The sequence below is a fragment of the Canis lupus genome, chromosome 5 (genome assembly GCF_011100685.1).
Source record: "Canis lupus familiaris isolate Mischka breed German Shepherd chromosome 5, alternate assembly UU_Cfam_GSD_1.0, whole genome shotgun sequence".
Lineage (NCBI taxonomy): Eukaryota > Metazoa > Chordata > Mammalia > Carnivora > Canidae > Canis > Canis lupus.
In genome coordinates, this window is record NC_049226.1 from 43,079,490 (window position 1) to 43,223,109 (window position 143,620).

The 143,620-nt window shown below is 47.7% G+C and overlaps 2 protein-coding genes and 2 non-coding genes across 19 annotated transcripts; 1 reads left to right on the forward strand and 3 right to left on the reverse strand.

Annotated features, from left to right (window-relative positions):
* Nucleotides 1-25,002: 25,002 nt before the first annotated feature.
* On the reverse strand, nucleotides 25,003-25,117 carry MIR8869 (microRNA mir-8869). Its single transcript, NR_128822.1, has one exon. It is a non-coding gene; the product is annotated as a microRNA mir-8869 (primary transcript).
* Nucleotides 25,118-56,474: 31,357 nt separating this feature from the next.
* LOC119871759 (nuclear envelope pore membrane protein POM 121-like) lies at nucleotides 56,475-59,759 on the reverse strand. Its single transcript, XM_038538806.1, has 2 exons — nucleotides 59,736-59,759; nucleotides 56,475-59,381 (listed from the first exon to the last, which is right to left on the reverse strand). Exons 1-2 carry the CDS (start codon nucleotides 59,757-59,759, stop codon nucleotides 56,475-56,477), a joined length of 2,931 nt encoding a protein of 976 aa, XP_038394734.1.
* A 535-nt stretch (nucleotides 59,760-60,294) lies between these two features.
* Nucleotides 60,295-95,221, reverse strand: LOC119871867. Of its 16 annotated transcripts, none has more exons than XR_005359607.1 (7): nucleotides 78,489-78,645; nucleotides 77,864-78,072; nucleotides 77,619-77,723; nucleotides 73,575-73,733; nucleotides 66,943-67,274; nucleotides 64,086-64,247; nucleotides 60,452-63,675 (listed from the first exon to the last, which is right to left on the reverse strand). It is a non-coding gene; the product is annotated as an uncharacterized LOC119871867 (transcript). The 16 variants fall into 16 exon arrangements; XR_005359608.1 differs by having other exon boundaries at nucleotides 60,455-62,876; nucleotides 63,473-64,247; XR_005359609.1 differs by having other exon boundaries at nucleotides 60,471-62,876.
* A 12,203-nt stretch (nucleotides 95,222-107,424) lies between these two features.
* LOC119876323 (nuclear envelope pore membrane protein POM 121-like) lies at nucleotides 107,425-112,498 on the forward strand. The gene is made up of 3 exons (XM_038538807.1): nucleotides 107,425-107,435; nucleotides 108,232-108,344; nucleotides 109,500-112,498. Exons 1-3 carry the CDS (start codon nucleotides 107,425-107,427, stop codon nucleotides 112,496-112,498), a joined length of 3,123 nt encoding a protein of 1,040 aa, XP_038394735.1.
* Nucleotides 112,499-143,620: the final 31,122 nt, after the last annotated feature.

Consider the following 143,620-nt stretch of genomic DNA (forward strand, 5'->3'; position numbering starts at 1 on the left):
CCGGCGCCCGAGCTGGAAGGAGCATGCACACGGCTCGTCTTTGCAGCAGCGCCAGTGCGTGTGCGGCAGAGGCCACAGGCTTGCCCTGCACTTTCCTGTCTCCCCAAGGATGAGGTGAGTCCAGCTTGGATCTGCTTTAAAGAACAAAGAAATGGGGTGTGGGGTGGGGGATTGGGTGACGAATGTTTACAGGCATTACTCCTTTGACGTTTGAGGCCCAGGTTTACCTGTTTGAGAGGTAATCAGCCCAGGGACACAAAGGGACTTTCAAGGGAGGGTAGCTGTCTGAGCCGGGATTGGATGGGCCTTGGGTCCCCAGGTGCTCCTGCGGCCTTCATTTGACCCTGACATCACTGCCCTCATGGCGCTGGACCCCTCTGCTGCCTACCAGCGGCCTCTAGAGGGATGACAGCCCAGCCAGTGGGCCTGCCCTGGACTCAGTTTATCTTTCCAAAAATCCACCTCCTGCAGTGGAGGGCCCCAGTGGCTCAGGAAGAAACACAAATGGGTTTCCATCAGTGTGGAGGGGCCCAGATGAGACCTGTTTGCAACCCAGAGATAGTGAGGGCTTCAAAGGATATATACCCCCATCCCACTACAGCCCACCATCCACCAAGCACCAGAGTGGTCTTAGAGCCAGAATCAGGCCTTATGACCCCTTTCTGGCTTCCTGCTACACTGACAGTAAAATCCCAAGTGCTTGTCCAGCCTCTGAAGTCCTGTCTCATCTTGCCCTGACCTCACCCAGCTCATCCTCATCTCCCTTTCCCCTGACCCTCCTTTCAGTGCCTTAAGAACACTACATTCTTCTCTTCACCCCAGGACCTTTGCACATGCTATTCCTCTGCCCAGAACAATTTTCCTTCAGAGATACCTTCTTATTCTTCCAACCTATGCCTGCCCTGACCTGTAAGAGACATCGTGAAGGCAGGGATTGTCATCTCTTTCATCCACTGCTGGGTCTCCCGTGCAGGGTACAGTATGTACTTCATGTATATTTGTCTCCTGAATGGAGTACAGGTCCTGTGGGCTTCCTGCCCAGAGAGAGGTCTGCAAGTCTCAACCAACCTACAGCCCTCACGTCTTCCCACTGACCCAGCTTGGACAGAGCCTACTGCACCGAGCAATGACAAACTAGAGTGATCCCTGGGTGGTAATGGAACACAGTGTGCCATGGGAGGAAAAGCAAGGGGAGACCTGGTTAGAGGGACTAGAGTGGGTCCCCCAGGAATTGACATTTCGTCTGAGATCTAAGGGATGAGTCAGCCTTTGCCAAGCATGCGAGGAGGAGCTCCCAGGGAGAGGGGTGGCACAAGCAAAGGCCCTGAGATGGGAGAGAGCACAAGAAGAAGGAAAAGGAAGCAGGTGGGTGGAGGCGGGTGTGAGGAAGGTCCTAGCAGCCCCCATTCCTATTGCTCAGCCTCCCTTGGGCCTGTGTGCCAGCCTCGGTGCCTCTCCCCCCTGGCATGGCAGCCTCTGGAGAGCGGGAACTGTTGCTCTGCCTGGGTCACGGCTGTGCCCAGCACCCAGAACGTCGAGACCCGGCACCCAGGAAGCGCTCGGCCGTTGGGTGGGTGCTCAGCCAACCGTCGGCTCTCCCGCAGCTGAGAGAACCACAGAAGCCAGAGGTCAGGAGAGCTGGGGTCAGCCTCATCCCTGCTCGGGCAAATCTCCAGGCGTGGATTGCAGGAAGCCACCGCGCAGAGGCTCTTACACTCTTCTGTGCTACAAAATAGGAGTTTATCAAGAAAAATCTTGAAATGCATGACATACAAGATACAGGGTCGCACAGGAACCGCACTTCATGGGAATACAGGTATCCCAACGTGGACACACGCATCTGGGGTCAGCCAGTGGCGGTGTCTCCTCGCTAAGCACCCGTGAGCGAGGTCGCGCCGTGGTGGCTACGCTGCTGCCATCTTCCCGGGGCTGAGCACAGCCCCTGGGCCGGGCCCCGCGGCACTGGGGGGGGGGCAGTGCCTCCCATCCTGCAGGGGCAGAGTCCCAGCCCTGCCACCGTTGCTTGCCTCCATCCTCAAAGGAAGAGAACACAAAATTTCTGTTTGAAGTGAAGCAATGTGGACACGTAACATCTTCACATCCAAGTGCACGTGGTCTTAATTTCACCCATGGGCCCTTGAAAGGGTGCAGGTCCTGGCTCAGGCCCCCGTGATGTCAGTTTGGGGGCCGGTTTGCTGCCAGGAGGCAGGGCAGCCAAACTGTCTGCAAAGGACCCACTAGTAAATGCCTCAGAAACGTACAGGCCCAGAGCTGCTGGCTCTGCTGCTGTCATACAAAATCTGCCGTAGATGGTTATACACGCGAATGGGTTCCAAGAAAATCCAGTAGTTATTAGGGACTCGGTTCCAATAAAAACTCATTCATGCACCCTGAAATTTGAATTTCATGTGATTGTCACATGGCATGAAATATTACTGTTCTTTTGATCCCTTCCTCCATCACTGAGAGTTGCAATTCCCACTCTGAGCTGGATGGAGGGCCATGCAGGGCTGCAGGCTGCAGGCACGTTACAGGCACCCAGAGAGCTGCTTCCTGCTCCCATGGCTGGGCCTCGCTCTCCGACTCTGGATGGAGCCCTAGAGGTTGGGGAGTTAAACTCCTAACCTAGGCTCTCATCCCTCTCCAGCTGGGAGTGTGGGGAGCCTGGCATTCCCTACAGAGATGCCCCTCTGCAATGTGGGAGAGGAAATTGCTCCTTCTTTCTGTCCTCTTAGGTTCTCTACCTGTTGGCCTCCAAATGAGATGGACAAAAGACGAGTGACGACAGACACACAAAGAGGAAGTCATTAACCCGAGCACCATACACACATAGGGGAGAAGTCCGGGATGAGTGATTCCAAAGGATGCTTTGCATCTCAAAACTGTTTCACAGATGAGGAACTGAGGTGCAAGGAGCAGATGAATGGGCCAACAGCCTGTTTGTCCTGTGGCTCAGGCCAGGGTTTTGATGTCCCTTGTCTCTCCTCACTCTGCTCTAGTGTCAGATGATGACCTGTTGAATCTTGAAAATTTGTTTAGCCTGTTTCTCTGTCCTGCTGCTGCTGCCTGGTCCAGGCCCCCATCATCCCTTCTTGGATGACTGGTCGTCTCCTCTCTGCCCTTGAGGCCCCTCTTGCTCTACTTCACCTGGGCAATCCTTTAGGGTCCCTCGACCCTGGGCCTGGGAGAACCAGGCCCCCTGACCCCCATGGGTCCCCTGAGGCACTGCAGGGGGGATGCTCCAGCAGGCAGAGAGTTAGGCTGGACCAAACGGAGGAAATCAGTGACCTGGTACCTGGTTTCGTCCTCCGTGACTCTGCCAGTTGCAGCCCTGCCCTGAGCTCCACCTGCAAGCTGCCATACCAGGACTGATGGCCCTGAGAGCGGTGCTGGCGCTGCTGGCCCAGGTGCTGCAGAATGCTTCCTTCTCCTCCCTGGATCAATGATGAGATCATTGCTAAGTCCTGGGACCATTCTTCCTCCCAGCTGAGGCTCGATACGGAGGTTGAGCAGGAACTCTGAGACCTCAGCTTTGGGCCAAGGCAAGGCCCCAGGGCAGGTTCTGGAACAGTGCAGTTGCACAGGTGGTATACGACACAAACCCAGCGGTGCCATTCACAACTGATACAGGCACACAATCTCCGAGGCCTTTCACCTCTCCTCACGGCCTCTGGGCTCCAGGGAGGAGCTGCCTGTGGGCTTGACAGGGTGAGATCCACAGCACACGTGGAACATGCCATATGGGATGGCGGGGATGGGGGGCACAGGTGGGGGTTGCTTCTACAGGTACCAAAAGGTTGTTTTGTGAACCCACTGACTAGTTAGAAAATGTTTGAAAGGTGATGTAGCCTCATACCAACATGCAGACCCACAGATACAGACACACACACACACACACACACATATACACAACCACACATAGCACATGTGCACACACACCAAAATGCACACAAATCCATGCACACATGAAGTACATACACACATGTAACCATGTATGGAGTATCACATGGCCATGAACAAGAGTGGCCGGCCTCCTGATACATGGAACAATGGGGACAAATCTCGCAGTCCTAATGTCGAATGAAAGGATCCAGACACAAAAGGGCACATGTTGTTTAAGTTAGTTCATATGAAATTCTACAAGAGGCATTAATCGATGGTGCTGGACATCAGGATAGTGGTTGCCTACAGGAGCAGGTGGGCCAGTGACCGAGTATGGGGGGTGCTGACTTTCCTGTTGGATCAGGGGGCTGGTTTTGGGCTCAGAGGACAGGCAGGTCTTGGATAGGGAAGAGGGGTCTGACAAGGGGAGGTCCTGTGTCCATGTGTCCTGCTCAGGAGAGAGCAAGTTTCACAGTTGAAGTTTGGAGGTGAATGACTTGCCCAAGGCCACATTTTCTTGCCCTTGTAGCTGGCTGCTGCTGACAACAGTCACCCTGGAGGCAGAGCCAGAGGGGCAGAGAGAAGAGGGGAGCCTGGGGGATGGGGTGGGCTGTGCTGGCTGTGGAAGAAAGTAAGCTGGTGGTCAGAGGGGTGAGTTGGGGGGGTAATGGTGTATGATGAGCCCCTCACTAGGGCGGGTGTGAGGCAAGGAACACATGACATTCAGTGTCTCTGACAGGCTGCTTTCCACGGCCTCTGACCCTCCCGGGAGTCACTCAGCACAAACAGGTGCCTCCACCCTTACCCTGGCCCCTCAGAACCAGCCCCACTTGCCCTATTCCCTTGGAAGAACAGCTGGCCTCAGCTGCTGTGGCCAGATGGGCAGGTGATGAAGGGTGCATTAGTGAACTCTGCTAAACAGCCTTGTTTGGTGGAGTGGAGTCAGTGAGCCCAGCTCCTCCCAGGGAGGGTCCCCTGGGTCCCAGTTCCAAGACAAGTACCACAAATAACCATGAAGTCCCAGCTCATAGAGTTCCATTCATAGAGGGTGGAGTGGGCTTTGGTCATTTCTTGAACCTTTTGCTACCTCTGTCCCTCCATCTGCCCAGCCAGGGACCCCCAGTGGAGCCCTGGGAAAGTTCAGGTGGCTGGGACCTCTCCCCAGGACCCACTTAGAGGCAGGCACAATGAAGTGTGGCTTCTGTTTATTCAGCAGATGAGTGCATCCGTGTCTGGCCTAGAAAGCAATAAATGCCAAGGATGCTGCAAACCAAATGGGTGGCCGAGAAGTGCAGTTGGGATGACCCTTGGAGCGATGACCTTCACACTGGCCCTGAAATTGCCCAGAGAGCATGAACGGGCTCTAAAGTCCAACTCTCGGGATCCCTGGGTGGCTCAGCAGTTTAGTGCCTGCCTTTGGCCCAGGGCGCGATCCTGGAGACCCGGGATCGAGTCCCACATCGGGCTCCCGGCATGGAGCCTGCTTCTCCCTTTGCCTGTGTCTCTGCCTCTCTTTCTCTCTCTGTGTCTATCATGAATAAATAAAATCTTAAAAAAAAAATAAAGTCCAACTCTCTGGGCATGAACCTGTCTTCACCTCTCTCTAATTCTGTGCCCCCAGCCAGCTTATTTCTTTGTGCCTCAGTTTTCTCCTCTGTAAAATGGGGTTGATAATCACAAAGTAGCATGGAGATGTAATGAATAAGAACCAGCAGCATGCACAGAGGGGCCACGGAAGAATGGGCTCTCTCTGTTGTGGCCATTATCTGGGGATGAGCATCCCCAGTGGGCGCGACCTTGGGCATGGTGCTCCATGGGCCAGGGGAGCAGGAGGGAGGCAAGGGTGTCTGGACCAGTTAGAGCCAAGGACAGAGTTTGAACAGGAGGAAGGATCAGCTGGGGTGGGGTCTGCTGGGTGTGGTGGGAGCAAGAAAGGCCTGTGAAATGGGAGTCTTCTTAAGAAGAGGACTCCAGGGATCCCTGGGTGGTGCAGCGGTTTGGCACCTGCCTTTGGCCCAGGGCGCGATCCTGGAGACCCGGGATCGAATCCCACGTCGGGCTCCCGGTGCATGGAGCCTGCTTCTCCCTCTGCCTATGTCTCTGTCTCTCTCTGTGTGTGTGACTATCATAAATAAATAAAAAAAAAAAAAAAAAAAAAAAAAAAAGAAGAGGACTCCAGCTGCCATGTAGGAAGTAGCAAGAGAGGCAATGGTGGTGGCAGAAAAGAGAGGACGGGACTCAGGCCAGGCGTAGGAGACTTCCTGGCAGTTGGGCTGAGAGGGCCCGTGGGGACACTGAGGTATCTAGCTGACCCGGTTGATGTTCATGTGAGCCACCAGGTGGACAGGTTGGAGCTGGGGGAGGAGCAGACCTTGGACAGAGGGAGGGCATCCCTGGACACTTTACATTGTCAACAAATGGCACAGCCACTTTGGAAGGCAGTTTGGCAGTTTCTTATATAGTTAAACATACACTTAGTGTAAGATCCAGCCATTCCTCTTCTGCATGCTGCTCAAGAGAAATGAAAACTCATTTTCGCACAAAAACCTATCAGTGGATGTTTATAAGAGCTAAGAGCTTTGTTTGTAATTGCCAAAACCAGGAAGACACCCAAATATCTCTCACCCATAAGACAGAGTGAGCAGACTTTGGCCTGTCCCCATGATGGAATCCTCTTGAGCAATGAGAAGGTACCGCTGTTGATCCCTGACATGATGCATCCAAAGGCATGCTGAGTGACGGAAGCCAGACTCAGAAGCATACTATTCATGTGGCATTCTGGAAAAGCCCATACTACTAGGGATGGGGAACACACCAGTGGTTGCCAGTGCCTTGGGGCCGGGGGGCGAGGGGAGGTTGGAGGCGGTACAGGGAGGGTCAAGGAGGCAGGGCTACAAAGGGATGGGAGGGGATTTTGAGAGGTGACGAAAATGCCATGTATCTTGATTGCAATGATGGTCACAGATGTGTGCAATTTGTCAAGACTCGCAGGACTCCACACAATGAAGCATAAATGTACAGCAATTACACCTTACTAAAAAAAATAAATAAATAAAGGGAAGAAAAAGCAGTTGCCCACAAAACTTGTGCACAGAGACATCAATGTGTCAGATTTCGGAGAAGAGATCAGGCCTGAAGGTTGAGACTGGGGACTCACTGGCATGTGGAGGGGATCAAATGACCACGAGACAGCAGAGACATGGATCTTGGAGCACAATGTGGTGGGTGGGAGGGAGGTGCTGAGGATGACCAGGGCTTCTGCTGCACAGTACGTCACCAGGATGATGCCATCTGTGTCGCATCCCAAAGTCAAGAGAGGTGGTGCTGCCGGAGCAAAATGGGCCCCAGTAGCTTTGGACAGGCAAGGACCCTCCAGGGCATCTGGACTTCCGAGAGGAGCAGCCAAGGAGCAGGGGCTCCGCTCCAGCCTAGAGTCCCCCAGCACACTTTCAAAGTGACTGAAAGTCAAAGGTGACCTTTAATTTATTGTCCAAGCCAGAACCTTTTTGCTAATAGAAGGAGGCATGATTACTAATAAGTACATGGGGCACATAGGAGTAAAATGGGGTGCATTCAGGCAGACCAGCTAGATCCCATACAGAGATTGTCCAGGCAGGGGTAGGGCATCCTCAGCCTCAGCCCTCCTCCTCCTGCAGCCACACCATCCCTGTGGGGGGCACGGCGACCCCACCCTCCCACCCCCAAGGGACCCGGATGTGAGCATGAAGAGAGGAGATTCCTATCACTTCAGCTCAGGGCTTGGTCCAGCCTCCATGGTCCATCTATAAATGGGGGCATTGGATCAAAATGCTCAGAGACCTCTACAGGCTTGAGGTTTCAAAAGGAAGGCTTTTTTTTTCCAAGATTTTATTTTGGGGATCCCTGGGTGGCGCAGCAGTTTAGCGCCTGCCTTTGGCCCGGGGCGCAATCCTGGAGACCCGGGATCGAGTCCCACGTCAGGCTCCCGGTGCATGGAGCCTGTTTGTCCCTCTGCCTATGTCTCTGCCTCTCTCTCTCTCTCTCTCTCTCTCTCTCTCTCTGTGACTACCATAAATAAATAAAATTAAAAAAAAAAGATTTTATTTTGTTATCTATTCATGAGAGACACAGAGAGAGGGAGAGAGAAAGAGAGAGGCAGAGACACAGGCACAGGGAGAAGCAGGCTCCATGCAGGGAGCCTGACGTAGGACTCGATCCTGGGACTCTAGGGTCATGCCCTGGGCTGAAGGCAGGTGCTAAACCGCTGAGCCACCCAGGGATCCCAAAAGGAAGGCTTTTTAAAGGTAGCATCACCCTCAGTCAATGCATCCAGGTTAGGTGTTCACCCATATACTTCTGCACGCAGCATCTCACACACTCACTCTGCTAAGCACAGTCTCTCACGTGCATCCCTGAACACAGTGCCACATGCGTGTCAGGGAAGAGTTTGCCACACTCACACTAGCGACTCAGCTCTCTCTCTCTCTGTCTCTCACACACACACCAACTCCAGTAAGCATGGTGTCTCAAGTAGACACATCGCAACACACAGCTCCTCACAAACATGTTAAAGTGGCAAACAGAGACACTAGGAGAGACTGATACACATATATACATAAAACAGATACTCAGAAACAAAAACACAAACAGATTTCATACCTATGTATACACAGAGATATACAGAGAAAACAAAATAGAGACAGAGAGACAGATGATAGATAGATAGATAGATAGACAGTAAAACAGACAGACACAGAGATGTCAGATAAAGTAACAGGTGGCCTGAATGACATAGATATAATGGATATAAGACAGACACGGTAACAGATAGAAATACAGCTGGAAAATACATAGACAGGAAAATGAATAGAGAGGTACATGTAAACAGACAACTATAGAGACAGACACACAGAAAAATTGATAGACATACCAACATTCACATGTACATGTAGTCAGAGAAAATAGATGCATAGCCTTTCAAAGAGACATATGTCTGTCTAGCCATCTTCTATGTATCATCTATCCATCATCCATCCATCATCCATCCATCATCTATCCACTATGGATGGATGAACCACGTATCTACTGAGACAGAGCAAGATGGCAGAAATATAGATATATGGGTACAAAGGCAGAATGACAGATAAAAAGTCAAATAGACATACAGAAAAAGAGACAGATGGACAGATGGAAAGACAGAGTGGAGTCATAGAGCTAGGTAGGTAGACAGCAGTAGACTTAAGGGAAGAAAGTCAGATACACAGCCCAACAGACTGGTAGGTGGGCAGATAAAGTCATGGTCAGAAATACAGATGGAAAGATGGACAGACAAAAAGTGAAAAATAGGTGGATGGGCAGATGGACAGATAGTCAAACAGGCAGATAGAATGACAATAAGACAGGTAAAGAGACGGGCTGAGAGAATGACAAATGGACAGCAGGGAGACAAATATACAAAAAGAGACAGCTGGAAAGATTGACATACAGATGAATACATTTACAAAGATAAATAAGTGGATAGACAGACAGTGATACAGACAGAAAGACACGTCTACAGACAGGTAGGTAGACAGACAGACAGACAAATAGAAAGAGAAATTATCAGAAAGGCAGACAGAGAGACATAGAAACTCAGAGACAGAGTGACATATTGACAGATATGCAGACAAAATGTCAGGCAGTCAGAGAGACAAACAGAAACTAAGCGACAGGTTGACAGACAGACATAAAAATAAAAAGGTAGATAAATAGCAAGAGAGACAGCCCATCAGGCAGATGTAGAGGCAGACAGACAGAGGCACAGGACAGACAAGCAGGCAGTCAGAAGAGTCAAGAATGCATTAAAGCACGTCCTGACTTTTTCTCCAACACTCTTCTCGATCCTGGATCTGTTTCAACCCCTCCCGGTATTGGCTTGTCTCCTCTTTAAAGCCACAGTTGGCACCACAGAGGCCCCCTCTAAGTCACTACCTGCTCCAAACTATGTGTCCTCGCTCCGGCAAGTACTGGTCACATTTCAGCAGGAATCTCTCCTGGAATGGACCCATGAGAGCAGAGTGGGCCGGTGTGCCCAGGGCCTTGGGCAGGACCCTTTTCCAGAGCTGGATGAGGGGCCCTCCAGGCGGGTGTAGATACATAGAAAATAAAGCAGAAGTGTGGATACATTGAAATCCTGTTTGTGGTTATTATCTGGAGTGGGGTGTGCACATGTGGGAGCAGAGTGGATGATTACAGAAAAAGTAGAGCATATACTTCAAGGCTCTAGGAGGAAGAAACATGCGCATAGATTATGAATTAAGGCTTCTATAGTCTATATTTTCATTCAAATGCACAATTATTCTAAAAATTGAACTGGCAGGACATCTGACTTAAGGAACATTTTGATTCCTGCTTGTTAAACTTGAGTTAGATAGAGCGAACTTGTCAGTAATAATCTCCTCCCGACACCCTTGGAATCTCCTAGAAGACGTTAATTGACTTTTGGCTGAAATGGCTCAAGGATGATAACTCCTATGTCTAGACTCATGGGCTTTGGGGAGATGAACCAGAAAAGAGCTGGGCATACTCTTATCGACAAGGGCAAAGAGTGTGCATTTAGGGGCGCCCGGGTGGCTCAGTCGGTTAGGCATCTGCTCAGATCATGTTCCCGGGATCCTAGGATCAAGTCCCACATCGGGCTCTGTGCTCAGCGGAGAGCTTGCTTCTCCCTCTCTCCTGCTCTCTCTCTCTCTCTTTCTCAATAATAAAAAAAATTTTTTTAATGGAATTTACACTTAAACAAAAAATCAGGGTTTGGGTTATTGGCCTGGGCATCTCTCAGCAGCTCTGTATCCATTTGCTGTACAACCGTCTGTTATCTCCATGCGCTGCTTTGGTGGTACCTGGAGAATGAAGGCTGGCTGTGGGTCCTGGGCACTGTGACTAGCACATCTGCTTACAGACACCCCGACCCTATGGAGAAATGTCCAGTGTGGGAGAACATCCTGCCCCGGGCGGGGTGGGGGCGGTGCAGAAAAGAGAGAAAGAGAAGGAAACTCAGAGCCAATGCTGCTTTGATTGTTCAGGTGGAAACCGGTAACTGTGTTTGGGCCATGCATGAGTTCTGGAAGAGTTTGGGCTATCTGGTCCAGCAGCTTCTCTGTCATCCTGTGTATGTGTGTGTGTGTGTGCTTCTATTTGTGTATTCTTGAGCATGTCCCCCTGTGCATATATTTTTGCCTGAACCAGGTGGAAGTCCTCTGGTTCCAGTGGTGAAAATCTCAGTGCCTATATGGACAAGATCATATAAAAAGCATTTGGAATATTATGACTGTGTCAGCTTGATTTAGGTTTGGATATGTCCCGTGTTGCATGTTTACTGCCTTTGAAAAGAGTTACTCTATCAGGGCTTGCAACTGAGGCAATCCATTCAGGCAATGGTCTGGGGAAGCTACTTTCACAAAATGAGACACTATTAGTTGAGAATTGTATATTCTGGGTAAAATGTTGCACAATTTTGATCAAATGGCATAAAAAGCAAAACAATGTGGACCTGAAATCTCCTAAGGGATCAGAAGACTTTCTGATTTGGAATATTTGGTTAAGTGCATATATGTCAAGGTTTTCATATTTTTATTTATTTTATTTTTGCTGGTTTTATGTGTAGGGAAACTTTAGTAAAAATTGGACTCTAAAGCTGTTTTCTTGGAATAGATCTGCACAAGGACCTCCAACTGGAACCAGCAGAGGGCAGCAAAACGTTAGTCATTAGACTGTGTGTTTGGTCTGGGGACAGGAAAGAAACTTCAAGGTTTCTGGCCTCTTTGGTTCTTGTGCATTTGGTTAATTAACATCACTCCAGGACCTGCAGCAGGTCCACACATCTTTAATGAACACACCAAGTCTTATTTTTACCAGGCCTCAGACTTTCTGGTATTTCTGAACAATGAGATACCCAAGGACATGGCTAAGTTATTCAAACCAGAGAGGAAAAATAGCAACAAACTACCCAAAATTAATATATGAAAGATCCAATGGATTCAGATTGAACAGTATAAATAACAATACAGAATGGATATCTTACTGAGATCACCAATTTTAAGCTATCCTTTTTCCTTTATATTGCATTATTTACTAAATTCTGCATTCACAAAAAGATATGTGGTGTTCAGAGAGAATGATGTTTGGAAGGTAAGTGATCAAAGCTTGTCCACACTAGTTACTACAGTTGACAGTGCCACCGGGAACATGGCTTCTTCATCCCCTGCAGGCAACAATTCAACATCTATCAGCACTGAACATGCAGAAATGAAACTGTCATCTCAAATGTACTGTGAGATAGTTATAATACATCTTTAAAACTTTAAGACTCCAGAATAAGTAGGAATAGACCGACCCATATGAAGAAAGTCAATTGTGTTTCTTTTTTTTTTTTAAGTATTTTATTCATTTATTTGAGAGAGAGCAAGCAGGCATGTGTGTATGCAAGCACAAGCAGGAGGGGGATGGGGGGCCATGGGGGGTGGGGGGGAGTGGCCAGAGAGGGAGGGAGAGAAGTGGGAGCACACAGATTAAAGTGGCTCCATCCGGGGACCCTGAGATCACCACCTGAGCTGAACCAGATCAACGAGTGAGCCACCCAGGCTCTCCTGCTGCTTCTCTTTAAATGGAGAAATTACAAAGCAAAAGCGTTTCCTTTAAAATTAGCTAAGGGGCAATGATGTCTGTTTTCACCAAGGTTATTTGCTGGAGTGCCCATGAATGGAAAGGCAGGAAACAAACAGGAGCAAGAACAGGGATGCTCTTGCTCTAAACATCCCTTAGGTACTTTTCTATTTCCAGCTTGTCACTCAAGGTCAGGTCTGTGAAATTCGTCCGTATTACTGCATGTAGCAATAGCTCATTTGTTCATTGCTTGGCGCTACTGTTGTTTGAATATATCAAACCATACATATCTACTCTATTATTGATGTGCCATTGCTTCGTGTCTGTCTTTTCTAGCTTTTAATTACTTGCACTTCTTTCAGTGGACATAAGCAATAATTTCTGTTGGGCTGTGTCATACATAGGAGGTGCTATGTATGCTTAGACTTACAGAATCTTCCAAGCCATCTTCCAAAGTTGCTGAACTTATTTACATTCCCAACAGCAATACTTGTCTTACTAGTCTTGTAAACTTTTGAGTTATCCTTTTTAATTTTAGCCATCCAGATGGGTGTGCTGTGTATGACATACACATTTTCATTTGTATGTCCTCAATAGTAATGATGTAGAACCAGCTTTCCAAGGTTTCTTAGCCATTTGGAAATCTTTTTTGAAGGGCCTATTCAGGGGCACCTGGGTGGCTCAGTCGGGTGAGCTCCTGCCTTCAGTTCAGGTCATGAACCTGGAGCTCCAGGATTGAGTCTCATTTTGGCTCCCATTCAGTGAGGAGTCCACTTTTCTTCTCCCTCTTTCCCTCCCCTCACTCCTGCTCTCTCTCTCTCTCTCTCTCTCTCTCTCTTGCAAATAAATAAAATTTTGAAGGGCCTATTTAAACTTTTGAATGCCTTTATAAGGGCTATCTCTTTCAAAAAATTCATTTATATCAGCTCTTTAGACATCTTGGATATGGAATCCTCTATTGGAGTAATGTATTGCAAATACATCCTTTCAGTCCATGGCTATTGTTTTTTACTCAAAATTCTTAATCTTGATGAAGTCCAATTTAACAATCTTTTATTTTTTTTAAAGATTCTTTTCTCTCTTATTATTTTTTTTTTTACGTTCATCTCTACACCCAATATGGGGCTTGAACTCATGACCCCGAGACCAAGAGTCAGATGCTCTACAGACTGGGCCAGCTAGATGCCCCTAACGATCTTTTATTTTATGGTTATGGCATTTTGGGGGTCCCATTTAAGAAAGCACTCTTACACCAAATTCTTAAATGCCACAACATAGAGAAGATACATTCCTATGTTTTCTTGTAGTAAGTTTATTGTTCTACCTCTCATCAGGATCTTCCTCCAGAGGTCTGGGTCCCAGCTCAGAGCAGTTCTCTTCCTGCCAGCCCTAGAGGTATCAGCTAGGGGTTGGCTCCTCCTCAGAAGTCCAACCTTACCTCCATGTAGCCTCTACTTCAAGAGTGTGGGACCTAAAAATAGGTATGGGAACATTTGTGCCAATACATGTGTGATAGGAATATTAATTTCAGCATTACTTTCAGTAAAACAAAAAATGAGGGAAACAATAGACATTCATTCAGAGGGGCGAGGTTAAATAAATCCCAGTATATCCATACAACGTAGTACTATAAATTTGTGAGTTTCTTTTTTAATGAGATAAATGTTCACAATGAACAGTTAAATAGGGGGAAAAAGCAAGTTGTAGAACTTCCTTTGGTGTTTTAAAAAAGTAAACATTTATCTTTAAAAAAAAATGTATACAAACAGGCAAAGAAACTAGGACTATAGAAATCTGGATGACCAAGAATAGAGTTGCCCCTAATGTAGCACTTATTATGGAGCTGATAGAGACTATGTGATGTCGGCAGGTGGAGAGACATGTTGATTAATGGAACAGAACAGAGGAACCCCAAAATATGCCCAAGCCCAACTGATTTTTGGCAAATGTGCAAAAGCCATTCCAGGGAGAGATGGCCTCTCCATCAAAGGCAAGTTGGGCATCCACAGGCAAAACACGCAGGCGAGCCAGGAAATAGAAACCTCTTACCTAAACACCCACACCTCACATCTCATACAAACACAAACTCAAAATGGATCACATGCTTCTATGTAAAACAGAAAACCAGAACATGCTTTAGAGGGGAAAATTCTAAAAGAAGAGTTTAGGATCCCAGGCCAGAGATTTGAGATTGGCATCAAAACCGTGGTCCATAGAAAGAACTGGATAAACTAGAAGTCAGCAAATGAAAACCTTATGCTCTGTGAAAGATCCTTAAGAGAGGAAGAACTGACAAAATACAGACAGAGAAAAAATATTTACCAAACATATATCCAACCAAGGGCTGGTATCAGAATGTATAAAGAACCTCAAGGGGGCAGCCCGGGTGGCTCAGCGGTTTAGCGCCACCTGCAGCCCTGGGTGTGATCCTGGAGACCGGGGATCCAGTCCCACGGGCTCCCTGCATGGAGTCTGCTTCTCCCTCTGCCTGTGTCCCTGCCTCTCTCCCTCTCTCTCTCTTTTTCTCTTTCTGTGTGTCTGTCACGAATAAATAAATAAAATCTTAAAAAAAAAAAAAAAAAGAATCTCAAGGTACTAGCTAGGATGACTTGACTGGGCTGGAGTCTCCATGCCTGGCCCCCTAGCCTATCAGAGCAGTCCTCAGGCTCCTGGGCTCCCCTATAGGCTTAGAAAATTCTTCAGGGTCTACAGAATGACCTTCAAGGTGTATGAGAGGAATGGAAACCCAAAATTTAAAAAGACACTGGCCAGTCAGAGTTAGGCAACTGCCCTGATGGCATTGCCTCTGCTGCATGAGGAATGCCACCAGCGACTGCCTGTCAGCAGGGACAAAATCGCAGGGACCAGAGCGGTTGTTCCACTGGGTCAGGGTATGGTGACAGAGCGCCAACCATACAACTTACCCGGTGGCCTCCTGGGGGGAGGGGTATGAGGGCTGAGGTTGGAGAAGTGGAATTTCAAGAGTGGAGGCAGGACAGTGCTGGGGGATGTGATCAAAAAGATGCCAATGCTGATTGACCTGTGAGCCTGACCTGCACTCAGAGGCACCCCACTGCTTCCCTTGTCCTTGGAATGTGGGTTCTGCCTGCCTGTCTTGTCCCCAGGGGCTGCTCCAAGGACATAGCTTCCAAAGGGTGATGTGGTGTTGAAAACACAGTATATGTGGCTGAGCCCAATTAGGGCCTCCTACAAGCTTCTAAGATTTGGAGGGTGAGTACGGAGATCTTTCATCTTTCTGCCACCCAAGGCAACCCTCGTAGTAAGTTCCCTTTGTTACTATTAAAATTGCTGCCTACCCACCTGGAATGGCCTGTTGCTTCCTTCAGCCTCTTCCTACCCTCTGAGTACAGGGGCCAAGTTCAGATTTCATCTCGGAAGTATGGGGGAGGGTTGCAAACCAACAAATGGATTCCAGGGAAAGGGCAAGTGCGAGGGACTCCCTTCTTCACTCTCCCTTCTCTTCCTTGCATTCTTCCTCCTTGCTCCTCACTCTCAGGGGGGCTGAATCCTTGCATTCCTGACACTGCGCTTCTCCTGGAGGCCTCAGTGGCTGGTCCTGCCTGCCTCTCCAGAAGGTTCCTTCCCTCCCTGGCCGCATCCATCTCTTGGAAGCTTCTTCCCACCCAGGCACCAGCCACTGACTGGTGGTTAGAATCCCACAGCCACCAGCCCTGAAGATTGACTCAGGAAGCCAAGACTTTCCTGGGACACTATCAGGAGGGGACCCAAGGGAATGTCGCTTGGCCTGTGATCTGAGGAGGAAAATTCATATAGGATTTGAAGACCACATTAAACTTTGTTTTATAGAAACTTATTCTAGGAGGGTTTAGAGGAGGAAAAGAATTGAACCCGGGCTACTGAAGCAGGAAGGAGGCGGAGAAGGAGTAAATTGATCTCTGAAGACCATGGAGAGAGGTCTGGGCTAGTGGAATTCTGGAAGACAGGGACAGTGGAGGGAAGGCAGGTATGCTTTAAGTGTGTGTGACAGTGCGTGGACTGATTCAGCAGGATCCTAGGAGTTCTGTGTTAGCTCACAATGAAGCCCAAATAACATGTCTCTGCAGACAGTAGGGAGTCACAGCAGATGTGGGAGCAAGGGAGGGGGCATAGTAAAGAGTGTATTTGCAGTGATTGGGAGGGAAACATGACTTCTTTCCACTCTGGATGGGTGGTGAGCAACCCTGCCTCAACCCCAATGAAGTGGTGTCTGTATCCTATACATTATGTAAGAATAAACTACACGTTGACCAGAGATATGAATATTGACACTGAAACTATTTAAGAACTAGAAGAAAATCTGTGTAATTCCATTGTAACCTGTGTGTGGAGAAGGCTTTCATAAGCATGCTCCAGAAATTCTGATTCAGGGACGCCTGGGTGGCTCAGTGGTTGAGCATCTACCTTTGATTCAGGGCCTGATCCCAGGATCCTGGGATCGAGTCCCACATCAGGCTCCCTGCAAGGAGCCTGCTTCTCCCTCTGCCTATGTCTCTGCCTCTCTCTCTGTGTCTCCCACGAATAAATAAATAAAATCTTTAAAACAAAATTCTGATTCAGAGGGCTCCTGGGTGGCTTGGTTGATTAAGTATCCTACTCTTTTTTAAAAAATTTTTTTAAATTTTATTTTATGATAGTCACACAGAGAGAGAGGCAGAGACATAGGCAGAGGGAGAAGCAGGCTCCATGCACCGGGAGCCCGACGTGGGACTCCATCCCGGGTCTCCAGGATCGCGCCCTGGGCCAAAGGCAGGCGCCAAACCGCTGCGCCACCCAGGGATCCCCCAAGTATCCTACTCTTAATTTCCGCTCAGGACAGGATCCCGGGGTCATGAGATTGAGTCCACCTTCAGCTCCACGCTGGCTTTGAAGCCTGCTTAAGATTCTCCCTCTACCCTTCTACCCCCTAAAAAAAAAAAAAAAAAAAAAAAAAAAAAAAAAAACCAATTCAGAATCAACAAGAAATTGATAAAGTAATGCACAAGTGCTAATAAAAAAACTCTTATATGGGCAAAAAGCACCATAAGCTAAGTCAATATACAAATAAAATTGAAAGAATATTTGCGGCCAGTAGCTTAAATAGGTTAAGGTAAGTAGACATTAAGTCTACTTAATGTAAAACAGCTCTTAAAACTGACATTAAAAGAAGGGGGGGGGGAACAGTGAATAAAAGCAGCTCTTAAAGAATTGGAATTCATTCAAAATACTATGAATGTAAAATAAAACTATACTAAAATCTCATTTCTCACCTCTCAGATGGGCAAACACTCTCAGACTTTCCCAACACCCTTTGTTGGTGACATGTGTACAACAATTGCTCTCACACATGGCTGTTGGGAATGCAAAGCAGGGCAGCAGCCATGGGGAAGATTTGACACTATTTAACCAAACCACAAATGCATTTACCTTTTGATCCAGCAACTGTACTGCTAGGAATAAGCCCGAAACTATACCTCAAAGGATAAAAAAAGCAAAGACAAAAATGAAAAACAGAACAAAACGAAAAACCTCCAAAACCACAATCAGCGTAGGACCATATGACAACGGCATTGTTTCCAACAGCAAAATATTGAAACAGCCAAAATGTCCATGCTGAGAAGTCTTGTTGAATAAAATACGCTATATCTAAAAAAATGAAAACCATGCATGTGTGAAAAGGAATGAAAGCCATCTGCATACCCGCAATGGAATACTTTTTTTTTTTTTGAGTGAACCCAGGCAATTTTATTACTTTATCCCTGAACCTCAATTTCCTCATCAGTAAGATGGGGATAATTGCACCTATTTCATAATTACTAATTACATTAGTGCAAGGGAAACACAGTAGTACGTACCTGGCACATACTAAGCACTCAGCAAATTCAGCTATTATTTATATATGCTGATGTCTTCAAACAGGGATGGAATCTTAATACAGAAAACAGGAGGTGTCAGCCACTCATATGTCCTCTTTGCCTCTGAAACATGAGCTCCCTGACCCCAGTTCATCCGAGCACATGGGCATAGTTTTCCTTAATCTCTGCAGAGGTGTGATTTGAGACAGTTGTCAGATGGCTTCCAACTGCATAACTGAATAATAAAAGCAATTTTGGCTGTTTTGAAGGACTAGACAGTAGACTTTAATCTTCAAACTTGATGGACTTGGAAGCATTCCTGTCAATATAAAAGATTTTGTCTGGAGCAGAGGAGAAGCCGAGGCCAGCACCACGCTTGTACTTCCAGCTCATGGCCCGGTCATAGTCCTGCTGCAGGTTCTGCTGCAGGGTGTCGGCTGCCTTCTTGTTGAGAGTCATGTTGGGCCTTCCAAATGTGTTAGAGGGGTGGCTGGATGAAGGGGACACGTTTTTAAAGCCACCCATAAGTTTGAGAAATTTCAATTTCTGTTCCTCGTTTTCAAAACCAGCAGTATCCCACTGGCCAAACTGAGTTCCTGTCCACTTCTTTGGTTCAGAAACTTCTGTTTTGCCTGACTCATGATCGATCTCTTCTTGCAAGGCCTTTCGCCTCACCTGGTCCATGTGTGCCTCATCCATGGTGCCTTTCTTTTCCAACACCACCTCTAAGTCTGTGTCAGGCTCCTCTTCCCAAGATTCTCCCGCTACTCTGCTCTCTTTCCGCTTCTTTTTATTCCTCTTCAGAGCTGGTTCCTCAATCCCTGGCTGCTCTGTCTTTTTCTTGGACTTCATTTTCTTCTTGGCAGGGGGTTTGGGGTTATGTCCTATTGGGATATATTCTGGAGCCTCAATTTTGACTGGCTTCTTACTTCCTTTCCTAGGGCTTCTCTCTACAGACTTAGAGCACTCACGGTGCCCTAGAGAAGTATCTCCCTTCTGGTGGATTTTCTTTTTCTTCTTCATCTTCACATTGCATTCTCTGGGGCTCCCCTGCTTTCGTTTCTGCCCTGAGGTTGCCTGTTCCTCGCCATCCTTCCTCACTGAACAAGTGTATAGAGCATCCCCAGACTCACAGAACCAAGGGTCCTTGGCTGAGGAGGCTGTAGCCTCCTGGGTCTTTTTCTCCTTCTTGTGCTTTTTGGGTTTCTTGCCAACTCTGGTCACCTCCTCGTCCTCTTTGGGGTCTGGGGAGGTCTTCACTCTTGAGGCAGGGGGCATGGCCAGAGGCCATAAGGACTTTCTCTTCTTTTTCTTCTTCCCACCTTGAAACTCAGATGAACCAAGAGCCTGCCTGCTGGAGCTAGACAACTTCCCTGTCCGTCCAGCACGTAACACAGTCTCAGGTTCTAGGCACTCCTCACAGAGGGTGCTATGGCCCTTCTTTTTCTTCACTAGAGGCATCTCAGATGCCTGCTCTAGGACCACACTCTTTGAAGGGGATGTGGCTCTTGTGGAACAGATCTCACTGAAATAAGTATCACTGTTTAAAACTGAGTATTGAGTCTCTGGTTCTTTGACCACCTTCTTCTTTTTCTTCTTTTTCTCTGGGAGCCCAAGGTCAGGTCTCCTTTGTGGGTTTTGGTGATCATTTCTGTAGGCCAATCTTCCCCGCCTCCACGTGAAAGCCCAATGGAATACTTTTTAAGGATATACTGTTAAGTGATACAAAATGTATTGTGTATTTTTTTTTTGCACTTCACATTTCTCTTTATTAACATTTATCCATTACATCTGGCCTAGGGTTCAGTCTATGAGATCTGCTGACTCGGACTTCCCCAGGCCTCACCATGTATTGTGCATTTTGAGCAAATAAGGAGATTAAGAATATATAGATACAGATATGTGTGTATACATGAATATGTATTTGTTTACTTTTTCAAAAAGAAATCCAGGAAAAACACAAGAGAAATTAATAAAAACATTTTGCCATAAAGGGTAGATGAATAGTGTGGATAAGATAGGGATTGGAAGGCAATTCTTAGACTACACTTTAAGAAATGTAATTTTGACTTATGGACAAAGTAAACATTTTTACCAGTTTGAAAATAAAGCTAAACATAAAGTTGTATAACAAGCAAACTATAAAAATTGGATACAGAATATGAACCTGTGTATCACAATGGTAACACAACTGAACACAGTAAAAATAAATAATTCAAGCGACTTTCAAAAACAAGACTGAATATATGTTCTTACACAGTGGAAGATACTCTAAAGACAAAAAGATCTATAAAGAAATCTTAAACTTTGGTTGATAGTTTTGTTTTGTTTTATACAATGGGTATGGAGATTCTGAAACTATTTTGGGGGGTTATAGCGTTGCATAAATGCATACCTTTCTTAATGTTTCTGGGGTAGCCAGGGCTGTCTCCATGAGAGGAAGAGAATGCACAGTGGAATGGGGAAAAGTGAAGATGAGCCTGCTGGTGTTTGATTGAAATTGGAGGATTAGTATAAACCCATGATTTTAAAAAATTACACGCACACACTCATACTAATTTCCTAACTCATGCGTTGAAAGGACCTACAAGCAATGGCATCCTGGGAGCAGTGAGCGTACCCTTCCCCCACCGAAAGATACCAGAGCACCTGAGAGAAATGAAAGATCTGGGGCAAGCGATGTCCTAGATGATTCTGGAGCATACTGTCAGAAAGTAGAAACTGCTCAGAGCACAATGGGAACCTGTCAAAAGGACAAGGAGGAAGCTTGCAGGGCATTCCACTGGCTAAATCTGGGACAGCTGGAATGTCACAAATAGATAGATAGTCATGGATTAAAAATCCCTGAATAAAATAAAGCTTTTAAAGCCCCTTTCTGAATCTCCTATAGAAGAGTCTATGTGCACCTACGCAGGCACACTAATCACTTACTTGTAACATGAGCTAGCCTTATGTTAGTTTTCTTTTGTGAAAGGCAAAATAGTCTGTACCTCCAAGCTGGTGAATGTAAGAAAAGTGAGACAACTTCAGCCACTGACAAGTTTCTCCCAGAAGGGAAGCCGGGTCAGTACCTCAGGTTCAGAGGGGCCCACATGGACCCACATTTGTGGTGGTCGGCACAGACCAATACTGGACTTGAAGGGCGACAACCCTCCACATTTCTCCTTGGAATGAGTCATTTGGGAGAGGACATTACTCTCTATTCTGAATCCAGTGCTTGGGGTACCTGGGTGGCTCAGTTGCTTAAGTACCTGCCTTCCACTCAGGTCATGATCCCAGGGCCCTGGGATCCAGCCCCACGTGGGGCTCTCTCTGCTCAGCAGGGAATCTGCTTCCTGCTCTCCGATGACCCCTTCCCCCGCCCCTTGCTTCTGCGTTCTCTCCCTCTCTCTCAAATACACGTATTTATACATACATAAAAAAAATCTTTAAAACTAGTGCTCAGTAAAAATCCAGTTATCTGGCTCTTTTGTGTTGTGCATCCCACAAATGTCTTCTATGCTATGGTGAAAACAAAACATGGAAGGAAAGGACAGAGGACAGTGGCACTATACTGAAATATGAGCAAGTCAAGCACCTTTCTACCTTCTTTTTCCCCCTCAATTGTTCACTATTTCTTTCAAACTGGCTGGCTGTCCTCTGCCTCCTGTCTCCGTATAGAGAGTTTAGGAGGGCAGGGTTTTCCAAAGCCATACTTTTAATCACATAATGGTTTCTCTAGAGCAGCAAATTCCATTAAATAAAAACATCCTATCAGCCACCTATGTAATTTCACACTTTGCAGAAGCTATGTTCAAACATTAAAGAGGGACACTTGGGTGGCTCAGTTGTTCAGCATCTGCCTTCAGCTCAGGGCGTGATCCTGGGGTCCTGGGATCCAACCCCACATCGGGCTCCCCACATGGAGCCTGCTTCTCCCTCTGTGTCTCTGCCTCTTTCTCTGGGTCTCTCAAGAATAAATAAATAAAATCTTTAGAAAAGCACATCAAGGCTCCCCGTTGTTCTATAGGCTTTCTCACCAGAGTGAATACTCGTTTGCCACCGAAGGACATGGCTCTGAACAGTTTCCCACATAGATGCCATTCATATGGTTTCTCTCTTGTGTTACTGAGCCCATGTGGTTGAAGGGACGGATGTTCACTGAGCTCTCTTCGTCAGCGATTCTGGAATTAGTGCTTCTCTCTTGCGCGCCAGGTTGTTAGGAATAGACAAGCTCTCTGGCTGAAGGATCTCCCACATTCCTTCTAAGATTCCTCTCCAGCATTAGGTATTTGTTGTATGTATGGGAAGGTTCTGGCCAAATTCTTTCATCATTTCTACGATTTATAGGCTCTGCCCAAGTGTCAGTTCTCTCATGTCATCTAAACTTAGGATATTTGACTGAAGGCTTCCTTGTATATGTGTGGTGACACTTCTGTGGTTCCCTTTCACAGAGAAAGGCTCCTTCTGTTAATAGTGGAATGAGACGTTCACATAGACTTCCCATTCAGTCCCTCCCTTTCTAGGTTGCCATGAGGCTCAAGACCATACAGGAGGTTAGACCAAGAGGCTCAAGTGGTCAAAGACTTTTGACACTAGTGGGAGGGTGGGATATACCCATGGGCCTCAACCAGATGACAGAAGAACCATTCCCTCAAGGAAGTCTATGCATGTCACCCTGGTCCGGTCTTCTCACTGGCCAGGCCCCTCTCTACACTGACGCCAGAAGCCAGGAGCCCGCGTGGACTCAAGACTCTGAGCAATGCTCCTCCTTCCCTGCACACGTCTCCTCTTGGCTTCAGACGGGGAAGCACGTCTGACCCGTAGAGCTGATAACCTGCTTGTGGAGAACAGCACCCACGGATTCTGAGTTCGGTGCTGAGACCTGTGCATGATCTTCCACTTCAGGGCAGGAGGAGGAACAAGGTGGACGTTTGAGCGCGGGAAGAACATGTTCAACCCTGGAAGTCCGGAGGTTCCTTCCTCCAAGCTGGAGGAACACCTCTCCTGGGCTAGAGACATTCGGCGGGTGTGTGCTGGTGCTCAGTCAGGACCCCAACACTCTGTTTCAGAGGGACAGTGTTTACCAGGCCTCCTGCCGTGGTGCCCCATCCACTGTGGCTGCGGTGCAGAAAAGCTGCTTCGAGACTCTGGAGCACACCTCTTCACTTCCCGGCCAGATGCATGCAGGGAGTGCTCAGCACCACTCTGCCTGAGAGAGACAGAGCAGCAAGAAAGATATTGTGGTCAGGTCTCTACGTCCTCACGCAAGGACCAAGTAGACAGAAGTGAGTACAGAAGCAGACTCTCTTCAGGGAGCTGTAAATGGCCCGTGAGTGTGTAAGAGGCAGGGTAGAGGGCAAAGTGAAAGCTGCTCTGAAGAGCTTTTTGTCAAATAAGTAAATGTTGACAGACTCACGCGTGGACCTAATGACCGATGTGGTCTAGCGTCATACCTCTGTACAGCTTCCTCTGGGATGTGGCTGGCTGGACCCACTTTTCTCGGGTGAGGTCCACCGCCACCTCCTGGAAGGTCACGGATTCCTAAAAACCTGGTGGGCACTCTGGCTTGGCTTGGGCCATCCCCAACAAGCTCCGGCGGCGGTGGTGGTGGCTGTCGGCACCGTGGAAAGCAGCTGTGTGTACCCAAAGCTCAGATCGTGTTGGAGGTGCAGTCACATGGGCCTCGGAGCTGCTTTGGCACATGCCTTTCAGATGCATCACAGAAACACGCACTCTGAATATACAGTAACTTCGGTGTGAACAAGATCACCTGAGGCGTGGTGAGAAATAATTGGATGAATTGGACGCTGCAGAACAGGAGCTTAATTCTGACTCCCAGGTCAGCAATGATACACGTTTTGCTTGGGGCTTCGTAAGGAAACTGCTCTCCCTCCAAGGTCAGTTAAACCTACAAACTAACCACAAGGCTCGCAAAGTCCAGGGTCGGCCCCTTCCCAGCTGGGACTATGGCAAAGCATCACCCCTTGCGAACCCCACTCTTGTGTGGGAAGTGGTCGGATAACTCTTGAGGATGTTGAGTGATGAAGTGAGCTACTGGACAAGGTGCTTCTTATATAGAAAGACCGAAAGAAACAATACATAAATGCCCCGGGGGTGTTATCCGTTAAGATGTCAGAGAAGCTTGAGGCGCGGTCACCACTGTGCATGACTGAGCGGACTTTCTGCAGAACTGGGAGTCGGTAGGTGCTGCGTGTCCCACCTCAACAGGATCAGGGGCTCACCACCAAGCATGAGGACGGACAGTGTAGCCGCACAGGCCGGGGTCTCCTGGGTCCGCTGGACTGGAGACGTCCAGGGCCTTCCTGTGAAATGACGTCTCTCTCTGCCTCCGAGCCTCTCTGCGACTTCACATCCTCACTTACTCTTGCCTGTCTTAGAGCTCCATCCTGTCTCCCTGCTCACAGGGTAACAGAAGCATCTCGAGGGTTTGGTCTCTCCAAAAATGTCCTTCAAAAATGGCTCCAAAGTTCTCAAGTTTACTCCACCTCACATGGTCCCCTCTTAATTCAGGAAATAATGCTTCCTCTACATTCCTACCTGTTTCTGAGCAAAGGTTAAGTATACAGGGGACAAGTGGGTGCTTTGGACCAGGGATGAAAAGAAGTGTTTTGTACATGTTTGACTTTTTCAAAATGTTCACTTCTATCCTAAGGAAACAATAAAATGCAAAAACAGGAAAGCAGAACTAAGTACTGCCCCTTTGGGACCAATCCTATAGACATGTTTCTACTCTTTCTCCTGCTCCCCCACTGTCCCTGCTTTTTCGATGACAAATCTGAGACAGGGTGCTTTTAGTACGTGGCCCCATCACAGATGGAAGAAGTGACGGACCAAGAGTCACCCTGAGGCGGGTCTGATTCCTGGGCCCTCACGCCCACACGAAGTTCACCTCAGGCTGCGCTCAGCTCCTGCCTCGACCCAGAACCCGGCCCTCGTATTCCTGGGTCTACTGCACCTGCTTTGATACATTTCTCTTGTTACCAAAGTATTATGTATTTAATGCAGCAAACTTTGAAGTTTTCAGTATGTGGGAAGGAAAAATTTAAAGTCACCTGTAGTTCAACAACTCAGAAACATCTACCTGCCAGACATGATCTTTGCTCATATTTTGTTGTTTCCTTTCTGTTTTAATATTTTCATGATATAAAAGCTACTAGAGGCTTTGTTTATCCTAATTCTCATTTTTTAAATTCTCTCATTTTATGAGCGACATAGAGAGACGCAGAGACATAGGCAGAGGGAAACACAGTCTCCCCGCGGGGACCCTGATGTGGGACTGGATCCCAGGACCCGGGGTCACGCCCTGATCAAAAGCAGACGCTCAACCCCTCTGCCACACAGGCGTCCCTGTTTATCCATATTCTTAGCGCCGAGTAATAAGGAGACTTCCTTGCTTTCGGCGCCTGACGGGATGAGCACTGGGTGTTATTCTGTATGGTGGCAAACAGAGTAAACATTCTTATATTTAATATAGTAATACCTCTAGTACAAATGTCCAGAATCGAGGATTTGCATGTCTAGGTGAAACTGAAATCATGTCTAAGCCGGTGTGACTGGTGCCACCAAAGGGCTACGGGGAAGGCAGGGAGAGTATATAGATCTGCAGTGGACAAACGCTCCAGTCTCTGTTAACTGTGTAGCCTATTATGTTAAAAGATTTTTGTCTCTGGAAGAGAAAATAGTATCTCAGTTTCTGTTTTTCAGAGAGTTGGCAGCTCGTATGTTTGTTCTTAAGTTTCTAGCCGCCATTCGTATTTCTTTATATGTACTTTGTCGGTACGCAGTGGGCCAACTCTCCTGCGGACTTGTGTACTTTATCATAGGTTTGCAGGTCGTACGGATTAGGAACACCAGACTCTGTGAAGCAGGCTACAAATAGCCATTCTGTTTTGTAGTTCCCCTTTATGCTTTCATGCATACACCTTTAACAATGTTGTGTAGCAAAGCTCATTAACCTTTTTCTCTGTAGTTTGGCCTTCAGGGTCAGGCTTCCATATTAGATGGTCAGGGCTGCCTCAAGAAATTGCATGAGGGCGCCTGGGTGGCTCAGAGGTTGAGCGTCTGCTTTCGGCTTGGGTCGTGATCCTGGGATCGAGTCCCACATCGGGCTCCCGCATCGGAGCCTACTTCTCCCTCTGCCTATGTCTCTGCCTCTCTGTGTGTCTCTCATGAATAAATAAATAAAATCTTTAAAGTAAAGAAAAATGAGGAGGGAGGAGGAGGAATAGGAGGAAGAGGAGGAGGAGGAGGAGGAGGAGGAAGAGGAGGAGGAGGAGGAGGAGGAGGAAGAGAAATTGCCACAGATTGCTTCAGAAATAGAAATGTGTCTTCTCCCATCCACGGAGCCTGGAAGCAAAGATCAAGGTGTGGTCACGGCTGGTTTCTCAGGAGGTCTCTCTCCGTGCTGTGCAGATGGCCGTCTTCTCCCTGTGTCCTCACAGCCTTCATCCTGTGCGGGTGTCTCTAGTTTTTGTTTCTGTGTCCAAGTTTCCTCTTCTTATTGGGGTGGGAGTTATCCTGAGTGAGAGCACAGCTGAACAGCCTTACTTGAATTTTGTGACATACGTAAAGGCCCTATCTGCACAATAGTCACATAGCAGTAAGGTTGTAGGGATTGGGTATTCAACATAGGAATCTGGGGGGACCCAATTCAATCCATAACAGGTCTGAAGGTCTTCCCCATCTCAGGGTCACAGGTGTGTTTCTGATTTCTCCTTGAAGTTTATGATATTGAAGTTTATATTTAATCCCACTTGGAATGTATATGGATGTATGGCATGATTTTTGAGAAGAAATATATTATCCAAACCAAGGTGCACAGGTAATATCCTTCAGGGTTTGAAGAATATCAGTAAATAATAGTAAAGGATCCATTTCTCCTCATCCACCCTCACAGAGAGAACATTCGGGATGCCTGGGTGTCTCAAAACGGGACTTCCACCCCATATTTGCAGAGTAAGGCTGATGAAATGGGTCATGTGTGACTCGTGTAGTGGTCGTGATCAACGCAGGCAAGGGAACTATGCGGTGAATGACCATGTGTGTTGACTTGTTCCAGTTCCATGGACCTCTGAGGACATATGAGTGGCTTACATTTTTAGTATGGCTGCCTTGAGAGAGAGTACGAATGCACTTTGTAGAAGGGTGACTGGTCACGAGAGCTGAGTCCAAGGTCAACATCACCCAGAAGTTATAACTGTTTCTTGGCAGATCTAGAAAAAGGACCCAGCTGGTTTGGGGCTCTTCCCAAAGCATGTATTGGCCACTTGGATCCCTGCTATGTGAACCGTATCCACTTGGATGTGAAATCCAGTCCCATCCACCCACGTACCTGTGACCTCGTAAGGGAGGAGGTGTCCAGGGGCATTAGCGTGGTCTCTGGATTCTTATCGATGTAGCGCCAAGATGTTAGAGCTGCCACAGTGGAGGAGAGCTTCTTCATTCCTGGCACCCCTTCTCTTCCTGCTGTCTTCCGGATCCTTGTCACTTGGTCTTGGGCTCCACCAGTCGCAACTTCTGCGGTATCCTTTGCTTTTCCCACAAGCATCCAAAGATCACCTGCTCCCTTCTACAGCCTCACTGCCTCCTTATCATTGGTGCTGGCCACAGATGCTCTGCTACACCCACTCCACAGCCCTTTCTGAGCCCTTTCAGTCTTACTCTCCCATCGCCCGTGCTCTTCTCACTGCTTCCCACTCTGAGCGGACCCCACTGTTTCTAGGAGGGAATCCTCCTTCATGGTGTTTATATGTCATCAGTATCAGAATTCAGCCCACAAATTCCCTGCAATCCCACCTGACACTCAGGTCATCCGGGACTCTGGGCCTAAGTCTCACATGGATGTCGAACTGTGTTCTATGCTTTGTAAGCTTCCATATGTGTGGGGAAGGGGGGGGCTTATATGCTTTCCTTTGGGGATCTTTCGCCTGCTTGTTTTAAGTAAATGGAATGATCCGATTTTAACCACACACTGGATCTTCTTACATAGAATTCACAGACTTCTTCCCAGTAGGCCAATGTCAGTGGCACCATCTCAACCATAAGGGAAGTTAAAGGATCCCTGTCCGCTGCTCCATTTCACTCCCAGGAGAGAAGAACTTTGATGAAAATCAAGAGGAGATACAGTGGTGCTCCTGTCTTAGCAGGCAGAGCTAAGCTGTGAGAAACCTCTGCTGGAGATGACCACGCTCATCTGGATTGTTTATTTGGCCAATCTTTTATGATCTTTGCTCTCAGGTAGTATCTGGGCTGCCTTCTGCTGAGGAGGGCCTCCTTCCCTGAGATTCCAAGCTGGATTGTCAGAGGGACCAGTGGAGAGACGGAGTTGAGGGGACCGCACAGACTGGGTCTGTGGCCTCAGCGGAGACTAGCTTGTTTCCCTAGCTTAGTACGCCTGTGCACGATTGCCACAGAAGACTGAGACACAGGGAGAGAGGACTGCAGGGTGGGCTGAAGAAAGGGAGCCCACTGATTTTTGAATCAGATCCTAAGGCAGAGAGGAGAATCTTACAGTGTCTTCTTCATGGCAGGGTGGGCTTTTCCCTGGAATCTGTGGGGATGACAAGTGTCCCGTGTGTGCAATTAAGCATTTGACGTTCTGCTTCTCTTGAACAGTGGTTATTGGTTACAATAAGAGAACTCAGTTGAATTGCATATAATCAAGATGGAAACATTTATGTGAATATCTCAAGGGCAGGACTTCTCCCTGGGTCTACACAGTGCCTGGACGAAAAACTCGACTATTCATTGCGGTCCCCTTTCCTTTCTTAGGCCATCGTTTCTGTGCCTCAGTTTTCGGCTTGTTCTCCATACAGATAATAGATACTTTCTGACTCTCTCTCGTTAAGATTTGTATATTATACTGAATCTCTGTGAATACATTTATGGCCAAAATTCCTATTTTGTGTATATGAAGTTCTAGGGAAGTCCATTTGGTAACCTACACTTAAAAGCTAATCCATTTCTGGAGAGCCTTGATGTTTCAGTCTCTCTAGCTTCTGACTTTTTTTTTCCCCCCAAGCTTCTGACTCCTGATTGTGGCATAGATCATCTCAGGGTCCTGACTGGAAACCCATGTTGGGCTCTTCCCTCAGCATGGCATCTGGTTGAATTTCTCTCCCTCCGCACTCCCCAATGTACGTGCTCTCTCTCTCTCTCATAAATAAATAAATGTTAAAAAAAAAAACAAAACTAGTTCATTCCAGCTGGGATAGTCTTCTATGACTACATTTAAGCTTCAACTCCAGGTGCTGAAAAGAGAGGAATTAGAGTCCCCGTGTTCCAGCGAATTCCCTGGACATGACCTGTGTTTGATTCAGTGTGATCAGCACTCACTGTGTCTCCTGGTTGGAGCAGACACCCCCGTTCCCTTCCTGGGCTACCTGGAAGACTGTGGGCTGCTAAGGCCTCCAAGATAAACTGACAGAGCAGGGAAGACAATGAGAGGGCATAACACACAGATCGAGGCAGAGAGCCAACAGCTGGAGCCCCTCAAGAGCCTCAGCAGTGGCCTTCAGCCTCGCCCCCCAACCACGGGTTCCTCCCTCTGTGGGGAGAAGTGGAGGGCAGTGGGGTGGTGAGGAGACTGCTCCCCCACCGTTCTCCCTTGAAAGTGAACATGAAATCACCAGGGTGAGCCAATCGCTCCCTCTAGATCACTTGTTCAACTAGCTTGGCCTACTCAGGAGGTATTATGGAAGCAGAAAGTCTGTGGAACCTGGAAAGTTTTGGGGACCCCGGGTGGCTAAGTGGTTGAGCACCTGCTTTCGGCTCAGGGCGAGATCCCAGGCTCCCGGGCTCAAGTTCAGCTTCAGACTGCTTGCAGGGAGCCTGCCTTTCCCTCTGCCTATGTCTCTGCTGCTCTGTGTCTCTTATGAATGAATAAATAAAATCTTAAAAAAAGAAAAAGAGGGCAGCCCCAGTGGTGCAGCGGTTTAGCGCCACCTGTACCCCGGGGTGTGATCCTGGAGACCCGGGATCGAGTCCCAGGTAGGGCTCCCTGCATGGAGCCTGCTTCTCCCTCTGCCTGTGTCTCTGCCTCTCTCTCTGTGGGTCTCTATGAAAAAATAATTAAAATCTTAAAAAAAAAAAAAAAAAGAAAGAGAAAGAGTCTGAAGTTTCTCTGACAAGGGACTGTGGGGGGACTGGGGTTGGAGTGGGGGTGGGGGTGGGTACTTGGGCACTCTGCAGGGTGCTCATGACTCCTCTTTTCTTTTTTCCCTCATCAGTCATACTGGGCTTTATCCAGCTTGTGCATTTTTTTTCACAGAGTGCTGATTTTATTATTTTCTCTGTGATTTAGTATTTTCTATCTACTTGATACCTGCTCTTTGTCCTTAGTTTCACCTACTTGGGTTTTATTTGTTTGGTAAGTTTTCCAGCTCCTTTTCTTTTTTTTAATATTTTATCTATTTATTCGTTAGAGACACACAGAGAGAGACAGAGACATAGGCAGAGAGAGAAGCAGGCTGGATCCAGACCTCCAGGATCACGCCCTGAGCCAAAGGCAGACGCTCAACCGCTGAGTCACCCAGGCGTCCACAAAATCTCATATAATTAAAACAGATCTATACTTAATTGTCAACTCTACATCCGCTCAGGAGGAGTCTTTTCCTTCTGATCTCCTTCTTCGTCTCCTTCTTCTTTTCCTTCTTCTTCTTTCCTTTTCCTCTGCATCTTCCTCCTAATCCCACTGCTCCTCCTCCTCTTCTTCTTCCTCCTCCTCCTCTTCTTCCTCTTCTTCACAATGTAGTAGTCAAGTGTCTGGCATTTGGAATCTGGGAAACTGGGTTCCAAGAACAGCCTGTCCTGTCCTGGGCTAAGTGACTGTGCACAGGTCACACCATCTCCCAGAGACTCCAATTCTTCCCATGTAGGATAGGAACTTGCATCATAGGGTCCTGTGGGGATTAAGCAGCTGATCAGATAGTAGAGATGGGAACATGGTGAGTGCCTGACCAGTTCGAGCCATTGGTGTTGATATTGTCAAGGAGCCCTGCTAAACCCTTCAGTCTTTGTCACCTTCTGGAATATGACGTCTGCGTAGATCACTTCTCTGGCTCATCCATGCTAGGATTCCAGGAATCGGAAATGATGGTTGTATTAGATGGAGGTAGAGCAAGCAGCCCACAGCAGGGTAGAAGCAAGACTGACAGTGTCACAAGGACCTTCCGAAATGCAATCTGGAAAGCCTGAGACAACGATGGCAGACAAGCCAGCAAGGGGACGGTTCGCTACCGGCCTGGGTCGGAGGGATTATTTTAGGAGCAAACCACCGGTGAAAGAAATTCTATTCCCAGGCCACGTTTGCACCATCCTCAGTCCCCAGTAGCTTCTTTGGCAGCAACCACTGCCTGTAGTTCCTGTGCATGGCCCTGGTGTGGGCTGGGCCCTGAGTCCCTGAAAGAGCCCATTTTTGGCGCCCATCTGTGCCACCCCTGGGCACAGGGGTGGGTAGATGCTACCCACTTCTCCAGTGGAGCAGAGAATCCCCCAGACTAATATGCAGGTCCAGAGGGGACTGACTCTGGTGGAACACGTGTGACCTGCTGATGGGGATGAGCAGCTAGCCGGAAAGGGCAGGGTCTAGACGGCGTCACTGCATCCCTGGGGCTCTCTTCTTCCCTCCTTCCTACCTCTGGGGTGTGTGTGTGTGTGTGTGTGTGATTGTCTTCCTCTCCCCTCCCCGGCTGCGCCACCCCTCCCCTGCACAGCTCTCCCTTCTCTGCTTCTGTGTCTGCTTGCTGCCCCATCCTTCCCAACCACCTGCCACTGTGTCCAGGGCAGAAACTATCATCTCTCAGCCCCTGAGTGTACACACCCCGGTGCACCTTTCCTGCATGCACACTGAGGCCAGCGTCCCTTAACCCCAAGTCCTACTTCCTGGGAGAAGGGCAGGAGCAGGTCCCATGGGGATCGGGGGTCCAGCTCTCCCCATCGGCCACACTCTAAACGGGATGACACAGGTCACTGCCACAGCTCAGAGAAGACGAAAGGCTCCTGCACCCAGGCCCGATGCGGAGGCTGCCCAGCATGCTCTCCCCCTCACCACCCTTCTCCAGTCAGCTCTAAGGTCTACACCACTGAGGGCCGATCAGGCCCTGAGTTCTACCCAGGCCTTAAAGCCCGTGTGACCCGCTCAGAACAAGGACTCAAGGGGGCAACAGCCTCCCAGCTGGGTGACCTGGTGTAGGCGGTTCATCCTCTGCAGGTCTCAGCTTCCCCATTTGCACAACACGGGAGATAAGGCTACCTGCTTCTTAACGTGGTTGCGAGGACTGGATACAGATTAACATACGTGAACAACGTGGCACAGTGCCTGGCACAACCAGAGAGTGAGGGCCCATCATCGTCATCATCTTCAGGAGGTAAAGGCCAGGGCCACCCAGGACCACACGTGCAGCTGAAGACCTGGGGTTTCCTACCCGTTTCTGTGGGGACCCACGCAAACCAGAGGACCCCTGGGTGTCTCTGTCACAGGGTGTTAGAAAGAAACTATTTCCTGTTTGGGTTTCAGCGGGTGCTTTGGGTGATGATCCCCGGGTACCCTCAGAAACTAAGGAGAGTTTTGTCAATAGTATCTTTTGCATTGTATCTACCGGGGTGGGGGGTGTGGGTGGCTAGACGGGAGAGCCAACCCTCAGATGAACCCCTGAGTGGTCATGGGGCCAGGTGGACACAAAAAGCACAGCAAGGGCAGGACAAGGTGCTGGGAATGTGTCGCGGACAAAAGGAGACACAGGACGTGCACCCTGAGCTGAACACATGTGTTGCTTGATTAATAAAACAACAGAAAGAGAAAGAGAAACGTTCCTCAGAGCTCGCTAAGAGGGGCCACAGTCTCGCAGCACCATTCAGACGACGGCCCACGCAACCGACGGATTTGGGTCGCATCCAAAGGCACACACAGCACAACACCCAAGGAAGAAGCAAAGGGGAGCACTTCTGAAGGCAAAGACAGTGCCTCCAGCCCTGCAAAGGCCACCTGAAGGCTTAGCAGGTGTGCGGGGATCACGGCAGAGACCCTCAGGGAGGGTCCCCGGGGCCCTGCCGAGGGACAAGGACCCCTGACCGCCGGGCGATTCCCGTGCCTCAGCTCAAGCATCACCGCAGGAGATCTGGGAAAGGCTGAGGGTGGCGGTCGCGGGGCGGCCACACGTCGCCAGGATCATTGCCACGCGGTCCCAGGGCTCGGGGGCCCTCCCGCAGAATCCCTGCGCCCCCGGGGCCTCGTGCCCGTGCCCCACTCTGAGGCGCCCCGGGTTCCAAAGCCGTATCCTGGCGACGGGCCAAACGCTGCTCTGGGCCTTGGGCCGCCACGTTGGCACCTGAAGGAGAGCGCCGGGAGCCCAGCTCTGCACCCACGGCCTCCGCCCGGAGCCAAGCGCTCGATGGGCACCTCCCCGGGCAGGCTGCGCCCCTCAGGCACGGCCCGGCCCCGCGGGGTCGGCCCCTGGCAGCAGGGCTCGGCCGCCTGCAGCCCGCGCCCGGCGCCCCCCGACCAGCCTCGGCCCGCAGGGGGGCCCGGCGGTCCCCGCGCCGGCGTCAACCCCGAGGCCATCCTCCAAGCGTCCCGCGACCCGGTCTGGGCGCTCGTCCCTGGCTGCCGCCGCAGGGCACTCCGTGATCCTGTGGACCCTGCGCTCTCTTCTGGGGCTCATCGCCTGGGTCCGCAGGCGCGGCGGCCTGCACAGGGCGAAGCTGTCCGCCCCCCAGGCCCAGGCGTCCCTCACCTGCGCGTCCGTCCCGGGCAGACTCCCTGCCTATGTCCGCAGCTGCGGCTTGTCACCCCGGGGCCAACGTCAGCACCCAGCTGTGCCCAAGATGTCTCCGCAGGGAAGACGGCGTGGAGGGCCCGGGAGGAGCAGGAGGACCCCGCACTCACGGGGCCCCCAGACGCCCGGAGAAGGTGCGCTAAAGGCTCCGGGGCAGCACAGCCGGCATTCGGGCCCTTCAGGGTGGACACAAGCCCCCGTTCCTTTGTGCCCAGGCCTGGGCCTCTGCACAGAAGCCTCCCCGCACAGGGATCAGACGACGCAGCTGACAAGGAGTCCCACCCGGCCGGCAGGAGCTCCTGCCGCCACCGAAATGCCATCAGCAGCTCCTACAGCTCCACCAGGGAGGTCCCGTCAGCGCAGAGGAGGAGGGCTCCAGCCACAAGACAGGGCTGGCCGCCCCCCACGCCCCCAGACAAAGTCAGCCCACACAGCCCCTGGCGTCCCGCGGCGCCTTCTGTGCCTTGCCAGATGGAGAACCAGCGCCAGGAGGAGGCGGGTGCCACCACCGGGCAGAAAGAAACCTGCAGGAACCGCTCACCCACGTCTCACTGCTCCAGGCCCCGAAGACGCAAGATGCCTCTGCTGCCACACAGGCCAGGGGATCCTGTGCGGCTGCCGCCAGCCCCTGTGCTCGGCTTTCGAGTCACCGCCCAGGACCTAGACGCGGAGAAGAGAGCCGCCCTCCAGCGCATCGACCGTGCTTTGCGACGAGGGGACATGGAGGGCATCTCGAGGGGCGGCCTCACGTGCCCTTGCAGTGCCTTGCCCTGGCCTGCTGCACGGGCTGTTGTACTGCCAGCTGTCCCCCCAGCCCCTGGCCTAAGTGCACAGCGGGCGGAGCAGGACTCCCCGCGTCCCCTGGCTGTCCTGCCGCCTGGTGGAGGGGCTGTCTCTGTGCCGCCTCTGTCTCAGGGGGAGCCCAGCTCCCCTGGCGCCCCCTCCTCCCTGTCACGGTCCGTGCCCCCAGCCCCACGCACCTTGCTGGCCTCTGCGTCCTGCCCGGGATCGGGCAGGGCTGACCTGTCTGCCGAGGGCCGGGACCCGTCCAGGCCTGCTCCCTGCTCTGCATCAGGCCTGACGTGTGCACTGAGCAGCCCAGCTCCTGGCCGGCCCATTCCCGCAGCTGCTGCAGAGTCCCTGCCCCCCTCCAGGGTGAAGCCCGGCGCGGACTCCCCTGCGATGGGAGGCGAGGGAGGGGGCTCTCTGCCAACCAAGCACTGGGTCAGCGGTTTCACAGCTGCCAGCTGTGCCTTCCCCACTGCTACCAGCACGGACTGCTCCAGAAGGACTGCCCTAGCCCCATGTGTATTGACTGTCCAGCGTTCAGCTCCCAGAGCTCCCCTCCCGCCGTAGGTCCTCGTGTCCCCCCTTCCAGGAGTCTGCCGGTCACTTGCGCCGTCCCTTCCAGCCCCTCGAGCAGCACATCCACAGGCTTGGCTCCCCAGCCAGCCTCTGACGTCCTGGTCACCCCCATGGACTGCACTCCCCCTTGCCAGCCTCTGCTCTTGGGTCCCCGTGGCTCAAGTGGGAGCTTCTATCCACCTGCCCAGGCCCTTCCGATGCCCTCCAGGGACAGCATGGGCTCAGTCACAGCCAGCACTGGCCTGCACGCACTGGGGCTCTGGAGCCCCAGCACACTTGTGAACCGTCCCTGTGGGAACCCAGGAACCCCAGCTCAACCCACACTCGGGGCCACGGATGGGCAGTGTCAGGGAGCCACCACCCTTCGCAGCCTTTTCCCCTATGGACCACGGGCAGCTCGAGCCTCAACCACGGCCCGGGCCCTGACCTCTGCTCTAGGCCAGCTCTCCTTGGGCAGCGCCACACAGGTGGCTTTGGGGGGTTCCTCGCCCACGTCCTGCACCTCGGGCACCCATGCTGGCACCCAGCCAGGCTGTGCTGCCACCCCAGCTGTCGTGCCCCCTGGCACGGCCACCGCCCCTGGCTCTGTGACCAATGCTGGGCCTGGCAGCTGGCAGCCCTGCCCAATAGCCGGCGCCACAAGCCCAGCCCCCTTGAACTTCGGGGTTGCGGCAGCCCCCGCAGGCCTGGGGAGGCGACAGGCTGCCCCGGATCAGAGGCGCAGCTTTGGCGCTCACAGCGTTACACCACAAACCAGCGGGGCCCCGAGCAGCACACACCGCTCTGGGGACAGCTTGGGCCTGAACACCCGGGGCCACCCTCGCGGCAGCACCCCCAACACCACCGCCCGAGCCAGCACCAAACACAACCCTGTGTCTGGAGGCCCGAACGCCCCTCCTGTTAGTCCCAGCCCGAGGGACCTAGCCGCTCAGAGGCCCCCGAGGCCCAGCCCAGAGCCCAGCAGCACTGCCCGCGAGGCCACCTGCAGGGTCGCGGGGCTCCTGGGCCCTACTCCTCGTGGCGCTGCCTCTGTGCTGAGCACAGCCAGGAACAGCCCTGCCAGGTCGAGCCCCTCGTCAGCTGCCCCGGGCTCGGGGAGTCGCAAAAGAGCTGCGCCGGGCCACAAGTCATTTCCCGACACCTCGCAATCCACTCTTTTGGGGTCTAGGAGGAAAATGCGGGCCTGAGTCCGTAGCTTCCTGGCAAGTCGCCAGCGTGCCCCTTCCCTCTAGGCTACATGTGGATGGACCTCAGGTCCGTGGGGGACCCTAGTCTAGCCCTGACCTCTGTGGTCCCGGAGCGACACTGGGCATCCCGAAAGCCAGCATCTGGAATATTCCCAAGCCTTGGCCCACAGTTTTGCCCAAAGGTGGGTGGCTCGAGGCTGTGTCAGATCCCAGTGGCTACAGGCCCCAGGACGGTGCGCGGAGGCCCGTGTCCCATCTGCCTCCAGTCCTGCAGTGCACAGGACTCCTCCTCGACCCACACTGGACTCCTGCCCTCCCCATGTCCTTCCCATGTTCTACGAGTTTCCTCCATAGCTGAAAATAAAGCCTCGTTCCACTTTGTTTGCATACATCTCCTGAGTCTGTGCTCTGGGGGTCACGGGGGGAAAAGCTCCAGCCTGGATGGATGCGGGCATGGGGAGCCAGATCCCAGGATCCAGGTTCCTTTGGCCTGGCTGGGGGCGGCGGGTGTGTGTGTGTGTGTGTGTGTGTGTGGCGGGGGGTGCGGGGGGTCCAGGATGGTGGGGAGTGGGGGCAGAAGGGCTGGTAGGGCTGACTCCTGAGGAGGAACAGGGTGTTCAGTTTCAGTGACGCAGCCTGGTATACAGCAGCGGCCCGGGGGAGGGATAAACAGGGGGACTCAGCCTCGCCTATGGGAATGGCTGCTTCTCACCCACTTCTCTGGCCTGGACCAGGCTGCATCATCCCGAGTGGACACCAGGTGTCCACACTCTACGTGTTACATCTTTTTCCCAGGTAGTCATTTCTTTTTAGGCTTTTTTTTTTCTTTTCCCCCTTTTCGCTTGGAAGTCCTGGGAAAATCCCCCTCTTCCTCATCTCCCTGGGGAAATGGGGTGGTATCAAGGATTGTGGGCGACGGCAAACCAGGGCAGCTTTACCTTGACGATGGGACATATCCCTGAGCGACGGGTGACATCCCATTTCACCGCAGCACAAGGACTTCCTCAATCCATCTCTTCCCTTTGCCAGACATTGGGGTGAGAGGGCCCTCTTGGCATCGGAACAGGCTAAAATCCATTCACTGTCATTATAAAAGATGAAAAGAATTGCAGGTTGTGGCCCGACATGGATGGACTTTAGAGATCCTCACTCCTGCCATCAGCAGAGGAAAGCTGACCCGCTGAACAGCACCAGTTCTCTGATCCATCAGGGAAGGAGGTCCTGGGCCCCCTGTCACCACAGAAACTGGGGAGACGGGTGGATCAGAGACCCCGCGCTTAGTACTAGAAGTCCTAGCCTCAGCAATCAGGCAACAAAAGGAAATAAAAGGCATTCAAATTGGCAAAGAAGACGTCAACAGACTCTTGCACTTTGCAGATGACGAGACACTGTACGGAGAAAACCCAAAAGACAATGCCCTAAGCTTGCGAGAAATCATACAGCAATTCGACAGTGTGGCGGCATACAAAATCAAAGCCCCAAAATCAGTGGCCATCCTATACACTAACAATGAGACTGAAGGAAGAGAAATTCAGGAGTCAGTCCCATTTTCAACTGCACCCAAAAGCAGAAGACACCTAGGAATAAACCTCACCAAAGAGGTAAAGGATCTATACCTTGAACACTACAGAACTCTTCTGAAAGAAACTGAGCAAGACACATAAAGGCACGGAAAAATATTCCATGCTCGTGGATCGCAAGAATTAAGATTGTGAAAATGTCAGTGCTACTCAGGGCAATTTTCGCTTTCAGGGAAATCCCTAATCAAAATCCCATGGACGTCCTTCAGAGAGTTGGAACAAATGGCCTTATGATTTGTGTGGATTCAGAAAAGACCCCGAATAGCCAGGGGAATATTGGAAAAGAAAATCGGAGTCGGGGGCATCACAATGCCGGATTTCAGGTTGTACTACAAAGCTGTGGCCCTCTAGACGGTGTGGTACTGGCAGAAACAGACACAGAGATCAACGGAACAGAATAGAGAACCCAGAAACGGTCCCTCACCTCTATGGTCCACTAGTATTTGACAAAGCAGGAAAGACTACCCACTGGGAAAAGGACAGTCTCTTCAATAAACGGTGCTGGGAACATTGGACAGCCACGTGCAGAAGAATGAAACTAGACCACTCTCTGACACCAGACACAAAGAGAAACTCAAAATGGACGAAAGATCTAGACGTGAGACAAGAATCCATCAAAATCCTGGAGGAGAGCACAGGCAACTGTGCTTTTTGAACTTGGCCACAGCAACTTCTTGCAAGACACATCTCTGAAGGCAAGGGAAGCAAAAGCAAAAATGAACTCTTGGGACTTCATCGAGATAAACCGCTTCCGCACAGCCAAAGAAAGAGTCAACGGCGCCAAAAGACAACCTGCAGAATGGGAGAAGACACTTGCAAGTGACCTATCAGATCAAGGGGCTGGTATCCAAGACCTATAAAGAACTGATTAAACTCAACAGCAAAGAAACAAACAATCCAATCATGAAATGGGCAAAAAACAGGAACAGAAACTTCCAAATGGAAGACACAGACGTGGCCAACAAGCACATGAGAAAATGCTCCGCACCACTGGCCATCAGGGAGATACAAATCCAAACCACAACGAGATACCACCTCACACCAGTGAGGATGGCGGAAATGAACAAGAGGGGAAACAACAAATGTTGGAGAAGCTGTGGAGAAAGGGGAACCCTCTTGCACTGTTGGTGGCAACGGGAACTGGTACAGCCACTCTGGAAAACTATGTGGACATTTCCTCAAAGAGTTAAGAAAAAGAACTACCCTACGACCCAGCCGTTGCACTGCTGGGGGTTTACCCCAAAGATACTGATGCAGGGAAATGTCAGGACGACAGCACCCTGATTTTTTTTTTTTTTAGAATGTACCTTTCATTAAGTGGAGAATGGGAAATCTACTACATGATACAAAGATTCTAGTTTAAGCAAATCCCACAGAGAGGAGGAGAGGACGGGGAGAGTTAGGTTTAGGAAAGGGGAAGGGGAAAGGGAAGGGGAAAGAGGATGTGTGAAGACCTCACCTACTCTTGGCAGCCTAAAGTGTCCCCTCCTGGTTTCCTAACCCAGGAAACCCCATTACACCCTTTGGGAATCAATCCTGGATGTGGAGGTTGGCATCTCACTCTAATGCCTTCCAGGGGTGGGGTCCATCTGGGAGCGTCTGCTGAGTCTGAGGGGGACTTAAACACATGATGATATCTTAGGGTTCAGAGACCAAACTAAGGCATGGAGTGATAAGGGTGAAGGACTAAGGGAGGCCTGGCCCGGGATAGTTCTGACTCATCCACCCTGGGTGAGGGCCCAGCAAGCACACTCTTTCCTCTAAAGCAACACCAACACGTTCCTGGTTCTCCCTTGACCTGTCCTCCCTCTCGCACCCACTTCCCAAGGGAAATCCTCAGTCTCATTTGATATAGTCACCAGCTGTTTCACAAGCCACCTTCTGTCTAGTAAAAGGAGGAGGGAAGATGGACAAACATGAACTAGCCCGACAGATGGCACCTCCACATGGAGGGGTGGGGGGCGGACAAATGGTGACTCTGAGCCACCTTCCTAGGGTTCTTGAAAAAATGAAATGGCAGGAGCACCTGGCCGGCTCAATCAGAACAGCACTCAACTCTTGATCTCACTCAGGGTCGAGAGTTCAAGCTCTATGTTGGGTCTAGAGATAATGAAAAAATGAATGAATGAACTTTTAAAAAATTAAGAATGTATGGGGCACCTGGGTGGCTCAGGGGTTGAGCGTCTTCTTTTGGCTCCAGGCATCATACCGGGGTCCTGGGATCGAGTCCCGAATCCAGTTCCCTGAGGGGAGCCTGCTTCTCCCTCTGCCTGTGTCTCTGCCTCTCTCTCTGTGTCTCTCATGAATAAATACATTTTTTAAAAAGATTTATTTATTTATTTATGATAGACATAGAGAGAAAGAGAGGCAGAGATACAGGAGGAGGGAGAAGCCGGCTCCATGCCGGGAGCCTTACGCGGAACTCGATCCCGGGACTCCAGGATCGCGCCCTGGGCCAAAGGCAGGTGCCAAACCGCTGAGCCACCCAGGGATCCCCAATAAATACATTTTTAAATGTATTTAAAATTTAAAAAAAATTAAATTTAAAAAATGGAATGGAAGTTAATGTGGCGAGGAGGATGTGAACGTACCTAATACTGCTGAACTCTAGGCTTAGAAACGGCTAAAATGCTCCATTGTAGGTCATGTCTATTTTTCACCACAACTTAAAACAACAAGACCCTCTGGTCTTGGCTCAGAGTGAGGGAATTCCGGGGTCAGGTTGGAGGGCATGTCCTGTCATCTGTAGTGTGGAAAACCAGGCTTCAGCAATCTGGAATATTTTCTTCCTCTCCAGGTAGACAGATGTGGTCACTGATGTCATCCCTGTAAAGGCAAGGCAAGAAGGAAGAACTTCAGCGTTTCAAAGCACCTTTTAGGGGCACCTGGGAGGCTCAGTCCAGGTAAGCAGCTGACTCTTGGTTTCACCTGCCAGGAGGTGGCACTCTTGACTCACCTGGTAAGGCTGTGGGGACCTCTGTAAGGAAGGTGTCAGGCCAACAGTTTCCAAGGGGCTTGACTGGCTCCAGAGAGTTGATCTGAGTTTCTCAAAGCTGTCTGATCCTATCTGAGTCTATGCCTGTGTCTTAAGGGATGACATTCCAGGGGCACCTGGCCTGCTCAGTTAGTAGAGAGCATGACTCTTGACCTCAAGGTTGTGAGTTCGAGCCCCATATTGGGAGTAGAGATTACTTTGAAAAACAAAATGGGGGTGGGGGGGAGAGGGGTGGGGAAGGAAGAAAAAGAAAAACAGATGCCATCCTACTCAAGGAAGGCCTTGGTAACACAACCAATCCTTCTAACGGTGTCTGGTTACAATGAGAGCAGATTCCCATGGAACTTACACAGATGATTTACAATTGCCATAAGAGAAAGAATACTCACTGAGTTTCTGAACTCTGGAGGGTCACAGGGAGGGAGGAAAGATAACTATCTTAATTTGTTCACAAAACATTTTCCTAAAATTTCTGTAAGTTATAGATATCTCTAGAGACAACGTTTCCTTCAAACTGGAAGAGCACAAGAGGGGATCAACAATATTTGAAACAAGAGTCATTAAAAACCGGTCATCATTGTCCTTTGCTCATTCAGTTCCATGTTGTTCCTTTCTGTTCTGTTTAAATGCAGCTTCTTCATTAGTTCTGGCAATTCATACTGGAGTTTTTATGATCTCAGGGTGACCAGAAACCGGTATTTGTCAAAAGTCCTTTCTGTGAATCCTCTGGAAGATGGACCATATTTATTTGTTGTTGTTGCTTTTTTTTTCTTTTAATAATACATTTATTTTTTATTGGTGTTCAATTTGCCAACATACAGAATAACACCCAGTGATCATCCTGTCAAGTGTCTCCCTAAGTACCTGCCACCCAGTCACCTCCACCCCCTGCCCTCTTCCCCTTCCACCACTTCCTTTCCCAGAGTTAGGAGTCTCTCATGTTCTGTCTCCCTTTCTGATATTTCCTACCCATTTCTTCTCCCTTCCCCTCTATTCCCTTTCACTACTATTTATATTCCCCAAATGAATGAGAACATATAATATTTGTCCTTCTCCGATTGACTTATTTCACTCAGCATAATACCCTCCAGTTCCATCCACGTTGAAGCAAATGGTGGGAATTTGTCATTTCTAATGGCTGAGGAATATTCCATTGTATACATAGACCACATCTTCTTTATCCATTCATCTTTCGATGGACACCGAGGCTCCTACCACAGTTTGGCTATTGTGGACATTGCTGCTAGAAACATCGGGGTGCAGGTGTCCCGGCGTTTCATTGCATCTGTATCTCTGGGTAAATCCCCAGCAGTGCAATGGCTGGGTCGTAGGGCAGGTCTATTTTTAACCCTTTGAGGAACCTGCACATAGTTTTCCAGAGTGGCTGCACCAGTTCACTTTCCCACCAACAGTGCAAGAGGGTTCCCTTTTCTCCGCATCCTCTATAACATTTGAGATTTCCTGCCTTGTGAATAATTTTCCTCATTCTCACTGTTGTGAGGTGGTATCTCATTGTGGTTTTGATTTGTATTTCCCTGATGGCAAGTGATGCGGAGCATTTTCTCATGTGCATGTTGGCCATGTCTGTGTCTTCCTCTGTGAGATTTCTCTTCATGTCTTTTGCCCATTTCATGATTGGATTGTTTGTTTCTTTGCTGTTGAGTTTAATAAGTTCTTTATAGATCTTGGATACTAGCCCTTTATCTGATACGTCATTTGCAACTATCTTCTCCCATTCTGGAGGTTGTCTTTTAGTTTTGTTGACTGTATCCTTTGCTGTGCAAAAGCTTCTTATCTTGATGAAGTCCCAATAGTTCATTTTTGCTTTTGTTTCTTTTGCCTTCGTGGATGTATCTTGCAAGAAGTTACTGAGGCCAAGTTCAAAAAGGGTGTTGCCTGTGTTCTCCTCTAGGATTTTGATGGAATCTTGTCTCACAATGGATCTTTCATCCATTTTGAATTTATCTTTGTGTATGGTGAAAGAGAGTGGTCTAGTTTCATTCTTCTGCATGTGGATGTCCAATTTCCCCAGCACCATTTACTGAAGAGACTGTCTTCCTTCCAATGGATAGTCTTTCCTCCTTTATCGAATATTAGTTGACCATAAAGTTGAGGGTAGACTTCTGGGTTCTCTATTCTGTTCCATTGATCTCTGTGTCTGTTTTTGTGCCAGTACCACACTGTCTTGATGACCACAGCTTTGTAGTACAACCTGAAGTCTGGCACTGTGATGCCCCCAGCTATGGTTTTCTTTTTTAAAATTGCCCTGGCTATTCGGGGTCTTTTCTGATTCCACACAAATCTTAAGATTATTTGTTCCAACTCTCTGAAGAAAGTCCATGGTATTTTGATAGTGATTGCATTAAATGTGTATATTGCCCTGGGTAACATTGACATTTTCACAATATTCATTCTGCCAATCCATGAGCATGGAATATTTTTCCATCTCTTTGTGTCTTCCTCAAATTCTTTCAGAAGTGTTCTGTAGTTTTTAGGGTATAGATCCTTTACCTCTTTGGTTAGGTTTATTCATAGGTATCTTATGCTTTTGGGTGCAATTGTAAATGGGATTGACTCCTTAATTTCTCTTTCTTCAGTCTCATTGTTAGTGTATAGAAATGCCACTGACTTCTGGGCATTGATTTTGTATCCTGGCACACTGCCGAATTGCTGTATGAGTTCTAGCAATCTTGGGGGGGAGGGTTTTGGGTTTTCTATGTAGAGTTTCATGTCATCAGCGAAGAGGGAGAGTTTGACTTCTTTGCCAATTCGAATGCCTTTAATGTCTTTTTGTTGTCTGATTGCTGAGGCTAGGACTTCTAGGACTATGTTGAATAGCAGTGGTGAGAGTGGACATCCCTGTCTTGTTCCTGATCTTAGGGGAAAGGCTCCCAGTGCTTCCCCATTGAGAATGATATTTGCATGGGCTTTTCGTAGATGGCTTTTAAGATGTTGAGGAATGTTCCCTCCATCCCTACACTCTGAAGAGTTTTGATCAGGAATGGATGCTGTATTTTGTCAAATGCTTTCTCTGCATCTAATGAGAGGATCGTATGGTTCTTGGTTTTTCTCTTGCTGATACAATGAATCACATTGTTTGTTTTTCGAGTGTTGAACCAGCCTTGTGTCCCAGGAATATATACCACTTGGTCCTGGTGAATAATTTTCTTAATGTGCTGTTGGATCCTATTGGCTATTATCTTGTTGAGAATTTTTGCATCCCTGTTCATCAGGGATATTGGTCTGTAATTCTCTTTTTTGGTGGGGTCCTTGTCTGGTTATGGAATTAAGGTGATGCTGGCCTCATAGAACGAATTTGGAAGTACTCCATCTCTTTCTATCTTTCCAAACAGCTTTAGGAGAATAGGTATGGTTTCTTCTTAAAACGTTTCATAGAATTCCCCAGGGAAGCCATCTGGCCCTGGACTTTTGTGTCTTAGGAGGTTTTTGATGACTGCTTCAATTTCCTCCCTGGTTATTGGCCTGTTCAGGTTTTCTATTTCTTCCTGTTCCAGTTTTGATAGTTTGTGGCTTTCCAGAAATGCGTTCATTTCTTCTAGATTGCCTAATTTATTGGCGTATAGCTGCTCATAATATGTTTTTAAAATCGTTTGTATTTCCTTGGTGTTGGTAGTGATCTCTCCTTTCACATTCATGATTTTATTAATTTGAGTCTTCTCTCCCTTCTTTTTAATAAGGCTGGCTAATGGTTTATCTACCTTATTAATTCTTTCAAAGAACCAACTCCTGGTTCTATTGATCTGTTCCACAGTTCTTCTGGTATCGATTTCGTTGAGTTCTGCTCATATCTTTATTAAGTCTCTTCTGCTGGGTGTAGGATCTATTTGCTGTTTTTTCTCTAGCTCCTTTATGTGTAAGGTTAGCTTTTGTATTTGAGTTCTTTCCAGTTTTTGAATGGATGCTTGTATTGCGATGTATTTCCCCCTCCAGACTGCTTTTGCTGCATCCCAAAGATTTTGAACGGTTGTCTCTTCATTCTCATTTGTTTCCATGAATCTTTTAATTCTTCCTTAATTTCCTGGTTGACCCTTTCATTCTTTTAGCAGGGTGGTCCTTAACCTCAACGTGTTTGAGGTCCTTCCAAACTTCTTGTTGTGATTTAGTTCCAATTTCAAGGCATTATTATCTGACAATATGCAGGGGACGATCCCAACCTTTTGGCATCGGTTCAGACGTGATTTGTGACCCAGTATGTGTTCTATTCTGGAGAAAGTTCCATGTGCACTTGAGAAGAATGTGTATTCAGTTGAGTTTCAATGTAAAGTTCTGTAGATATCTGTGAAATCCATCTGGTCCAGTGTATCATTTAAAGCTCTCGTTTCTTTGGAGATGTTGTGTTTAGAAGACCTATCGAGTGTAGAAAGCACTAGATTCAAGTCACCAAGTGTAAGTGTATTATTCTCTAAGTGTGTCTTAACTTTGGTTATTAATTGATTGATATATTTGGCAGCTCCCACATTCGGGGCATATATATTGAGGATTGTTAAGTCCTCTTTTTGGATAGATTCTTTAAGTATGATATAGTGTCCCTCTTCATCTCTCACTACAGTCTTCGGGGTAAATTTTAGTTTATCTGATATAAGGATGGCTACCCCTGCTTTCTTTTGAGGGCCATTTGAATGGTAAATGGTTCTCCAAACTTTTATTTTCAGGCTGTAGGTGTCCTTCTGTCTAAAATGAGTCTCTTGTAGACAGTAAATAGATGGGTCCTGCTTTTTTATCCAGTCTGAAACCCTGCGCCTTTTGATGGGGTCATTAAGTCCGTTCACGTTCAGAGTTACTATTGAAAGATATGAGTTTAGTGTCATCATGATATCTATTCATTCCTTGTTTTTGTGGATTGTTCCACTGAACTTCTTCTTAAATGGGAATTTTGAGAGTCCCCCATAAAATTTCTTGCAGAGCTGCTTTGGAGATCACATATTCTTTTAGTTCCTGCCTGTCTTGGAAGCTCTTTATCTCTCCTTCCATTTTGAATGAGAGCCTTGCTGGATAAAGTATTCTTGGTTGCATGTTATTCTCATTTAGGATCCTGAATATGTCCTGCCAGCCCTTTCTGGCCTGCCAGGTCTCTGTGGAGAGGTCTGCTGTTACCCTAATACTCCTCTCCATAAAAGTCAGGGATTAAAAAAAAAAAAAAAAAAAAAAAAGTCAGGGATTTCTTGTCTCTTGCTGCTTTAAGGATCTTCTCTTTATCTTTGGCATTTGCAAGCTTCACTATTAAATGTCCAGGTGTTGAATGTTTTTTATTGATTTTTTTTGGGGGGGGATCTCTCTATTTCCTGGATCTGAATGCCTGTTTCCCTTCCTAGATTAGGAAAGTTTTCAGCTATGATTTGTTCAAATACATATTCTGGCCTTCTGGCCCTTTTGGCGCCCTCGGGAACCGCAATTAAAGGTAGATTTTTCTTCCTCAGGCTGTCACTTATTTCCCTTAATCTATCCTCATGATCTTTTGTTTGTCTCTATTTTCCTCAGTTTCCCTCTTTGCCATCACCTTGTCTTCTATGTCACTCACTCGTTCTTCCACCTCGTTAACCCTCGTTGTTTGGACTTCTAGTTTGGATTGCATCTCATTCCATTGATTTTAAATTTCTGCCTGATTAGATCTAAATTCTGCAGTCATGAAGTCTCTTGAGTCCTTTATGCTTTTTTCTAGAGCCACCAGTAGCTTTATAATTGTGTTTCTGAATTGGCTTTCTGACATTGAATTGTAATCCAAATTTTTTAACTCAGTGGGTGAGAGGACTGTTTCTGATTCTTTCTTTTGAGGTGAGGTTTTCCTTCTAGTCATTTTGCTCAGTGCAGAGTGGCCAAAAACAAGTTGTACTGGGAAAAGGAGAAAAAGAAAGAAGAGAAAGAAGGAAAGAAAAAGAAAAAAGGAAGAAAAAAGTGAAAAAGAAAGGAATAAAGAAGACAACGAGAAAAAAAAAGAAAAAAAGGGGGGGAAGCAAACGGAAATCAAAAAGCAAAAAACAAAACAAAACAACAAAACAAAACAAAAAAACAAGGGGGAGTATCTTCTGATTCTGTATACTGTAAGTCCCTTGACTTCCCCTGGAACTTTCCGGTGCTGCTTGGTCAATAATTTCTTTTTCCCTTGTCCGTCTAGCTGGTCTTCTGGGGGAGGGGCCTTCTGTGCTGATTTTCAGGTGTTAGCACTTGGGGGAGCTGCTGTGCCCCTGCCTGGTGGGGGCTCCGTGGGGGTTGTTTACCCCGTGAGGCCCCAGGAGGAACAACTCTAGTGGCTGCGGCAGCTCTGGAAACCTGGATTCAGCCCCCGCAGGAACTACTCCGTCTGCAGGGCCTGGAGGCTCCGGGGCGGGGCCGCTGATCTGCTCAGCTGGGGCAGTAGCGTCCTCGCTGTCCTGGGCCCTCGGCCTCTGCCTGTCCCGGGGGAGGCCGGATCCTGGGCTGTGTCCCGGCGCCCTGTGCTCCTGGTCGCGCTGTTGGATTCGCGCTCCCGCCCCGCAGCCCCCTCCGCGGAGCCACCCCCGAGCCCCTCCGAGCTGCTCCTGGAACCGCGCAGCCCCCTCCGCCCGGAGCCTCTTCCTCTGCCCGAGCCCCTCCGAGCTGCTCCGGGTCCCGCCGTGCGCGCTGCAGCCCTTAGGGAGCTCGGCGCATTCTCCCGGGGCGCAGGTGTCTGTTACTGTCCCAGGGAGCCCGAGGGCATCCCCGCCCTCCTGGGTCCTGCTCCACCTCCCCGCGAGCCCCTTTCCGCCCGGGGAGATGGTGCAGCTCCTGCTCCTCCGGGACGGGGCTCTCCTGTCCTGGGGACACTCGCCCCGGCCTCAGCCCGGCTCCTCGCGGGCCCCTCCCCCTTGGAGGCCTTTTGTTTCTTTATTCCTTTTTCCCCGTCTTCCTACCTTGATAGAAGCGCGAACTCTTCTCACTGTAGCATTCCAGCTGTTCTCTTTATTTTTTTAATTTTATTTTTTATTTATTCATGAGAGACACAGAGCGAGAGAGAGAGGCAGAGACACAGGCAGAGGGAGAGGGAGAAGCAGGCTCCATGCGGGGAGCCCGATGTGGGGCTACATCCAGGGTCTCCAGGATCACACCCCGGCCTGCAGGCGGCGCTAAACCGCTGGGCCACCAGGGCTGCCGTCTTTAAATCTCAGGCCGAATTTGTAGATTTTCAGGATGGTTTGAAGGTTATCTAGGTAATTTGGTGGGGACAGGTGACTTGGGGACCCTACTCTTCCGCCATATTGCCCCTCCCTCTCAGGTGGACCATATTTTTGCAAGAACATCAGAACCACACCTGTAAAGGACAGGGCGGTCAACAATGGACATGGTGAATGACCCGATGAGAGTTCATTATAATGCAGTTGAGAAGAAAATTTGATCATTTTCTATCACACACAGCATTTTAACAATTCGAACGTCGAGCAATGGCACTGTACCAGGACATGTTACAATTTTAGGAATTTCATTTTGCTTTTGGAACACTGACCGCATTCACACACCCAATAGAATCAAAGAGGGCTTATTATTTTCTGTTTGACAATGCTTCTCATGTGACTTCACATAGCAGGTAAACTATATATATATTAGTCAAGAGACTCTATTTAGGGTCTGACTTTTGGGAATCTGTTGAAAATCAATGAATGAATGAACAAACAAGCAAAAAGCCAGCCACACAGTCAGCCACCCAGCCGGTCAAACCAACCAACATCTCAGAATTTTCAAGGCAGGTGCCTACAAAGAATCACGGATCATTACAAAACTGAAAACTTCAGTATCTGTTTCGCCAAGGTGGCCCTAGGAGATTCTACAGCAGGTTATAGAGTTTCCCCAAAATGCAGCTCCTTTACTTTTGAGAAGTTTTCACTCTGTTATGTAGGTAAAGACCAGATAAAACGAATCTAAAAAGCTTGCTGTTCTGGACGAATAAACAAACTAACAAACCTAGTCTTTATTTCTCTGTTCACAATCTTTTCTCAAGAGTAGACTACCAATGCAAGAAAACCTTGTCATGTTGACAGAGAGAAGAGCCAAATCTCGATGTTATGCCAGTGTCCTTGTAAAACTCACTTCTCCCAATCTCAGTCTGTCCTGACCATGCATACAATCAATTCCTTTTCAAGAGCTCTCCTTCAGGGATGCCTGGGTGGCTCAGCCTTTGAGCGTCCGCCTTCTGCTCAGGGTGTGATCCCAGGGTCCTGGGATCGAGTCCCACATCGGAGCTCTTCTGTGCAGCCTGCTTCTCCCTCTGCCTGTGTCTCTGCCTCTCTCTCTCTCGGTGTATCTCATGAATACATAAATAAAGTCTTTTTTTAAAATCTCAAAAAGAGGGCTTCAGAAACACCTTCTACGATGTCCTATTCCATTCAGAGTCAGTCTTGAGCTTTCTTTCTCTAAATGGCCAGGTTCTAGGATGCCTGGGGGGGCTCAGCGGTTGACCGTCTGTCTGCCTTCAGGCCAGGGTATGATCCTGGAGTCCCGGGATCGAGTCCCATATCGGGCTCCTTGCATGGAGCCTGCTTCTCCTATCTCTGCCTCTCTCTTTGCCTCTCTCTGTGTCTCTCATGAATAAGTAAATAAAAGCTTAAAACATATATAAAAAAAATAGCCAGGCTCCTTTTGGGACAGGATTACTTTCTTTTCCCTCAACAAAAAATCTATTCTCATGCCTTGTACCTCATCTACACATCTCCTACCTTCTCACACACGAAGTTCCTTTCCTTATCATTTTCCAGGAGTCTTGATTCCATGTGGCAGACTTCTTTTAAATTGTACTTATTTACTTTTTTTTAGAGAGAGCACTGTGTGAGGGGGAAAGGAGGAGAGAGAGGGAGGAGAAGGGAGAGGAGGGGAGGGAGAGAGACAGAGACAGAGAGGCAGAGACATAGGCAGAAGTAGGCTCCCCAAAAGGAGCCAAATGCAGGAATGAATCCGGAACTCCGTGATCAGGCCCTGAGCCCAAGGCAGATGCTCAACCGCTGAGCCACCCAGGCGTCTCATGTGGCAGACTGTTAACTCCTAGAAACCTCAGTCTCTGGTGAAAAGTCAGTAAGAACCAGCAGTACACTGTTTATCTTACCAGAATTCTTTAGCTTGGCAAATGTATGACTTCATGTCATAGTTTTTAGAAACACAGTGTGTGTGTGTATGTGTTTATAACACAATTTTTAAGAAAGCACGAGACATGCTTACTAACATACCCAGGTATCTCCAGTTTTCCTGAATAAAACAAAAAGAAAAATTGGTGGGGGGGAGAGAAAAGAAAAGGGTAGGGGGGAAGGAAAACAGAAGGAAACAAAACCAAAAACCACCTTCGGTGTCTTAGGGACTTATGCTTTAGTATTTTACCTTCTGTTGAAAAGACAGACATAGGTATCCGATGAATTTAACCCAAGTTATCAATTAACCTAGCACACCTTCAAAGTTTCAGGTCACCAAAGATTTTGGAAACTCCTGTAAAGGTTTAACCTATAAACCATTTTTTAAAACCTATTTGCTCTTAACAATGAAAAGTATACGAGACAGACAAAATCGACCATTTTAAGTAGTTTCAGTGGACAAATCATAACAGGCACAACTTAACTAATCCATTGAGGTGTTACAGCAAAGTTGAGTAGGGCTGTCCCTTGGGCCTAGACCCTCCAGCATCCAGGTCAGTCTGGGTGGAACAAGGGCATAAGTAGTTCTCATCTTTTCTCTGCCTGTTTTCTAGTAAGACAGCAAATGTGGTTTCTTTGTCTAATGGTGATGGAGGGGTCTATTTTGACCGCCCCATTACAGGCTCACAAACTGTGACGGGAGCATAGCATATCCCACTGCCCACCCCAACGGTGGGGTGGCGGTGGGGGAGATAAAGCTGGTTATCTGTATGATATGTGACCTTGATAGCTCCAAGGACATGTCTTTGAAAAATCAACCAACAACCTTGAATTGGCTTGAAAGCTGTATAATGTCCTCTAATGCCCCTATGTCCTCTAAAAAGTCAATCGATGTTCCTTCCCCACTCCCACTGTCAGGCTCCCGTGGGAAAATCTGAAGCGGGTGGTTGAAGTCCAAGGGAGCCCTCGGGCCTCCTTCCTCCCTACTGATTTGGGAGGTACTGCAACGTGAACCTCAGAAGGAGGTGGCCCAATGGCTTAGGGTGATTATTGCTCCTTGCCTGAAGTGGGGAGGTGGGGGTGCGATGGCAGTGGAGGCACCAGAGATGGCAGAGGAGTTGACCACTCCAGCCACTGGAGTGCTGTAGAAACTGGGGGGAAGGGGGGGAAGAGAGGGGAGGGGGAGGAGGAGCCTGGGGGATGGTGGGGCTCAGGCAGAGGCCCCAGGGGAGCTGCCCACAAGGCCCAAGGCAGAGTTAAACTTTGTGTTCTTTGATTTTTAAAGATTTCTTTATTTATTTATGAGAGACACAGAGAGAGGCTGAGACACAGGGAGAGGGAGAAGCAGGATCCCCACAGGGACCCGATGTGGGACTCAACCCCAGGAGCCCAGCGTCACACCTTGAGCCTGAACAGACGCTCAACCACGGAGTGACCCAGGTGCCCCTCTTTTCCTTTTTCTTATCCATCACCTTCCACCCTTCTGCCCCCACCTCTGCCTGCTCCTTCATCTCATCTCCTGTCTTTTCCTCCTGCAAACAGCTTCATCTGTGGTTGCCTTTCAGCCTCTGAAAGAGGTGGAGGAGTTGGCAGTGGGTTGAGCATTGGTTTTGGCGCTTGTGCTTGGAGAGGAGAAGTGGATTTTGAATTTCTGGTGGCCACCTGGCCTGCTTTCCCCTTCTTCATGATTTTGACTATTGGGAAGTGGGGGGTTGGGTCAGGTGTGTAAAATTTTGGTCCATCCTTATTTCTCTGGACTACCTCTTGGGTCTTGTCCTACAAGGCATCTTTCTGATCAGGTGACCTACAAGTCCAAATGTAGGGAATTTCTTTTTTTTTTCTCAGATTTTATTTTTGAGAGAGAGAGAGAGAGAGGCAGAGACCTAGGCAGATATCTAGGCAGAGGGAGAAGCAGGCTCCATGCAAGGAGCTCAATGTGGGGCTGGATCCCGGATCATGGGATCACGCCCTGAGCCAAAGACATACACTCAACCGCTGAGCCATCCAGGCGTCTCGAATTTCATCCCGGATCATGGATTTATTTATTCATGAGAAACAGGCAGTGACCAAGGGAGAGGGAGAAGCAGGCTCCCCGCCGGAAGCCCGATGTTGGAGCCCAGGCCCCAGGACCCCAGGATCACGACGTGACTCCAAGGCAGATGCTCAACACGGAGCCACCCGGGCTCCCTGTTTCTTTAGTGTCAAGGGAAGCAGACAGGCAACCTGTGTTCAAAGGGACAGAAATAGAGCCCTCGTGCTGAGGTTTTCCGAGGCCTTTGGACCTGGGTCGGTGTGAAAGCCGAGGGAGCAGGGCCCAGAAACGTTCAAGGCTGAGAATTTCCTTCCTGACATTCATTTCACAGATGCTTGATTGAACGTGGTATCGTATGGCAAGCGTCCTTCTATGTTTGGGTTCTAGCAAGACCCAGAGAGCCGAAGCTTCCAACCTCACAGACTTAAAGTTGCAAGTTGGATGCAGAGATAGGCAGGCAGCAGGCAGGGCCGGAAAACCGGCACCCCCGTGAGTCGTGTGTGAGGAATATGGGACCGCAGGGTGGCTGCAATGCAGCCTGCTCCGGATCCACCTGGGTCAGTAGCGTTTCCCGACTCAGGACGGGCGCCAAACAGGGGCCTTGGGAATGTTTTTCTCCTCTTCCGTGGGACGAGGATATCTGCCCCTTAGGGGACACCCGCTCGCCCCCACCCCGCGCTTTTGGAACCACCCAGGCTGCACCGGTTCCGGTTCAGCTTCCAGCCAGGCAAGGGCACACTGGAAATCTCATCCGAGGTGTCCTGCCGCCCTCACCCCCAAACACCCGGGTCACTGACTGGTGGGAGACGTTCCTGATCAGATGTACAAATGTCTGCAAACTGAAACCGGTCCTTTCCTTCCTGCCTCATCTCCCCATGACCTGGCACCGTTTGTGGACAGAGAGCCTTCGTGTCGCCACCACCACCACAGCAAACAAGGACTCAGTACCAGAACTGTCAAATGAGAATCTGTCCTGTCTTAGCCTATTTCCTAGACGGGTATGGTCGGGTGTGTCTAGAGATAGAAGTAGAGCATGTGGTCGTGTGTGGGAAGCAGAGGAACACGCAAGACCGTGGGTGGCAATGGGGAGCAAGGTGTGGACTGGGGACACCTGGGGTGGCTCTGAGGTTGAGCGTCCACCTTTGGCTCAGGGCCAGATCCTGGATCCTGGGATCAAGTCCCACATCAGGCTCCCTGCACGGAGCCTGCTTCTCCCTGCCCCCCATGTACCTGCAGCTCTCTCTGTCCCTCATGAATAATTTCACGTTTAAAAAAAATACATGTAAGGACGCCTGGGTGGCTTGGCATTTGATCGCCTCCCTTCAGCCCCAGGCATGGTCTTGGAGTCCCAGGATCAAGTCCCGCAAGGAGCCTGCTTCTTTCTCTGCCTGTGTCTCTTCCTCTCTCTCATATGAATAAATAAAATCTTTAAATAAGTTAAAAAAAAGAAAGAAACATAGAAAGAAACAAAGAGCACAAGGTTGTCGGCCGGAAGCAGAGGAACATGAAAGACCATGGGTGGCAATGGGGTGTAGGAGGGGTGGACTAGAGATGCCTGGGTGGCTCAGCGGTTGGGCATCTGCCTTCAGCTGGGATTGTCATCCCGGTCCTGGGTTCGGTCCCGCATCGGGCTCCGTGCGAGGAGCCTATTTCTCCCTGTGACTAGGGTTCTGCCTCTCTCCATGTCTCTCACCAAGAAATACATAAAATGTTGGGAAGAGAAAAAAATATCTGGGGATGGGTTAAGCATGATCAGGGTCAGCTGAGGGGTTGAGTCAGTGGGTCCGTGTTACAGGCGATCCGACACTGGTCGCAACGGAAAAAGTACACAAGACATGAGTGTGAGAACATCGGGGGGCAGCAAGGATAGGGCTGCTGGTCGACCCATGGATGGAAAAGAGACTCAGAGATAAGTGGAGATCGTTTAGGCCACGAGACTTCTAATCATTGGCTTTACCGGGTAAAACTGCATGAGTTCGCAAGTGAGCACCAGCTATCCTGAGGGAAACTTTGGAGGCAACCAGCTACTAGATGGTTGGATGACCCTTATGCCCCCATATCGAGGGCGGAGGACCAATTTGCACATCAGGACCCTAAGGACCTCCCCCAGAGTTTCCTCTGGCTGTCATTGATCTCTGTGTGTCTCTTTCTGTGCCAGTACCACACCATCTAGAGGGCCACAGCTTTGCAGTACAACCTGAAATCCGGCATTGTGATGTCCCCGACTCTGGTTTTCTTTTCCAATATTCCCGTGGCTATTCGGGGTCTTTTCTGATTCCACACAAATCTTAAGGCCATTTGTTCCAACTCTCTGAAGGACGTCCATGGGATTTTGATAGGGATTTCCCTGAATGTGAAAATTGCCCTGGGTAGCATTGACATTTTCAAAATATTCATTCTTGCGATCCACGAAAATGGAATATTTTTCCGTGCCTTTATGTGTCTTGCTCAGTTTCTTTCAGAAGAGTTCTGTAGTGTTCAGGGTATAGATCCTTTACCTCTTTGGTGAGGTTTATTCCTAGGTGTCTTCTGCTTTTGGGTGCAGTTAAAAATGGGACTGACTCCTGAATTTCTCTTCCTTCAGTCTCATTGTTAGTGTATAGGATGGCCACTGATTTGGGGCTTTGATTTTGTATGCCGCCACACTGTCGAATTGCTGTATGATTTCTCGCAAGCTTGGGGCGTTGTCTTTTGGGTTTTCTCCGTACAGTGTCACGTCATCTGCAAAGAGCGAGAGTCTGTTGACGTCTTTTTTGTCAATTTGAATGCCTTTTGTTTCCTTTTGTTGCCTGATAGCTGAGGCTAGGACTTCTAGTACTAAGCGCGGGGTCTCTGATCCACCCGTCTCCCCAGTTTCTGTGGTGACAGGGGGCCCCAGGACCTCCTTCCCTGATGGATCAGAGAACTGGTGCTGTTCAGCAGTTCAGCTTTCCTCTGCTGATGGCAGGAGTGAGGATCTCTAAAGTCCATCCATGTCGGGCCACAACCTGCAATTCTTTTCATCTTTTATAATGACAGTGAATGGATTTTAGCCTGTTCCGATGCCAAGAGGGCCCTCTCACCCCAATGTCTGGCAAAGGGAAGAGATGGATTGAGGAAGTCCTTGTGCTGCGGTGAAGTGGGATGTCACCCGTCGCTCAGGGATATGTCCCATCGTCAAGGTAAAGCTGCCCTGGTTTGCTGTCGCCCACATTCCTTGATATCACCCCATTTCCCCAGGGAGATGAGGAAGAGGGGGATTTTCCCAGGACTTCCAAGCGAAAAGGGGGAAAAGAAAAAAAAAAGACTAAAAAGAAATGACTACCTGGGAAAAAGATGTAACACGTAGAGTGTGGACACCTGGTGCCCACTCGGGATGATGCAGCCTGGTCCAGGCCAGAGAAGTGGGTGAGAAGCAGCCATTCCCATAGGCGAGGCTGAGTCCCCCTGTTTATCCCTCCCCCCGGCCCCTGCTGTATACCAGGCTGCGTCACTGAAACTGAACACACTGTTCCTCCTCAGGAGTCAGCCCTACCAGCCCTTCTGCCCCCGCTCCCCACCATCCAGGACCCCCCGCACCCCCCGCCACACACACACACACACACACACACACACACACACCCGCCGCCACCAGCCAGGCCAAAGGAACCTGGAAACTGGGATCTGGCTCCCCATGCCCGCATCCATCCAGGCTGGAGCTTTTCCCCCCGTGACCCCCAGAGCACAGACTCAGGAGATGTATGCAAACAAAGTGGAACGAGGCTTTATTTTCAGCTATGGAGGAAACTCGTAGAACATGGGAAGGACATGGGGAGGGCAGGAATCCAGTGTGGGTCGAGGAGGAGTCCTGTGCGCTGCAGGACTGGAGGCAGATGGGACACGGGCCTCCGCGCACCGTCCTGGGGCCTGTAGCCACTGGGATCTGACACAGCCTCGAGCCACCCACCTTTGGGTCAAAATGCGGGGCAAGGCTTGGGAGTGTTCCGTTTGCTGGCTTTCGGGATGCCCAGTGTCGCTCCAGGACCACAGAAGTCAGGGCCAGACTAGGGTTTCCCATGGACATGAGGTGTAGCCTAGAGGGAAGGGGCACGCTGGCGACTTGCCAGGAAGCTACGGACTCAGGCCAGCATTTTCGTCCTAGACCCCAAAAGAGTGGATTGCGAGGTGTCGGGAAATGACTTGTGGCCCGGCGCAGCTCTTTTGCGACTCCCCGAGCCCGGGGCAGCTGACGAGGGGCTCGGCCTGGCAGGGCTGTTCCTGGCTGTGCTCAGCACAGAGGCAGCGCCACGAGGAGTAGGGCCCAGGAGCCCCGCGACCCTGCAGGTGGCCTCGCGGGCAGTGCTGCTGGGCTCTGGGCTGGGCCTCGGGGGCCTCTGAGCGGCTAGGTCCCTCGGGCTGGGACTAACAGGAGGGGCGTTCGGGCCTCCAGACACAGGGTTGTGTTTGGTGCTGGCTCGGGCGGTGGTGTTGGGGGTGCTGCCGCGAGGGTAGCCCCGGGTGTTCGGGCCCAAGCTGTCCCCAGAGCGGTGTGTGCTGCTCGGGGCCCCGCTGGTTTGTGGTGTAACGCTGTGAGCGCCAAAGCTGCGCCTCTGATCCGGGGCAGCCTGTCGCCTCCCCAGGCCTGCGGGGGCTGCCGCAACCCCGAAGTTCAAGGGGGCTGGGCTTGTGGCGCCGGCTATTGGGCAGGGCTGCCAGCTGCCGGACCCAGCATTGGTCACAGAGCCAGGGGCGGTGGCCGTGCCAGGGGGCACGACAGCTGGGGTGGCAGCACAGCCTGGCTGGGTGCCAGCATGGGTGCCCGAGGTGCAGGACGTGGGCGAGGAACCCCCCAAAGCCTCCTGTGTGGCGCTGCCCAAGGAGAGCTGGCCTAGAGCAGAGGTCAGGGCGCGGGCCGTGGTTGTGGCTCGAGCTGCCCGTGGTCCGTAGGGGACAGGGCTGCAATGGGTGGTGGCTCCCTGACACTGCCCATCCGTGGCCCCGAGTGTGGGCTGAGCTGGGGTTCCTGAATTCCCACAGGGATGGTTCACAGGTGTGCTGGGGCTCCAGAGCCCCAGTGCGTGCAGGCCAGTGCTGGCTGTGACTGAGCCCATGCTGTCCCTGGAGGGCATCGGAAGGCCCTGGGCAGGTGGATAGAAGCTCCCACTAGAGCCACGGGGAGAGCCCAGGAGCAGAGGCATGCAAGGGGGAGTGCAGTCCATGGAGGTGACCTGGACGTCAGAGGCTGGCTGGGCAGCCAAGCCTCCGGATGTGCCGCTCGAGGGGCTGGAAGGGACGGCGCAAGTGACCGGCAGACTCCTGGAAGTGGGGACACGAGGACCCATGGTGGGAGGGGAGCTCTGGGAGCTGAACGCTGGACAGTCGACAGACATGGGGCTAGGGCAGTCCCTTCTGGAGCAGTCCGTGCTGGTAGCAGTGGGGAAGGCACAGCTGGCAGCTGTGAAACCGCTGACCCAGTGCTTGGTTGGCAGAGAGCCCCCTCCCTCGCCTCCCATCACAGGGGAGTCCACGCCGGGCTTCACCCTGGAGGGGGGCAGGGACTCTGCCACAGCTGTGGGAATGGGCCGGCCAGGAGCTGGGCTGCTCAGTGCACACGCCAGGCCTGATGCAGAGCAGGGAGCAGGCCTGGACGGGTCCCGGCCCTCGGCAGACAGGTCAGCCCTGCCCGATCCCGGGCAGGACGCAGAGGCCAGCAAGGTGCGTGGGGCTGGGGGCACGGACCGTGACAGGGAGGAGGGGGCGCCAGGGGAGCTGGGCTCCCCCTGAGACAGAGGCGGCACAGAGACAGCCCCTCCACCAGGCGGCAGGACAGCCAGGGGACGCGGGGAGTCCTGCTCCGCCCGCTGTGCACTTAGGCCAGGGGCTGGGGGGACAGCTGGCAGTACAACAGCCCGTGCAGCAGGCCAGGGCAAGGCACTGCAAGGGCACGTGAGGCCGCCCCTCGAGATGCCCTCCATGTCCCCTCGTCGCAAAGCACGGTCGATGCGCTGGAGGGCGGCTCTCTTCTCCGCGTCTAGGTCCTGGGCGGTGACTCGAAAGCCGAGCACAGGGGCTGGCGGCAGCCGCACAGGATCCCCTGGCCTGTGTGGCAGCAGAGGCATCTTGCGTCTTCGGGGCCTGGAGCAGTGAGACGTGGGTGAGCGGTTCCTGCAGGTTTCTTTCTGCCCGGTGGTGGCACCCGCCTCCTCCTGGCGCTGGTTCTCCATCTGGCAAGGCACAGAAGGCGCCGCGGGACGCCAGGGGCTGTCTGGGCTGACTTTGTCTGGGGGCGTGGGGGGCGGCCAGCCCTGTCTTGTGGCTGGAGCCCTCCTCCTCTGCGCTGACGGGACCTCCCTGGTGGAGCTGTAGGAGCTGCTGATGGCATTTCGGTGGCGGCAGGAGCTCCTGCCGGCCGGGTGGGACTCCTTGTCAGCTGCGTCGTCTGATCCCTGTGCGGGGAGGCTTCTGTGCAGAGGCCCGGGCCTGGGCACAAAGGAACGGGGGCTTGTGTCCACCCTGAAGGGCCCGAATGCCGGCTGTGCTGCCCCGGAGCCTTTAGCGCACCTTCTCCGGGCGTCTGGGGGCCCCGTGAGTGCGGGGTCCTCCTGCTCCTCCCGGGCCCTCCACGCCGTCTTCCCTGCGGAGACATCTTGGGCACAGCTGGGTGCTGACGTTGGCCCCGGGGTGACAAGCCGCAGCTGCGGCACATAGGCAGGGAGTCTGCCCGGGACGGACGCGCAGGTGAGGGACGCCTGGGCCTGGGGGGCTGACAGCTTCGCCCTGTGCAGGCCGCCGCGCCTGCGGACCCAGGCGATGAGCCCCAGAAGAGAGCGCAGGGTCCACAGGATCACGGAGTGCCCTGCGGCGGCAGCCAGGGACGAGCGCCCAGACCGGGTCGCGGGACGCTTGGAGGATGGCCTCGGGGTTGACGCCGGCGCGGGGACCGCCGGGCCCCCCTGCGGGCCAAGGCTGGTCGGGGGGCGCCGGGCGCGGGCTGCAGGCGGCCGAGCCCTGCTGCCAGGGGCCGACCCCGCGGGGCCGGGCCGTGCCTGAGGGGCGCAGCCTGCCCGGGGAGGTGCCCATCGAGCGCTTGGCTCCGGGCGGAGGCCGTGGGTGCAGAGCTGGGCTCCCGGCGCTCTCCTTCAGGTGCCAACGTGGCGGCCCAAGGCCCAGAGCAGCGTTTGGCCCGTCGCCAGGATACGGCTTTGGAACCCGGGGCGCCTCAGAGTGGGGCACGGGCACGAGGCCCCGGGGGCGCAGGGATTCTGCGGGAGGGCCCCCGAGCCCTGGGACCGCGTGGCAATGATCCTGCTGACGTGTGGCCACCCCGCGACCGCCACCCTCAGCTTTTCCCAGATCCCTTGCAGAGGGAAGGATCTCTGAAAAGGGGGTAGGGCGGGTACCTTGGCACTCTGCAGGGTGCTCATGACTCCACTTTTCTTTTTTCGCTATGAATGTACTGGGCTCTTTTTTTGTGTGTGTCTTTTAAGATTGTATGTATTCATTCATGAGAGAGAGAATGAGAGAGAGAGAAAGGGAGAGAGGCAGAGACACAGGCAGAGGGAGAAGCAGGCTCCATGCAGGCAGCCCGATGTGGGACTAGATCCGGGGACTCCAGGACCATCCCTGGGCCAAAGGCAGGTGCTAAACTGCTGAGCCACCTCCAGATCCCCAAACCCACTGGGCTTTACCCAGCTTATGCATTTTTCAACAAGTCAGTGTTTTGATTTTTTTCTCCGTGGTTTAACTATTTTCTATTTACTTGATTTCTGCTCTTTTTCCTCAGTTTACCTACTTGGGTTTTATTTGCTTGATAACTTTTCCAGCTCCTTTTCCCTTTTTTAAAGATTTTATTCATTTATCCATGAGAGACACAGAGAGAGAGAGAGAGACTGAGACATAGACAGAGAGAGTTGCAGGCTCCCTTTGGGGATCCCAATGCATGGGACATGATCCTGGAACTCTAGGTTCTTGGCCTGAGCTGAAGGCAGACGCTCAACCGCTGAGCCACCTTGGTGTCTAGTTTTCTAGCTCCTTCAAAAGAAACGTAGATAAGTGATTTACATCTCTTTTTTTTTTCTAATAGAAGCATGCACAGCTGCAACCTGATAGCTCAGCACCAAAATCATGCATTGTATTTTTCATCAAGATTTTATTTATTTATTAATGAGAGAGACACACACACACACAGGCAGAGACACATAGTGGCAAAAAGGGTTGGCGGCTGGCATGGAAGTGGTAAGTGTACTTATGGAACGCCAGCCATCCTTAGGGAAAAGGAGCATCCTTTACCTGGGAGGGCAGCAAAGTGGCCAGATAAATTGGGCTGGTATTTTTAAGCTAGGTCTCTTCTGTACTTGAATTGAAAAGCATCATCACCTAAATGTACTGTTTAGTAAGCAGTCTATAGACAAAACCAAAGAAAAATATTTATTAAAAATTGGCCCAGAAGTACAGAAACCATGAATTGAGTCATGTTTTGTGACAACTGCTCTGACAGAGGAAGTGTTTCTCCAGGAGTGAATGCATGAAATGCTTTCTTAAAAAGAAGGTATCATTGACAGTCAGTGACGAAAGGAAATGGGCCCTGGGGTGGGTGGGTGGGGTATTCCCACGCACAGGGAGGGCAGATTTGATGTTTTAAAAAATAACATCCTTAAAATAGAACAGTCCCCAGTGGTACAAAGAAGTGAGCTACAAAGCAATGGAAAGATATAGAGGGACCTTAAATGCACATGGCAAAGTAAGGGAAAGAAGCCGGGCTGAAAAGGCTACAGACTGTATGATTCCAATTGTACAACATTCTGAAAAAGGCAAAAATATTGAGAGAGGTAAAAGATCACAGCCTGGGGGCTATGGGGCCAGGGGTGGAGGGACCGACAGGTACAGTCCAGGGAATTTTTAGGGCAACGAAATTATTGTTAAAATATTACAGAAGGACTTTGTAGTGGTGGATACTTGGCATTATGCATTTGACAAAACCCAGAGAAGTGCACAACACTGAGAGTGAATGCTCACATAAACTACGGACTTCAGTTAGGAATAATATATCAATATATCAGTTCATCAATTGTACCACATGTAAGACACAAATGCAAGAAGTAAATAATAAGACAAAATGCCGGGCAAGTAGGGTAGGAGTGGAGGGGGGTGGTAGTTAAGATCCCAGCTCTACTTTATGCTCAATTTTTCTGCAAATCTAAAACTTCTCTAAACGCTTTTAATTAAACCTCCTCTAAAAAAAATGAAGTATCAATTTAAAAACATATATAGAGAGTATCTTTCTACCATTTTGAAGCCAATGACTCAGTGGTTTCTCCACTAGCATGGATCAGATAAGGCTAACTTTGTTAAAAGTCCCAAGAGCAGCAAACCCCTGGGCAGAGATCATCTCACTCCTTGCACAAAATTCTGACACATGCTGTCGGGCATTTCTGGGTAGTTTGTTCCCTTTGGCCCACACAGGCACAAGGAATGAACGGACACACACAGCTGAGGATAGTGCACAGAATCTTCACTGACAATGAAACTAAAACTCAGGTTCCCTTAGTCAAATTGCCTCCACCTCCTTCTATGTGAACCACAGAAGCCACCGTCTCATGAAAAAAATTAACTTTAATAACTTTTAGTGAGGCGAGGTTCAAACTCCCAAGTTTTCTCTTAGGAAATGAAAGGGATTGTAGCAAATCTTTCAGTAAAATCTGTAGCAATGTTTTGCCGTCCTTCTGTACACAGGAGCCCCTTCATTACTCAATCTTTTCTTCACATGTGGGTGGTTGTACATGTATCAAAAAACAAATGTTCACGAACACAGCTGACAGGAACCACGTGTAAAATCAGAGTCGGGCCACGTAGGCAGGTTCCTGCTGAGCTTCTGTACCTCCCGTCTAACTACAAGTAACAGCAAATATCACACAGCCAAGTTCAGTCAATCCTGTGAGTCAGGCCAACTACCCCCACTGATTGGGTCAGAATGGAAGCTATTTCTTGGGTCCTCAGCACCAGCAACTCAAAACCCATAGTAAGCCAAGGTCCAGGTATGCCCTGAACTTGGGACACCCACCCCCTTCTCCCCAACAATAAGATCAAAACATCATCTGCTCGTGTCAGCAGAGAGCCTATCTTTAGAGAAAGCCAGATGCATTTCAACATTTGGCATATTCTATGCCAAAATAACGCAACCAATCACAGTCGAGAGAACACAGAGAAGACAACTGAACAACATTCAACTGGCAACACAGGGCTTGCCTTTGCTTAGGGTCTATTAAATTTAATAACTGCCCCCTCTGTGGATTTCAACAGAGAACTTCTTCAAAATAAGAGTGGCTCCTATTAAACTTAATTACTTGCCTGTGGCTGCTGTGGCAGAGGTGTGTCTATCAAACAGGTGGCTCTTAATAAAGGAATGGTTCTGTAGCAAAAAGTAGATGTTCTAGTGCTTTCTTATGGTTGCTTTAACTTTCTGGTTTATTAGTATTAATTCCTGGAGCTTTCCTTTTAACCTCTCTTAAGGCGTCACTCCCTCCTGTGAGTTACGAGTGGTCCTGTGAAAATAAATGTCCACATATACTTGGCACATTATTGAAGCTGCTGGTTTCAAAACCGGACTTGGGGGACTTGATAGAAACTCAGTCAGAAGAGATGTTTAAAAATGAACTGCATCAAAGACAGCTGGGGTTGAAATCACATGAAGGAAGCAACCCCTCCTGATAGGCCTTGACTGATCATTTGGGGTTTTTCCACTGGCACTTTCTAGAGTTTGTGGTAATAGTAAAATAATGTTTAGTCACTTTATTTATTAGACTAACGCCTATTCTGCTGACCTTTGGAAATATAGTTTAGGGACTAAGAGTCATAAAAAGAGACATCTTTAATAGTCCTGTGCAGTTGATTAAGTGGAATTTTTGGTATTTAAATATTTTGCAAGAAGAAATTCAAGACCATTTGCTGAAACAAACAAAAAACATGTAACCTTAAAAAAATTACAGTTCTTAACTCTCTGTCTCACATTAAAAAAAAAACCAATCCTACAATTGTAGAAAAAAATCATCCATACAACCTGCATTGGCCTCTCTTAGAGTAACAAAAGGCAGACAACATATATGACCCTACCCTTATATCTCTAACTCACGTATCTTACCTCTCTAAGAGACCTCACGAAAGCATCAGAGAGGTCCATGGGCACAGAAAGAAACTGAAATTCCTCAGAGATTCTCAGAAGAATCTTTTAAGATTTGTCCAGGCCTCAGCACACTTAAAATGACTAGCTTCTGATACAGATCTGAAGTTCGCACGTGTTCTCTCGCAAACGAGTCAGCTCGGACGTGTGGGACTTCAGAGGCTCTAGAAATGGAAGGCCGTGCCTTCAGTCTGTAATCTGGCTTACAGGCGACATCAAGAAGAGAAAGGAACGCAAGCAGAGGAAGGCCTGGCCTAAGACCCTCAGGAGAAGGCCCACCTCAGTAGAAGGTGGAGACCGCGCCCACCGAAGGGGACACAATTCAGCAGAACGAAAGCTCGGTGGCATTAACTTTCATCTTAAGGAAATGATGCCAGCTCTGGCAGGCTTTCAGTCTTTTCACTTAAAATGTTCAAGTACTTGATAACCTCGTAATCCAGAGGACGCGGTGTGCCAGCTGTCATCCCCTTGCCCACACGCCGCTGATAGAGAGTTACCGTGAGCCTCGGCCCAGCCTGCAACCCCAGCCTCACCCAGCGCAGGAGTGGGTCTGTAGTTAAAGTATGGTCTTTACCTGAAATGCACCTGGGCACGTCGGTGATGGCAGGAAACCCCATGCCCCCCGTGGAAGACAGCGGGGTGGTGGAGTGAATTGACGGGAATGTCCTCTGGCTCAGGTAGGATGGATAAGACTGGTCATAGGACCACAGCAGGGAAGACTGCTCCTGTCTGGCATCTGGGAAAAAGAAGAAACACCTTTAGAGTACTGGCCACTATGGACTTAGAACATGCAGCCCAAAACTGAGAGAGGATAAAGCAAGAGAAAAAGGAGAATCCATAGGGACTACTGATTTCCTGTGCCCCACCCACTCAGGCCCTGGATGGCACAAACCTTGCTAGATTTCCAGGCTCGATGAATGTGACAACATGGGCCACGCATAAGGACTATTTCTCTCTCACACATAGGGATTTCTATTTAGAAAGTCTAACAGCATTTTGAAAAATCTGCTCCAGTTCTCTTTACCAAGTAGAATTTGATTTATTTTCTGTATCTTCTCATATTATTTCAATGAACACATGTTACTGTCAACTTTTTAAAATAATTTTTTATTTTTTTATTTTTTATTTTATTTATTTATGATAGTCACACACACACAGAGAGAGAGGCAGAGACATAGGCAGAGGGAGAAGCAGGCTCCATGCACCGGGAGTCCGACGTGGGATTCGATCCCGGGACCCTGGGCCAAAGGCAGGCGCCAAACCGCTGCGCCACCCAGGGATCCCCCAACTTTTTTTTTTTAATTAGAATTTCTTTGAACAATCAACTTGGTTAAAGAATAGGGAGGGATCCCTGGGTGTCTCAGCGGTTTGGCGCCTGCCTTTGGCCCAGGGCACGATCCTAGAGTCCTGGGACCGAGTCCCAGGTCGGGCTCCCAGCATGGAGCCTGCTTCTCCCTCCTCCTGTGTCTCTGCCTCTTTCTCTCTCTCTCTCTCTGTCTATCATAAATAAATAAATCTTAAAAAAAAAAAAGAACAGGGGACTGTACTTTTTCCCTGTTGTGTATCCAGCTACTATCTTTCAGATGTGCTTTTTGGTTTATAAAGAACATGTTTCTGTGATTTCATTTTCTTTCCAGGGAGGTCAATGGATGGCACTTTCTACCAATGGGGTTAGGAGGTTGGGGGTAGATACGAGAACAGAGGGAGCAGCATGTGAGAACACGGAGGAGGGCAGCCAGTTTTAGGATTCTTGTGTTAAAGCTACCCCAAAATATAACTTTTAAGAAAGAGACTAATTTAATTTCAAAGTCAACTGCCATTAAGAACTGAAAAGCTACAGGGCTCCCAGCTGTCTCCATTGGTTAAAGGTCTGACTCTTAAAAAAAATTAAAATAAAAAAATAAAAAATAAATAAAATAAAATAAAGGTCCGACTCTTGATTTCGGCTCAGGTCTTGATCTCAGGGTTGTGAGATCGAGCCCTGTGTTGGGATCTGCACTGAGGGGTAGTCTGCTTAAGACTCTCTCTCTCTCTCTCTGCCCTCCCCCCACCCCACCTCTCTCTTAAAAAAAAAACAAACAAAAAAACCCCCAAAAGCTCCATCACTATCCAGTTTCAATGTTAAGCATATGAGTTTCTGACAGTAAGAAAAAACCCCAAAACAGTAGAGCAGGGATGTGTCTTTAATCCTATTGGAATCTGGTTTAAAGATGCCACATGTTTGCAATACAGCCTAGTGTTACCTACAGTCACTGTAATAATAAAAATAATGGGCAGCCAGCTTGTTAGGGTTAAGTGCTGAGCATTAACGGTATCTTTTGATGTGTCTCCATGGGGTTTCTGGGAGGCATAAGCTCAAAGCCAGTTATAAAGCCACTTACAGTTTATCAAAGGGCTTCAGTCTACAGAAGAAAAAAAGGTAAATTTGCTATATATTTCCAGTGTATATTTCAAACTGTTTTATTCTCATCAGAGGGCTAATCAAGCAGAATCATAAGCACATTTTTTAATTTTTTTTTGCTAATTCTAAAATGTTTTGCTACATTTTTAAAAAAGATTTTATTTATTTATTCATGAGAGACAGAGGGAGAGAGGCAGAGACACAGGCAGATAGAAAAGCAAGCTCCCCAGGAGGAGCCCGGTGTGGGACTTGATCCCAGATTTCAGGATCATGCCCTGAGCCAAAGGCAGATGGTCACATTTCAATACAGCCAGTCACAAGACAGCACTGCATATTAGAATATTCAGGGACTTTTGAATGTGCAGAATTAGATTCAAGTTCTGAGACTTCTAGAGCCATCTCTAATGAGGTGGGGGTAATTATCTCTGAATCACAGGGATGTGAGAATTACACTAGAAAACCTTGAAGAGAGGACCAGTACAGGGAGGCACTCAGTAAGTACTGATACTTGTCTTAAAAAAAAAAAAGGAAAGAAAAGAAAAAATCTCTTGGTGACACAAGGGCGGTCCCCAGTTAAAACACACCTGATTTGGCACTAATATATTTGGAACACATTTAAAATTATTTCCCTAACACCTATTAACCTCTGAAAATGAAAAGCTTATTTTTTTAAAAACGATCCGTATGTTTGAATAGTCAATGTAGGCTTATCTCTAAAAATAAATATGAGGATAACAAGACATAGGTTCTTTCTGAAATGATTCCTCTTTTAAAGCCTCTTGGTTTTTCCATAAATCAAGACAGTTAGCTTCAGCTATTTCTTGTTTATTTGTTCGATTCAGAAACAGTATATTTAAAGGCTGTCTAAGTAGGACAATACTGAGTCAAAATAATTAAATACATCTGGATATTTGTCTGATGTTTCCTGTATCAACAGATACATAGGAAAATTCCATCCAATTCAATGTCAGGGAACATTTATCAGTTTGTGATTTGAATAAAAGTACAGTACTGTAAATGGTTAACATACACTTTACTTTCAGAAGTCTAAAGAGGACTTGGTCTTTAATGAACTTTTGTGCTTTAAAATGTTTAAGGCTGTTGCCTGTGTTCTCCCCTAGGATTTTGATGGAATCTTGTCTCACATTTAGATCTTTCATCCATTTTGAGTTTATCTTTGTGTCTGGTGTAAGAGAATGGTCCAGTTTCATTCTTCTGCATGTGGATGTCCAATTTTCCCAGCACCGTTTATTGAAGAGACTTTTTTTCCAGTGGATAGTCTTTCCTGCTTTGTTGAATATTAGTTGACCATAAAGTGGAGGGTCCGCTTCTGGACTTTCTGAACTCGGCCACAGTAACTTCCTGCAAGATACATCCATGAAGGCAAGAGAAACAAAAGCAAAAATGAACCATCGGGACTTCATCAAGATAAGAAGCTTTTGCACAGCAAAAGAGACAGTCAACAAAACTAAAAGACAACCTACAGAATGGGAGAAGGTATTTGCAAATGACGTGTCAGATAAAGTGTTAGTATTCAAGATCTATAAAGAACTTATTAAACTCAACAGCAAAGAAACGAACAATCCAATCATGAAATGGGCAAAGACATGAACAGAAATCTCACAGAGGAAGACATAGACATGGCCAACATGCACATGAGAAAATGCACCATCACTTGCCATCAGGGGATACGAATAAAAACCACAAGGAGATACCACCTCACACCAGTGAGAATGGGGATAATTAACAAGGCAGGAAACAACAAATGTTGGAGAGGATATGGAGAAAGGGGAACCCTCTTGCACTGTTAGTGGGAATGTGAACTAGTGCAGCCACTCTGGAAAACTGAGTGGAGGTTCGTCAAAGAGTTAAAAAGAGATCTACCCTATGACCCAGCAATTGCATTGCTGAGGATTACCCCAAAGATACAGATGCAGGGAAACGCCGGGACACCTGCACCCCGATGTTTATAGCAGCAATGTCCATAATAGCCAAAGGGTGGAAGGAGCCTCGGTGTCCATCGAAAGATGAACGGATAAAGAGGATGTGGTTTATGTATACAACGGAATATTACTCAGCCATTAGAAATGACAAATATCTACCATTTGCTTCGATGTGGAGGGACCTGGAGGGTATTATGCTGAGCGATTAAGTCAATTGGAAAAAGGAGAAACATTATATTGTCTCATTCATTTAGGGAATATAAAAATTAGTGAAAGGGAATAAAGGGAAAGGAGAGAAACTGAGTGAAAATATCAGTGAGGGTGACAAAACATAAGAGACACCTAACTCTGGAAATGAACAAGGGGTAGTGGAAGGGGAGGTGGTTGGGGGTTGGGGTGACTGGGTGATGGGCACTGAGGGGGCACTTGTCGGCATGAGCACTGGGTGTTATGCTCTATGTTGGCAAATTGATCTCCAATAAAAAAAGTTTTAAAAAGACAGATATATATGTTAAAACGGTAAGGGTAACTACTAAAAGAAGGAAAGAAATTACATGTTAATTTTGAAACTAGTAGAGGAGGAAAGCCAGTAGGTATCTAGAACAGAACTGATTTAGAAATATCCTGTAAAAGGGGAACACTTGCCAAAAGAGCAAATACAGAAATACAAAAACCAAAAACTCACACCTTAAAATTATAGAATCCTGCATTTGCTAAGAGTACGCCAGACCTGAAAAGCATCAGAAATCCATGTTGCGAATGCTGACTGGCAACGATGGGTCAAGTCGGCAGTGGCCACCTCCAAGGCTGGCTGAGGTCCTCCCTGCACACTTGAATCACTGTTTACTTTCTCAGGCTCAGGGCTTCATTAATCACTCTCCCTTGATCTCCCAAAACCTGCTCCCAAAACAGGATTACACATCACTTCTCTTGACTTAATATGAATTTAAATCTGAGTTACCATTTCCAGACGTTTGGATTTAAGCCTTAGCTCTGAATCTGAATGAAGTGCTCTTGTCTATTAGCAAATAGATTTTATTTTATTTTTTAAAGATTTTATTTATTCATGAGAGACAAAGTGAGAGAGAGAGACAGAGAGAGAGAGAGAGAGAGACGCAGGCTCCATGGAGGGAGCCTGATGCGGGACTTGATCATGCCCTGAGCCAAAGGCAGGCGCTAAACCGCTGAGCCACCCAGGGATCCCCAGCAAATAGATTTTAGCCACCAGTGCACAGCAGCAGAGAAACGGGGAGAGGAACAGGGAGCCCTCCCTTTGCTACTAAAGTACCACGCCCCAAATATAGTCTCCTGTTTGAACTGTCGCATATGACCTTGAATTAACTTAGACCTAAATGGCCTAATTAATTTGGACAAATATCCAAAGGGTACATGAAAATCATAAGCAATTATTGTCCATACCTGCCTAGATTAAAATAAAAAACTCGAGTGTGTGTGTGTGTGTCTCATGAATAAATACATAAAATCTTAAAAAAAAAAAAAAAAAAGGAGGGGGGGAATCCCTGGGTGGCTCAGCGGTTTAGCGCCTGCCTTTGGCCAGGGCGCGATCCTGGAGTCCTGGATAGAGTCCCGCATCGGGCTCCCTGCAGGGAGCCTGCTTCTCCCTCTGCCTGTGTCTCTGTCTCTGTCCCTCTCTCTCTCATGAATAAATAAATAAAATCTTAAAAATAAAAATAAAAAATTTTGAGATTTTTATGTGAAGTCCACAAGATGTGCTTTCAGGCACATCACAAATGCATCCTACAAATATGCTAGGTAGGAACAAATATATGACCCTAAAGAGCAGCAACACAATCTGTTTTCTCTATTATGTTTAAGAAAACTATTCATTCTCATCTGGTCTAGTTCCTCTACAAGAAACTGTGATAGCATAAACAAAATAGAAGTAAGACAGTTCAGTGATCTATCAGGAGCTTTCTTTGGAACGAACTTTAAAAAAAAATTAATAATTAATCAATATAAAAAATTTTTTTCTCTCTCTCACCTCCCTATCACTATTTTGAGAATGAACGATTTCTGACTTGTAGCAAAACACAGACCACTGATACCCTGGATCAAGTATATGTGTGTTTTTAGGACACGTATCACCTAAAACCTGCCATGCCATACTTAGATGGAAATGTATCAACTGGAACATGTGCAAATGGAAAATGTGCTCCTACTGTGAAGACCACACCTTCTTGTTAACACGAGTCCGATGCAGTGAGAAAGCAGTCCTCAGAACTGGGAGGCCGGGGGGAAAAAGTGCAGAAGAGGGACAAGAGCATGTTTTAACGGCTGTGCTTATTTGCCATGAAACGATGTTAGGGCCATAGCTCCTTGCTACAGCATGCCATGTGCTGCTGCAGTAACTCACTGCCGTGCAGTCGGCTAGCAGAGGAATGTGTCAACGGGCCACGTAGCCTTGCATCAGTTCCACAGAATGCTGCACAACACAAAATGCCTCTCCATGTGTCATTTCCTTCTTGGCCATCTTCCCAGCTCCTGACAGTCGGTCAACAACAACAACGTACTGGAAGAGATTTAAAACTGCTCTTCTCAAGAGCACATTCCACCAACCACCAGACATGACCTCTAGCAGTAGCAGCGCTTCTGACTGTCCCCCACCCCATCCTTTGTAAGGAAAGGGGACAGTTTTGTTTTGTTTTGTTTTGTTTGACCTGCTCTTATTCCCTTAAGTCAAAGATTTTCAACAATGCTCTAGATACTAGCGACCAAATGATTAATATTCATGACAACCAAACCACGGCTGTATTTGCTGACTTGTAAATATCAAAACATGTCATTTACCCATAATTTGCATTCCTTGGGCACTTCAGAGACACATGAAGAACCGGGGGAAGTCTCCAAGGCAAGAAGTAACCGGCTTTTCTACTAAGGCTCTGAACTAAGGACTGTGGCATCAGGAGTGTGGCACAAGACCTATGAAGATTTTCACAAGTTATCTTCACAGACAGAAAGATTATGAATGCCAAGAACTGCATCCAGAGATGTCCAGTGACCTTAAATAATTCTTCTGCTAGCCCTCCATCCAACACATATTACACATTCCCCGCCTTTCACATTAGGCCAACCTCTAAACAAGCTTTCACTGTCCATAATAAGCAGAGGGAAGGGCCAACCACCACAATAAGCCTATTCTTTCACGCAACTGTGATGAAGGGTGGTGGAGGATGAAGGCGAGCTGCCACTGAAATCAACTGGAATGAGGAAGAGAAGAAGCCAACCCCTCCAATCTCTTCACCCTCCACGGGGCTAGAAAAAGCAGACCTAGGGACAACAGAATTAGAGAATAATGAGATGATGCCATGCCCAGAACCACCCTGTTTCATGTAAGTCTGTTAACTTAGGTTCATAAGGTAACATATCTGCAGCTGGAAGTGCCTTAAGAACATGGAATAATAAAACTATCTCCAAAGAATTATAATCTTGTGATGCACAGGTGAGAATGCGCAAGCAGGAAAGTAACCAGTTTGGCTGAGGACCTGAGCCTGACAAGCTGAGTGAGCCAGGGTGCCGAGGCAGTCTGAGAAATAGACCCATTCCCTTGCCCTTCCAGACAGCCTCTTCCATGCCTAGGTGCCAGCCCTTACCCAAGTCAGAACTCAGCCGAGCAGGCGGGCGCCTGGGGCAGTCAGGCATCTGACTCCTGATTTTGGCTCAGGTCCTGATCTCAGGGTCCTGAGATCGCGCCCCAAGTTGGGCTCCCCACTCAGCATAGAGTCTGCTTGAGAGTCTCTCCCTTTCCGGCTGCCCTTCCCCCAAGCCCTGCCCCACCCCTGCTCATGCATGTGTCTGCTCTGGAGCTCTGCTCTCTGTCTCTCTCTCTCTCCCCAATCTATCATATAAGTAAGTAAAATCTTTAAAAACAATGCAGCCAAGTAGGGCAGTGTTCCAGGAAAAGAAGACTCAGGGCTTCCTCCTTCTCCCACCGGGTTAGGACAGGGAGCTAGCTGGTCAATACTGAACAGTAGTGTCCCAGCAGGAAGGACACTGAAATCAACTGGAATGACAATGACAATGACAGCTTTGGTCTCTCCTTAAAGAGTAACTGTGATCTGCTTCCCTGGGGCACAGCACCCAAAAACTTGACACCCACTCTTGTCTGTCAGGTTATCAGGTTTACAGATGTGCTAGCAATTGAGAACTTCCAAAGCTGGATGATATAAACTATAAAACCTCCAGGCTCTTCCATTTGAGGATTCATAAAATACTTCTGCTACAGACTTGCCATGTTGCCAGGCGAGGCTAATAACCTCTTTATGTTCAAACATTAAATATTCATCTCTCATAGGAGTATTGGTCTGGTGCACCTCCATTTCACCTGTGAATACCAAGTACCCAAGGTAACACTCACCCTTAATTCATCTGATAATTACCAAATATCCCTCATTTGGAAGGAACTTACAAGAATTAAAACTGAGAGTCACCTTGCAGAACTTTTTTTTCTTTTAAAGAAACTGAGGTAGGTAGGAAAGTAGGGTTACACCTTTGTGATTTTGATGGTTGGCTTTTTGCATGGATCTTAGCAGGGAAGAAGACCTCTGTGATTGTGAATTAATGTAACCAGAGGGCACTGGCTGGAGACTCAGCTCTCTCCTTAAAACTCTGATAAGAAGCTGACAGGACTTGACCTCCTCCCTTGATGATAAAGCATCACAGTACCGTGGCCAAACCTGACCCCTAGCCTCATATATCCTGCCCTCTTGAGTGCTGCACACACTCTGTAAACTTTGGACAGAAAACCATGCAGAACTTTAAATGTCCTCCAGATTAAAAAGTCAAGAGACCTTTCAGAAGACGATACCTCAACAAATATCAATTCTCCTGTGGCAAAAATGATATTTGCCATCTAAGCACTTAAGGAAGTTGATGGTATTGGTGAACCAATGCACCACTGCCCCCATCACTCATGTCTCTGTGGGTTTCTTCTCCTGCAATATAGGCTGCAACTAAGTGTATCTTGCTTTAACCAACAGTACATGGAAGAAGTCATTCCATGGCTGTTCTAAGTTTTAAGAAGCCTTAAGAAGGCCTAAAAGCTCCCATTATTACACCTTTGGGAACCCTGACCTGCCATGTAAGAAGTCAGACTGTGCTCGTACTGGAGAGATCAGATGGACAGGCCATGTGGGCGGGGAGGGGAGGCTCTAGGACGACAGGGAGAAGGGCAAAGGCCCAGCTGTCCCATTGTTCCAGCCAAGCCCAACCTTTCTGCCATCCCACCAAGGCAGCAGACATGAGAGTGAAACCATCATCTGTGTTCCAACACCAGCCACAATCTTCTTGCAGCCACACAAAAGACCCCAAGCAAGGCCACAGAAAACCCATCCAGATGAACCCTAGGCAGCCCAACCGAATCATGAGGAATAATAAACTGGTCGTTGTCTTCGGCCATTATGTTTTGTGATGGTTTGTTATTTAGCAATAGATAACTGAAAAAAAAAAACAGCAAGAGCGTTAAAAGGATCCTGACTACATTAGGGGATTTATTTTTTCCATCCTCTGCACAGCCAATAATACCTTTTCCATCAGTCCTCTTCCCTAACTCAGTACCACCACCACGACACTGCTAACCAAGTGTTCACCTTCCCGTAGAAACTCTTTAAGTCAGACTGCAGTTGGAACCAAGGGCACACGTGGAACAGAGGATCCTAATAGAAACTGATGTTTGAAAGAGTTAGGCATCCAAATGCATTACCGTTGCTGCTGCCGCTGCTACACTGACTTCTCCTGCTGGCAAACCTACGGCAGTTGTCCTTCAGGGCTCACTTGCCAACAGGTCAAAACGCCTTGCCGAAACACAGGACTTTTACAAATTTGGGATCTTAAGTATAATGTCATGTCTTAAAATGATGACCTGGCAAAGAAAACAAATGGCATTTGTAAAGACGTGCAGCATTTTCATGTTTACACTACTTAAGATGAAGGTTCTCGAAGTCATCGGCTATTCGGCTACGTTCCTTTAAAGGGAGGTTTTATAACTGAGATGAATCACAACTGCAAAAGACCAAAGTAAAAACCATCAATGATGCCACAGGGAGCTTTCTAATCTTGTAATGAGTGAGGATCATGTTCGTGATGTGACTGCACAGGTTTATCTGCCAGAGACAGACAACATAGACGGGTGACACCTTCCTGCTTTCTGAGTGAAAGCAAGTCTTGGCAGAGGTGCTGATATGCAGGGCCTCAGAGGGGGCACGAGTGCCATCGCATCCTCTGCTGGACTTTTCTTTACTGCAAACAAATTATGTTGTTCATCACTTCTGCACAGCTGTCCCCAGGCAGCAGGAATACCTGCTCAAGGCACGGTCTCGAACACTTCTTACTGTCATTTAGTAATGAGCAAAAATGAATAAAATCATCTGCAAGGAAAAAAATAGGGGATCCCTGGGTGGCTCAGCGGTTTGGCGCGTGCCTTCGGCCTGGGACGTGATCCTGGGGCCCCGGGATTGAGTCCCGTATCGGGCTCCTTCCATGGAGCCTGCCTCTCTCTCTGCCTGTGTCTGCCTCTCTCTCTTTCTGTGTCGCTCATGAGTAAATAAAACACTTAAAAATAATAATACACAAGGGAGCAGAGCCTAGATGATACCTATTTCCTGGAAGCATACTGTAAGCAAAACGCTACAGCAAACTCCTGACACTGAAGGGAATTCATGCTGTAACAACTCACACTTAATGAGCACTTATTACGTGATGGTCACCGTGTTACATATTTTACATACATTACATCATTTAAGATCTTTGCAGCAACTGATGAGGAAAATACTGTTATTATTTTCACTTTAACAGATGAGGAAGTTGAGGCAAAGGAAAGCCAGGTGACTGGCCTACCACCACACAACTAGTCAGTGGTGGAGCTGGGAGTTCAATCCAGACAGTCTGACACCAAAGCCCACACCCTTCATCACTATGCTTGGCTGAATAAAGACCAACCAGTTAATCCAGAACTTGTCCTTGTCCAAATAGCTAAACTACCAAAAGTAGCCTTTTCAATATATATTCTGATCTCTGGAGGAGGGAGTAAAATGCCATTAACAGGAATCAATGATATAAAATCTTCAACCCCATCAAACCATTACAATAAACACAAAGATACTATCTTGTGACAAACACTACTTAAAGAATTGTAATTCTGTAATTCTGCTGGAGAGAAGGTGAAAACAATTATATGGACTTTTTCTCTCTGGTCAGGAAAGCCTTTCTCTCAACCCCTACTGTTAAGGGTTAATAACATAAGCCATTTGGAAATCTAGAGCAAGGGATGGTAAATTGCAACCTGCATACCAAATCGGACCCATCACCTGTTCTTGCAAATAAAGACTTGTTGGAACAAAGCCACAACCGCTCGTTGATGTATTGGCTTTGGCTGCTTTTGAGCTACACCGCCAGAGTTGAGTCGTCATGACAGGGAAGATACGGCCCACAGAGCTGAAATTATTTACTATTTGGCACTTCATAGAAAACGTTTGCCAACCCACATTCTGGAGGAGTCTCCATTTAACATTGTTGATGCACCAATCTAAATCCTATTAGAGTTGAAGAAAATGCAAAATCCCGGGCATCTTTCACACCCAGGACTCTCAAATCTAAAGAACAATACTGGGAAGAATGCTATGCCCTCAATGCCCAGGATGCCCAAGAGCAGAACAGAAGGAAATAATCCAGTAGAGAGACTCAAGGTGATAGGACTAAAATATTCCTGACACCATACCCATCTTTGTATCCAGGCATTGAGTTTGGCAAGCCACTTCACAAAGTCAGAGAAATAATATCATATTGTCACACACTTTTTGTTTGGTGAAAAATGTTACTCAGTGGTGCCACTCAAGATCTGTATCTGCTCCCCCTCCCACCCTGGACACCAGAGCCTGAACTCAGATCATCTGTCCCTCTACCCTGAACCCTCCATGTTTGCAGAGCATTTCTCTGCCTTTACAGGGCAGTAAGCCTATCAACTAATTAGTTCTGCCAACAACCTTTTGGGAAGGAGGTAAAGTCACTTGACAGAGGAGTGAAAAAAGCTACCCTGCTTCCTCATCTTTTGCCACCATTTCCTGTTTCCTTTCCCAACCATCAACTTCTGAACTTCAACTCCTGAATGGACACATATGCAAACAGAGGCACACAAAGACACACACACACCACACACACACACACACACACACACACACAAAATTATGGTTTTTCCAAGAAGTGAGAAAAGCTGCCGAGATCAGCAGGAAACATCTTTAAACGAGAAGTATTAATAATACTAAATGTTAAAAGACTGCTGTCCTGCTTTATGCAGGACTGAAATGGATGTCCCTGCCTTTTCAGGATCTCTAGGACCAATTAGATAACATGTGGCTTCCATCACAAGGCATCTTCCCCGATTTATGGAAGTCCAAGAACGTCAGCCAAAGCCCCAGACCAGCCAAGACAGCCCTGCTCTGTTCTAGTCACCTGCACTGCATGACCACTGGCTCTTATGACCAGAGACTCGGGCGGCCAGAGACACGTGTGTGGCCTCTGTCTAGTAGAACATTCTCAACCTGAACAGAGCCAGCCATGACCCAGCACTGTGAACCTAGAAGAAGCCATACACATGAAAGGAGGAGAGAAGAAAAGCCTCAAAGACTGGCTTTTGAGGCAGGAAACTTCCCCAGTTCAGACAAGTAATGAGCCTTTGTGAAAAGAGATACTGGCAAGAGGAACCCAAGGCACCCTTCATTCGCTGCTAAAAGATGTCGCTACTTGGGGAGAAGAAAACTTGACAGTCCTTTTCCTTCAGTTTTAGGGGAAGAGAAGATAGGCCACTCGGCCTGTCCAGGCAGGTGTATCATTACATATAACAAATATTTCTGCAAGCTGTACCTCTACCACAAACCAAAGAAAACTCTAAACACAATGGCTGGGACTCTGATGTCACTCATCAAAGGTAGAGTTCCATATGCTTCCACTGGCACAGGAGGTTGCATGCCATATGTATCAAAGAATCTTTAATCTCCAAATACATTTAAATGCTGATTTTCCAAATGTGATCAAATCGGTTTTGGGGGCGGGGAGCGAAGGGGGGGAGAAAATCGATCTCAATTTAGATTTAAGAGGAAAATGCGTATCAGCCCCAGTGGGTTATGTGTACTGTCTTACACCAACTCGGGCATAAACCTCCTGGGTGTCCAGACAGACAAACACACAAAGGCGGATTTACACCTGGTTTGTTAAAAGAAACTATAACAATTACCACAACATGATCAAACAACAGTGTACTTGTAACAATCAAGAAAGTTATCATTGGAAAATACAATCTTTGTAATTAACCACTGTGCTCTTTATAAAGGGAATTGAGTGGGGGAGCTACAAAGGTAAAACACATTCTTTGACCATGGGAAACACACCCAGAAGCTTTTTGACTAGACTCAAGATTTTTCAGTCTGCTGTTTCCTTCCTCAGCTCTCATGGGTCTGGCCTGCCCTGTCTGCTGTGCCCAGCAGATGAGCAGAATGTCTTTGCACAATAATTATCCCTTTGTGTCCCCCGAGTTGGGTAGGCCTTATTGATTTTGTGACAAAGTTCAAAATGTAATTTGATCTCCTACTAAGTGTGAAGTTCTGTGAACTGTCCCCTGATCAAAACGCACGTAGGTAGCAAAGTCTGCAAAGAAACCGTTTTCACTAAAGTAGTACTGACAGCTCTGGGATAAATTCCTCATAGGGTCTCCACACACCCTGTTACTGGCTCTAATAGGAAGGCAAGTACTTACTTCTGGGTTCCTGGGGCCCATCCACTGTAACTTGAATAGCTCTGTGATAGCTGGCCACTTGGGGAGGATTTGTGAAGACAGTTATGGTCAAGGTGAAACTCTTGCCTGCAGATGTAAAAGGGGAAAATCCACAGTGAATATAAAAAGACAGCACCCGAGATAACAGAGCAGCAGAGACATTCCAAATTGCGCTCAAGCATCTCTGAGGAGGTCATGAAACAAAGACAAGAGACAGGGCTCCTTACTCTCAACGAGAAGGCCTCCGATGACCACTTTAGGGAGTGATTAAACTTGTTGAGCGTACAGATCTTCGTCTTCACTGCAGGGCTAAACAAGAGAGGTCCAACTCCCCCAAAAAGCTGCTCAGTAGCCACCGTGGTAATGAAAATAAAAACTCTGGTCCACTTGAGGAGGATTCTCATCCGTCCAGCTTTCTCCAACATGAGGAACACATCTAAACACAGACAATTTTAGAAGTCTTTATTTAGGATTAGGTCATGACCCCATGAGAGAACAAGAGTAAATCACTGTTGATTAGGTTATTTACTTCACATGGCTTTAGCACTTCGTTTGCTTAACTGCACTACAATAAGAGGATGAAAGAGTAAGGTTCTTATGGGAATCATTTTAACAGGAGCCCATGTCTCCTGTCCTGGCCTTAATGTGCCTGTGGTATGATGATTTCATCATTACTGGAACAGAGTTCTTCTCCTCCCTGCCCACACCTTCCCTAACAGACATCCTTGCTGTTAAATCTTTTTGAAATAACTCCCTGACAGTGACTTATTGCTTGCTAAGTGTCCATGACATCTCCCCACATAAATAGGAATTGATGCTTTTTGCCCACAGTGCACTTCATTGAAATATTACATCTGATGTTTCAAATTAATGAGCTTAAGGTGATGAAGGGAGGTGGGGGAAAGAAGACAGGGAGAAGTCTGGTAGCAGATTCGGATGTTTGCCTTCTCCAGAAGGAGATCCAGACTGTTACACAGTAGACTCACTGACAGTTGGAATCAGTTAGATTTGCAACGGTTAGTCAGGTCAGAAGGTCAAAGCTGCAAACTGTAACAAGACAGCAAAAGGTGGGTGCCAGTGACTCAATAAAACCTTCAGCAATCTCAGGCCAGCCTGTGCACTTCACCTGCTCCTATACCAGACCTTGAAACAGCTCATTTTGTTTAGCTTTTTTTTTTTAAGATTTTATTTATTAATGAGAGAGAGAGAGAGAGAGAGAGAGAGAGAGAGAGAGAGAGAGAGAGAGGCAGACATACAGGCAGAGGGAGAAGCAGGCTCCATGCAGGGAGCCTGATTCAAGATTTGATCCCGGGACTCCAGGATCATGCCCTGGGCTGAAGGCAGGCACTAAACCGCTGAGCCACCCAGGGATCCCTGCTTTGTTTATTGGTCAGAGACTGTTATTCCCCGTACTGAAAGCTTGATGGTATTAAATCAAAACACAAATCTTAAACAATATGCAGCAATGCAGAGTTTAATGCAATCTTTTCAAAGCTTAATATGGAACAGGTTATATATAAGGCTTAATGTAGAAAAGGTCTTTGTCAAATCTAGTGAATAGGTTTTCTTTTCAACCCAGATCATGCAAGTTCCTAAAATATGTAGAAGACACACATCATTTGTTTACTTGGTATATATAGTTTTAAGTCCTTTGGCTATACTTTTTGATGGCCAGTATCAAAGAAAGAAAGAAGAAAAAGAAAAGAAAAGAAAAGAAAAGAGAAAAGAAAAGAAAAGAAAAGAAAAAAGAAAAGAAAAAGGCAAGACAGAAGAAGTAGGGGAGAGGAGTACACAGGGAAAGATGAATATTGGAAATCTACTAGTGCCAGCCACTTCATACATATTATCTCATTTAATCCTATCCAGTTAGGTTCATCACCTGCAGTTCACAAATGAGGAAAACGAAGCCCACAGAGGCTTACAAGTTCAACCATACAAGTAGTAATAAGAGGGGAAAAAGCAGGGTCTAAGCCCGGGTCTTCCAGACCTTAAAATTAGTGCTCTTCTCTTAAACTTGGTCAGAGAACATTTTAAAAAACTAAAAGATAATTGATTTCTACACATGTCCCAATCAGCTCTGAAAGACACAGACGTGGCCAACAAGCACATGAGAAAATGCTCCGCATCACTGGCCATCAGGGAGATACAAATCAAAACCACAATGAGATACCACCTCACACCAGTGAAAATGGGGAAAATTAACAAGACAGGAAACAAATGTTGGAGAGGATGTGGAGAAAGGGGAACCCTCTTGCACTGTTGGTGGGAAATGGGAACTGGTGCAGCCACTCTGGAAAACTGTGTGGAGGTTCCTCAAAGAGTTAAAAATACACCTGCCCTACGACCCAGCAATTGCACTGCTAGGGATTTACCCCAAAGATACAGATGCAGCGAAACGCCGGGACACCTGCACCCCGATGTTTCTAGCAGCAATGTCCACAATAGCCAAACTGTGGAAGGAGCCTCGGTGTCCATCGAAAGATGAATGGATAAAGATGTGGTCTATGTATACAATGAAATATTACTGAGCCATTAGAAATGACAAATACCCACCATTTGCTTCAACGTGGATGGAACTGGAGGGTATTATGCTGAGTGAAATAAGTCAATCGGAAAAGGGCAAACATTCTATGGTCTCATTCATTTAAGGAATATAAAAATTAGTGAAAGTGAATAAAGGGAAAGGAGAGAAACTGAGTGAAAATATCAGTGAGGGTGACAAAACATGAGAGACACCTAACTCTGGGAATTGAACAAGGCGTAAAAATAGGGGTATTAGAAATCTACTAGTGCCCCTTTCACTAAGGGGTAGTGGAAGGGGACGTGGGCGGGGGGTTGGGGTGACTGGGTGATGGGCACCGAGGGAGGGGGGCACTTGGCGGGATGAGCACTGGGTGTTATGCTATATGTTGGCAAATTGAACTCCAATAAAAAAATTTTTTTTAAATCCCCAACTAAGAGAGAAAAAAAGTAAAGTACAATGAAAGTAAACAAAAAATATGTATATACATAAAAATTAAGCCATTAATAAAAAAGAATTGAAGAAAACAAAAGAAGAGAAAAAAAAAAAAGAAGAGAATGCTAGTAGAGTGGTCAAAAACACAGGCTCTGGAGCCGTGCTACCTGAGTTCGGTCCTGGCTCCCCTGCCTATTTGCTGTATAAACTGGGGCAAATAACTTGACCTTTCTGTGCCTCCTTTTCACCAACTGGAAAATGGGGATAAGAATGGTACCTACCTCCCGGGATGATTTTTATTAGAGTTTACATATAGAAAACACTTAGAACAGTGTCAGGCATATGCTAAGCACTGTATGTGTTTGTTACTTACTGTTTTATTTAATTGTCAGTACAATCCTATAATGTGGGTATTATTTAACATGATTTTCATTTAATAAATAAGTAAACTGAAAGAAAAACAACCCTTCGGTTCCAAGTCTGCTGTGTGCTAAAATGGGCTTTGACTGTGAATCCTGAAAGGGTTCAATCGGACATGTAATTCTTCATGACTTGAGATCTTTTTTGGTGTTGCTGAGAGATAAAGAATGACTGCTGATGGGTTTCACTTCTGTCTGGCTAAATTAAAAAAGAAAAAAGAAAGGAAATCTGCCCCAATATAAAGATTTTCAAGAGCTCTGGGACATTATTTTACTGCATATTTTTAACATAATGGATTTTTTTGTTGTTGTTAGAAGAAAAGGAAAATCGATTCAATATGGGAAATCATGAAAGAAAAGATCCCTAAGAGTGAAATACACAAATCCACCTTTCTTTGCTTAAGGAGCATAATACTGACCATGTTAAATATTGGTATGCTTTATGTATTACACTTAATAACAAAACAAATAGATAATCACAAATTGTGTGAGTGTCCTAGGAGGCTTAGAACTTACCCTAAAAATGAAATGCTCACACAATGTGGTGACAGCTTTTCCTCTTATGGTTGAACTCTATTTTTAACGACTAAACATGTTGACTTTTTTCTACTATTCACTCTACCAAATCAGATGCGTAATGTTTTTCTGAGGAAAAGAAAAGAGGGAGTACTGTATTTGACTTTATATCAATCAGAAGTATAATCATATGTCAGAGAGTTTTTTTTTTAAGTAGATCTCTGAAGCCAACTGTGTTTATCTAAAAGAACACCAAAAGAATCAAGAAATTTTTACACAGTTCATCTGTACCAAACCCAAGCAATGGAAAACATTTTAAAGGGTAGAGAGCAGTCAAAAATCACCGTTTAAGTACTTATGAGTAACCACACATTAAAATTTGTTTCCATACTATCCAGCACAAAAGTTCCTTTCTGCAAAGAATGGTTTGTGATGAAACCTTAACAATTACATTTCTAGGTGTTTTTAAAATATAAAGTCTACCGGGGATCCCTGGGTGGCTCAGCGGTTTAGCACCTGCCTTTGGCCCAGGGTGTGATCCTGGAGACCCGGGATCCAGTCCCCATATTAGGCTCCCTGCATGGAGCCTGCTTCTCTCACTGCCTGTTTTCTCTGCCTGTCTCTGTGTGTCTCTCATGAATAAATAAAACATCTTTAATAAAATATGTAGCCTACCAATTCAAGAAAATTCATGGAGAAGAGGGAAGTAATTTTGTGTTCTAACATTTCAGAACAGAGAAAGAAGTTCCTTTATTTAGCACACCTCACTAGAACTAGCATTTAAATCACATGTTGCATAGCTTGTACAAAATTAAGTAAAAGGACACTTAACCCTAGAATCTACTGAAATTTTGTATGAGACTCCTTATGACTAAATCTGTGAATTACTCTAAAAGAGCAGCAATACAGATTTAGCTCAGACCCTTAAAATTCTTTCTGTGGTCTTATTGTATAGAAATTAAAATCGCCTCTGACATTTCCATGGGCAGAAGTCTAATTTTAACCAATCAATTACTCTTACAGATCAATATCATTTGGCACATTGTACTTGCAGCAAATTGAAATATAATTCCTTTTCAAGATAAAATCTGATCAAATCTATTTTTGGATAAAAAAGATGCAAGGGCACAATTGCAAAAAGGGAAAATTGTATTCCTACAGTAAGTAAAGATAACTTCAAGTAAACTATTAAAAGTTTTCACAAAGGCTATAGCTAATTTTTAGAATTTAACCTAGAATTTAGGGAAACCCAACTGAATTGTCAAGAAAAAAAATGAACGTAATATAAAATACAATTTTACGGGCATCCTGGGTGGCTCAGAGGTTTAGCGCCGCCTTCAGCCCAGGGCCTGATCCTGGAGACCCCGGATCGAGTCCCAAGTTGGATCCCTGCTTGGAGCCTGCTTCTCCCTCTGCCTGTGTCTCTGCCTCTGTGTGTGTGTGTCTCATGAATAAATAAATATAATATTTTTAAAAATACCATTTTACAATTTAAAAAATATATGTCAAAGAATCATTTGATGGAAATTATTTCAATACAAGCCAGGAATTTACATGCCATGTGTCAACCTGGTTTAGACCATCTAACAATGGATGTTCTAGAATATTGATTTTCTTTTTTTTTTTTTAATTTTTATTTATTTATGATAGTCACACAGAGAGAGAGAGAGAGAGAGAGAGGCAGAGACACAGGCAGAGGGAGAAGCAGGCTCCATGCACCGGGAGCCAGACGTGGGATTCGATCCCGGGTCTCCAGGATCGCGCCCTGTGCCAAAGGCAGGTGCTAAACCGCTGCGCCACCCAGGGATCCCCTGTTCTGGAATACTGAAAGGAGACAAACAGCAATGTCAAATGGGAGAATAGGAGAGACATCTTAGCCATGCCTGATTCCAAATAGAAGTTTTCCTTAAAATTTTTTAAATATTTATTTTCCACCTAAAATTCTGTGTTGCAACTACCTTTTATATATTCGATGCTAAAATTTTTAACTTTAATTTTTTTACACTTAGGCATAACACAAAAATGTATCTGTCCTCACACAACTTGAAATCTATTGTGATTTACATAATTTTTCATAAAAACTCATAGCAGGCCTAATAAAGTTTTAATAGGTTTAATAATCTATTTTCCTTTGTTTAGGAATAATTGCCTTCAAAAAGACACAAACACAAAACCTGATCATTACATATGTTAGGAAAATACAACTCACTCATGCCAAATATTTATTAGTCACATACTTGTTTTTGAAGAGAAAAATGGCCAATGATGTTGAGAAAATTATTTTCAAATAAGACTTACTTTATCATTTTGAAACCCGACTTATGACAAATACTGAAAGGTATCATTAAACATACAGAATTAACTATGAGTAATAGATCATATATCTAAAAATGTTTGTTCTTTCTTTAACATTGCCAGAAACACATATGATACGAGTAAATATATAGTCCAGTATTCTCTAACTTAAAACAGCACAATAGCCTTGCACCATTTTTAGTTTTAAAATATACATCTGGTAAGTCAGTCGGAGAAGGACAAACATTATATGTTCTCATTCATTTGGGGAATATAAATAGTAGTGAAAGGGAATATAAGGGAAGGGAGAAGAAATGTGTGGGAAATATCAGAAAGGGAGACAGAACGTAAAGACTGCTAACTCTGGGAAACGAACTAGGGGTGGTAGAAGGGGAGGAGGGCGGGGGGTGGGAGTGAATGGGTGACGGGCACTGGGGGTTATTCTGTATGTTAGTAAATTGAACACCAATAAAACATAAATTAAAAAAAATATATAAAATATACATCTGGACTTAAAATTTCCGCATTGTGTTTCTTTCAGCTTGTAGCTATTTTATTAGTGTTTTTTAAAAAAATATTTTATCTATTTATTCATGAGAGACAGACAGAGAGAGAGAGAAAGATAGAGAAAGAGAGGCAGAGACCCAGGCAGAGGGAGAAGCAGGCTCCATGCAGGAAGCCCGACATGGGACTGGACCCCAGGTCTCCAGGATCACGCCCTGGAGGGAAAGCAGGCGCCAAACCGCTGAGCCACCCAGGGATCCCCCAGCTCGAAGCTAGCTAGCTAGCTATTTATTTACTTATTTATTTATTTACTTACTTATTTATTTATTTATTTATTTATTTATTTATTTATTTATTTATTTATTATTTAAGCTTGAATCTATTTAAAGCAAATGAGTTATTAACCCCGAACACCAGGCTTCATGGTGGAAATCTTGACAGACTCCTAACTATAAGGGTGTTACTGGATGCAAAGTTGACATATGTTCTCCCTATTTCTACCAGACTATTTATTAACTAAAGAACTGAATTTGCAAATTGCTATTTATTTATTTACTTATTTATTTATTGGTCACTAGAATTATCTAGGACAGAAAGGGCATTGGGGATCCTCTAATAGTATCCCTTAAGTATTTTAAGCTTTCAGGAACATACACCTGAAAGAAACGTTAAAAATACGCGTTTCTATTTCCTTGACACCTGGAAGGACTGAACATCACAAAACTGCAGAACTTTGTTAAAATATAATACTAATAAGCAACTTTGCGTATTTTAAAACATACTAGCTGTTTTTGCATTTTTACATGCCGAGTATAAACAAATTATAAGTATTCTTAGATAATCCCAGAACAAGATCAGCTGAACCACAGTAATTTGTTGCCTATGTCTTAATAGAATACATTGCCAATATCATTTTGAAGTACTTTTTTAAATTAACACATCAAAACACCATATATTGAATTCACTTCTGATTCTTTAGAGTGCTGAGTTCAGCGTCACAGACATAAAATATGGGCTCACTAAATACTGTATTGATTTAAATCCCAGATTTTCCCACAATTAATTTCTGTGTGTTTGTGTTTTTAACTATATTTACCTATCTATTATCCACCCAACAACACTATAACTTACTTTGTACGTAGCTCTAAAAATGATAGCCAAATTGTGGCCACGACTTCGAAAACTGAGACTTTTTCATATTATTTCTTCACTACATATGTATTTGATCATGTTTCAAGGGTATAGAAAGTCTACTGAGCTCAGGCTTTTATCTCAAAAGACAGGTAAAGAGAGATTGTCTTTACTAACATTTAGATGAAAACAATAAAAAATGTTGTAAAAATCTGGATGTTCCAAATCTCTACACATCTTTTTCAGCAGAGACAAAACTTATACATTGAGTGGATCTCAGCTATCACCATCTGTCTGAATTTTCTTAAATACAGGTCTGTGGGTGGGAGAACACAGCAAATCAAGTCTTACATTAACTCAATTTATTTTGTCATTAATATGAATGAAAACACTTAATTGAATATGGCCACGTATGGTTTTGTTTACTGGTTAAAAGGAAAACTGCTCTGCAATTAACAACAGGGATGATCAACAGCAAAGAAAACAGTTCATTTCAAAATAATTTTAAAAGAGCAGTAGTGAGAAAACCTAAAGATAACCAAAATCTCTGAGAACAGCTCAAAAGACACTGCATTCTACTTTACACCAAAAAGATCATTTCTATCCCAAATACCAAGGCTCACAATCAATTCAGCACCATAAATACAGGAGAACTGTTCAAAAGAGTCGAAGAAAACAGAATGCAGACTACCAAACAGCTAAATGGTATCTTTGAAAATGCAGGCACCCACCCTTCTATTTCCATACATCCTGACTTGGAATGCTTGACCTGGCATTCTATAGACAAAATACCTACTTATTTGTATTTGCTGTTTTAATCCAGGTTGTTTGTTGGTGATTGGAGGGGTGTTTTTCTTTGGGTGTGGGGGGTGGGGGGACAAATTTCCATTCCTTGCTGAAGGCCAAGTAGAACATTCTGGGCCTAGGGACGATTAACATCATAAAAGATATCTCTGGGGGGGGGTGAATTCCAATTTCCCTAATTCACATACATTCTCAACTTTTTTTATTTCAAGGAGGAAAACAGTAACCTACAGAATGGGTGGTTTATAAAAGAAGAAATGGGAGGGGTAAAAAATACACACACACACACACACACACACACACACACTGCTTGAACCCACTGCAAAATGAAACCTGACCAGAATGCAACCTCCCCTTTCCTCCACAATTCATTCTGATTTCTCTTCTGATGGAAGACCCAGCTAGATAACCGGCTCTAAAGGACCTGGACTCCTCTTTCTCTGCACCCCACCCCAACACACAATCTGAACGGGTGCGTGGGGTGGGGGGCGGTCCACAACAGGGAACCGCCAGTGGCCTGTGGGAGTCTGGCCACAAGGTCCACGGTGGAGGCCCTGGCACGATTCCTCCGTCCTCCCGCCCCCCAACTTGGCCAGGCCTCGCTAACCCTGCTGTCCACAGATCCCAGATCCCAGAGGACCCAGGCCCACCTTTCCCAAGTCCACAGGCCACAGACAGGGCGGGCGAGGCTCCTTTCCCAGTCCGGCTCCCAGTCCGGCTCACCGCCCGCTCCCTCCCGGGCGCCCAGGCCCCCGCGTGTGAACTGCCCGGGAACCCGGTCCCCATCAGCCCAGCCCGCACCGGCCCGGGGGCTCCGCGCCTCCCCTGGCGAGGGCCGCCCCGGGAATCCTGGAGAACCGCCGGGCGACCGCGAGGGGCTCCGGACCCTGCCCCCGAACCTGCCCAGGCCGCGGCTACCGCCCTGCAGCCAAGGGGGTCGCTCCTCCACGCCCAGGCCCCTGCCCGGAGCCCCCCGCCACCTTTCAGAAGCAGGAGGGCCCTCTGGGACTCAAGTCCTTTAAAAGTCCCCATAAGAGAAACCCGCACCCCTTCGCCTGCTTTCCCAAGGCGGCTGTGTGAAGGCATCTCCCAGCTTTCCCTTATCCCCGCCAGGTGGGGTGAGGCGGGGGGCGGGGGGCCAGCTCCCGGAGGCGCCCCGCCCCCGCCCCTCCTCTAGCACCTGCCGGCACTCGAGGGCCCAGCGCCCGGGACTCCGGGGCTCCCCCGCCTCGGGGCGCGCGGCGACCCTGGCGGCCCCGCCTTCCTCCCGCTAAGGGGCACCGGCGCGGGGCTGCGCGCCCACCGAGCGCCCCGCCTGCGTCACCCTCACGCCTCCCGGAGTCCCCAGATTTGCCCGGGACCCCCTGGGACCCCGGTTCTGCGGCCCACGCGCCACAGCCGGCACCCGGCGGCCGCCCCGGAGGCCAGCGCGCCGCCGGCCCCCAGAGCCCGGGAGAGGCCGGGGCCCCGAGGCTCAGGCGGGCAAGGGAAGGGGGCGCCAGGCCGGGCGGAGGGGCGAGCGTGGGAGCGCGCGGGACCCCAGGGAGGGGCGGCGCCGACAGCCCGCCCTGCGCGGCCGGTGGGTCAGCCCTGCGCCCGGGGCGCGCGGTCGGGGGCAGGAGGCCGGGCTCCTCACCCCGGGACTGGGGGCCGGGTGGCGGCCGGCAGCGGGCACCGGGGCTCCTGGGGGAGGGGACACGGCTCAGAGGAGTGGGTCAGGACGGGGCGGGAGGCTTCAGGGGTAATGAAGGGATACAGGCTGAGCAGTGGCTGCGGCACAGGTGGGAGAGAGAAGGATCTGCGCGGGGCCGTCCCCCCCTCCCCACCGCGTGAGGGATCCGGAGGAAGAGGGCCAGTGGGGGGGCGCCCTCGGGTCAGAGCCCCCAAGCTAGGAGGCCTCGGAGGCCGTCAGGGCGCCGGCCCCCCGCGGGCTTGGAGACCCTGGGGCGGGTCCCGCGGCGCCCGGCGGGGGGGGGTGGGGGGCGCGCAGCTTCTTACTTTGAAGGCCCCGCAGGGTCTTGTCGCAGCGCCAGTGCGAGGGCAGCGCGCAGCACAGGAGGCTGGGCTGTGGGTGCGCACGAGCTGGGCCGGGTGGTCGGCGATGACCTCTACCGTGGTGCGGGCGTCCTGCGGCACCGGGACACCGGGACACCTGCTGCGGCCGCGCAGCCCCCACCGGGCTCACCTCGCTCGTCTTGCCGGGCTGCAGGCCGCTGCACGGAGGGCTGAAGCGCAGGCTGGCGCTCGGGTCCACGGGAAGACGCATCCCAACCGCCCCAAGTGAGGGAAGGGGCCGGGGGAGGGAGAGGAGGGTGGAAATGAGGCGCGAGGAGGAGGAAATTGGGGGCTTAGAGGCGAGACGGGGGAGAGGGAATGGAGGTGATGAGGTGCAGGAGGGGAGAAGTCAAGTTCCATGGAGCCGACCGCCAGGAGGAGTCTCACGGGCCGTGGCGGCGAAGCGGAGCAGTCGGGTGGGCGGGCTGGGAGGCCCGGGAGGCCCGGGAGGCCCAGAGCTTGCCGGAGCCCTGGGAACGCCCGCGGTGGCAGCTGAGAACCGGCGCGGGGATGTGTGCGGCCTGGGGCGGCGGGGGCTTCAGGTTGCAGCTCGGAGCGGGGTCCCGTGGGGCGCCGCGTGCTGGGAGCAGCCGCGCCCCCTCCCAGGTGAGTCTGGTGGTGGATCGCAGCGGCTTCAGCAGTCCAGCCCGGGCCGCGCAGCCGCCGCCCCCGCCCCCGCCCCCGCCCCGCCGCGCGCCCAGCTCCCCAGCTGCAGGCGCCCCCGCCCGCGCCCCCGCCCCCGCCTCCTCCGCCGCCTCCGCCGCCCCCGCGGGGCCTCCGCTCCCAGGCGCCCGCCGCCCGCTCAGATTCCTCCGCGCGGCGGCCAGCCCGGCTCCCCGGCTCCGCCCCTTGCCCTCCGGTCTCCTCTGCGGCCTTCTCAGGGCCGCCCCCTGGCACCCACTGCGTCCTGCTAGCGCACAGCGCCCCTGAGCCTCGCGGGTCCAGGTGCCAGGACGGGAGTCGCGGGCAGCGGCCCTGGAGCCTGCGAGTCGCCGCCGCCGCCGCCTCCCGCGGGCCAGAGCAGGAGCCGGGGCGCCCCGCGCAGCTGCCGCAGCCGGAGAGGCGGCCCGGGCGGAGGGGAATCTCGCGGGTCGCCCCGTCGCTGCTCCCCGACCCAGGACGACGAACCCCCTCTTGGTCGCCCGAGGTTGAAGCTGAGACGCCAGAGAGCCGCGCCCTGAACTGACTGTCCTTAGCTTCCGCTGGAACTTCAGGAGAGGAGGAGGGAAGGTGCTGGCGATGCACGGGGAACGTGGGAGGCCGTCCTGATGTGGCGGGGACTGAGGCTTGCGCTCTGGGGGAGGCGCGGGGGACAGAGGGGCCTCCATCCGCTCGGCGGACGGCTGGGGGCTGAGGCGCTTAGGCCTGAGCCCTCGCGGGGTCACTAGCGAGTTCAGGGGACACTGCTCTGTCCTTCCTCTTCGGGGCTTCCTCTGTACCTTCTCTTTCTCCCTTCCCTGTTCCAGGCCTCCCTCCTGCGTCTCCCGCTGTCCCAGTTTACTCCCCACCTTCCCGCCTCTCCCCAAAATACCCCCCGTCGACGTGAGCCTCCTCCCTGCGCCCCTCCCGCCTCCTCTGCCTTCCCAGGGGCCGCTTGCCACCTGCGTGCCACCTGCAGGGTCCCTGGCGATGACTCCCCCCTCCCTGACCTCCTCCTAGCCCCCCCCCTCCGGCCTACTGGCCTCAGGGCCCAGAGCCAAGGGGACGCGAGAGAACCCCACTGATCGCGACGCACTGGATGCGCAGCGAGCAAGGAGCAACTGTTTCCTGAGCCTGCCACGTTTAACTCTCTTTTCTGTCCCAGGGGAGAGCTCTAACCCGGGCCCTGGGATGGAACCCCGCCCCGGGCTCCCTGCTGGGCTCCTCCCTCTGCCTGTATCGCTGCCTCTCTCTGTGGGTCTCTCCTGAATAAGTTAATAAAATCTTCTTTAAAAAAAATCATGGACATAGTGTTAATCCATAAACTTCTGAATGTGTCATTGGGAAGCCTTTACAAACAGAACCATCTTTAGAGACTTTTTCCTTTGGACTGTGATTCAGTGAACGCTACCCAGCCCTTGAGGAAGCAGCAGTGCACTAGACCAGGAACTGTCTTAAGACAGCCCAACAGCCAAATCTGGCCAGATGCCTATTTTTGTATGACCTACAAGTTAGGAACAATTTTTGGATTTTTAAATAGTTGGAAAAACTAAAAGAAGAAGAATATTACATGAAAATGATATGAAATCCAAGTGTCAGTGTTCACAGATAAAGTTGTATTGGGACACAGCTATATTAATCTGATTTTGCATTTGTCGATAGCTGCCTTCACCTAAAACAGCAGAACTATGTGGTTGGGACGACAACCGTATGGCCTGCAAAACCTAAAATATTTAATATCTGGGTTTTTGCAGAAAAAGTTCACCATTCCTAACGTGGAAGGGGTGCAGGACCCTGGTCATATGGGACAGCAGCAGGGGATAGATACTAAAGAAGGCATTGGGATGGAGTCATGTATAAGGCCCACATCAGGTTTTCTGTTTTTTTTTTTTTTTAAGGAAAAATTGATTTCTTTCACTTATTCTTTTCTGTGTAAAGTGTTAATCAATTAGACGAATTTTTTCCACTTAATAATTTTGCATGTAGAAAGAAAAAGAGGAGTTAGTGCTTTTCCATGAGCTCCTTAAGGACCACTGCCATACACACCTCTTTATGCCAGTATCTTCCATTCCCCTTCAGAGAGGGAGCAGATGAACTGAATCAATGAGAAAAGACCAAAGGAATTTCGTGTAAAGTGAACATGAAACAATAGGTGAAGAGTTTACTAGGTTTATTCCATCTGTTTTACAGATGATTACACAAGAAACCTAAGTGAGCTTACCAAGAATTTTCACAAATGCCATATATACTTTTAAGAAAGTTAGCTCAATAATTTATCTCAAAGCTTTCAGACATATTTTTCCATTTTATTTTTTTATTGTTAAATTCTACATGATCAGGACACCTGGGTGGCTCAGTAGTTGAGCATCTGCCTTTGGCTCAGGTCATGATCCCGGGGTCCTGGGATCCAGTCCTGCATTGGGTTCCCTGCAGGGAGCATGCTTCTCCCTCTGCCTATGTCTCTGCCTCTCTTTTGTGTGTCTCTCATGAGTAAATAAAATTTTTATAAATAAATAAAGAAATGAATTCTACACCATTCTTTTTTAAGCTCACTGAATTTTTCCCTTTGTCAGTGGACCTATAATGCTTTGCATGGCTGTAACAACAGATGAAATGTTAGCATTCCCACAGGTCATTCTCAGGTATTGTCATAAAAAGGCCGACACTCGCCCCATGATCTTTCCGAAACACATTTATGGAGCATCTGTCTAATTGCTTTCCAGGAATGTCACTGACTGAAGTGACATGCTTTGTGTTTGACTAAAATACCAACCTACTAAATGCCATCCTATTTACTTAAAGAGACCAATGTAATTTCTAAAAGGTGTCTCATTTATATCCCAGAGTCAAGAAAAAGAAAACTAGTTTTTGGTATTTTGGTGTTAGTAATTGTTCTGTGGCAGTAGCAGAAGTAGTAAAAGTTTATAGACGTCTGTGATGAAACATCTAAGAACACCCTAAAATTAAACGTTCCGTAGGAATGTAGCCATTCTTTTTGGACCTGCTTGCATATTACCTTCAAGGCACGAAGGAAGATTGTTGTCCAATTCTATACCCACTTACTGGGTTCCTAAAATTTCACTTTAGACTCTGGGTTGGTGGCCTAAACCATCTGTCCCGTTTCTACGCCCTGCCATCAGGGTGAGAAATGCAGATCATAATATTCCCAGTCCATCTCACAAAGTATAAAAATCATTTTCACAGTGTGAGAAATTCAAATTAAACACTAGAGACGGGGCGGGGTGGGGGGTGGAGTCCCTGGGTGGCTCAGCGGTTTAGCGCCTGCCTTTGGCTCAGGTCACGGTCCCGGGGTCCCGGGATCAAGTTCCGCATCGGGCTCCCTGCATGGAGCCTGCTTCTCCCTCTGCCTGTGTCTCTGCCTCTCTCTCTCTTTCTCTGTGTGTGTCTCATTAATAAATAAATAAAATCTTTTAAAAAATAAATTTAAAAAAATAAATAAAAACTAGAGAGGTGCAGGGGCACCTGTGTGACTCAGTTGGTTTAGTGTCTGACTCTTGATTCCGGTTCAGGTCATGATGAGAATGAGCCCTGCATGGGACTTTGCGCTGGGTGTGGAGCCTGCCTAAGACTCTCTCCCTCACTCTCTCTCTCTCTCTCTGTCACTGTAAAAAACTGAAAACAAAACTAGAATGGTAGGAAAAATAGAGGAGAAAAAAAAGCAAGTGTCTAGCTTGGTTCCATTACATGCAGTCCTTAGATGAGATTGGGTTTAGGTTACCATCCCAAGTGTGTTGCTCCTCAGGATTTCATATTCAGAAAGTACTTTCTTCTCACCCCCTAGCCATGATCAAGTTCTATACACAGTGATTCTTTTATCTTTTTTGACTTCAAATGAATCCCCTGAATTATTGTTTGGGCGGGTGAGATCTGCTCTTCAATCACATTCCTGTATGTCACTATTTTTCCTAAGGATCATCTTTCTTGTCCTGGTGTGCCATTATCAACTTGTTGCCTCTCAGGTCCAAATTCATCCTTTTTTTTTTTTTTTTTTTTTTATTTGCTCTGTGAAAATGGATCTGGGCCTTTTCACTGTTTCTCCTTACCCCCTTCCAACTCCATTTTAGAAGAACTTCTTCCAGTTTTATTTAAATAAAATACATTGCAAAAAAAATGCACTTAGAGCCCTATTATCTTTCATTTTTGTAAGTATACCTCTGGTGTTAAGTTACTTAGATTCTTGTAATAAATTAAATGGATTCCATTATCAAATCTTTATAGGAGTTTTATAAGAGACAATCTCGAATGGTGCTACTATAAAAGTAAACTTTCACCAAAGTAGAAAAAAAAAGTAAAGCCTCCCCCCCACTCCCCAAATGAAGAAAAAGAAGCTTCTTTGGCCAGTGTTCTTTCCTCTACAGTTCTTTCCCTGTTAATTCACGTCTTTCCCCAGAGAATATATTTATTTCTACCTCCTAAATAAACCACTATAGTTTTTGAGACCAGCTATGAGGCTTACCCATGACATGTTGATTCGTAGATGTTCTGAAACAGAGGTTTTTCACAGGTTTTACAATCAAACGCCAGGCAGTCTGGGTGGCTCAGCAGTTGAGCGCCTGCCTTTGGCCCAGGGCGTGATCCTGGAGACCCGGACCGAGTCCCATGTCAGGCTCCCTGCATGGAGCCTGCTTCTCCCTCTGCCTGTGTCTGTACCTCTCTCTGTGTGTCTCTCATGAAAAAATAAGTAAAATCTTAAAAAAAAAAAAATGCTGAGTTGATTGGCTTTTATAAACTTGCCTTGTTTTGGGGACATGTTGGACATCATAAAGAAAATCTCGTAAATGTTTAGGTATTTTACTATATAATACTACGTCAGCTGATGAATATCGAAGTAGTTTACTTTTGTGTATCAACACTAATTTGAAATTGAATATTAAGGGCCTATTTTATTGCCTGTTTTCTTTCAAAATTCAGCATGAGGGATCCCTGGGTGGTGCAGCGGTTTAGCACCTGCCTTTGGCCCAGGGCGCGATCCTGGAGACCCGGGATCGAATGCCACGTCGGGCTCCCGGTGCATGGAGCCTGCTTCTCCCTCTGCCTATGTCTCTGCCTCTCTCTCTCTCTCTCTGTGTGACTATCATAAATAAATAAAAATTAAAAAAAAACAAGTTCAGCATGATTTAATAGGCTTTTTAAAACCATGCAGGGTATCCTTACGGAGTTTTATTTTCATGATATTAAATGGTATTCATTTTGGAAGGTCCAAGAATATGATGGAAAGAATCCTAGACATTTCAACGTTGGCCGTGTGTTTATAACAAGTTTTCTGTGTGGATAATAATGTGTAGATGTAAAATTAAAATTATATAGAAAAATGTAATTGTGTTTAAGTTTTTAGAGCCTTCTGTGAACTTCTTCATATCATGGATGTCCTGAGTAAGTATAAAGTGCTTTTAAAAACTGCTTTTACATGCTTACAGTTTTACATATGAATCTATGCTTGACTTATATAAAGTCGTTTAGAAACAAACTTGTGCACTTCTCTTATGATGCAGTTTAAAATTACAAAGAGATTTCTTTTAGTTGAGCTGGGTAAAACGTTAACTGTGCTGCAGGTTTATTTCTGCAGTAGAGCATAATGGGAGAGCCTAATGTTGAGATAATTGTGTGGTCTGTTATTTTGTAAAATTGCTTCCTTTTGCAAGTTTGCTCAAATATAGGGAGCTGCGAGGGTGAATACGTCATAATGCTTTGATTAATTTAGTGTCTCATTTTACTGCAGTGAGGGTTAAATGAGAATATTAAACTTTCCTTTACTGTTCTTTAACTGCCTGGTTTCTACAGCTCTAGAAAACATTTTGACTAATGTGAGATAATGTAATTTTTTCTATTTCAAGTCATGACTCCGAGAAGTAGCTAAGTTACAGATGCCAAATGCAAATATGTACAGCGATTTCATTTTTCAGTTTTCAGTGCAACAAAATAGCAGTATTATCATAATCTTTAGCATCATACAATGTTAGCCTGAAAAGCTAGGAGTTTATCCAAGAAACATACCTTTTTGTTCAACAGGTTCATCTCTCTTAGGATTTTTAAAAATTATTTATTTATTCATGAGAGAGAGAGAGGCAGAGACACAGGCAGAGGGAGAAGCAAGCTCCATGCAGGGAGCCTGACTTGGGACTCCATCCTGGGTCCCCAGGATCACGCCCTGGACTGAAGGGGGCGCTGAGCCACTGAGCCACCCAGGCTGCCCCTCTCTTAAGATTTTAGAATAGGATAACACTTACCCCAAAAGAAGTTTTGCTGACATGGTGTCACCGTGCTGAAGAGGCTATTTGATCCCATAGTTCCTCCTGTTTTTCCAGATAGAACTTGTACCCTGTTGTAAATTCTGCTTGCAGCCTTAAACTGAAAATACAAACTATACCCAAACCTTGTTTTAGTTTTACAGTATGCCTGGAGTACATAGACTTTATATTTGTTTTTTTCTGTCAAGAAATTGTGTAGCTGGCAACATGTGAAAAGCAAGGAAACAAAACAAAAAGAGAATGAGCAAATGTGTGTAGGGCCTACTATTACTGCATAGACTGTGGTTAGAGAGCACTCCCTGACTGTTGGTCTCAGTGGCTGGTAGTGACCTGCGGAGATGAACCATTTAAAAACCAGAGACTTCTTGCTGTCCTCCTGGAGAAAGTTTGCACTACACTTGTGGTTCTGTGGTTGTTTGTGAGGCGAAAAAAGCAAAAGCTTCAAAGCTCTTTTTTTTTTTTTTTTTTTTTTTTTTGCAAGCGCTGTTACTGGAGAGACAGAATCATGTGGTTTGTGACCTCACAGTACTCAAAGTGGGACGACCTACCACTGTGGCTTTCCCCCTTGCTCTTGCTCTCTCTCTCTCTCACTGTCTCTGTCTCTGACAAAAGGCTTGTGGTAAGGCCCTTCCTGGCATCCAGAAGGATATAACTTTTTTATTTTTGTGACTCATGAGGATTTGGATAGAATACAAATACTGAAGGAGCCCACACTCCTGTAAGGTTAAGCATTTGTAGAGCAGAACTCTGCAGTCAAGGTTTTCCTTTCTATTCCCTGACCCCCGTTTTTTTTTTTTTTTTCTTTTTGCCTCCTTTTATTTAGTTCATTATTGTGTCTGTAGAAAAGAACAAATTGACTCAAGAGGCTGTGTGAAATTCTAAACAACAGTGATGACTTACAGTAATTTACATCTTTGGATTGTATCACATTCTGGGGTCTGCTTCATATTTGCTCAGTGATTTGTTTTTCTTTTCTTGTCTTCTTAAACTTCTGTTTTTCTTCTTCTTGTCTTCTTAAACTTGTGAATCTGTAACTCATTGTAAAAAGTTTACCTTAAGTTCTGGTTGCAAACTGCTTGCTGGGCTTGACTGTAATTGGCTGTCATGAAAGTGTTAGTCTGGAGATTCCTTTACAAATACTAAATCATGTCTGTCTAGTTAACGTATGATCAATATTAGATGCTGGCTCCTACAGTAAAGATTGAATGTAATAGTATCTTTTGTATTATGTACATGTTTATCTCATGACCAGTTTGAGGATCTGGTACAAAAGAATGGGAAGAATTGTGATACACTTTATGGATGAATCTTAGGGGTATTTTTCATGCTTGTAATTTTTAATTTTCAAGGGAATTAATTTATTTTACATAATTCTTTAAATAATTTATTTGGATGTTAACGTTAACAGCGCCTTTGATAGCAAAACTTAAACATCTATAAAGTGAAATTCTTATGTAATAACTTAGATTTTCAATGTTACTGACTTTATAAGGTCAGAATGCAGTGGGTTAACAGAAGCTGTAGTTTTTGTTTATAATGGGAGCTTTGAAATACAGGACAAAATGCTGTGTGTAGTAAGGAATAATGCACACAGACAGAGTATGTTAGTTGTCTCGATTTGGTAATTCTGATTCAGAGGAAAATTGGAAACATCTTTGGGAAACTATCTCCTTTTTTCTCCCTTTGGACATGCATGTATAGAACTCATTTTCTTATTAGGATGATTACATATCATAGGCAGAGAATTTCATATTTATGAATAGATCTTCCTGTTTTCATCAGTTGGGAGCGATGGGGTATTTTTCAACAAAAAGTATAAAGCCGAACAGACCAATTTTTTAGTTTCAGTTTAGTTTAGTTTAGTTTTTGCCATTTATGCATGCCACTTCAAATATGCATGTTAGACATCTTCCTAGTATGATAGTAACAAGGAGTGGCTTGAAGTAAATGACTGGGAGGGTAGGCGGAGACCTGAATCACAAAACGTTATTTGGGGTGTATAACGGGGTTGGGGCTACAAAACACTAAGGGCAGTGTTACAGCCAAAATATTCCCATTTCTGGTCTTCCTAGCAGAGTTTATTATCTACTTTTGGTTTTTATTAGATAAAGTGTACAAACACGTTCATAAGTTTCTTTACAAAAAATTCATATGCCCAAAATATACTGGGGAGACCTGAAAATGACTTCAATCCTTTATTATCCCAAAGCCTAGAACTTTTTTTAAAATAAACTTAGTGATAGAAAACCAAAACTATATTTTAGTGTTTTATTTTAAATGCAGATTTATTATGCCTCGTGGTATGTATAAACAGGTTTTACATTGAAAAGTAAAAGCTCTCATTGAATGTATAAGCTATTCAGTTATTCTCTTTCATAAATAAGGTATACCAGCATGACCTGTATTTTGAATTAATTTCCAGAGTAAAAGGAGAGATTTGTACGTATAATTTGTGGAGTCTCCACAGTGCCACATGCACATACAAGAGCAGAATCAGGTAATGGAAACAATTTAGGTAGCTGTTGTAATGTGTGTATGGTAAGTAAATGCCCTTCTTTTAGAACGAACTTTTAGTTTCTGCAGAAGGATTCTTTGACATCTCACAGCCCCAAGTTTTTGCTAAATAACTGGCCCTTAAAATTTTTGTTCTTGTTTAGTGTACTTTGGGCCCTACAGATTGACTTACATGTATTTAAATAAATTTTAACATCTGTGTATCTCTCAACTACTTGTACTCTTTTTGCAGGTAACTGTCCTACACATAATTTTTTGGTCAGGATCATTACTCTTATTGCACATAGCACTTCCCATTCAGTCCCTCCCTTTCAAGGTTGCCATGAGGCTCAGGACCATACAGGAAGTTAGACCAAGAGGCTCAAGTGGTCAAAGACTTTTGACACTAGTGGGAGGATGGGATATACCCATGGGCCTCAACCAGATGACAGAAGAACCATTCCCTCAAGGAAGTCTATGCGTGACGTCACCCTGGTCCGGTCTTCTCACTGGCCAGGCCCCTCTCCACACTGACGCCAGAAGCCAGGAGCCCGCGTGGACTCAAGACTCTGAGCAATGCTCCTCCTTCCCTGCACACGTCTCCTCCTGGCTTCAGACGGGGAAGCACGTCTGACCCGTAGAGCTGATAACCTGCTTGTGGAGAACAGCACCCACGGATTCTGAGTTCGGTGCTGAGACCTGTGCATGATCTTCCACTTCAGGGCAGGAGGAGGAACAAGGTGGACGTTTGAGCGCGGGAAGAACATGTTCAACCCTGGAAGTCCGGAGGTTCCTTCCTCCAAGCTGGAGGAACACCTCTCCTGGGCTAGAGACATTCGGCGGGTGTGTGCTGGTGCTCAGTCAGGACCCCAACACTCTGTTTCAGAGGGACAGTGTTTACCAGGCCTCCTGCCGTGGTGCCCCATCCACTGTGGCTGCGGTGCAGAAAAGCTGCTTCGAGACTCTGGAGCACACCTCTTCACTTCCCGGCCAGATGCATGCAGGGAGTGCTCAGCACCACTCTGCCTGAGAGAGACAGAGCAGCAAGAAAGATATTGTGGTCAGGTCTCTACGTCCTCACGCAAGGACCAAGTAGACAGAAGTGAGTACAGAAGCAGACTCTCTTCAGGGAGTTGTAAATGGCCCGTGAGTGTGTAAGAGGCAGGGTAGAGGGCAAAGTGAAAGCTGCTCTGAAGAGCTTTTTGTCAAATAAGTAAATGTTGACAGACTCACGCGTGGACCTAATGACCGATGTGGTCTAGCGTCATGCCTCTGTACAGCTTCCTCTGGGATGTGGCTGGCTGGACCCACTTTTCTCGGGTGAGGTCCACCGCCACCTCCTGGAAGGTCACGGATTCCTAAAAACCTGGTGGGCACTCTGGCTTGGCTTGGGCCATCCCCAACAAGCTCCGGCGGCGGTGGTGGTGGCTGTCGGCACCGTGGAAAGCAGCTGTGTGTACCCAAAGTCAGATCGTGTTGGAGGTGCAGTCACATGGGCCTCGGAGCTGCCTTGGCACATGCCTTTCAGATGCATCACAGAAACACGCCTCTGAATATACAGTAACTTCGGTGTGAACAAGATCACCTGAGGCGTGGTGTGAAATAATTGGACGAATTGGACGCTGCAGAACAGGAGCTTAATTCTGACTCCCAGGTCAGCAATGATACACGTTTTGCTTGGGGCTTCGTAAGGAAACTGCTCTCCCTCCAAGGTCAGTTAAACCTACAAACTAACCACAAGGCTCGCAAAGTCCAGGGTCGGCCCCTTCCCAGCTGGGACTATGGCAAAGCATCACCCCTTGCGAACCCCACTCTTGTGTGGGAAGTGGTCGGATAACTCTTGAGGATGTTGAGTGATGAAGTGAGCTACTGGACAAGGTGCTTCTTATATAGAAAGACCGAAAGAAACAATACATAAATGCCCCGGGGGTGTTATCCGTTAAGATGTCAGAGAAGCTTGAGGCGCGGTCACCACTGTGCATGACTGAGCGGACTTTCTGCAGAACTGGGAGTCGGTAGGTGCTGCGTGTCCCACCTCAACAGGATCAGGGGCTCACCACCAAGCGTGAGGACGGACAGTGTAGCCGCACAGGCCGGGGTCTCCTGGGTCCGCTGGACTGGAGACGTCCAGGGCCTTCCTGTGAAATGACGTCTCTCTCTGCCTCCGAGCCTCTCTGCGACTTCACATCCTCACTTACTCTTGCCTGTCTTAGAGCTCCATCCTGTCTCCCTGCTCACAGGGTAACAGAAGCGTCTCGAGGGTTTGGTCTCTCCAAAAATGTCCTTCAAAAATGGCTCCAAAGTTCTCAAGTTTACTCCACCTCACATGGTCCCCTCTTAATTCAAAATAATGCTTCCTCTACATTCCTACCTGTTTCTGAGCAAAGGTTAAGTATACAGGGGACAAGTGGGTGCTTTGGACCAGAATGAAAAGAAGTGTTTTGTAAATGTTTGACTTTTTCAAAATGTTCACTTCTATCCTAAGGAAACAATAAAATGCAAAAACAGGCAGGAAAGCAGAACTAAGTACTGCCCCTTTGGGACCAATCCTATAGACATGTTTCTACTCTTTCTCCTGCTCCCCCACTGTCCCTGCTTTTTCGATGACAAATCTGAGACAGGGTGCTTTTAGTACGTGGCCCCATCACAGATGGAAGAAGTGACGGACCAAGAGTCACCCTGAGGCGGGTCTGATTCCTGGGCCCTCACGCCCACACGAAGTTCACCTCAGGCTGCGCTCAGCTCCTGCCTCGACCCAGAACCCGGCCCTCGTATTCCTGGGTCTACTGCACCTGCTTTGATACATTTCTCTTGTTACCAAAGTATTATGTATTTAATGCAGCAAACTTTGAAGTTATCAGTATGTGGGAAGGAAAAATTTAAAGTCACCTGTAGTTCAACAACTCAGAAACATCTACCTGCCAGACATGATCTTTGCTCATATTTTGTTGTTTCCTTTCTGTTTTAATATTTTCATGATATAAAAGCTACTAGAGGCTTTGTTTATCCTAATTCTCATTTTTTAAAGACTCTTTATTTATGAGCGACAGAGAGAGACGCAGAGACATAGGCAGAGGGAAACACAGGCTCCCCGCGGGGACCCTGATGTGGGACTGGATCCCAGGACCCGGGGTCACGCCCTGAGCAAAAGCAGACGCTCAACCCCTCTGCCACACAGGCGTCCCTGTTTATCCATATTCTTAGCGCAGAGTAATAAGGAGACTTCCTTGCTTTCGGCGCTTGACGGGATGAGCACTGGGTGTTGTTCTGTATGTTGGCAAACAGAGTAAACATTCTTATATTTAATATAGTAATACCTCTAGTACAAATGTCCAGAATCGAGGATTTGCATGTCTAGGTGAAACTGAAATCATGTCTAAGCCGGTGTGACTGGTGCCACCAAAGGGCTACGGGGAAGGCAGGGAGAGTATATAGATCTGCAGTGGACAAACGCTCCAGTCTCTGTTAACTGTGTAGCCTATTATGTTAAAAGATTTTTGTCTCTGGAAGAGAAAATAGTATCTCAGTTTCTGTTTTTCAGAGAGTTGGCAGCTCGTATGTTTGTTCTTAAGTTTCTAGTCGCCATTCGTATTTCTTTATATGTACTTTGTCGGTATGCAGTGGGCCAACTCTCCTGCGGACTTGTGTACTTTATCATAGGTTTGCAGGTCGTACGGATTAGGAACACCAGACTCTGTGAAGCAGGTTACAAATAGCCATTCTGTTTTGTAGTTCCCCTTTATGCTTTCGTGCATACACCTTTAACAATGTTGTGTAGCAAAGCCCACTAACGTTTTTCTCTGTAGTTTGGCCTTCAGGGTCAGGCTTCCATATTAGATGGTCAGGGCTGCCTCAAGAAATTGCATGAGGGCGCCTGGGTGGCTCAGAGGTTGAGCGTCTGCTTTCGGCTTGGGTCGTGATCCTGGGATCGAGTCCCACATCGGGCTCCCGCATCGGAGCCTACTTCTCCCTCTGCCTATGTCTCTGCCTCTCTGTGTGTGTGTCTCTCATGAATAAATAAATAAAATCTTTAAAGTAAAGAAAAATGAGGAGGGAGGAGGAGGAAGAGGAGGACGAGGAGGAGGAGGAGGAGGAGGAGGAGGAGGAGGAGGAGGAAGAGAAATTGCCACAGATTGCTTCAGAAATAGAAATGTGTCTTCTCCCATCCACGGAGCCTGGAAGCAAAGATCAAGGTGTGGTCACGGCTGGTTTCTCAGGAGGTCTCTCTCCGTGCTGTGCAGATGGCCGTCTTCTCCCTGTGTCCTCACAGCCTTCATCCTGTGCGGGTGTCTCTAGTTTTTGTTTCTGTGTCCAAGTTTCCTCTTCTTATTGGGGTGGGAATCATCCTGAGTGAGAGCACAGCTGAACAGCCTTACTTGAATTTTGTGACATACGTAAAGGCCCTATCTGCACAATAGTCACATAGCAGTAAGGTTGTAGGGATTGGGTATTCAACATAGGAATCTGGGGGGACCCAATTCAATCCATAACAGGTCTGAAGGTCTTCCCCATCTCAGGGTCACAGGTGTGTTTCTGATTTCTCCTTGAAGTTTATGATATTGAAGTTTATATTTAATCCCACTTGGAATGTATATGGATGTATGGCATGATTTTTGAGAAGAAATATATTATCCAAACCAAGGTGCACAGGTAATATCCTTCAGGGTTTGAAGAATATCAGTAAATAATAGTAAAGGATCCATTTCTCCTCATCCACCCTCACAGAGAGAACATTCGGGATGCCTGGGTGTCTCAAAACGGGACTTCCACCCCATATTTGCAGAGTAAGGCTGATGAAATGGGTCATGTGTGACTCGTGTAGTGGTCGTGATCAACGCAGGCAAGGGAACTATGCGGTGAATGACCATGTGTGTTGACTTGTTCCAGTTCCATGGACCTCTGAGGACATATGAGTGGCTTACATTTTTAGTATGGCTGCCTTGAGAGAGAGTACGAATGCACTTTGTAGAAGGGTGACTGGTCACGAGAGCTGAGTCCAAGGTCAACATCACCCAGAAGTTATAACTGTTTCTTGGCAGATCTAGAAAAAGGACCCAGCTGGTTTGGGGCTCTTCCCAAAGCATGTATTGGCCACTTGGATCCCTGCTATGTGAACCGTATCCACTTGGATGTGAAATCCAGTCCCATCCACCCACGTACCTGTGACCTCGTAAGGGAGGAGGTGTCCAGGGGCATTAGCGTGGTCTCTGGATTCTTATCGATGTAGCGCCTGTTAGAGCTGCCACAGTGGAGGAGAGCTTCTTCATTCCTGGCACCCCTTCTCTTCCTGCTGTCTTCCGGATCCTTGTCACTTGGTCTTGGGCTCCACCAGTCGCAACTTCTGCGGTATCCTTTGCTTTTCCCACAAGCATCCAAAGATCACCTGCTCCCTTCTACAGCCTCACTGCCTCCTTACCATTGGTGCTGGCCACAGATGCTCTGCTACACCCACTCCACAGCCCTTTCTGAGCCCTTTCAGTCTTACTCTCCCATCGCCCGTGCTCTTCTCACTGCTTCCCACTCTGAGCGGACCCCACTGTTTCTAGGAGGGAATCCTCCTTCATGGTGTTTATATGTCATCAGTATCAGAATTCAGCCCACAAATTCCCTGCAATCCCACCTGACACTCAGGTCATCCGGGACTCTGGGCCTAAGTCTCACATGGATGTCGAACTGTGTTCTATGCTTTGTAAGCTTCCATATGTGTGGGGAAGGGGGGGGCTTATATGCTTTCCTTTGGGGATCTTTCGCCTGCTTGTTTTAAGTAAATGGAATGATCCGATTTTAACCACACACTGGATCTTCTTACATAGAATTCACAGACTTCTTCCCAGTAGGCCAATGTCAGTGGCACCATCTCAACCATAAGGGAAGTTAAAGGATCCCTGTCCGCTGCTCCATTTCACTCCCAGGAGAGAAGAACTTTGATGAAAATCAAGAGGAGATACAGTGGTGCTCCTGTCTTAGCAGGCAGAGCTAAGCTGTGAGAAACCTCTGCTGGAGATGACCACACTCATCTGGATTGCTTATTTGGCCAATCTTTTATGATCTTTGCTCTCAGGTAGTATCTGGGCTGCCTTCTGCTGAGGAGGGCCTCCTTCCCTGAGATTCCAAGCTGGATTGTCAGAGGGACCAGTGGAGAGACAGAGTTGAGGGGACCGCACAGACTGGGTCTGTGGCCTCAGCGGAGACTAGCTTGTTTCCCTAGCTTAGTACGCCTGTGCACGATTGCCACAGAAGACTGAGACACAGGGAGAGAGGACTGCAGGGTGGGCTGAAGAAAGGGAGCCCACTGATTTTTGAATCAGATCCTAAGGCAGAGAGGAGAATCTTACAGTGTCTTCTGCATGGCGGGGTGGGCTTTTCCCTGGAATCTGTGGGGATGACAAGTGTCCCGTGTGTGCAATTAAGCATTTGACGTTCTGCTTCTCTTGAACAGTGGTTATTGGTTACAGTAAGAGAACTCAGTTGAATTGCATATAATCAAGATGGAAACATTTATGTGAATATCTCAAGGGCAGGACTTCTCCCTGGGTCTACACAGTGCCTGGACGAAAAACTCGACTATTCATTGTGGTCCCCTTTCCTTTCTTAGGCCATCGTTTCTGTGCCTCAGTTTTCGGCTTGTTCTCCATACAGATAATAGATACTTTCTGACTCTCTCTCGTTATGATTTGTATATTATACTGAATCTCTGTGAATACATTTATGGCCAAAATTCCTATTTTGTGTATATGAAGTTCTAGGGAAGTCCATTTGGTAACCTACACTTAAAAGCTAATCCATTTCTGGAGAGCCTTGATGTTTCAGTCTCTCTAGCTTCTGACTTTTTTTTTCCCCCCAAGCTTCTGACTCCTGATTGTGGCATAGATCATCTCAGGGTCCTGACTGGAAACCCATGTTGGGCTCTTCCCTCAGCATGGCATCTGGTTGAATTTCTCTCCCTCCGCACTCCCCAATGTACGTGCTCTCTCTCTCTCTTATAAATAAATAAATGTTAAAAAAAAACAAAACAAAACTAGTTCATTCCAGCTGGGATAGTCTTCTATGACTACATTTAAGCTTCAACTCCAGGTGCTGAAAAGAGATGAATTAGAGTCCCCGTGTTCCAGCGAATTCCCTGGACATGACCTGTGTTTGATTCAGTGTGATCAGCACTCACTGTGTCTCCTGGTTGGAGCAGACACCCCCGTTCCCTTCCTGGGCTACCTGGAAGACTGTGGGCTGCTAAGGCCTCCAAGATAAACTGACAGAGCAGGGAAGACAATGAGAGGGCATAACACACAGATCGAGGCAGAGAGCCAACAGCTGGAGCCCCTCAAGAGCCTCAGCAGTGGCCTTCAGCCTCGCCCCCCAACCACGGGTTCCTCCCTCTGTGGGGAGAAGTGAAGGGCAGTGGGGTGGTGAGGAGACTGCTCCCCCACCGTTCTCCCTTGAAAGTGAACATGAAAACACCAGGGTGAGCCAATCGCTCCCTCTAGATAACTTGTTCAACTAGCTTGGCCTACTCAGGAGGTATTATGGAAGCAGAAAGTTCTGTGGAATCTGGAAAATTTTGGGGAACCCCAGGTGGCTAAGTGGTTGAGCACCTGCCTTCGGCTCAGGGCGAGATCCCAGGCTCCCGGGCTCAAGTTTGGCTTCAGGCTGCTTGCAGGGAGCCTGCCTTTCCCTCTGCCTATGTCTCTGTTGCTCTGTGTCTCTTGTGAATGAATAAATAAAATCTTAAAAAAAGAAAAAGAGGGCAGCCCCAGTGGCGCAGCGGTTTAGGGCCACCTGCAGCCCGGGGTGTGATCCTGGAGACCCGGGATCGAGTCCCAGGTAGGGCTCCCTGCATGGAGCCTGCTTCTTCTCCCTCTGCCTATGTCTCTGCCTCTCTCTCCCTCTCTCTCTCTCTCTCTCATGACTATCATAAATAAATTAAAAAAAATTTAAAAATAAAAATAAAAAAATAAAGATGTTTAGATCTGTGTGCACGTTTCCGAATCCCCAGATGAAGGCTTCTAATGGATCTCTCTGTAATACAGCTTTGTCTTGAAGTCACATGAGAACCATAGAAAGAGGAGCAAGTGGCTTCACAGAAAATCTTTGATCCTTTATCTGATTCTGAAGGAGAGATGAGAAAGCAGCAAGCAATTTGAGGGACATTTGAACATGTGGTTCTGGATGGCTGCGATGGAAGCGAGAATCGAGAAGATTTGGGTGTGACAGACAAGTTCACACTCCACGGGTGGTACCCAGAGATGTCGGAGGATGGATCTAGCTGAGGTCAGCTGGTTCCTGGTGATTATCCCTCTGTTGCACGGAGTCCTGACTGGGCAGGACCATCTGTTTGGTCCCAACATTGGGTGGCTCAGCCAGCAGATGACACACCCGTTCCTCTCCCAAGCCCATCCCTGGGGAGGGAGCCCCTGCCAGTCTGTCCATCCCTGGGTCCTTTCCCTGAGCCCATGGTGCGCTGTAGAGTGTCCTTCTCCCGTGGCTCTCCAGATCAGCCTACTCCTGTTTGAGAGTGACATGCCCTGTTCAAAACCTTCGAGCTGTCTGCCTCGTGCCTTGTTTCGTGCTTCTCACGGGTCTCTACGCTGTGATTTATCTGAAAAGCGTTCCTGGTCATTGTGTGTGTACTTTAAGATCGCTTTCTTACATCACCTCTGAGCCGAGCTTCTGCTGATTTCACCAGCTGGGTCAGTCCTGGCATTCCATGTGTTGCTTCTAAAGTGCTTTTAGAGACATGTTAAGGATAACAATGTTGCTCGTGCAATGCCCCCTCATTCCTGAGCACCTGTGTGGGGCTGGTCCTGCCTCACCAAAGTTCACTGGGGCAGGATTCCTGAGTCTCTGAAGCATATACACTTACTATCTTCACTGAGCACATCGCGGCGTGGAGGCTTCTGTGGCTGTGCCCAGCACCCAGTCAAGAGGTGCTGAGAGTGGGTTCTTCTGGTTTCAATGCCTGGATGAGGAACTGCTCCCAGGCATGGTGCTAGGTGCTGGAAATACAGGATCAAAGGAAACACACTCCAGAGATACTGAGAAATATATGTGTAAGGGAGGCAGCAAATCTCCAGGCAGAATCCCTAGAAAGACAGTCCCTCAGCCACTACCTGAGAGAGCACAGCCCTGTGTTGCTGAGGGTGGCTGAGACAACAACCCAAGCATGAGGACCTTTGATCAACGCCTTGATGGCACAAGCATGAGGTCACCAGAGCATGAGGTCTTTCTTTCCTTTTATGGACTCAAAGAAAAATAAATCAGAGGGAGGACATGCTTATTTTGTATAACTTGCAGAAGTTCAACATGTACTGAGTTAACATGAATCGAGAGGCCCTACTCAGTGCCAAGCTCTGTCCTTGTGCTGGGGTCACATCAGCTCGATCCTCAAGGCTCCCAGGAGAGAGCACGTGCAGGAAATCACCCTGAGAATGGGTCTGTATTCTTCATCTCTGTATCCTCCAACCCTTGCCCAGGGCCCAGCACAAAGCGGGAGCTCAATAAGTAGCACCTGCCTTGGGAAGGAAGACAATGTAGTGGTCAAGTGTCTGCATTTGGAATCTGGGAAACTAGGTTCCAAGAACAGCCTGTCCTGTCCTGGGCTAAGTGACTGTGCACAAGTCACACCATCTCCCAGAGACTCCATTTCTTCCCATGTAGGATGGGAACTTCTATCATAGGGTCCTGTGGGGATTAAGCAGCTGATCAGAATAGAGATGGGCACATGGTGAGTGCCTGACCAGTTCGAGCCATTGGCGTTAATGTTGTCAAGGAGCCCTGCTAAACCCTCCAGTCTTTGTCACCTTCAGGCATATGAGGTCTGCCCAGATCACTTGTCTGCCTCATCCACGCTAGGCCCCCACCTGTGCCACCACCCCTGGGCGCAGGGGACAGTAGATGCTAGCCACTTCTCCAAAGAAGGAGCGGAGAATCCCCCAGACTAATATGCAGGTCCAGAGGGGACTGACTCTGGTGGAACACGTGTGACCTGCTGATGGGGATGAGCAGCTAGCCGGAAAGGGCAGGGTCTAGATGGCGTCACTGCATCCCTGGGGCTCTCTTCTTCCCTCCTTCCTACCTCTGGGGTGTGTGTGTGTGTGTGTGTGTGTGTGTGTGTGTGTGTGTGATTGTCTTCCTCTCAACTCCCTGGCTGTGCCACCACTTCCCCTGCACAGCTCTCCCTTCTCTGCTTCTGTGTCTGCTTGCTGCCCCATCCTTCCCAACCACCTGCCACTGTGTCCAGGGCAGAAACTATCATCTCTCAGCCCCTGAGTGTACACACCCCAGTGCACCTTTCCTGCACACTGAGGCCAGCGTCCCTAAACCCCAAGTCCTACTTCCTGGGAGAAGGGCAGGAGCAGGTCCCATGGGGGTCAGGGATCCAGCTCTCCCCATCGGCCACACTCTAAATGGGATGACACAGGTCACTGCCACGGCTCAGAGAAGACGAAAGGCTCCTGCACCCAGGCCCGATGCGGAGGCTGCCCAGCATGCTCTCCCCCTCACCACCCTTCTCCAGTCAGCTCTAAGGTCTACACCACTGAGGGCCGATCAGGCCCTGAGTTCTACCCAGGCCTTAAAGCCCGTGTGACCCGCTCAGAACAAGGACTCAAGGGGGCAACAGCCTCCCAGCTGGGTGACCTGGTGTAGGCGGTTCATCCTCTGCAGGTCTCAGCTTCCCCATTTGCACAACACGGGAGATAAGGCTACCTGCTTCTTAACGTGGTTGCGAGGACTGGATACAGATTAACATACGTGAACAACGTGGCGCAGTGCCTGGCACAACCAGAGAGTGAGGGCCCATCATCGTCATCATCGTCAGGAGGTAAAGGCCAGGGCCACCCAGGACCACACGTGCAGCTGACAAGCTGGGGTTTCCTACCCGTTTCTGTGGGGACCCACGCAAACCAGAGGACCCCTGGGTGTCTCTGTCACAGGGTGTTAGAAAGAAACTATTTCCTGTTTGGGTTTCAGCGGGTGCTTTGGGTGATGATCCCCGGGTACCCTCAGAAACTAAGGAGAGTTTTGTCAATAGTATCTTTTGCATTGTATCTACCGGGGTGGGGGGTGTGGGTGGCTAGACGGGAGAGCCAACCCTCAGATGAACCCCTGAGTGGTCATGGGGCCAGGTGGACACAAAAAGCACAGCAAGGGCAGGACAAGGTGCTGGGAATGTGTCGCGGACAAAAGGAGACACAGGACGTGCACCCTGAGCTGAACACATGTGTTGCTTGATTAATAAAACAACAGAAAGAGAAAGAGAAACGTTCCTCAGAGCTCGCTAAGAGGGGCCACAGTCTCGCAGCACCATTCAGACGACGGCCCACGCAACCGACGGATTTGGGTCGCATCCAAAGGCACACACAGCACAACACCCAAGGAAGAAGCAAAGGGGAGCACTTCTGAAGGCAAAGACAGTGCCTCCAGCCCTGCAAAGGCCACCTGAAGGCTTAGCAGGTGTGCGGGGATCACGGCAGAGACCCTCAGGGAGGGTCCCCGGGGCCCTGCCGAGGGACAAGGACCCCTGACCGCCGGGCGATTCCCGTGCCTCAGCTCAAGCATCACCGCAGGAGATCTGGGAAAGGCTGAGGGTGGCGGTCGCGGGGCGGCCACACGTCGGCAGGATCATTGCCACGCGGTCCCAGGGCTCGGGGGCCCTCCCGCAGAATCCCTGCGCCCCCGGGGCCTCGTGCCCGTGCCCCACTCTGAGGCGCCCCGGGTTCCAAAGCCGTATCCTGGCGACGGGCCAAACGCTGCTCTGGGCCTTGGGCCGCCACGTTGGCACCTGAAGGAGAGCGCCGGGAGCCCAGCTCTGCACCCACGGCCTCCGCCCGGAGCCAAGCGCTCGATGGGCACCTCCCCGGGCAGGCTGCGCCCCTCAGGCACGGCCCGGCCCCCGCGGGGTCGGCCCCTGGCAGCAGGGCTCGGCCGCCTGCAGCCCGCGCCCGGCGCCCCCCGACCAGCCTCGGCCCGCAGGGGGGCCCGGCGGTCCCCGCGCCGGCGTCAACCCCGAGGCCATCCTCCAAGCGTCCCGCGACCCGGTCTGGGCGCTCGTCCCTGGCTGCCGCCGCAGGGCACTCCGTGATCCTGTGGACCCTGCGCTCTCTTCTGGGGCTCATCGCCTGGGTCCGCAGGCGCGGCGGCCTGCACAGGGCGAAGCTGTCCGCCCCCCAGGCCCAGGCGTCCCTCACCTGCGCGTCCGTCCCGGGCAGACTCCCTGCCTATGTGCCGCAGCTGCGGCTTGTCACCCCGGGGCCAACGTCAGCACCCAGCTGTGCCCAAGATGTCTCCGCAGGGAAGACGGCGTGGAGGGCCCGGGAGGAGCAGGAGGACCCCGCACTCACGGGGCCCCCAGACGCCCGGAGAAGGTGCGCTAAAGGCTCCGGGGCAGCACAGCCGGCATTCGGGCCCTTCAGGGTGGACACAAGCCCCCGTTCCTTTGTGCCCAGGCCTGGGCCTCTGCACAGAAGCCTCCCCTACCAGGGATCAGACGACGCAGCTGACAAGGAGTCCCACCCGGCCGGCAGGAGCTCCTGCCGCCACCGAAATGCCATCAGCAGCTCCTACAGCTCCACCAGGGAGGTCCCGTCAGCGCAGAGGAGGAGGGCTCCAGCCACAAGACAGGGCTGGCCGCCCCCCACGCCCCCAGACAAAGTCAGCCCACACAGCCCCTGGCGTCCCGCGGCGCCTTCTGTGCCTTGCCAGATGGAGAACCAGCGCCAGGAGGAGGCGGGTGCCACCACCGGGCAGAGAGAAACCTGCAGGAACCGCTCACCCACGTCTCACTGCTCCAGGCCCCGAAGACGCAAGATGCCTCTGCTGCCACACAGGCCAGGGGATCCTGTGCGGCTGCCGCCAGCCCCTGTGCTCGGCTTTCGAGTCACCGCCCAGGACCTAGACGCGGAGAAGAGAGCCGCCCTCCAGCGCATCGACCGTGCTTTGCGACGAGGGGACATGGAGGGCATCTCGAGGGGCGGCCTCACGTGCCCTTGCAGTGCCTTGCCCTGGCCTGCTGCACGGGCTGTTGTACTGCCAGCTGTCCCCCCAGCCCCTGGCCTAAGTGCACAGCGGGCGGAGCAGGACTCCCCGCGTCCCCTGGCTGTCCTGCCGCCTGGTGGATGGGCTGTCTCTGTGCCGCCTCTGTCTCAGGGGGAGCCCAGGTCCCCTGGTGCCCCCTCCTCCCTGTCACAGTCCCTGCCCCCAGCCCCACGCACCTTGCTGGCCTCTGCGTCCTGCCCGGGATCGGGCAGGGCTGACCTGTCTGCCGAGGGCCGGGACCCGTCCAGGCCTGCTCCCTGCTCTGCATCAGGCCTGGCGTGTGCACTGAGCAGCCCAGCTCCTGGCCAGTCCATTCCCGCAGCTGCGGCAGAGTCCCTGCCCCCCTCCAGGGTGAAGCCCGGCGCGGACTCCCCTGCGATGGGAGGCGAGGGAGGGGGCTCTCTGCCAACCAAGCACTGGGTCAGCGGTTTCACAGCTGCCAGCTGTGCCTTCCCCACTGCTACCAGCACGGACTGCTCCAAAACAGACTGCCCTAGCCCCATGTATGTCGACTGTCCAGCGTTCAGCTCCCAGAGCTCCCCTCCCACCGTGGGTTCTCGTGTCCCCCCTTCCAGGAGCCTGCCGGTCACTTGCGCCGTCCCTTCCAGCCCCTCGAGCGGCACATCCACAGGCTTGGCTCCCCAGCCAGCCTCTGACGTCCAGGTCACCTCCATGGACTGCACTCCCCCTTGCATGCCTCTGCTCCTGGGCTCTCCCCATGGCTCTAGTAGGAGCTTCTATCCACCTGCCCAGGCCCTTCCGATGCCCTCCAGGGACAGCATGGGCTCAGTCACAGCCAGCACTGGCCTGCACGCACTGGGGCTCTGGAGCCCCAGCACACCTGTGAACCATCCCTGTGGGAACCCAGGAACCCCAGCTCAGCCCACACTCGGGGCCACGGATGGGCAGTGTCAGGGAGCCACCACCCTTTGCATCCCTGTCCCCTACGGACCATGGGCAGCTCGAGCCTCAACCACGGCCCGGGCCCTGACCTCTGCTCTAGGCCAGCTCTCCTTGGGCAGCGCCACACAGGAGGCTTTGGGGGTTTCCTCGCCCACGTCCTGCACCTCAGGGACCCATGCTGGCACCCAGCCAGGCTGTGCTGCCACCCCAGCTGTCGTGCCCCCTGGCACGGCCACCGCCCCTGGCTCTGTGACCAATGCTGGGCCAGGCAGCTGGCAGCCCTGCCCAATAGCTGGCGCCACAAGCTCAGCCCCCTTGACCTTCGGGGTTGCGGCAGCCCCCGCAGGCCTGGGGAGGCGACAGGCTGCCCCGGATCAGAGGCGCAGCTTTGGCGCTCACAGTGTTACACCACAAACCAGCGGGGCCCCGAGCAGCACACACCGCTCCGGGGACAGCTTGGGCCTGAACACCCGGGGCCACCCTCGCGGCAGCACCCCCAACACCACCGCCCGAGCCAGCACCAAACACAACCCTGTGTCTGGAGGCCCGAACGCCCCTCCTGTTAGTCCCAGCCCGAGGGACCTAGCCGCTCAGAGGCCCCCGAGGCCCAGCCCAGAGCCCAGCAGCACTGCCAGCAAGGCCACCTGCAGGGTCGCGGGGCTCCTGGGCCCTACTCCTCGTGGCGCTGCCTCTGTGCTGAGCACAGCCAGGAGCAGCCCTGCCGGGCCGAGCCCCTCGTCAGCTGCCCCGGGCTCGGGGAGTCGCAAAAGAGCTGCGCCGGGCCACAAGTCATTTCCCGACACCTCGCAATCCACTCTTTTGGGGTCTAGGAGGAAAATGCGGGCCTGAGTCCGTAGCTTCCTGGCAAGTCGCCAGCGTGCCCCTTCCCTCTAGGCTACGTCTCATGTCCATGGGAAACCCTAATCTAGCCCTGACTTCTGTGATCCTGGAGGGACACTGGGCATCCCGAAAGCCAGCAAACAGAACACTCCCAAGCCTTGCCCCGCAGTTTTGCCCAAAGGTGGGTGGCTCGAGGCTGTGTCAGATCCCAGTGGCTACAGGCCCCAGGACGGTGCGCGGAGGCCCGTGTCCCATCTGCCTCCAGTCCTGCAGCGCACAGGACTCCTCCTCGACCCACACTGGATTCCTGCCCTCCCCATGTCCTTCTCATGTTCTACGAGTTTCCTCCATAGCTGAAAATAAAGCCTCGTTCCACTTTGTTTGCATACATCTCCTGAGTCTGTGCTCTGGGGGTCACGGGGGGAAAAGCTCCAGCCTGGATGGATGCGGGCATGGGGAGCCAGATCGCACAGTTTCCAGGTTCTATTGGCCTGGCTGGGGGTGGCGGGGCGAGGATGTGTGTGTGTGTGTGTGTGTGTGTGTGTGTGTGTATGTGTGGCGGGGGGTGCGGGGGGTCCTGGAATGTGGGGAGTGGGGGCAGAAGGGCTGGTAGGGCTGACTACTGAGGAGGAACAGTGTGTTCAGTTTCAGTGACGCAGCCTGGTATACAGCAGCGGCCCGGGGGAGGGATAAACAGGGGGACTCAGCCTCGCCTATGGGAATGGCTGCTTCTCACCCACTTCTCTGGCCTGGACCAGGCTGCATCATCCCGAGTGGACACCAGGTGTCCACACTCTACGTGTTACATCTTTTTCCCAGGTAGTCATTTCTTTTTAGTCTTTTTTTTTTTTCTTTTGCCCCTTTTCTCTTGGAAGTCCTGGGAAAATCCCCCTCTTCCCATCTCCCCGGGGAGGGATGGGGTGGTATCAAGGATTGTGGGCGACGGCAAACCAGGGCAGCTTTACCTTGACGATGGACATATCCCTGAGCGACGGGTGACATCCCGTTTCACCGCAGCACAAGGACTTCCTCAATCCATCTCTTCCCTTTGCCAGACATTGGGGTGAGTGGGCCCTCTTGGCATCGGAACAGGCTAAAATCCATTCACTGTCATTATAAAAGATGAAAAGAATTGCAGGTTGTGGCCCGACATGGATGGACTTTAGAGATCCTCACTCCTGCCATCAGCAGAGGAAAGCTGAACTGCTGAACAGCACCAGTTCTCTGATCCATCAGGGAAGGAGGTCCTGGGGCCCCCTGTCACCACAGAACTGGAGAGACGGGTGGATCAGAGACCCCGCGCTTAGTACTAGAAGTCCTAGCCTCAGCAATCAGGCAACAAAAGGAAACAAAAGGCATTCAAATTGACAAAAAAGACGTCAACAGACTCTCGCTCTTTGCAGATGACGTGACACTGTATGGAGAAAACCCAAAAGACAACGCCCCAAGCTTGCGAGAAATCATACAGCAATTCGACAGTGTGGCGGCATACAAAATCAAAGCCCCCAAATCAGTGGCCATCCTATACACTAACAATGAGACTGAAGGAAGAGAAATTCAGGAGTCAGTCCCATTTTTAACTGCACCCAAAAGCAGAAGACACCTAGGAATAAGCCTCACCAAAGAGGTAAAGGATCTATACCTTGAACACTACAGCACTCTTCTGAAAGAAACTGAGCAAGACACATAAAGGCACGGAAAAATATTCCATGCTCATGGATCGCAAGAATGAATATTTTGAAAATGTCAATGCTACCCAGGGCAATTTTCACATTCAGGGCAATCCCTATCAAAATCCCATGGACGTCCTTCAGAGAGTTGGAACAAATGGCCTTAAGATTTGTGTGGAATCAGAAAAGACCCCGAATAGCCAGGGGAATATTGGAAAAGAAAACCAGAGTCGGGGGCATCACATGCTGGATTTCAGGTTGTACTGCAAAGCTGTGGCCCTCTAGACGGCGTGGTACTGGCACAGAAAGAGACACAGAGATCAATGACAGCCAGAGGAAACTCTGGGGGAGGTTTTTAGGGTCCTGATGTGCAAATTGGTCCTCCGCCCTCGATATAGGGGCATAAGGGTCATCCAACTATCTAGTAGCTTGTTGCCTCCAAAGTTTCCCTCAGGATAGCTGGTGCTCACTTGCGAACTCATGCAGTTTTACCCGGTAAAGCCAATGATTAGAAGTCTCGTGGCCTAAACGATCTCCACCTATCTCTGAGTCTCTTTTCCATCCATGGGTCGACCAGCAGCCCTATCCTTGCTGCCCCCCGATGTTCTCACACTCATGTCTTGTGTACTTTTTCCGTTGCGACCAGTGTCGGATCGCCTGTAACACGGACCCACTGACTCACCCCTCAGCTGACCCTGATCATGCTTAACCCATCCCCAGATATTTTTTTCTCTTCCCAACATTTTATGTATTTCTTGGTGAGAGACATGGAGAGAGGCAGAACCCTAGTCACAGGGAGAAATAGGCTCCTCGCACGGAGCCCGATGCGGGACCGAACCCAGGACCGGGATGACAATCCCAGATGAAGGCAGATGCCCAACCGCTGAGCCACCCAGGCATCTCTAGTCCACCCCTCCTACACCCCATTGCCACCCATGGTCTTTCATGTTCCTCTGCTTCCGACCCACAACCTTGTGCTCTTTGTTTCTTTCTTTGTTTCTTTCTTTCTTTTTTTTTTTTTTACTTATTTAAAGATTTTATTTATTCATCAGAGAGAGAGAGAGGAAGAGACACAGGCAGAGAAAGAAGCAGGCTCCTTGCGGGACTTGATCCTGGGACTCCAAGACCATGCCTGGGGCTGAAGGGAGGCGATCAAATGCCAAGCCACCCAGGCGTCCTTACATGTATTTTTTTTAAACGTGAAATTATTCATGAGGGACAGAGAGAGCTGCAGGTACATGGGGGGCAGGGAGAAGCAGGCTCCGTGCAGGGAGCCTGATGTGGGACTTGATCCCAGGATCCGGGATCTCGCCCTGAGCCAAAGGTGGACGCTCAACCTCAGAGCCACCCCAGGCGTCCCCAGTCCACACCTTGCTCCCCATTGCCACCCACGGTCTTGCGTGTTCCTCTGCTTCCCACACACAACCACATGCTCTACTTCTATCTCTAGACACACCCGACCATACCCGTCTAGGAAATAGGCTAAGACAGGACAGATTCTCATTTGACAGTTCTGGTACTGAGGACCGTCCTTGTTTGCTGTGGTGGTGGTGGCGACACGAAGGCTCTCTGTCCACAAACGGTGCCAGGTCATGGGGAGATGACGCAGGAAGGAAAGGACCGGTTTCAGTTTGCAGACATTTGTACATCTGATCAGGAACGTCTCCCACCAGTCAGTGACCCGGGTGTTTGGGGGTGTGGGCGGCAGGACGCCTCGGATGAGATTTCCAGTGTGCCCTTGCCTGGCTGGAACCTGAACCGGAACCGGTGCAGCCTGGGTGGTTCCAAAAGCGCTGTGGGGGGGAGGGGGGGCGAGCGGGTGTCCCCTAAGGGGCAGATATCCTCGTCCCACGGAAGAGGAGAAAAACATTCCCAAGGCCCCTGTTTGGCGCCCGTCCTGAGTCGGGAAACGCTACTGACCCAGGTGGATCCGGAGCAGGCTGCATTGCAGCCGCCCTGCGGTCCCATATTCCTCACACACGACTCACGGGGGTGCCGGTTTTCCGGCCCTGCCTGCTGCCTGCCTATCTCTGCATCCAACTTGCAACTTTAAGTCTGTGAGGTTGGAAGCTTCGGCTCTCTGGGTCTTGCTAGAACCCAAACATAGAAGGACGCTTGCCATACGATACCACGTTCAATCAAGCATCTGTGAAATGAATGTCAGGAAGGAAATTCTCAGCCTTGAACGTTTCTGGGCCCTGCTCCCTCGGCTTTCACACCGACCCAGGTCCAAAGGCCTCGGAAAACCTCAGCACGAGGGCTCTATTTCTGTCCCTTTGAACACAGGTTGCCTGTCTGCTTCCCTTGACACTAAAGAAGCAGGGAGCCCGGGTGGCTCCGTGTTGAGCATCTGCCTTGGAGTCACGTCGTGATCCTGGGGTCCTGGGGCCTGGGCTCCAACATCGGGCTTCCAGCGGGGAGCCTGCTTCTCCCTCTCCCTTTGTCACTGCCTGTTTCTCATGAATAAATAAATCCATGATCCGGGATGAAATTCGAGACTCCTGGATGGCTCAGCGGTTGAGTGTATGTCTTTGGCTCAGGGTGTGATCCCATGATCCGGGATCCAGCCCCACATTGAGCTCCTTGCATGGAGCCTGCTTCTCCCTCTGCCTAGATATCTGCCTAGGTCTCTGCCTCTCTCTCTCTCTCTCTCAAAAATAAAATCTGAGAAAAAAAAAAAGAAATTCCCTACATTTGGACTTGTAGGTCACCTGATCAGAAAGATGCCTTGTAGGACAAGACCCAAGAGGTAGTCCAGAGAAATAAGGATGGACCAAAATTTTACACACCTGACCCAACCCCCCACTTCCCAATAGTCAAAATCATGAAGAAGGGGAAAGCAGGCCAGGTGGCCACCAGAAATTCAAAATCCACTTCTCCTCTCCAAGCACAAGCGCCAAAACCAATGCTCAACCCACTGCCAGCTCTTCCACCTCTTTCAGAGGCTGAAAGGCAACCACAGATGAAGCTGTTTGCAGGAGGAAAAGACAGGAGCAGGCAGACGTGGGGGCAGAAGGGTGGAAGGTGATGGATAAGAAAAAGGAAAAGAGGGGCACCTGGGTCACTCCGTGGTTGAGCGTCTGCCTCAGGCTCAAGGTGTGATGCTGGGGTCCTGGGGTTGAGTCCCACATCGGGTCCCTGTGGGGATCCTGCTTCTCCCTCTCCCTGTGTCTCAGCCTCTCTCTGTGTCTCTCATGAATAAATAAAGAAATCTTTAAAAATCAAAGAACACAAAGTTTAACTCTGCCTTGGGCCTTGTGGGCAGCTCCCCTGCGGCCTCTGCCTGAGCCCCACCATCCCCCAGGCTCCTCCTCCCCCTCCCCTCTCTTCCCCCCCTTCCCCCCAGTTTCTACAGCACTACAGTGGCTGGAGTGGTCAACTCCTCTGCCATCTCTGGTGCCTCCACTGCCATCACACCCCCACCTCCCCACTTTAGGCAAGGAGCAATAATCACCCTAAGCCATTGGGCCACCTTCTTCTGAGGTTCACGTTGCAGTACCTCCCAAATCAGTAGGCAGGAAGGAGGCCCGAGGGCTCCCTTGGACTTCAACTACCCGCTTCAGATTTTCCCACGGGAGCCTGACAGTGGGAGTGGGGAAGGAACATCGATTGACTTTTTAGAGGACATAGGGGCATTAGAGGACATTATACAGCTTTCAAGCCAATTCAAGGTTGTTGGTTGATTTTTCAAAGACATGTCCTTGGAGCTATCAAGGTCACATATCATACAGATAACCAGCTTTATCTCCCCCACCGCCACCCCACCGTTGGGGTGGGCAGTGGGATATGCTATGCTCCCGTCACAGTTTGTGAGCCTGTAATGGGGCGGTCAAAATAGACCCCTCCATCACCATTAGACAAAGAAACCACATTTGCTGTCTTACTAGAAAACAGGCAGAGAAAAGATGAGAACTACTTATGCCCTTGTTCCACCCAGACTGACCTGGATGCTGGAGGGTCTAGGCCCAAGGGACAGCCCTACTCAACTTTGCTGTAACACCTCAATGGATTAGTTAAATTGTGCCTGTTATGATTTGTCCACTGAAACTACTTAAAATGGTCGATTTTGTCTGTCTCGTATACTTTTCATTGTTAAGAGCAAATAGGTTTTAAAAAATGGTTTATAGGTTAAACCTTTACAGGAGTTTCCAAAATCTTTGGTGACCTGAAACTTTGAAGGTGTGCTAGGTTAATTGATAACTTGGGTTAAATTCATCGGATACCTATGTCTGTCTTTTCAACAGAAGGTAAAATACTAAAGCATAAGTCCCTAAGACACCGAAGGTGGTTTTTGGTTTTGTTTCCTTCTGTTTTCCTTCCCCCCTACCCTTTTCTTTTCTCTCCCCCCCCACCAATTTTTCTTTTTGTTTTATTCAGGAAAACTGGAGATACCTGGGTATGTTAGTAAGCATGTCTCATGCTTTCTTAAAAATTGTGTTATAAACACATACACACACACACTGTGTTTCTAAAAACTATGACATGAAGTCATACATTTGCCAAGCTAAAGAATTCTGGTAAGATAGACAGTGTACTGCTGGTTCTTACTGACTTTTCACCAGAGACTGAGGTTTCTAGGAGTTAACAGTCTGCCACATGAGATGCCTGGGTGGCTCAGCGGTTGAGCATATGCCTTGGGCTCAGGGCCTGATCACGGAGTTCCGGATTCATTCCTGCATTTGGCTCCTTTTGGGGAGCCTACTTCTGCCTATGTCTCTGCCTCTCTGTCTCTGTCTCTCTCCCTCCCCTCCTCTCCCTTCTCCTCCCTCTCTCTCCTCCTTTCCCCCTCACACAGTGCTCTCTCTAAAAAAAAGTAAATAAGTACAATTTAAAAGAAGTCTGCCACATGGAATCAAGACTCCTGGAAAATGATAAGGAAAGGAACTTCGTGTGTGAGAAGGTAGGAGATGTGTAGAAGAGGTACAAGGCATGAGAATACATTTTTTGTTGAGGGAAAAGAAAGTAATCCTGTCCCAAAAGGAGCCTGGCTATTTTTTTTATATATGTTTTAAGCTTTTATTTACTTATTCATGAGAGACACAGAGAGAGGCAAAGAGAGAGGCAAAATAGGAGAAGCAGGCTCCATGCAAGGAGCCCGATATGGGACTCGATCCCGGGACTCCAGGATCATACCCTGGTCTGAAGGCAGACAGACGGTCAACCGCTGAGGCCCCCAGGCATCCTAGAACCTGGCCATTTAGAGAAAGAAAGCTCAAGACTGACTCTGAATGGAATAGGACATCGTAGAAGGTGTTTCTGAAGCCCTCTTTTTGAGATTTAAAAAAAGACTTTGTTTATGTCTTTTTTACACCGAGAGAGGGAGAGGCAGAGACACAGGCAGAGGGAGAAGCAGGCTGCACAGGAGAGCTCCGATGTGGGACTCGATCCCAGGACCCTGGGATCACACCCTGAGCAGAAGGCGGACGCTCAAAGGCTGAGCCACCCAGGCATCCCTGAAGGAGAGCTCTTGAAAAGGAATTGATTGTATGCATGGTCAGGACAGACTGAGATTGGGAGAAGTGAGTTTTACAAGGACACTGGCATAACATCGAGATTTGGCTCTTCTCTCTGTCAACATGACTAGGTTTTCTTGCATTGGTAGTCTACTCTTGAGAAAAGATTGTGAACAGAGAAATAAAGACTAGGTTTGTTAGTTTGTTTACTCGTCCAGAACAGCAAGCTTTTAAGATTCGTTTTTATCTGGTCTTTACCTACGTAACAGAATGAAAACTTCTCAAAAGTAAAGGAGCTGCATTTTGGGGAAACTCTATAACCTGCTGTAGAATCTCCTAGGGCCACCTTGGCGAAACAGATACTGAAGTTTTCAGTTTTGTAATGATCCGTGATTCTTTGTAGGCACCTGCCTTGAAAATTCTGAGATGTTGGTTGGTTTGACCGGCTGGGTGGCTGACTGTGTGGCTGGCTGTTTGCTTGTTTGTTCATTCATTCATTGATTTTCAACAGATTCCCAAAAGTCAGACCCTAAATAGAGTCTCTTGACTAATATATATATAGTTTACCTGCTATGTGAAGTCACATGAGAAGCATTGTCAAACAGATAATAATAAGCCCTCTTTGATTCTATTGGGTGTGTGAATGCGGTCAGTGTTCCAAAAGCAAAATGAAATTCCTAAAATTGTAACATGTCCTGGTACAGTGCCATTGCTCGACGTTCGAATTGTTAAAATGCTGTGTGTGATAGAAAATGATCAAATTTTCTTCTCAACTGCATTATAATGAACTCTCATCGGGTCATTCACCATGTCCATTGTTGACCGCCCTGTCCTTTACAGGTGTGGTTCTGATGTTCTTGCAAAAATATGGTCCACCTGAGAGGGAGGGGCAATATGGCGGAAGAGTAGGGTCCCCAAGTCACCTGTCCCCACCAAATTACCTAGATAACCTTCAAACCATCCTGAAAATCTACAAATTCGGCCTGAGATTTAAAGACGGCAGCCCTGGTGGCCCAGCGGTTTAGCGCCGCCTGCAGGCCGGGGTGTGATCCTGGAGACCCTGGATGTAGCCCCACATCGGGCTCCCCGCATGGAGCCTGCTTCTCCCTCTCCCTCTGCCTGTGTCTCTGCCTCTCTCTCTCGCTCTGTGTCTCTCATGAATAAATAAAAAATAAAATTAAAAAAATAAATAAAGAGAACAGCTGGAATGCTACAGTCAGAAGAGTTCGCGCTTCTATCAAGGTAGGAAGACGGGGAAAAAAGGAATAAAGAAACAAAAGGCCTCCAAGGGGGAGGGGCCCCGCGAGGCCCGGGCTGAGGCCGGGGCGAGTGTCCCCAGGACAGGAGAGCCCCGTCCCGGAGGAGCAGGAGCTGCACCGACCTTCCCGGGCGGAAAGGGGCTCGCGGGGGGGTTGGAGCAGGACCCAGGAGGGAGCAGATGCCCTCGGGCTCCCGGGGACACTAACAGACACCTGCGCCCCGGGGAGAGCCCCACACTCCGCGGCCGAGCTCCCTAAGGGCTGCAGCGCGCACGGCGGGACCCGGAGCAGCTCGGAGGGGCTCGGGCAGAGGAAGAGGCTCCGTGCGGAGGGGGCTGCGCGGTTCCAGGAGCAGCTCGGGGGGCTCGGGCGGCGGCTCCGCGGAGGGGGCTGCGGGGCAGGAGCGCGAATCCAACAGCGCAGGCTCCGGAGCACAGGGCGCCGGGACACAGCCCAGGATCCGGCCTCCCCCGGGACAGGCAGAGGCCGGGAGGGCCCAACAGCGAGGACGCTCCTGCCACGAGCTGAGCAGATCAGCGGCCCCGCCCCGGAGCCTCCAGGCCCTGCACACGGAGAGCTCCGGAGTTCCTGCGGGGGCTGAATCCAGGTTTCCAGAGCTGGCCCCGCCACTGGGGCTGTTCCTCCTGCGGCCTCAAGGGGTAAACAAACCCCACGGAGCCCTGCACCAGGCAGGAGGCTGAGCAGCTCCCCCAAGTGCTAACACCTGAAAATCAGCACAGCAGGCCCCTCCCCCAGAAGACCAGCTAGACGGACAAGGGAAAAACAAATTATTGACCAAGCAGCACCAGAAAGTTCCAGGGGAAGTCAAGGGACTTACAGTATACAGAATCAGAAGATACTCCCCCTTGTTTTTTTGTTTTGTTTTGTTGTTTTGTTTTGTTTTTTGCTTTTTGCTTTCCGTTTGCTTCCCCCCGTTTTTTTTTCTTTTTTTTCTCATTGTCTTCTTTATTCTTTTCTTTTTCACTTTTTTCTTCCTTTTTTCTTTTTCTTTCCTTCTTTCTCTTCTTTCTTTTTCTCCTTTTCCCAGTACAACTTGTTTTTGGCCACTCTGCACTGAGCAAAATGACTAGAAGGAAAACCTCACCTCAAAAGAAAGAATCAGAAACAGTCCTCTCACCCACTGAGTTAAAAAATTTGGATTACAATTCAATGTCAGAAAGCCAATTCAGAAACACAATTATAAAGCTACTGGTGGCTCTAGAAAAAAGCATAAAGGACTCAAGAGACTTCATGACTGCAGAATTTAGATCTAATCAGGCAGAAATTTAAAATCAATGGAATGAGATGCAATCCAAACTAGAAGTCCAAACAACGAGGGTTAACGAGGTGGAAGAACGAGTGAGTGACATAGAAGACAAGGTGATGGCAAAGAGGGAAACTGAGGAAAATAGAGACAAACAAAAGATCATGAGGATAGATTAAGGGAAATAAGTGACAGCCTAAGGAAGAAAAATCTACGTTTAATTGCGGTTCCCGAGGGCGCCAAAAGGGCCAGAAGGCCAGAATATGTATTTGAACAAATCATAGCTGAAAACTTTCCTAATCTAGGAAGGGAAACAGGCATTCAGATCCAGGAAATAGAGAGATCCCCCCACCCCTAAAAATCAATAAAGACCGTTCAACACCTGGACATTTAATAGTGAAGCTTGCAAATGCCAAAGATAAAGAGAAGATCCTTAAAGCAGCAAGAGACAAGAAATCCCTGACTTTTATGGGGAGGAGTATTAGGGTAACAGCAGACCTCTCCACAGAGACCTGGCAGGCCAGAAAGGGCTGGCAGGATATATTCAGGGTCCTAAATGAGAAGAACATGCAACCAAGAATACTTTATCCAGCAAGGCTCTCATTCAAAATGGAAGGAGAGATAAAGAGCTTCCAAGACAGGCAGCAACTGAAAGAATATGTGATCTCCAAACCAGCTCTGCAAGAAATTTTAAGGGGGACTCTCAAAATTCCCCTTTAAGAAGAAGTTCAGTGGAACAATCCACAAAAACAAGGACTGAATAGATATCATGATGACACTAAACTCATATCTTTCAATAGTAACTCTGAACGTGAACGGGCTTAATGACCCCATCAAAAGGCGCAGGGTTTCAGACTGGATAAAAAAGCAGGACCCATCTATTTACTGTCTACAAGAGACTCATTTTAGACAGAAGGACACCTACAGCCTGAAAATAAAAGTTTGGAGAACCATTTACCATTCAAATGGCCCTCAAAAGAAAGCAGGGGTAGCCATCCTTATATCAGATAAACTAAAATTTACCCCGAAGACTGTAGTGAGAGATGAAGAGGGACACTATATCATACTTAAAGAATCTATCCAACAAGAGGACTTAACAATCCTCAATATATATGCCCCGAATGTGGGAGCTGCCAAATATATCAATCAATTAATAACCAAAGCTAAGACACACTTAGATAATAATACACTTACACTTGGTGACTTCAATCTAGTGCTTTCTACACTCGATAGGTCTTCTAAACACAACATCTCCAAAGAAACGAGAGCTTTAAATGATACACTGGACCAGATGGATTTCACAGATATCTACAGAACTTTACATCGAAACTCAACTGAATACACATTCTTCTCAAGTGCACATGGAACTTTCTCCAGAATAGACCACATACTGGGTCACAAATCAGGTCTGAACCGATGCCAAAAGATTGGGATCGTCCCCTGCATATTGTCAGATAATAATGCCTTGAAATTGGAACTAAATCACAACAAGAAGTTTGGAAGGACCTCAAACACGTGGAGGTTAAGGACCATCCTGCTAAAAGAATGAAAGGGTCAACCAGGAAATTAAGGAAGAATTAAAAGATTCATGGAAACTAATGAGAGTGAAGAGACAACCGTTCAAAATCTTTGGGATGCAGCAAAAGCAGTCTGGAGGGGGAAATACATCGCAATACAAGCATCCATTCAAAAACTGGAAAGAACTCAAATACAAAAGCTAACCTGACACATAAAGGAGCTAGAGAAAAAACAGCAAATAGATCCTACACCCAGCAGAAGAGACTTAATAAAGATATGAGCAGAACTCAACGAAATCGATACCAGAAGAACTGTGGAACAGATCAATAGAACCAGGAGTTGGTTCTTTGAAAGAATTAATAAGATAGATAAACCATTAGCCAGCCTTATTAAAAAGAAGGGAGAGAAGACTCAAATTAATAAAATCATGAATGAGAAAGGAGAGATCACTACCAACACCAAGGAAATACAAACGATTTTAAAAACATATTATGAGCAGCTATACGCCAATAAATTAGGCAATCTAGAAGAAATGAACGCATTTCTGGAAAGCCACAAACTATCAAAACTGGAACAGGAAGAAATAGAAAACCTGAACAGGCCAATAACCAGGGAGGAAATTGAAGCAGTCATCAAAAACCTCCTAAGACACAAAAGTCCAGGGCCAGATGGCTTCCCTGGGGAATTCTATGAAACGTTTTAAGAAGAAACCATACCTATTCTACTAAAGCTGTTTGGAAAGATAGAAAGAGATGGAGTACTTCCAAATTCGTTCTATGAGGCCAGCATCACCTTAATTCCAAAACCAGACAAAGACCCCACCAAAAAGGAGAATTACAGACCAATATCCCTGATGAACATGGATGCAAAAATTCTCAACAAGATACTAGCCAATAGGATCCAACAGCACATTAAGAAAATTATTCACCAGGACCAAGTGGTATATATTCCTGGGACACAAGGCTGGTTCAACACTCGAAAAACAAACAGTGTGATTCATTGTATCAGCAAGAGAAAAACCAAGAACCATATGATCCTCTCATTAGATGCAGAGAAAGCATTTGACAAAATACAGCATCCATTCCTGATCAAAACTCTTCAGAGTGTAGGGATAGAGGGAATGTTCCTCAACATCTTAAAAGCCATCTACGAAAAGCCCACGCAAATATCATTCTCAATGGGGAAGCACTGGGAGCCTTTCCCCTAAGATCAGGAACAAGATAGGGATGTCCACTCTCACCACTGCTATTCAACATAGTACTGGAAGTCCCAGCCTCAGCAATCAGACAACAAAAAGACATTAAAGGCATTAGAATTGGCAAAGAAGTCAAACTCTCCCTCTTCGCTGATGACATGAAACTCTACATAGAAAACCCAAAACCCTCCCCCCTAAGATTGCTAGAACTCATACAGCAATTCGGCAGTGTGCCAGGATACAAAATCAATGCCCAGAAGTCAGTGGCATTTCTATACACTAACAATGAGACTGAAGAAAGAGAAATTAAGGAGTCAATCCCATTTACAATTGCACCCAAAAGCATAAGATACCTATGAATAAACCTAACCAAAGAGGTAAAGGATCTATACCCTAAAAACTACAGAACACTTCTGAAAGAAATTGAGGAAGACACAAAGAGATGGAAAAATATTCCATGCTCATGGATTGGCAGAATGAATATTGTGAAAATGTCAATGTTACCCAGGGCAATATACACATTTAATGCAATCACTATCAAAATACCATGGACTTTCTTCAGAGAGTTGGTACAAATAATCTTAGGTTTGTGTGGAATCAGAAAAGACCCCGAATAGCCAGGGCAATTTTAAAAAAGAAAACCATAGCTGGGGGCATCACAATGCAAGATTTCAGGTTGTACTACAAAGCTGTGGTCATCAAGACAGTGTGGTACTGGCACAAAAACAGACACAGAGATCAATGGAACAGAATAGAGAACCCAGAAGTCTACCCTCAACTTTATGGTCAACTAATATTCGATAAAGGAGGAAAGACTATCCATTGGAAGGAAGACAGTCTCTTCAGTAAATGGTGCTGGGAAAATTGGACATCCACATGCAGAAGAATGAAACTAGACCACTCTCTTTCACCATACACAAAGATAAATTCAAAATGGATGAAAGATCCATTGTGAGACAAGATTCCATCAAAATCCTAGAGGAGAACACAGGCAACACCCTTTTTGAACTTGGCCACAGTAACTTCTTGCAAGATACATCCATGAAGGCAAAAGAAACAAGAGCAAAAATGAACTATTGGGACTTCATCAAGATAAGAAGCTTTTGCACAGCAAAGGATACAGTCAACAAAACTAAAAGACAACCTCCAGAATGGGAGAAGATAGTTGCAAATGACGTATCAGATAAAGGGCTAGTATCCAAGATCTATAAAGAACTTATTAAACTCAACACCAAAGAAACAAACAATCCAATCATGAAATGGGCAAAAGACATGAAGAGAAATCTCACAGAGGAAGACATCGACATGGCCAACACGCACATGAGAAAATGCTCTGCATCACTTGCCATCAGGGAAATACAAATCAAAACCACAATGAGATACCACCTCACAACAGTGAGAATGAGGAAAATTAGCAAGGCAGGAAACCTCAAATGTTGGAGAGGATGCGGAGAAAAGGGAACCCTCTTGCACTGTTGGTGGGAATGTGAAGTGGTACAGCCACTCTGGAAAACTGTGTGCAGGTTCCTCAAAGGGTTAAAAATAGACCTGCCCTACGACCCAGCCATTGCACTGCTGGGGATTTACCCCAAAGATACAGATGCAATGAAACCCCGGGACACCTGCACCCCAATGTTTCTAGCAGCAATGTCCACAATAGCCAAACTGTGGAAGGAGCCTCGGTGTCCATCGAAAGATGAATGGATACAGAAGATGTGGTTTATGTATACAATGGAATATTCCTCAGCCATTAGAAATGACAAATACCCACCATTTGCTTCAACGTGGATGGAACTGGAGGGTATTATGCTGAGTGAAATAAGTCAATCGGAGAAGGACAAATATTATATGGTCTCATTCATTTGGGGAATATAAATAGTAGTGAAAGGGAATAGAGGGGAAGGGAGAAGAAATGGGTAGGAAATATCAGAAAGGGAGACAGAACATGAGAGACTCCTAACTCTGGGAAAAGAAGTGGTGGAAGGGGAAGAGGGCAGGGGGTGGGGGTGACTGGGTGGCAGGCACTTAGGGGGACACTTGACAGGATGATCACTGGGTGTTATTCTGTATGTTGGCAAATTGAGCACCAATAAAAAATAAATGTATTATTAAAAGAAAAAAAAAAGCAACAACAACAACAAAAAATATGGTCCACCTCCAGAGGATTCACGGAAAGGACTTTTGACAAATACCGGTTTCTGGTCACCCTGAGATCATTAAAACTCCAGTATGAATTGCCAGAACTAATGAAGAAGCTGCATTTAAACAGAACAGAAAGGAACAACATGGAACTGAATGAGCAAAGGACAATGATGACCGGTTTTTAATGACTCTTGTTCCAAATATTGTTGATCCCCTCTTGTGCTCTTCCAGTTTGAAGGAAACGTTGTCTCTAGAGGTATCTATAACTTACAGAAATTTTAGGAAAATGTTTTGTGAACAAATTAAGATAGTTATCTTTCCTCCCTCCCTGTGACCCTCCAGAGTTCAGAAACTCAGTGAGTATTCTTTCTCTTATGGCAATTGTAAATCATCTGTGTAAGTTCCATGGGAATCTGCTCTCATTGTAACCAGACACCGTTAGAAGGATTGGTTGTGTTACCAAGGCCTTCCTTGAGTAGGATGGCATCTGTTTTTCTTTTTCTTCCTTCCCCACCCCTCTCCCCCCCACCCCCATTTTGTTTTTCAAAGTAATCTCTACTCCCAATATGGGGCTCGAACTCACAACCTTGAGGTCAAGAGTCATGCTCTCTACTAACTGAGCAGGCCAGGTGCCCCTGGAATGTCATCCCTTAAGACACAGGCATAGACTCAGATAGGATCAGACAGCTTTGAGAAACTCAGATCAACTCTCTGGAGCCAGTCAAGCCCCTTGGAAACTGTTGGCCTGACACCTTCCTTACAGAGGTCCCCACAGCCTTACCAGGTGAGTCAAGAGTGCCACCTCCTGGCAGGTGAAACCAAGAGTCAGCTGCTTACCCGGACTGAGCCTCCCAGGTGCCCCTAAAAGGTGCTTTGAAATGCTGAAGTTCTTCCTTCTTGCCTTGCCTTTACAGGGATGACATCAGTGACCACGTCTGTCTACCTGGAGAGGAAGAAAATATTCCAGATTGCTGAAGCCTGGTTTTTCACACTGCAGATGACAGGACATACCCTCCAACCTGACCCAGGAACTCCCTTACTCTGAGCCAAGGCCAGGGGGTCTTGTTGTTTTAAGTTGTGGTGAAAAATAGACATGACCTACAATGGAGCATTTTAGCCGTTTCTAAGCCTAGAGTTCAGCAGTATTAGGTACGTTCACATCCTCCTCGCCACATTAACTTCCATTCCATTTTTTAAATTTAAAACTTTTAAATTTTAAATACATTTAAAAATGTATTTATTCATGAGAGACAGAGAGGCAGAGACACCGGCAGAGGGAGAAGCAGGCTCCCCGCAGGGAACCGGATTCGGGACTCGATCCCAGGACCCTGGGATGATGCCTGGAGCCAAAAGAAGACACAGAACCCCTGAGCCACCCAGGTGTCCCATACATTCTTAATTTTTTAAAAGTTCATTCATTTTTTCATTATCTCTAGACCCAACGTAGGGCTTGAACTCACGACCCTGAGTGAGATCAAGAGTTGAGTGCTGTTCTGATTGAGCCGGCCAGGTGCTCCTGCCATTTCATTTTTTCAAGAACCCTAGGAAGGTGGCTCAGAGTCACCATTTGTCCGCCCCCCACCCCTCCATGTGGAGGTGCCATCTGTCGGGCTAGTTCATGTTTGTCCATCTTCCTTCCTCCTTTTACTAGACAGAAGGTGTCTTGTGAAACAGCTGGTGACTGTATCAAATGAGACTGAGGATTTCCCTTGGGAAGTGGGTGCGAGAGGGAGGACAGGTCAAGGGAGAACCAGGAACGTGTTGGTGTTGCTTTAGAGGAAAGAGTGTGCTTGCTGGGCCCTCACCCAGGGTGGATGAGTCAGAACTATCCCGGGCCAGGCCTCCCTTAGTCCTTCACCCTTATCACTCCATGCCTTAGTTTGGTCTCTGAACCCTAAGATATCACAATCATGTGTTTAAGTCCCCCTCAGACTCAGCAGACTCTCCCAGATGGACCCCACCCCTGGAAGGCATTAGAGTGAGATGCCAACCTCCACATCCAGGATTGATTCCCAAAGGGTGTAATGGGGTTTCCTGGGTTAGGAAACCAGGAGGGGACTCTTTAGGCTGCCAAAATGGGGTGAGTTCTTCAGACATCCTCTTTCCCCTTCCCTTTCCCCTTCCCCTTCTCTAACCTTAACTCTCCCCTCCCCTCTCCTTCTCTCTCCTCCCCCAGTTTGGAGGTGAAGAAAGCCATTCAATGGAGAGAAGTCCCAGGCTCTGACTTTAACAGAGGGTCTAGTGCTTTTGAATGACATGATTGAATGAGGCCTATTGGAATGGATGACTCTGAACCTCCCTTCAGCCTTAGGCCACCCTCCATCCCCACCCACCCTCACCCCGAGTCCTCTGGTGGATTTGGGAAAGGAAGGCAGGTGTGTGCCTGCGTTTTCAGATACTCCCCAGCTGAGGGTGGTAGGGCATGCTTAGGCTGGCTCTTGCAACTCAGTTCAGTCTGGGAATGTTGTGTTGTTTCTGCTGAGTTGCCAGGTGCTGCCATGTTTAGCCAAGCTAAACTCTTCTAGTTGTCCTGTTCTTTATTTTTTTATTTTTATTTTTTTTTATTTATGATAGTCACAGAGAGAGAGAGAAAGAGAGAGGCAGAGACACAGGCAGAGGAAGAAGCAGGCTCCATGCACCAGGAGCCCGACGTGGGATTCGATCCTGGGTCTCCAGGATTGCGCCCTGGGCTAAAGGCAGGCGCTAAACCGCTGCGCCACCCAGGGATCCCTGTCTAGTTCTTTAAAAGCCTGATTCTCCTGTTTTCTCGGTGAATGGACTGACCCACACCCTCCCATCCAGCCAGACCCCTTGTACAAATTCTTCCATTCCAAGAGTTCTTTCACCTCATCCAGAAAACAAACAATAGCCACCCACACTCACCCATGGCCACAAAACAAAAATCCAGCTGGCCTCCTTCTGCCTCAATCTACTTTAGAGAGTCACTGTCTTAGACATGCCTTAGGCTGAATGACTTGATGCTGTGTCCCTTTCTCTGGCACAATTCCATCCCCCATTAGGCCCATATTATCATTGCAGGACCACACTGCTCCTGGGAGCTGGAGACAATATGCTAAAGTGACCGGATTGTAGCACTGTCAATTTGGAAGTACCTACACTCCAAGGCGTCCGTAAACATGGTCCCCAGAAGTCTTTGACATTCACATGCCTCTGATGAAATCATTGCTCTGGAAACTGCAGCATCTATAGTCAATCTGTTTTTCTAACCTTCACTCACCCTCTGTGCACCTGTTATTTTGCCCGATTGTTCACGGAGAAATTAGATCCCATTGCGCAAGAGCTGAATCCGAATCCTCGGCTCACCTCCACGACAGAAAAGAATATGCACACGTCTGCACCTGTCTTATCCTTCTACACCGTGGCAGAAGAAAACATGGCCCGCCCTCCCTCCTCCTGTCAAAAGTCAAGTCTGAGATAAGACTTGGATATAAAGGAAACCAGGGATCCCTGGGTGGCGCAGCGGTTTGGCGCCTGCCTTTGGCCCAGGGCGCGATCCTGGAGACCCGGGATCGAATCCCACATCAGGCTCCCGGTGCATGGAGCCTGCTTCTCCCTCTGCCTATGTCTCTGCCTCTCTCTCTCTCTCTCTCTCTCTCTGTGACTATCATAAATAAATAAAAATTAAAAAAAAATAAAGGAAACCAGAACACTGTTTTGAACTATAGACGCTTTTAAAAAGTAGCTTTCAGCCACCATCTCAGGAAATACCCTGGATAGGGCGATGCCTTTGTGAGCTTCACAGGCTCTTACTGGAGGACCCAGCAATCCCACTCCCGGGGATCAGTCCCGGGGGACCCAGAGGAGGGGAGAGCAGAGGGCCATTGCGTCTCAGAATCTTTTGCCTGTCTGGCTTGTGGAGTTCATCTCCACACCCATCCGACGTGGTGCTGGCCCTCCGGACCTGCCGATCCTGGGTAGAGGCACATGCTCCTCCAACCCAGCCAAAGCCAGGTTCCCTAAAATACGTGTCCTTGAAAAACAAATGTGAGGGCTTCACCTGTGACCTTCCTCCTGCTGAGCGGCCTTCTGCTCAGCTGCCCTCCAAGTGGAGGAAATACCAGTGATGCACGTAGTTTAGCGAGCTGAGGAAGGATTCCCTGGAAAGAAAACCTGTCTTTTCAAGAGTCTGACGTTCGGTCAATGCTTTCCACCCACCAGACGTCTGTCCAGCCTTCTGAGTCACATGACTTCCTTGATTTCTCTCTTCTGGGTGTCTCATCAGTAGCGTTCATAGTTCTCAGGTTGTGGATGTACAGGTAACAGTTTTCATCCCAGGGCAGGTGGATATTGTGAAGTGGGATCAGGGATTCATAGAGGTGAGAAGAAGGCCAAATGAGAGGCTCGAAATGAAGCCCTTAAAAACCATGGTCAATTGGTACCTCTCACGTGATAAGAGTTCCCTTTCATCAGAAGAATTCTTGCTGGAGCGGCTCCTGCCCTCTCCTGTCTGGATCAAAGGGTGAAGTTTAAGAAAGATCCCTACATGTCCCAGAAAGCATTAAAGTGCTGTAGCACCTAGACAGGATACAGCTTTGTCACCTCCAGGGTCCTACCATCTGCCACTGCTGTTTATGTTGTCCTATGACTGCTTAATTCTCCCAGGTGTATATCTTTGATAGTTATTGTTTCTCCTGACTCTCTGGACACTTTTGTATATTTTTCAAAGCTTTTATTTGATTGATTTTTTGCTACATTTTTTATTAGAGTTCGATTTGCCAACATATAGCATAACACCCAGTGGTCATCCCATCAACTGCTCCCCACAGGGCCCATCGACCAGTCACCCCAACCCCCAGCACACTTCCCTTTTTGCTACCCCTTGATCATTGCCAAGAATTAGGAGACTTTCATGTTTTGTCACCCTCACTGATATTTCCAATTCATTTTCTCTCCTTTCCCCTTATTCCCTTTCACTGTTTCTTTCTTTTTTTTTTTATGTTCCCCAAAGGAATGAGACCATATGTCTGTCTTTCTCCAGTTGACTTACTCACTCAGCATAATTCGCTCCAATTCTATCCATGTTGAAGCAAATGGTGGGTATTCGTCGAGTGAAATGGCGGAGTAATATTCCAGTGTATATTAGACCACATCTGTACCCATTCATCTTTCGATGGACACCGAGGCTCCTTCCACAGTTTGGTCTTGTGGACATTGCCGCTAGAAACATCGGGGTGCAGGTGTCCTGCCGTTTCACTGCATCAGTATCTTTGGGGTAAGTCCCAGGCAGTGCAATTGCTGGGTCGTAGGGTAGTTTTTTTTTTTTTTTTTTTTTTTTAACTCTTTGAGGAACGTCCACATAGTTTTCCAGAGTGGCCATACGAGTTCCCATTCCCACCAACAGTGCAAGAGGGTTCCCCTTTCTCCACAGCTTCTCCAACATGTGTTGTTTCCTCTCTTGTTCATTTCCAACATCCTCACTGGTGTGAGGTGGTATCTCCTTGTGGTTTGGATTTGTATCTTCCTGGTGGCAAGTGATGCGGAGCATTTTCTCATGTGCTTGTTGGCCACGTCTGTGTCTTCCTTTTGGAAATTTCTATTCCTGTCTTTTGCCAATTTCATGATTGGATTGTTTGTTTCTTTGCTGTTGAGTTTAATCAGTTCTTTATAGGTCTTGGATACCAGCCCCTTGATCTGATAGGTCATTTGCAAATGTCTTCTCCCATTCTGTAGGTTGTCTTTTAGTGCTGTTGATGGTTTCTTTGGCTATACGGAAGCTTTCTATCTTGATGAAGTCCCAAGAGTTCATTTTTGCTTTTGCTTCCCTTGCCTTCAGAGATGTGTCTTGCAAGAAGTTGCTGTGGCCAAGTTCAAAAAGCACAGTTGCCTGTGCTCTCCTCTAGGATTTTGGTGGATTCTTGTCTCACATCTAGATCTTTCTTCCATTTTGAGTTTCTCTTTGTGTCTGGAGTCAGAGAGTGGTCTAGTTTCATTCTTCTGCACGTGGCTGTCCAATGTTCCCAGCACCGTTTATTGAAGAGACTGTCCTTTTCCCAGTGGGTAGTCTTTCCTGCTTTGTCGAATACTAGTGGACCATAGAGTTGAGGGCCCGTTTCTGGGTTCTCTCTATTCTGTTCCGTTGATCTCTGTGTCTGTTTTTGTGCCAGTACCACACCGTCTAGAGGGCCACAGCTTTGCAGTACAACCTGAAATCCGGCATTGTGATGCCCCCAACTCTGGTTTTCTTTTCCAATATTCCCCTGGCTATTCGGGGTCTTTTCTGATTCCACACAAATCTTAAGGTGATTTGTTCCAACTCTCTGAAGGACGTCCATGGGCTTTTGATAGGGATTTCCCTGAAAGTGAAATTTGCCCTGGGTAGCATTGACATTTTCACAATATTAATTCTTGCAATCGATGAGCATGGAATATTTTTCCGTGCCTTTATGTGTCTTGCTCAGTTTCTTTCAGAAACTGAGTTCAGTGTTCTGTAGGGGCAGCCCCAGTGGCGCAGCGGTTTAGTGCCGCATGCAGCCTGGGGTGTGATCCTGGAGACCCGGGATTGAGTCCCACATCGGGCTTCCTGCATGGGGCCTGCTTCTCCCTCTGCCTGTGTCTCTGCCTCTCTCTCGCTCTCTCTGAATGAATGAATAAATAAATAAATCTTTAAAAAAAAAAAGAAGTGTTCTGTAGTGTTCAGGGTATAGATCCTTTACCTCTTTGGTTAGGTTTATTCCTAGGTGTCTTCTGCTTTTGGGTGCAGTTGTAAATAGGACTGACTCCTGAATTTCTCTTTCTTCAGTCTCATTGTTAGTGTATAGAAATGCCCCTGATTTTTGAGCATTGATTTTGTATCCTGCCACACTGTCGAATTGCTGTATGAGTTGTAGCAAGCTTGGGGCGGAGTCTTTTGGGTTTTCTATGTATCATGTCATCTGCAAAGAAGGAGAGTTTGTTGACTTCTTTGCCAATTTGAATGCCTTTTATTTCCTTTTGTTGCCTGATTGCTGAGGCTAGGACTTCTAGTACTATGTTGAATAGCAGTGGTGAGAGTGGACATCCCTGTCTTGTTCCTGATCCTAGGGGAACGGCTCCCAGTGTTTTCCCATTGGCAATGCTATTTGCTGTGGGCTTTTCATAGATGGCTTTTACATTGCTGAGGAATGTGCCCTGTATCCCTACACTCTGAAGATTTGATCAGGAATGGATGCTGTATTTTGTCAAATGCTTTGTCTGTATCTTTTGATAAGATTTTCCTTGCTTTTCCTCTTGATAGGATTTATGATTTTCCTCTTGTTGATATGATTTATCATGTTGATTGCTTTACCCATATTGAACCAGCCTTGCTTCATGGGGGATAAAACCCATTTGGTTATGGTGAATAATCTTTTTACTTCACTGTTGGATCCTATTGGCTAGTATCTTATTGAGAATTTTTGCATCTGTGTTCATCAGGGATATTGGTGTATAATTCTCCTTTTTTGGTGGGGTCCTGGTTTTGGAATTAAGGTGATGCTGGCCTCATAAAATGAGTTTGAAATATTCCATCCATTTCTATCTTTCAGAACAGCTTTAGTAGACTAGGTATTCTTTCTTTCTTTCTTTATGATAGCCACAGAGAGAGAGAGAGAGAGAGAGAGGCAGAGACATAGGCAGAGGGAGAAGCAGACTCCATGCACCGGGAGCCCGACATGGGATTCGATCCCGGGTCTCCAGGATCGTGCGCTGGGCCAAAGGCAGGCGCTAAACTGCTGCGCCACCCAGGGATCCCTATTGTTTCTTTTTAAAATGTTTGTTAGAAAGAAAGAAAGAAAAAAAAATTTGATAGAATTCCCCTGGGAAAACATGTGGCCCTGGAATTTTGTGTCTTGGGAGGTTTTTGATGACTGCTTCAATTTCCTCCCTGTTTATTGGCAAGTTCAGGTTTTCTATTTCTTCCTGTTCCAGTTTTGGTAGTTTTGGTTTTCCAGAAATGCGTCCATTTCTTCTGGATTGCCTAATTTATTGGCGTATAGTTTCTCATCATATGTTTTTTTAAGATTTTATTTATTCATGAGAGACACACAGAGAGAATGAGAGAGCGAGAGAAAGAGAGAGAGAGAGAGAGAGAGGCAGAGACACATACAGAGGAGAATCAGGCTTCATGCAGGATGCCTGATGTGGGAGTCGATCCCAGGACTCCAGGCTCACGTCCTGGGCCAAAGGCAGGGCCAAACCACTGAGCCACCCAGGGATCCCCCCATCATATGTTTTTAAAATTGTTTATATTTCCTTGGTATTTGTTGTCATTTCTCCTTTTTATTCATGATTTTATTAATTTGAGTACTTTCTCTTTTGTTTTTAATAGGGCTGGCTAATGGTTTTTCTATCTTATGAATTCTTTCAAGGAACCAATGCCTGGTTTTGTTGGTCTGTTCTACAGTTCTTCTGGTCTCTATTTCATTGAGTTCTGCTTGAATCTTTATTAACTCTATTCTTCTCCCTGGTGTAGGTTTTTCTTTTTTAAGGATTTTATTTACTTATTCATGAGAGACACACAGAGAGAGGCAGAGACACAAGCAGAGGGAGAAGCAGGCTTCATGCAGGGAGCCTGATGTGGGACTCGATCCCAGGTCTCCAGGCTCTCACCCTTGGCTGAAGGCGGCACTAAACTGCTGAGGCACCCAGACTGCCCTTGGTGTAGGTTTTATTTGCTGTTCTTTCTCCAGTTTCTTTAGGTGTGATGTTACCTTGTGTATTTGAGTTTTTCCAGCTTTTTTTGAGGGAGGTTTGCATTGCAATGTATTTCCCTCTTAGGACAGCTTTTGTTTATCCCAAAGATTTTGAATAGTTGTATCCTCATTTTCATTAGTTTCCATGAATCTTTTAAATACTTCCCTTATTTACTGGTTGACCCTTTCATCTTTCAGCAGGATGCTCTTTAGCCCCCATGTGCTTGAGTTTCTTCCAAATTTCTTCTTGTGATTGAGTTCCAGTTTCAAAGCATTGTGGTCTGAAAATATGCAGGGGACAATACGAATCTTTTGGTGTCGGTTGAGATCTGATTTGTGACCCCAGTATGTGGTCTATTCTGGAGAAAGTTCCATGTGCACTTGAGAAGAATGTGTATTCAGTTGTGTTTGGATGTCACGTTCTGTATCTGTGAAATCCATGTGGTCCAGTATATCATTTAAAGCTCTTGTTTCTTTGGAGGTGTTGTGCTTAAATATCTACCAATTGCAGGAAGTGCCATGTTCAAGTCTCCCAGTATATGTGTATTATTATCTAAGCATGTCTTAACTTTGTTTATTGATTGATATACTTGGCAGCTCCCACATTAGGGCCATAAATATTCATAATTTTTAGGTCTTCTTGTTGCATAGACCTTTTAATTATGATATAGTGTCCCTCTTCTTCTCTTACTACAGTCTTTGGGATATACTTTAATTTATCTGATATGAGGATTGCTACCCCAGCTTTCTTTTGAGGACCATTTGAATGGTAAATTATTCTTCACCTTTTCTTTTCAGGCTGGAGGTGTTCTTAGGTCTATAATGAGTCTCTTGTAGACAGCAAATAGAGGGGTCTTGCCCCCTCTAGAAGAACATGGCTGCATGTTCTTCTAATTTTGGACCCTGAATATATCCTGCCAGCCCTTTCTGGCCTGCCAGGTCTCTGTGGAGAGGTCTGCTGTTAATCTAATATTTCTCCCCATATAAGTTAGGGACCTCTTGTGTCTTGTTGCTTTAAGGATTTTCTTTTTATCTTTGGAACTTGCAAGTTTCACTATTAAGAAACAGTCAACAAAACCAAAAGACAACCAGCAGAATGGAAGAAGATACTTGCAAATGTCTTATCAGATAAAGGACTAGTTTCCAAAACCTATAAAAAACTTACCAAACTCAACACCCAAAGAATAAATAATCCAATGAGAAATGGGTAGAAGACATGAACAGACATTTCTCCAAAGCAGAATGACATATGGCCAACAGACAACATGAAAAAATGGTCAACATCACTCAGTATCAATATCATTATATTTGATATGTATATGATATTGATATGATATTTGTATCATATCAAATACAATCATATCAAATGCAAATCAAAACCCCAATGAGATACCACCTCATAGACCAGTCAGAATGGTTAAAATGATCAAGTCAGGAAATGACAGAGGTTAGCAGGGATGTGAGAAAGGGGAACCCTCTTACACTGTTGGTGGGAACACAAACTAGTGGAGCCACTCTGGAAAGCAGTGTTGAGGTTCCTCAAGAAGTTGGAAAGAGCTACCCTATGACCCCACTATGGCACTATTAGGTATTTACCCAAAGATAAATCATCCGAAGGGGCCTGTATCCCAATGTTTATAACAGCAATGTCCACAAATGCTAAACTATGGAAAGAGCCCAGATGTCCATTAACAGATGACATAAGTTATCCATAAGGTGGATAAGGAATATATGTGTATATACACAATGGAATCCTACTCAGCCATCCCCCCCAAAAAAAAAGAAAGAAAATGTTGTCATTTGCAAAGACGTGGATGGAACTAGAGGGTATCATGCTGAGTGAAATAAGTAGAGACATAATTATCATATATCACTGGACATTAAGGAGGGTGCATGATGTAACGAGCACAGGGTATAAGACTGATAAGACAAAAAAAAAGACGATAAGTCACTGAACTCTACCTCTGAAATGAATAATACATTATATGTTAATTAATTTAAATTTAAAAAGTAAATAAAAAGAACAATGCTGGAAGTATCACCATACCAGATTTCAAACTATGCTACAAAGCATAGTAACCACCCAGCTAGCTCAAGTAGAGCATGAGAGCTTGGATCTCTGGGTCGTGAGTTCAAGCCCCACATTATGTGTCAAGAATATTTAAAAAGGAAATCTTAAAAAAAAAAAAAGAATGGTTATGACACTGGCCCAAAAATAGACATGGAGATCAATGGAACAGGATATAAAGTCCAGAAACAAACCCGCACTTATATGGTCAATTAATCTATGACAAAAGAGGCAAGAATATACAATGGGAAAAAACAATTTCTTCAGTAAACAGTGTTAGAAAAAACTGGATGGCTGCATGCAGAAGAATGAAACTGAACAACTTGCTTTCACCATATACAAAAATGAACTCAAAACAAAGACCTAAATATAAGTCCTGAAAGCATAAAACTCCTAGAAGGAAATATAAGTAATAATCTCTTAGACTTCAACCTTAGCAGTATTCTTCTGGATCTGTCTCCTAAGGCAAAGAAAACCAAAGCAAAGGTAAACAGTTGGGAGTACATGAAACTAAATGGATTTTGCACAGTGAAGGAAAACATCAACACTTATTCGTTACTAAACAAGTGAAGATAGAAATAAGTCATATATCCTAAAGGTGTTAATATCTAAAATATAAAAAGAACTCATAAAACTCAACAGTGAAAAAAATCTCAAACAATTAAAAACAGGGAAGAAGGCATGAACAGACATTTCTCCAAAGACGACATCCAGATGGCCAACAGACACATGAAAAGATGCTCAACATCAATCATCATTAGGGAAATACAAATCAAAACCACAATGAGGCATCACCTCATACTAAGAATGGCTAAAATAAAAAACACAATACACAAGTGTTGGTGAGGACGTGGAGAAAAGGAAACCCTTGTGCACTGCTTGGAATGTACAGTGGTGCAGGCCCTATGGAAAATAGTATGAAAGTTTTTCAAAAAACTAAAACTAGAAATACCATATGATTCAGCCATTCCAATGCTGGGTATTTATCCAAAGAAAAAGAAAATACTAATTCAAAAAAGATATATGCACCCTCCATGTTTACCGCAGAATTATTCACAATAGCCAAGGTATGGGACCAACTCAAGTGTCCATCAATAGACGAAAGGATAATGAAGATGTGGTGTACACACTTACATATAGAAGATTATCACTCAGCAGTAGAGAAGAAAGATTTTGCCATTTGTGACAATATGGTTGGACCCAGAGGGCACTGTTCTAAGTAAAATAAGTCAGACAGAAAAAGACAAATACCATATGATTTCACTTCTTTGTGGAATCTAAAAAACAAAACAAATGAATAAAATAGAAACAGACTCATAAATACAGAGAACAAACTGGTAATCAAGAGATGGGAAGAGGGTAAAGGGATGTTGGGTAAAGCAGATGAAGAGGTTTAAGAGGTTCAGACTTCCAGGTATAAAATGGGTAAGTCACAGGGATAAAAAGTACTATACAGAGTATACAGTACTATCGTACTAGCTTTGTACAGCGACAGAGGGTAACTACACTTATCAAGGTGAGCATATCATGACATATAATTGTTTAATCACTACATCGTACCCCTGAAATCCATATAATCTTGTATGTCTATTTCAATTTAAAAATAAAAATTGTCAGAATGTTGCCAGCTAGCTATCTCCACAGTAAAGCTACTTAAAACAGTCTTGAGTTAACAATGCAGCCTGGTGATAGTCTCCAGAATCCCTGCGTTTACTGATGGAATGCACATGAACCATTTATGTGCTTGGCTGAGGATGCAATGGGACCAAGCTAGCATCTGTGGGATTATGACTGCAAGCATCTATGTCAGAATCCCACCCAGGCTGAATGATAACGTGGTGACATGAAGCCTCAACAGCCAGCCCACCAAAGCCACACACATGCACTGTTGCTGGGAAACCTGGTACTAAACCCTTAGATAGCTGACCCGCTTCTGAGCTGGGGTTCCCTCCACAGCAGAGGACCTTCCTGATTTTGATCCAATCAATCATAATCAATAATACAAAGACAAATGCAACTGTTTGAGAGTTTTTTAACCTAAATACAAAATAGGTTTTTGTTTATATTCTGACAGTGTAACTCTCCCAGCAACACTTGAGTTAGAAAATGGGAGGAGAAAGAAAAAGGAAAAGCAACCCAAAGTTCTCTTAGGAGGGGGTTTCGAAAGGAGATAATGAAATTATTTGAGGAGACCTGGGTGGCTCGGTTAAGCATCCACCTTTGGCTTAGGTCATGATCCCGGGGTCCTGGAACTGAGCCCCATATCAAGCTTCCTGGTCAGCAGAGAGACTGCTTCTCCTCCTCCCTCTGCAGCTCTCCTCTGTGCTATTTCTCTCTCATGCTTTCTCTCTCTCTCTCTCCCTATCATGTGCTCTCTTAATAAATATTTGAAAATTTAAAGAATCATTTGAAAGCCCCATCTTATTGGCACCTAAGAGAAACAAAAAGGCAACAAAGTGCCCTGGTGGGAACATGCTGATGTCATCTCAAATAATGGCTGAAAAACATCTGAGAATGAATTAAGGAAGAGAAAAAATGCCCTCCAAATAACAGAAAACTGGCATCCCTCATAGAATCTAAACACTGATTTTAAAATGCCATTATTGTATGTGCCACGAAGAAAGAGAACATTAAACTATGACATATAGTAACTATATGACACATATTGACTTCAGAAGTGTTAAAATATGAAAAATGTGCATCTTATAATAAATTTTTTTTAAATCAAAGAAATTCCAAATGCTTAAGGAGGGAAGATGGAAGGGAGAAGGGAAGAGCAGGGATAAATAGTACAATAACAATGTTGAAGGGGTGCCTGGGTGGCTTAGTCGGTTAAGAATCTGCTTTCGGTTCAGGTCACAATCCCAGGGTCTTGGGATCAAGGCCAGCATGAGGTTGCTTGCTTAGTTGGGAGCCTGCTTCAGCCTCTAGCCCTCCTCTCCACTTGTGTGCTCTCTCTGGCACTATCATCTCCCTCTCTTTCAAAGAAATAAAATCTTTTAAGCAATTTTTGAAAATGATAAAAACTATGTAAATATTAAATGAAGTAAATATTTTAGAAACCAAGAATATTAGCCATTACGTTAAGTGTTAAAGGATTAACTAGTTCATCCAAATGGCAGATTACCAGATTACATTAAAAAGTAAAATCTACCCACCCCTGAGTGGCTTAGTGCATTGAGTGTCCCAACTCTTGATTTTGGCTCAGGTCATGAACTCAGTCATGAGATCAAGCCCCACATCAGGATCCGAGCTCAGAATGGAGTCAGCTTGTCCCTCTCCCTCCCCCTCTGCTCCTCCCCAACCTCCACCACCACCACCACCACTTGTGTGGGCTGGCACACACTCTCCTTCAAATTGATAAAATCTTTCAAAAAAGTAAAACCTAGCTACATACTATTTATTAGAAACCCTCTAAGCAAATGATAAAGAAAAATGTAAATGGGATGGAAAAGAAGGTAACAAGTGTACACAAAATACAAAAGACCAAGGGTATCAATACTAACATACAAAGAAGTATTTAAGGTTAGAAGCTGCTAAACAGGATTTTAAAAAGGCAGTATTACTAATAAAGTACTCTCATTAATGAGGTTATACTTTTATAAACTTATATGCAGTAAATAGAGCAGAGATGTACCTAAAGAGAAACATCAGAAGTGCAAAGATAACTTGGTAAAAATTCAATTAAAACTGGAGACTTTGAGGGCTACCTGAGTGTCTCAGTCGTTGAGCACCTGCCTTTGGCTCAGGTCATGATTCCAGGGACCTCGATCAAGTCCCACATCAGGCTCCCCACACGGAGCCTGCCTCTCCCTCTGTGTCTATCATGAATAATTAAGTTTAAAAAAAATCTTTAAAAAGTTGGAAACTTTGGCTTATCTTTCCTGCAATTGATACACCTAGTACAGAAAAATAAAAGAGATCATATGAGATACCTGGGTGGCTCAGTTGATCAAGCAGCCAAGGCTTGGGTTTGGATCAGGTCATGACCCCCAGATTGAGCCCTGTGTCAGGCTCCCTACTCAGTGGAGTCCTTGCTTCTCCCTTTCCCTCTACCTCTTCCCCTGCTTGTGTAATCTCTCTCTGTGTTGAGTAAATAAAATCTTGAAAAAATAAATAAAAGTGATCATAGAAGTATTGAATAAAGTACTACATATCCTAATAGCTTCTTAAAACTAAACATTCCTCCAAAGAGCACATTTTGTGTTCATTTTTATGTCCCTGAAACACACATAAATATACTTTTACCCAAAATGTTTAGAAGGGTTGGATTTTTCATACCAAACACGATGATAAGCCTATAAGGTTAGACATTAAAAAGAAGTAACGTCAGAAAAGATGACAGAGGAGAAAGCACCAAGAATTTCTCTTTCCACCTAGACAAGCACTGTAATGCCCTGGCAAAAATTTCTGAAGTAACTATTTTGGAACTCTGGAATCTATTTGAACAATTACAGCTACCAGAGAAAAGCTTGGCTTTTCAAATTGCAAATATTTACAACTTGCAAATTGCAAATTATTTGCAAATTGCAAATAATGTCCGTCACTTAGGATTCAGAAGGATCACGGCTACCTGAACCCCAAGGAGATGACTGTGTGGAGGACAACACCTGTTTTTAGTATGGTTTGCTGGAGCCAGAGAAGCAGAAAGGATTTATGTCTCCAATTACCAAGTTTCTGACTTGACTACAGACTGCTGCTTCTGATTGCAGAGCTTCAGGCACGGAGCCTGGTCAACAGGGATTCAAGCCCCATCAGCTAAAGTGCCCTCTACCATATTTAAAGGGTCACACCTATTTCTTTAAACATTCAAGAATAACCATGTATAGAGGAAGTTAAGAGAACTGCTGCACATGCCCAGGAAAATATATAGGCTAAGAAAAGACCTGTAAAACCTTAACTTTCACCATATGCTCATCCCTGCATAGACATACTCTGTAAAAATTACAGAGCAAACCCTAGAGAAAAGGGAGATAGTGATTTCCAGAGTTATCACAGGAGATTGGAATGTCCAGTTTGCAACAACAACAAAAAATCACAAGGCACACAAAGAAACAAGAAAACATCCTCCATTCAAAGGAAAAAAAAAAATAAATCAACAGAGAACATACATGAGGAAACCTGTATATCAGACTTATGAAATAAAGACTTTGAAAACAACAGTGTTAAAGATGCTCAAAGAGCTAACAGATAATGTGGACGAGCAAGAAAATGAACAATACATGGAATGTGTAACAATAAAGAGATAATTTTTTAAAAGAGCCAAAAAGAAATTCTGGAGCTGAAAGGTAAAATAACTGAAGTGAAAAATGCACAAGAGGGGTTCAAAAACAGACATGCACAAGCAGGATAAAGATACAGCAATGGACTGGTACATTCAGAGTGCTGAGAGGGGAAAAATACTTAGCAATCAAGAATCTTATATTTGGTTAAACTTTTTTTTTTTTAAACAATGAGAGAAAGGGGGCACCCAGGTGGCTCAGTTGGTACAGCATCTGACTCTTGATTTTGGCTCAGGTCATGATCTCAGGGTTGTGAGATCGAGCCCTGTGTTGGGCTCCATGTTGGTTTGGGCATGAAGCCTCCTTCAAATTCTCTCTCTCCCTCTCCTTCACTGGCACATGCACATGTGTACAATCTCTCTCTCTAAAAAAAAGGGGGGGGGGGGAATTAAGATTTTCCTAGATAAACAAAACCTAGGGAGGTATATTTTCCACTTACATGTGGATCTTTGTTTTGATACAATACAGAGTTGTAAGTGTATTTCTCTTATGATTCTCTTAACATTTTAAGCTTTATTTATTGTAAAAATACAGTATATGACATATATAACATATAATTTTTTTTATCCCTCCTCATTTTATCAGTTAGGCTTCCAGTCAATAGTGTAGGC

What these genes read in the sequence shown, in the direction of transcription:
- LOC119871759 (XM_038538806.1), bottom strand. Translation starts at nt 59,759, where the DNA reads ATGAGCACCCTGCAGAGTGCCAAG. An exon ending in GCACCCTGCAGAGTGCCAAG is followed by an intron (nt 59,382 to 59,735) that starts GTACCCGCCCTA and finishes TGCGCCCCTCAG; the next exon opens with GCACGGCCCGGCCCCGCGGG.
- LOC119876323 (XM_038538807.1), top strand. An exon ending in GGCAACAGCCTCCCAGCTGG is followed by an intron (nt 108,345 to 109,499) that starts GTGACCTGGTGT and finishes TGGCACCTGAAG; the next exon opens with GAGAGCGCCGGGAGCCCAGC.